The 144,179-nt window shown below is 38.1% G+C and overlaps 4 protein-coding genes across 16 annotated transcripts; 2 read left to right on the top strand and 2 right to left on the bottom strand.

Annotated features, from left to right (window-relative positions):
• Positions 1 to 34,299: 34,299 nt before the first annotated feature.
• Positions 34,300 to 77,385, bottom strand: PARN (poly(A)-specific ribonuclease). Of its 4 annotated transcripts, none has more exons than XM_038151055.1 (24): positions 77,249 to 77,385; positions 76,877 to 76,954; positions 75,909 to 75,988; positions 75,485 to 75,552; positions 75,309 to 75,390; positions 74,596 to 74,656; positions 73,785 to 73,950; positions 73,507 to 73,572; positions 72,704 to 72,742; positions 70,856 to 70,898; positions 70,134 to 70,214; positions 68,286 to 68,342; positions 67,361 to 67,438; positions 66,234 to 66,277; positions 65,704 to 65,746; positions 63,954 to 64,029; positions 62,740 to 62,850; positions 62,585 to 62,654; positions 56,975 to 57,030; positions 53,320 to 53,406; positions 48,768 to 48,842; positions 42,988 to 43,177; positions 36,752 to 36,945; positions 34,300 to 35,198 (listed from the first exon to the last, which is right to left on the bottom strand). In XM_038151055.1, exons 1-24 carry the CDS (start codon positions 77,265 to 77,267, stop codon positions 35,146 to 35,148), a joined length of 1,917 nt encoding a protein of 638 aa, XP_038006983.1. In that variant the 5' UTR covers positions 77,268 to 77,385; the 3' UTR covers positions 34,300 to 35,145. The 4 variants fall into 4 exon arrangements, with proteins under 4 accessions (XP_038006983.1, XP_038006982.1, XP_038006981.1 ...); XM_038151054.1 differs by having other exon boundaries at positions 36,806 to 36,945; positions 77,262 to 77,318; XM_038151053.1 differs by having other exon boundaries at positions 77,262 to 77,316.
• A 21-nt stretch (positions 77,386 to 77,406) lies between these two features.
• BFAR (bifunctional apoptosis regulator) lies at positions 77,407 to 86,801 on the top strand. Of its 3 annotated transcripts, none has more exons than XM_038151058.1 (8): positions 77,407 to 77,843; positions 81,094 to 81,424; positions 82,228 to 82,426; positions 82,776 to 82,945; positions 83,531 to 83,675; positions 83,932 to 84,102; positions 84,559 to 84,761; positions 85,631 to 86,801. In XM_038151058.1, exons 2-8 carry the CDS (start codon positions 81,159 to 81,161, stop codon positions 85,821 to 85,823), a joined length of 1,347 nt encoding a protein of 448 aa, XP_038006986.1. In that variant the 5' UTR covers positions 77,407 to 77,843; positions 81,094 to 81,158; the 3' UTR covers positions 85,824 to 86,801. The 3 variants fall into 3 exon arrangements, with proteins under 3 accessions (XP_038006986.1, XP_038006985.1, XP_038006987.1); XM_038151057.1 differs by lacking the exon at positions 77,407 to 77,843 and adding an exon at positions 77,876 to 79,937; XM_038151059.1 differs by lacking the exon at positions 77,407 to 77,843 and adding an exon at positions 77,876 to 80,014.
• Positions 86,802 to 87,436: 635 nt separating this feature from the next.
• On the bottom strand, positions 87,437 to 97,012 carry PLA2G10 (phospholipase A2 group X). The gene is made up of 4 exons (XM_038151060.1): positions 96,663 to 97,012; positions 92,076 to 92,241; positions 90,462 to 90,568; positions 87,437 to 88,029 (listed from the first exon to the last, which is right to left on the bottom strand). Exons 1-4 carry the CDS (start codon positions 96,712 to 96,714, stop codon positions 87,884 to 87,886), a joined length of 471 nt encoding a protein of 156 aa, XP_038006988.1. The 5' UTR covers positions 96,715 to 97,012; the 3' UTR covers positions 87,437 to 87,883.
• Positions 97,013 to 116,747: 19,735 nt separating this feature from the next.
• ZC3H7A (zinc finger CCCH-type containing 7A) lies at positions 116,748 to 143,816 on the top strand. 8 transcript variants are annotated; one of them, XM_038150889.1, is made up of 24 exons: positions 117,021 to 117,099; positions 118,083 to 118,118; positions 123,279 to 123,382; positions 124,538 to 124,577; positions 125,356 to 125,553; positions 126,086 to 126,244; positions 127,870 to 127,950; positions 128,037 to 128,078; positions 128,895 to 128,922; positions 129,442 to 129,722; positions 131,432 to 131,639; positions 132,594 to 132,658; positions 133,373 to 133,565; positions 135,219 to 135,380; positions 136,017 to 136,213; positions 136,450 to 136,547; positions 137,583 to 137,764; positions 138,279 to 138,355; positions 138,910 to 139,043; positions 139,454 to 139,559; positions 140,027 to 140,135; positions 140,980 to 141,113; positions 141,439 to 141,602; positions 142,882 to 143,816. In XM_038150889.1, exons 3-24 carry the CDS (start codon positions 123,315 to 123,317, stop codon positions 143,069 to 143,071), a joined length of 2,916 nt encoding a protein of 971 aa, XP_038006817.1. In that variant the 5' UTR covers positions 117,021 to 117,099; positions 118,083 to 118,118; positions 123,279 to 123,314; the 3' UTR covers positions 143,072 to 143,816. The 8 variants fall into 8 exon arrangements, 7 of the variants coding, with proteins under 7 accessions (XP_038006812.1, XP_038006813.1, XP_038006818.1 ...); XM_038150887.1 differs by lacking the exon at positions 117,021 to 117,099 and adding an exon at positions 117,320 to 117,586; XR_005258606.1 differs by lacking the exon at positions 118,083 to 118,118 and having other exon boundaries at positions 116,748 to 117,460; positions 140,964 to 141,113; positions 142,882 to 143,201.
• The last annotated feature ends 363 nt before the right edge of the window (positions 143,817 to 144,179 follow it).

The raw sequence follows: 144,179 nt of genomic DNA, 5'->3' as shown, positions 1-144,179 counted from the left end.
TTTGTGTGCTGCAGTTGAACTTTGTGTTTCTATCATGGTACCAGCAATGTGCCAAAGCAGCCATTTCCTACAGCCCGTGAGTTGCTCGCTCCTAAGCCAAACGTGTCCTGTCTGCTCCCATCCCCGCTGTCTGTCACAATTATAATTTTTTGTAAGATAAGAAAATCCCATTTTTACCACTGGAGAGCTGCTTAGGTCACAAGATTCTCCTGGCTTAATCCTGGAATATGAATCATGAACTTTCCCTAATAAGTACCGGCATTCTTCAGATGATCAAGCTAGCTTATGAAGGCTTCCAGAGCTTTCCACATTAATTATCACCATGTTTAAAGGATCCAAAGTAGCAGCTAATTAAGAATTATTAAGATTGTAAGTTGTTTATTCTTACTTTTCCTTTGTGTCCTCTATTCCTTACTCTTATTTGGGTTGATATTGTAAATGGCAATAATACAACTCAGTTAAAAGATAACAACATATGAAAAGGATTATGAAAAACATAAATTGAACTGAAAATTAGCTATATGAAAAATTGGAAACAAATTTGCTTGCTTTCTACACTAGAGTGGGTCAAAAATAAGCTATACATGACCACAATTTCTGTTCAGAAAAAGCTTTTTTCTCACATTAATTATCAGAAATTGCAAGATAACCAGACTAATAATAAGCTTCTACTCTGGAAATAAATGACTTCTACAGCTTTTGCAGAAGCACACACACTATTGAGAAGTCATAGTAAATACTATGTGATTAAGTAAGTATTCTGTTAGAAATAAATAAGATAATGACTTTTAAAAGAAAAACTACTTCTTAACATTTGAAAGTGGAAACAGAACATTCACTTTAGATTCAGAGTACAGAAAATTGATGAAATAAGTATGGACTTCTAAGTACTTTCAATATGGAAACCTGACGATCCTGGGTACCTCAGGAAAAGATTTATTTTCTTGCACTAATTTCAGATACTAAGTCTAGTAAAAGTAGAACAATGAAAAGCCTATTACGTTTAGCTACCAAAAATATATTTTTTTATCTTTTACCAGGATGAACGTATCTAAATAAAGATTGGGGAAATTCCTCAAACACTATTTTAAGTGTGGCACAGCATGATAGGAAAAGGTGTATTTTATATTTGGAAAAGAATAAGAAGATGTGTACTTAACTGGCAGTTAATTAACAACATGTATAGGTGGATCAATCATATATGTATGAATAACAGGACACACCCAAGCCATAGTCAAAAATCCTTTGGGAACTTCTGTGAAGACAGCAAATATTTTTAAAATAGCAGTGATTAAGCCTGAAAATAAAAGGAGAAAGCCCTGAAAGGAAATCAGAAGTGAGTCAAAATCATTAGTGGTTACTCTCATATTTATCATCCAAAGTGAGTCAAAGTCAGCAGGCGTTACTCTCATATTTATCATGATACAAACTGTACTGTAAGAATGCAGTGAAGAGGAAATGAAGAAACAATATTAAAAGAGCAAATCCATCTTTAATATTCTTTCCAAAGAAAGAATATTTGAGATGAGTACTGAAATTTGAGAAGAGTACTACTGAAGAAGCATTAAATAGAAAGTTCTCCTTTAAGCACTCAAATGAGTTCTGAAAAAGAACTAAAACCAGTGAATAACATTCTAGTTTATGTTTTTCAGACAAATCCTTTGAAATCAAATTCAGATACTGTATGTAGATATTTACAAATTTTTTAAATGCATAAAAATATCATAAAGGTTCAGTATAGCCCTTTTTGAGGCATAATTCAGTGACATACTTGAACAAGTGAGTAGCTGAACATGAGTCTTGCTTCCAAGGACTTGCATAGTTTAGCACCCAGGTTCAGGAAATGACTCTAATACCAGCCTGATTCAATAAACTATTTGAAGACACAGGGTACCAAGCATTGAATTTAATGTTTGCTATGTCTGTAAACAGATAAACAGAATCTTGCTCCATAATGAAGGTGTCTCTGCAGAAAAAGAAACATTCTCTAGTTCTAGTAACTGTTTTCTTGACATAATACAGTATACAGAAATCAGGCAGAAACTCTAGCATCTGTGGGTAGAGATCTATGCCATCCCTGTCTTAAAAACCCATTATTTGTTAGGGATAAGCTCAAGCCACTTAAGTAAGAGCTACACAGAGATAATCAACACTTCTGCTAAAAAAGTTACTAAATTTTTTCCAGACTTAGTGAAAAACACTGCAAAGTCTTACAAACACTTCATAGCATCATGCAAAAATTTAAATTAAAATTTTAGGCTACCACTGTGCTGAATGTTTAGAGGAGAAGTTTAAAGTTCTCCAGAAGCTGTTCTGTTTGATTATTAACTCTTTTTGTCCTGTTCCTCACTACCTCTGAAAATATTTGGGGTTTTTTTATGGAAGGGTACAAATCTGCAGAAACTGTTTCACAATTCATATTAAGAAAAACCCAACTCTAAAGCTATGCTGTCAACAAAACACAGCATAACATCTTAACCTAATAAAGTACTGCCCTACTTTCTGATTTGCAGACTTCAAAAAAGGAATATAAATATTTTACTTTGGCATTGGGGAAAATGACTTCCTAAGGAAAAAACAAAATTAAGAATTACCTTATCTTGGTACTCCTTTCAGTCCTAGAAACTGCAGAACCAGACTGTTTTGAGATGTGACAATGTACATGATGCAGATCAGTAACAGGAGCCACATTCAATTGCTGTTCTACAATGGCATTAAGTAATCAGAAAGGACGACAGAAAAGAAACATTTCGAATGCTGGTTTTTTCCTTTGGATGAAATGAGCTTGTGTAGAGTTACAAAAACGAACTAAAATTATAAGGCCAGAGTACAGGCATGGCATGCTCCTAAGAAGAATTTGTTTCTATCTTCCATATGCTGTACAAGAAAAATAGTGTATCTGAGCCTGAGCAAAAATACACACAAAAAAATTATGTATCACCAAAAAATTATGTACAAAAAAATTATGTATCTGAGCAAAACCACTTTCTATTTATGAAGAGAAAATTATTATTAAAACTATTTTGAGATAGCATTAAAAGCAACAATGGAAAAAAAAGGTAAGTGTATAGCAAAAAGCAAGATGATTTTGAATGCTAGACAGATACTGAAATGATTTCCTCAAACTTCTGTCAGTTACTAATAAGTGCGTCATTCTTTGTGGGTTATCTTTGCCCAGAGAGCTCCATCATTGATCCAGTGCAGATTGTTGATTAATTCTTCATATTCTCTGTGTGTGGCTATATTAGAGGAAAGTAAAGATACACAAGGTTTACACCATCTTTCTTTTCAGTCAGCAGTTACTTCTCTTATTGGTTTTGTTTAATCTCTCAAAGGGACAAGGGAAGGAGAACAATAGATTTTCTCTGAAAAATACTGCTCGTAATATATGATATCTACTTCTAAGTATTAAATTCAACTTAATATATGCAGTCATCAATAGATATGAACTTCATGGGGCAGTGAGGCAGTAAGGCTACAGCAATTAAACTCTATCATAAGTCACAAGGACTGCTGGTGGCTGTTCTCTTTCTACCCTAAGGGTTTTCTCTTGCTTGATATACCAATAAATTTACATTATAAACCTGATTTTTTTCTTATGCGTGTAATATATTTTAATATATAAGTTCAGCAATGGCAATTGCATCAGTTTAACATTCAACATTTATCTCTTCTTTGTAATCTTCATTTACCTATCTTATTTATTACCAGATAATGCATATGTATATGCATAGGATTCCTACCACATTACATTACTGCTTATGATTTAAAAGCAAATGAGTTAATTTTTTCTTCATAACAAAGAATGCAGCATGTTATTTTTGTGTATCACTAGGAGAAAACTGATAAAGAGGAAATGAAGCAGAGGGACAGAAAAACAAAGTGAGAAATGAAATCCAAGTTTCTAATGCAGCTATGTAATGCCAAGAAACTGCTCCAGAGAAAATGAGTAACTGCCAGCTTTTCTACCTGTTGCCAAGAAAATGTTGCTGTGTTCACTGATCCTGTAATTAAACTGAGTATGTTCTGAAACAACTTCTTCTGAATTGTGCCATCTTCTGTGAAGGGGGAGGGAGGTTCATTCCTATAATACACCAATAGAAAGATGGTTCTTCTCTAAAAAATTAGGTAGAAGAGCAAGCTTGGTTTAATTGTGTACACACATTCTTTAAAGAAAAAAAGTAACATTTGGAAAGAGAAATTTTATTGCCTACAGACCTTTGGAGGGAAGCACAGAACTGTAATTTGCATCATTCAAAATACTCATGTGCAGAGCAAAAAGTTTTAATAGCTATCCTTTAAAATCCTGCAAAAACAGCAGCCTTGCTGACTTCTGCTGTTTTGTCAACATTTTAAAACGTGACTCATTAATTGTAGTGTCTTGTAGCAATTTCTTGCTACAAGGATTTTTAATATTTAAGTTATTGGTATTACCCATGCTGGTCAAGGTATTTGTATACAAGTATGTCAATAAACAAGATCATACCAGTATATTTCTGTTGCCACATTTTATCTTGTTCAGACCAATGTTGGTTAACCAAGATTTTGTGAAGGCTGACTATATTCTCTTCACCTCTGCTATGGTCCTCTGGGATCTTCTGGTAAAGCTTTATTGTACTTTGCACAGTTTTTCTGCATTCCTCATGTTTTTACACCACATGAGTTAATGAAATGTTGCCTTTTCTTAGCTGAGTCATTCTTTGCTCTGCAGCTGGCTGTGCTAGGCAGGACAATGGCCCTCTCAGACATTTGTCACACAGAAGCACTGAACAGCTGGGATTGAAAGGGACCCCTGAAGATTGTGCAGTCCAATCCCCCTGCTGAAGCAGGTCCACCTAGAGCAGATTGCACAGGATCACATCTTTATTAGAGCAAGAAATGTCTGGATCAGCTAATAAAAAAGATTAGAAAGCCCTGGCTTTCAAAACAGTTCCCCAGTGCTCTTCCCCATATACAGTGATAACAACTGTCCAAATGAGCAGGTTGACAGGTTCACTCTGAAGCAAGAGCTGGGCACAGCTGGCACCCACACTCTGCTTCATTTGCAGGAGAGTTGCTTTAATTCTGTGTTGGCTTGTTTAGTTGAGGAGTAACAGATCAGAGTCATTCACCAGACAGAAAACTCTGCTACTAATCTACCTCCAAAACATACCTCAGAAGCAGAGCCAGGCCACTCTTACTTTCCTGGCTTGCATCAGTCCTGCTCTCTCTTACTGATATCAGCATTATCCACTGACTTCAGTGGACATGAATATGCCCAGGTGGGCCATTGCTGATCATTGCTTCTAATCCTGACATCAGCTAATTAATTCTTGTAACTTCCAAGCCAAGCTTTGGACAGTTTAGTGGAGAATGAGCCGTTAGCTGTTGGTGCTGATTCATTATCACCTGTTATTTCTCAAGCTGTCAGCATTGATTCCAAATACATCTCTTCACATTTCACTGCTGAGCAGTTCTACTTGCTATGGACCAAGAAGCAAGAGGTTTCCACAGTTGATAACATTATGAGTACTTTTCAACCACTACTAAATGTACAGCAAGAGTGACACAAAAATGTATGTATGTATTTTGACTGGCTGTAAGAAAGGCCAGAACAGGATGCAGAGTTATATCGCACCTGTTCAAAGGGGAGACCATGTTCTGTAAATACTGGGTTTTCAGCAGCCTTTCCAGTTGCCATCAGGAGAGCTAATAAAGATGGCTAGCAGGCAGAGCTCAGCTTCTGGGAGCTATTGCTTGTTACAGTGCTCTCACCCTCCATTTGTGTCTCTGTTCTTGTGCCTGCCCTGCCAGTAAGGCTCACTGCACACTCACAGGGATACCTGTGAGAAGCCACCATCTTTACCGACGTGACATTAGCAGCACAAAGCATCATGTGTGAAATGTGACCTCACAACTTGCACAAGGTTCTTAATCACAGAATTTGGAGAGAGAAATTAAATCTGGCATACAGTCCTTAATGTTGCCAATGTGTGACCTAGACTGCATTTCCCTAGATGGTTTATGAGAATGTTATTTGAGAGATTTTTCAAAAGGGTTATTAAAATTAAAATATACAGCTGCCTATCCCTCATTCACAAGAGCTGCTACCCTGTTGTGGAGGGAAATCCAACTTGATTAACTTGGTTTGTTGTCCACAAATCAAGCCTGTTACTCACTTCCCGTTTACCTTCTGGATGACAGGAAATTATTTTTCTTAGTTTATTCTACATTTTTTAATTTTCATACTTAGTGAAAGAGAAATGGGTTGGATTCCTGAATAAAAGTAGTCTTTGCAGTTAAGTTACAGGAAATTTCACCTGTTCTTTGTAGTCCACGATAGTAAAAGATATCTAATTTGATCAAGTGCATTTAAAATGGCTTTGTTTCTTCATTTTTCCTCTTAACCTTATATTGTCTTTAAAATGCCTGACTACCCTTTACAACTCCAAAGGGATAATGCTGTAGCAGCTTTGTGTTCTGCTTTCTCCTTCCTTTTTGACCATTCCCCACAAAATTCAATTTCATGTTATCCTTTTACTAACCATTTAAAAATCTTCCACTTTTTAAACAAATACATTATTAATGGCATTATTATTAGAATATGTTTCTAATGTTGCTAATCTTCAAAATAGTTTAAAAATCCACAATCAGTTCATGCCTAAAATTCTTTGCAATAATATTGTCATGTGAAAACTCTTCTTTCTATTCCAATGTACAGAAGCAAAACCTTACAGCTGCACGTGGCTTTAAGAAATAAAAGAAAGAAAACCTTGAACTTTTTATTTATGACATGTTTTGATAATTCAGTCTAGCTCTGCAACAGGTGAAATTGTCTTTGAGATTGAAGACCACACCAAGCTCTTTTAGAGTCATGAAGACATTAAATAATCTTTTTGTGAGGCAGATTGCATACTTGCCATTGTTTTACTGGTCTTACGGGATAAAATTAATTTACAGGGAGTTTTGGATTTCTTTTTAACATCAATCTACAAACTATAAAAACTAAAGTGGTTTTTCTCTATGGATGTTTATTTTATGTATCACCACATGCACCATTTGGAATATAACAGTAAGAAGTGCTTTTTATGTACTCAAATGCATTAGTTTATAAGAAAAGATTTGACACAGTGTATAGGTTAGTTCAGTTGCTTACTTAACTGCACTGATTGCAAAATGCTGAACTCAAACCAGCTCCCACAGGATTTGTTTTAATTTCTCTCTGTTGGAAGAAATAAAACAGATAATTTGATCCAAATTCCAATGCTGTGCTCTGAATTTTACATGCCATCTAAAATGTACTAATAATGCCAAAAAATGAAACACTGAATGTTCTTCTATTTATTCTCCATGTATCATTTTCTCATTTGGGGAATCAGACTCTGAAGTGCTGGCAATTGAAATAATCTGAACCATAAGCTTTTGAAAGCTATTCCTTAATACAGACCTTGATTATCTTTGTGGGTGGTGTTTCTTTGTACCTACATGACAAAAAAAAAAACTGTCATGACTCTTTTTTTATGTCCCACCTACAACTCCCTTATTCTTACTAAAGTTTCAGATAGAAGGCTGTGTTTTTCTCCCTAGATTTCCTGATAAATATGAAAAATGCATTTCATCTGTTTAGAAAGACAAATGGGCTTCAATTATGAGAAAGTCATATTGGCACACATTTTTGTTGGGCCTGAACTGTAAGGGATGAACTATTATATTTATAAAGATTTCTGGACTATTACAAGTAAACACTTTGCTCAATGGATTTAGATGCCAATTTACTAAGTGAATCTGCAGGCTTGTTCAATTACATTTTAGAGTGAATTTAGAGTGAAACAAGGATGAGAAATTCCTTCTGGACAATGACTTTTCCTTTTTTAGTTCCTACCACGTATGCATATTTTACACAGGATTTCTAAAGAGGACTCTGCCAGCATAAAATACTATTGGAAGACTTTCTCAGTGCTTTCCATCATTGTAAGAAAACAAGGCAGAAGAAGCAGGACCATAACTATCACGATTTGGGGGAACTGATTTTTTTGTAGATATGCCAATAAAATTGTTAATCTAAATCTGCACTGTCTGCACAGTCTGGGGAAAGATGGAAAGCAGAAAAGCTGCCTTCCAGAAGTGACTGCTTCTTTACAGGAAAAAAACAGTGGCTATTCCCTGGGAACTGGCTCTTCAGGAACTCCAGAGTAACTAGCTGAGACCAAACAGCCACTATCTAAAAAGGTGGAGTGAGAATATTGTTACAGAAGAGATACAAACTTAATCCCTGAGTTGGGCAAGAATGAGAACAATCAGCTCACAGAAATTACCTGGGAACTGGTCCATCAGAAATGGATGTTAGAATACACACAACTCATTGCTCTGAAATTAATGCTGGTTTTTGTTGATTTTTTTTTTTAAATTGATGATTACCTAGAAGCAATCCTACGGAGCTAGACACAGCCGCAACCCAAATGTAAGCCTACAGGCAGGAGGCCAATTTGTTTGGTGTAGCACCCTATGCAGCATTGAAGACTTTCACGTCAACAACATTGCTACTATGGAAATTTTTTTTTTAAGCATAATGTAGCAAAAAATTACTTTAAACTAACACTCTTCAAATTTGCAGCTAAATGCAGCTTGCATCTGAATGTGTGTAGGGTAATGTTGTTTCACCTCCCTCCAAAAGTCACATAAAGGATGCACCTTGACTTATCAAAAAAATTACTGAGAAGTTTAGACATATTCTTCACAAGTGAGAAATGATCCTTAACCTTAACATAAGGTTCCTTAATGTTAACATTTAAACTTTTTCATTAGGACAATACATAGGAACTACCTAAGATAAATACATGCCACAGTACAACTGTGATTGTAAATCCACATATGCATACAAGTAAATACAACCAAAATTATTGGTAACAGTAACATCATGTTTTCACACTGCAAAGCTTGTGCCCAGAAATTTAGAAATCTCATATTAATACTGTAAAACATTCAAATGGCACTGCTCATCTTTACAGCCACATTCTTAGTCTGTTTTGGACTGCTGCCTTCAAACTCTGCATGGTCTTAAAAAGCAATTTTCATTATCTAAGTTCCTCTAAGAATGGCTCTTCCTTTCTTGTGCTTCGGCACTTTAGGACTACTGTTGTTTGGCTTTAAATCACAAAGCTAAGAGTGTCTCAAATATTCTATGTCATTATTTTATCAATAAATCTTAACAAAGTCTATATGCCAGGAAGCCAGCAAATCTGCTTTTAAGCACCAACATATCTCTGAAGCCTTAGGTGCTATTTCTGAAAATTACATGTCTACATAACAATAACACTATTTTAAGATGCACCACCTTCTTCTAGGGAAGGTAGCCCTAGTATGATTCAAGAAAATAATTGTGATTACTTATGTATGCACACTGAAAGGTACCCAAATATCCTAACCTTGTCGAGCTGTATCCACTTAAACAAGTTCCTTTTCAGCTTTCAGACAACACAGCCACTTCCCTCTTGATATTACCTCCCTGCTTGTGTAAACTTCTGACACTTTTTTTCTGTTCTATTTCCCTCTCAACAAGAGCAGCTCCTTCACTCTGTTTAATTAAAGGAGAATGCTGTGACTAACACAGTGCATGAGCTTAACAACATCCTTAGAAACATCAATTTCAAGGACTTTTATATGTTAATTTGATAATATACATATTTTTAAGCATATTGCACACATTCAAGGACAAATAAGATTTCTATTAAGATAATGGATTGAACTACATGATGTGAAAATTGCAAAGAGGAGGGAAGGAGCAGTAATGGCAACTGGCCATCATTAGACAAGGTAGAGGCAACAGAGGCAGGGAGCAGGTACCTGTTCAGAGACAGATGCCCTTGAAGTACAGAAATCCACAAAATAATAATAGGACAGGTAAAGAAACAGGGCAGATAAACAGGCTTGTGGCAGAAGAGCAAGAGCTACCTCATGGTATTTAGCACAGCATTTATTTCAAAGTAGCCTGGATATGTCAAGGGGCATAAAACCTGAGATTATGTAGTACTTCAGTCCTGGAAGCCTTCTGAACCCCAATGCTTAGTTTCCTCCTGAACTATGTGGGTTGGTATAGACAACACAATTACTTGCCAAAGAACAGGATAAGCTACAAGGCACAGATGAGCTTGTGGAGCAGCTCATGTTTCTGACATTCCCTAGAGCTAAGCAAGTACCTGGGAATCACCTTGCTAAATTCATAAAGGTGTAAAACTCTTCCTGCTGCTCTGAGTGACTGAGATAGAAAAATGTGTCAAAATTCATCCTTTAATATGCAAATACTAGTTTGCTGAAAATGTAAGATAATAAAAGCTTATAGTGATTCACAATTGCTCCAGGAGTTCTTTGGACAACTGGGAGTAACTTGGTTTTTTTAAGCAGGAAGTCAGTATTTCTCAGTAAGCATTCCTGATTAGAGTCATGGCTTTGTTTTATTTTTTTTTTAACTTTTTTGACCTTTTCTATCTGGGACAACATATTTGTGTTTTGTGAGCTTCCAAGGATGAAGGTTTTATTTCTTTTTTTCTTTCTCCCAATTCTTGTGTGAGTAGGACAAATTCTTTGGGAATGAATAGCAGCTATTTGGCCTGCAAAACATATCCTTTTTTGGTTCTATCTTTCTCCCATGATGTCATGCAGTTATTTTTCTGAATGACTTCAATGTGTTTGCCTCAACAAGTCTGCTATTTTATAATTATTATTGTACTTTTCATCTTTTTAAAAGGAAAGTTCCACCTTTTCATTAAAAAACCCTCAAATCTACAACAAAAAAAAATCCCAAACAAAAGCCCATTTTTCTTTTCTTTTTTTCCCCTTTTAGTTCATCATAATATCTGGGAATTGTCTTGTAAGGAATATAGAAGATGGTAAGTACTACATGTGTCCTGCAAATATAAACTCCTGCTACAATTTCTGTATTGAGAATCTCTGATAACATCAAGCTGACTGTAAATAATTTGTAGGACTCATGTAATTTTAATCTTAGTTTTTCAATATGTTATTGTCAATGCCTCTCTACTCCATTCTAATATTTAATGATGATGATAATGATGAATATATACATGTATATTACAATGTATATTACATTTGATACAATTATATTAGTAGGAATTTTTTTTAATTCCCTCTCACTCCTCAAAACAAATGAATAAAATTTCCTAAAAGAAGGGATTCAATAGAATGGAAATTATAAAGGAATTATAAAGCTTTCTGCAATAAATGGAAATATACAGATATCTTTCTCTCATCTGGCTTCAGAAGTAAAGGGGACAAATTCCAGATTGCTAAAATGGAATTTGTCAATGTAGAGTTTGGAACAGTTAAGTGGGATAGCAAACCTGAATCTGATAAGAAGATAATTTGTGACACTGCCTACCTTTCTTGCCTAGCTTCTTTGTAAAACAAATTTGTATAATCTGATTGTTGGCCTGTCAGTGCTAAAATAAGTGCAAAGTATTTCCTGAGAAGCTTGAGGAAAAGCACTGTGATCCTAGCACAGCATTTTTTCTATTAGTGAGAATTTGTAACAGGATCTTGTCTCTTGGGAGTACACTGGATTTAAGAGGCTACTGTGTACACATTCTGGTACTTTAGGGTGGATACAGTCAGAAAAAACCCCAGCCAGGTGCCCCAGAATGTGTGCCAGCAGCAGTTCTGACCTAGGGGACAGAGGTGTCCTTTCCACTGCACTTTCCTGGGATGGCTGCTTCTCAAGAGGGGATGACACTCATGGAGGGGACTCAGGGACACTCTCATGGCCATGGACTACAGCAGTGTGGAAAAGAACTTGCCTGGGAAGAACACCAATAGCTGCACAAATCTGTCCTGAATATCTCTGATGTACCCTGTACCATTGTTTCAAAGATGGAACATGTTATTTATATAATATTTAAAATCCCCACAAATATTCAGCTGCTGTTGGTGTATTTCTCCTTTATCCACTCAAGTCCCTGACATACCACAGCTGTTCAAAGATTCATTTTCATATCTTAACAATTAATTCAAAACCACACATATTCACTCAGTTTTTGTTGTTTCTCACTATCTGAAAGGCTAATGGAACTAAAATATAACCATTATGAATTTTAATCTATTTTGACATTGAAGATGTAGTCTTCAATACAATTGATCACTCACAAAATTACATGCCTTTGCAAAGTCCTTTAACTAGCTTTTAGATTTGAACAATTTGAAATAAAAACATCTGAATTAAACACTGCACAAAACCCTGAGTAATTTCAGAAGTTTTAAACATGACTTCTAAATCTTTTTCCACAGTCCCAAATCACACGTACAAAATAATGCCCCTCGGTTAGAACCTCTGCTTTCTGAAACTTTTTATACACCTCTGCTATGTGCTGTGCCTTTATTTGTATTATCTCACTGTGCATTTATAATACAGCAGGCAAAGGTAATGAGGAGCTGGTAATAAAACATGAGAAATAAAATCTTTGTGCTTCTCTCATTTTCTTCAATACACCTCTAGGAAAAGCCCAGAAGAAATCCACATTAGAAAGCCACACAGAATAGCTGTCAAGGACTCAGAGTAGGCCAAAAAAGAACCAGAAAACCTAGTCAAACAAATATTTGCACTATGGGAATATGGTGAGTCTCTCTCTCTGGTTATCAAGATAAATTACATTGTAACTGCCATTTCTCTCATTCTCCAATTTTTTTTCAATGAAATTCAGCTGGTTAAAATCTAACCTTTCAAATCAAAGCTCACACTGCGGTCTCCATGAGCCAGAAGTTGCTCTGTGAAATAACTGCAATTGTTTTTGGGGGTTGTTTTTGGGTGGGGTTTTTTTTGTTTTGTGTGTTTGTTTGGGAAATTTTTTGTTTGTTTGTTTGGAGTTTCTGTTTGGTTTTTGGTTGTTTTTTTTTAATTAATCACTTTCACTGCCACTCATGCAAAAAACAAAACTTCCCATTCTCAAAGGGAAAACATAAGGAATGGAATGCAACACTTACACTATTTTTATTCATTTATAAGTCATGCTTTTGGCAGCAATGCATGGGATTGTCTTTGTATTTTTTTCACTAAATGGAGACGTTCTGCTTTACATTTTATTCATATTTAAAATACAAGTGTCCTCCTCAGTACCATAAACTGCCACTAACATACAAAAAAACTGCTTAGTTTCTTATTGGAATATATATCAAACTATTTGAATACTTACATTGAGGAGTAGGGAGACCATGGAATAATTACTAACTGGAATGCTTAAAAAGAAAAGCAAAAGCAAAAAAACCATTTCATTGTTAACTTCTTTTGAAGTAACATTATGTAATAGTAATTTCATATTTTTAAATTATAAATCATCGTGCTGTTTTCAGGAAACACAATATTACTGAAAAGATGTTTTAAAAAAGGGTGGATCTAATAGAGAAGATGCAAAGGATGCAGCAAACTCACTGGAATTTAATTATGGCTTATCAGAAAACAAGTTATCCAAAATATTTTGAGTTGCAGTAAAACAGGATTTTCCAAAAACTGACAGGAACTGAGAAGCTTTTTAGCACAACTGGAGAGTGTTCTTGGCAGACAAGCCTAATATTGAGGAGCATTCTAGAATCCCTGCACAAGCTTTGCAAAGAATCAATTGGCTCACGAGAAAAAGACAAACATAAAAGAATTGTTTACATGTAGATTTAATTCTAAATATTATGTTTATATCAATAAAAATGAAAGCATAAAATAACAAGTACCTGGAGTTAAAAGGAAGTGATTTTTGGAGCTTTATCTCTCCTTTGTGGCACTTGACATATACGTTCATTTGTGTGCAAACTGTAAGTTAAATGAAGATTTTGTACTCAATATTTCTAACAATCATTTGCATTAATTTTTGACAGACACTGGAGACAGCACAAAATGAGAGGTGATTTCTTGATTCCCCTTTGCAAGCTCCACTTGTAGCTTTACATATGCACTTATATGTGCTTATGAGATGACTGGAATTTTGTTGCTCGAGATTTATTTCTCTGCACAGTTTTGTAGGAATGATGAATTCTTTCTACTCTCAGTTTAAGATGTAAGCATCTACACTGCTTATTCATAGTGCAGTCAGGAACCCAATATTTAAACAGACTAATCATAAAAAATTAGTCAACAAAAATCTTAAGAGATTAAGAGATGATAAAGACTTGAGAAAGACATTAAACTGATGTTCCCAGTGAATTATTTCTTTTTAAAAAATGCTTTTTTCAAGCATCTGGATTCTTAAATAAATCCAAAATTACTTACAAGTTCTGTAAAATTAAAATCATTACTCTCCATACTTATTTAATAACTACTACAAGGAGTGACAGGAATTACAGGAAGCAGAATTAATGCTAAATCATTGAAAATAATTCATTTATACATACAGTAACTCATGAAAGGTGGTTCATACATAAAGCTGATTCTGTAAAGAAAAATCTCTAACTGACAAAGCAAGTTCAGAACTTTTGCAATCCAGTAGTTTTGCAGAATTCCTTGGACAGAACACATCCTTTAAACCATTAAAATCAGATTTAACTGTCATGTCTCTTAACTCTCTTAGCAGCAGGTGAAAAGGTTGAGTAACTGCAAACACTTTGTAACCATTAACTGCTGGTAATATCAAATAAGGCCAACCTTTCACACACTACTTTTTTCATGCTATCCACATCCAAAATTTAGGTCCGTAACCTTTTATGCTAAATCCTCAGGATAAAAACTGGGGAGGAAATCTACAGTCCAGTGCTGAGCAAGTGAAATAAAGCTGCTATTTGTTAAATTTTAACACACAGACCCATGACCTGCAACGACCACAAAGCAAACATTCCTTTGGTTCTGCAGCCCTGGAATGGGACAGCTGAGCTGCAGAGCTGACAGATGAATTGAACTCTGGAACCAAGAAATGCACCTATCTGGGTTCTCCAGCTGTGGTCAAACACTTCAGAGACAGTTGTGATAAGTCTTAGGATGTCACCCCTTTTACTAACTTTGTATCATCCTCAAGCTCCAGTAAATGGAAGTGCCTTCCTGAGCCAGTTGGATTCAGCTGAATTACCTTCTACAGCAGTTAAAGATTTCTCATTTCATTATGCCAGAATATCTGCAGTCCAGTCCCACTGAGACCGGTGAGGGGACAGTGTATCCAACAGCTCAGTGGAGCTCATATGCACATGCTTCATTTGGAGAGAAGTTATGGAAATAATCTGAAATAAAATGATCAAAGATTTCACTGGTTAATTCTAGCACGCAGAGACCATACCAGGAATTATGCCCAAAAGTGTTAAAACTTGGTTAAATATGTAGCTTTTTTGCAGAAATAACGAAAAGCACATGCTCAACAGGCAGGTCACTTTCCTGCCAACATCAGATCTCAATTCCAAGCCTTTGGGTCATTCCAGTATTTGAAAGAATAAAGTTGCCAGACCTTCTTTTTTTTTCAATAAGGACAGTACAGAACACACATCCCTAGCTTACTTTAAAAAAATTTTGAAGATGTTTACCATGGTGATTTTCTAAGTTGTTTCTTTGGATTTTGTGTGTTTGTTTGTTTCAAGGATTGCTACGGTATTCATAGTTACCCAAATTACATCCCAGACTATCACATGTGGATAATGGCTAGAGCAGCATAACTTCTAGGAGTACTCATTTAGAATTTCTAGACATTTGGACTGAGTGCCAAAACATTAATTCTGCAGAATCTGAAGTTTAAAATTTCTTTCAATTATATTCTTCATGTGCAAGAAATATATTTAACATTACAAGATACGAGCAGATATAATGTACACCGATATAAAATTCGAACACTTAAAATTGCCTCTTAGTAATTCCTCCTTCTCAGTGCTCTTTCAATTTCTATAGAGTTTTTCACACAATGAATTTTAGCTAAGAAGTTCATATGCCCAATAGTCTGGGAAAATCTCAGTAAAGCAATTTAATCTGAAAATGCTCAACATGACAGAGAAAGTGGGGATCACAGAGCTAATGCAATGCAATTCCTTAGGCACTAAGGCACTTAGGCACTGCCAGTTCACTTCCCTGAACTGGTATAACAGCGAGGTAGGATTATGAAGCCAGGATGGATCAAGATGACCATTCCCATCTGGACGTTTACTCTGTGCAAGTCAAAAATAACAGATTGTGCTATTTGAAACAACAGCAGGGAAAAAAAATATGTGGCTTTTGAAGCCACAACTTCTGAAGCTGAAATTTTGCTTCCAAGCTTCCAGCCTTCTATGTGCCTATCAGTTTTTCTCATGTTCCTGATTCATAATCAGTCTGAGATTCTTTTACTTAGAGAAATATTGGTTATATCTTAAGATTTATATAAACCAGCTGCTGGCTTTGAAAATCGCCTTTTTACTTAGAAGTTATGTGGTGTGATAATGCTCACTTTTCATATTTTATTCCACTCTAACACCTCTTACATACTCTGCTCATAAGAAGCAGTGAGGTGAATAAGCATTATATGAAATAGAGAATGCCACCAGTACAGCTTGTAGGTAAAATACTCAGAACTGTTAAGAAACTACCTTTGAAAAAGCATCTGTGCCGACGTGGGAAATCTATCTGTGTGCAAAGCAGGAATCGTGGTTGTGGTTATGAAACTGCTGTATCATTAAATATCTCAGAGGATGTGAAATCAGCCATATGCTGTCAGGGCTGAGTCATCCATGTCTCAGACATGGGGCTGTGGAAAATGTCCCACCCTAGCAGCTCCCAGTTAAGAGGGAACATAAAAGGACAATGGGGTGTCTGAGCCAGACAACCACAAATTCATCCAAACTCTTCCTGTAAGCCAGGGTCTTAAGCTACAGATTTTCCCCAAGTTTGAAAGGAAGATCAACACCTACAACCCTTAAAAGCCAAAGCATTTGAGAAATGCTATGAATCACAGAAAGAAAGAAAACTTGCGCGTGGAGAAGAAGCAGCGAGGTGTGCTTTGCTAACTGAGGGCCAAGCCAAATGAGAAGGAAACTGGCTTCAGAACCGTGACACAGACATGTATGCAACATAATTTAGCAAAGTTCTGTACAGAAGTGGATGGCACAGAGTGCACAGACTATGCCCAGAACAACATTAGAACTGAGGAAGGGAAGTATACACAGTTTAGCCAGTGTTTTCTCAGCTGTATGATAGATGCCAGCTAATACAAAGAATCATTGATTTTATGAAAATTTTACACCTGTGCTTGTGTCCCTCGACTATCACATCTTTCTACGAGGTGAACTATAAACCCTGAGTGCATAAAAGGGGGGCAAAAAGAAAAGCTGTGCCTAATCTTTCAGAGAATGTAGCAACACAGCTGTCACTGCTCATCCTTGGGGCTGGGGCACAAGTGCAAGCTGACAGCAAAGTCTCATGTGTACCAAGGAATAGAAGACAAATAATCTGACTGGAAACTGAACCAGAGAGAAATCTGCTTTCCACTTACATCAAACAAAGCTTAAAGGTATATTGGCCTCAAGAGAAAGGATGGAAACAAAGCAATCCTGTCCATTTGCAGCTGACTGGACATTATGAAGCCTGTGACAAGCCTGTTTCTTCTCACTACTGCATCAGTTGAAACTTGCAGGTCAGTTATCAAATTTTCACTTTCAATAAAAGTTAACATAATTATGATTATTTTAGGAAAACTTCCATGCATTCATACCTACAAATGGTTCTTCACTACAGAGATGATCTTCATTAAATAATTAAATAATTGCTTACTTGTCTATTCTTCCTATGGTTTTAGCCAAATGCCAGAGGAAGGTTTCCTACCTGAGACACGTACTTGTTCCCAATGAAATCTATATTCTTCCCTATGGTAAAATTACACCCAAGCTACTAAACTGGAATTTCAAGCCTTTTGCAGATATACCAAAAATAGGGTCAGGACAACATTCAGAGTAGTTTCCTTGACATTACAGGTAACTAATTCTGTCCTTGGCTTCTTTACTCATAAGAATAATTTATTTGTAAGATAGCAGTTTGTATTTTTAGTGTTTTCAATGCCTCTTCATTATTATGGATATCTTATTTGTTCATAGGAAAAAAAGTATGAGGATGCATTGTGATAGTCTTCTTTTTTTCTGGGTGGAGAACCACAACCAAGAACTTTGGAAATCACACATTAGCACAACATTCAAGTCAAACCATGTCCAAACAGCTCTGGCTGCCTGCACTTCAAAGCACTGGCAAAGCCCCACACAGTGCTCTTCCAAGGTTTGCTCGATTGCCATAGTGGTGAATCACAACCATAAAAGAAGCTGTGTGAATGTTGGTTGGTTTTTTCTCTCCATACAGGAAACAATAAAACATTAATAAAGAAGTGAGGTCAAGAGAGAACTATAGAGCTACTCTTCAGTGAGATCTAAGTGGCTGGGTTTTTTTTTTTCCACCTGGGACACCCAGTCAAAACATTTGTTATTGAAGATCTCACTGTGACTCACATGTTAAAGTTCCAGATACAGATTTAACTCAGTCCTAACTCTGACAAACTGTGACAAACAAACCCTGAAACATTTTATATCAACAAATCTGACAGAGTTTGGTGTAAGTCACTTCTGAGCATTCTAGCTTGTTTTGGGTTTATTATTCAGAAAAAAATTAAAGTATGGCAAAATTTATGTCACTTAGCTCAGAAAATTCAATGTTTTGCAAAATTATACATCAAAGCTAATGAAGGAAGCATTAACATACATTATGAATTTGCATTGCCACAAATTCTGATACAGAGATTATTAAAAGTTTGTATTTTCTTTTGAAAAGCATTTCAAGTTTAATAAAAGACCTGCATGTCCTCAAAAAAATTGCTCATCTGTCCAAACTTTCAGAAGCAAACCGATCTTTCAACTGTATGACAAATCCTGCAAAATCTTGCTTTGTACAATACTTCTCCAGAAATATTTCCTCTATGGCATTTCAATTTTTTTTCTTTCAGATATAAACCTGATTTATTATTTCAGCTATAAAATCTTCATGTGAAAGAAATCTTTTTTGAAAGAAAAAAGGATTATGTAATTGAATGTAAAACCCATTAAAATACAAAGAAATAATTATATAATTCAATAGCTAAGACCTGTAACTAGAACTCTAAATATTACAGAATGCATTCTAATTTCTCTTTATGTGTATCTACTAGAGGAAACATTAGAATTGGAGGCTTGAATCTCAAGGGAGAAGAACATGGAAAAGCAAAGCTGAGTGAAATGAAGTTCAGATATCTTTTGGAACTCCATACCCATGTAGAAAATAGCCCTTCACTTCAGGATGTCAAAGTCAACCTCTGAGTTTATTCACTGAATTACCATGTTTGTATACCAAAAGCACACAACAACGGTACAACAGCAGTTGCTGCGTACTGACTTTCAAAAAATCAGTCTTTAGGGACAATCAATCAAGTATGAAAATAGCAGGAAATTTAAGACTTCTGTACAGCATTAAATATTACCCATTCAACTGTCAGTTCTACTCAAAAACCTGGTTTTATTTAATAATTTTTAAAGTAAGCATTAAGCTAATAAACAGCTTTCAGTAGATAAATTTTACAGCTTCAGCTCTTGTCTAAATTAAGAATATCGAAATTTAAATAACATAAAAATGTAAAAGTAAAGCTGTAACTTTTCAAATAAAAGACTTCCTATTTCCAGTGAACGTACATCTGTATGAAATGTGATTGCTGTTGACAGGGGCTGATGAGAGCCACTGGATTCAGCATTAATTTACAATTGTTTCAAACATACATAATACAGAACATTAAGCCAAATTCAGATGAGAACAGTAAAGCTCCTTTACAAAATACAGCTATGTTTAACAATTTCCATTAAGTTGGTTTTTGGCACCAGAAAGATTCCTATGACCCAATTTCCACCTGCTTATTGGCTTTATATACTGTCCAAAGTAAAGTACCAAATGGGAAACTGCTAAGTAAAAAGTAAAAAACCATGAGATTTTTAACAGTTTGCCATGTGTATGACATTATTTCTCCATTTAACTTATGAAAAATAATTATAGGTTAGGAAAGTGATGGAGACTGTGAACATTACAGTTCTTAAGGGAAATGCAAGTTAGGAGACCAACTGATTGATGTTCTGAAAATTTACAGCAGCAAATAAATAATCACAAACATTTATTAGAGTTACTATATAAACCCTCATATTTTTATATCCTGTGTGTGGGTTTCACATAATTATGAATACAAGAGTCAACAATGCAATACCAGATAATGCAGGCACAAATGTTAGATTCCAAGTCCTAGATCTTTTTTTAAACAGATGGCTTCCTAATGGTTTTGTTTATTGAAATAAAATTCCACTTGAGCTTTTCAGGGGAAAATTGTTTAACTGAACCCCATTTAATAATTTCTAATTGTATATGTGCAAAATAGCTGAAGCTAATGCTCAGTAAGTTAGGAGATTTCATGCTGCAAATGTGACAACATTGGAAGTGCAACAATGGCAAATTTATAACTTTTCAAATAAAAGAATTTCCCCAGGAGGTAAAACATCTTAAAATTCTGTGGGGAAACACACTGGCAACTGCTCCTTATGTGCAGCCTTTCAAAAAGCTTTATTTCAGTCTCTTTCAGCCTCCCAAGAAAAGTCAATAATCAAACCCATTCGAGCCACTTCAATTGCACCTGTTTGCACAAGGCTTGAACTCTAACTTGTCTGAAGTTGATTTGGTTACCAAAATCTCATTAAATACTGCTATTTATTGATTCAGTCATTTCAAACATCTATTGGCTTGCATAGGCCTGTGCAAAAGTCAAATTCCCAGCCTTGAATACATTTGGTTTGAGAATCTTTTTTATAAAATTAGTCTTTTAATGAAAATGCATTTAATAACACACAGTATGTACTCACTCTATACAAAGTCCCTAATGAATTCTGCCCTACAGAATTTTTTAATTGAGGTCAAAGAAATTACAGTGTGCTGTTGGGAAAGAAGCAAAAGTTTTCAGGAAGGTCAAACCAACTAATCTTTGGAAACCTTGGCCTTAATGTCCTAATTAGGTCATCCTGAAATAAAATGTAGCTTTTTACATCACTTGGCTCTTCTGCAAATAAAGATGATATTTTATTATTTCCCACTTATTTTTTATGTATTTTCAAGGAATCATAGAATATCCTTTGTTGGAAGGGACCCACAAGGATGATTGAGTCCAAGTCCTGGCCCTGCACAGGACACCCCAACAATCCCACTGTGCTCCTGAGAGCGTTGTGCAAACGCTTCTTGAACACCTAAGCACCATACTGTAAAGGAAAATTTGCTACCTACTTCAAAATTATTTTAAATAGGTGGTTTAAATACACTTTTCCTGCCTGCTATCTTCCACCAAAGGGAAAGCTTGCTATTTAAAATCACCCAGAGGTTTTAACCACAGTCACATTTTGATGTGTACCTTTATCCTAAGGGACTTGTCATATAAACGTAGTGAATTATCAATCACAAAGTCCAACTCTGTTGCATATGACAAATCACTCATAAAATCCAAATAATTCAGTGTTAGCATGGTTTGAAGATTAGTGTGATTGCTTTTAGTGTAATGGTAATAGCTCATCTAAGATGTAGCTACTCCTTTAGAAGAGATAATTCCTACAATTAAGTTTATAGCACCTTCATATTCCCTCATCTTGGAAAAAGTCCTGATCCCATTTATGTGATCTACACTACAGAAACTAAAGGCTGCTTTAAAATTTTTTTTAAAAACTTATTTGTAGTTTTACTATATATTAACAAATCTACTCTTTTTATATTTAAGGAGAAAGAACCTCAAACTGAAGTAAACCTGTTACACTGTGTTTCAATACTGCAATTCCATTAGTCTTGATCACACTTGTTTGTCCTGATCCCACTTGTTTTTCCTATTCCCCCTTTCTTTACCTCCAAGGCTTCAAAAGGTGGTCAAGTCACTCCTCATGCACACTCATTTTCCAACAATGCCTTGTGTCCCATTGTCACATGAGGGCCCAACAGCCCCTAGGACAAGAGAGATTTCCCTAGAAGTTCTTGTGGTACTAAAGCTACGTGCATGTCCGCTCACTACTACTTCAGGGCAAGGGAAATAAGGTGAAAATTGACAATCACCTTTTAAATTGAGAGCACAGTGTCCACTAGGACTACACAAACTTTTAATCAGAAGTGTTAATTATATTATTTCTGTTTATAAAGGTGATTTTCTCTTGCAGCAATCTAAGAATGCAACTTGGAAAAAAGTCAGTTGAAGGTCAGAAAGCTGTAAATGCTAAAGTTAATTTGCACAAAAGTCCCTCTCTTACTTCACACATTCAACATTGATATCATAGCAAAATATTTTCAAACTTTACACTGTAAATTAAAAAAAAAAAGTCTAAGTGACTTATGTCTGGTTCAACTTGGCTAAATTATTTTGGACCAAATTAAGTTCAAGCTCAAGTGTGAAGTGCTTCTATTACAGAGCTGGATACTGCACTTCGCAGGCACTGCATATATTACATGAAGAGTTCTATCCTAAGCACATTAAAAATATTTTTTATAGTTTCCTACCTTTCTTTGTGAGTCCCAGAGACTTTTTCTCTACACTCAAAGAACTCTGTCTGCATACATAATGTATTTTATGAGTGTCTACTCTGCATGGTTTTTAAATCCCAGACACTTTCAAGCCACCTTCATAAGCCCTCTCCTGGAGATATCTGGCTCACCAGCAATGTGCATAGCTGGCAGAATGTACATGACCTTTAAAAAAAACAACATTTAGTTTTTGCTTAGGTGCCTGAATAAGTCCAAACACACCACAGGAGAAAACACTGTATTGGAATAAAATGAAAGAAAGACTTTGTTGAAAATTAAAAATAAAAATAAAAGAAGAATGTGAAATTAATGCTTACATTTTCATTCAAGAAATAAAACTATAAGGACACAAAGAGAGCATACATGGAAGTTGAAAAGAGAAAAATTGAAGCATGTTTTCTTCTTTGCTATGCTCTGTCTTCCACACAAACTCAAAAGCAAAAATTATAATTAGATTATTGAAACAAACAAACAAAAATCCAAATTCAATTTACTCCCATTTGTAATGCAATCAGAGCATTACAAATAAGTGGCCTGAACCTTAGAGTCCTGGTCTATCTGTTAGGGAAGAGGGAATGCACTGGATATGAACTGAAATTAGTATGTCTCACAACACTGACCACAGGCAACAGGATAAACCCTTCTCTTTGTGCTTACGTGATGCTTAAACTACACCAGGAAAATATTTAAAAAGAACTTAGCAGATACTAAATGTCACTGGAAAGTATTTTTGTGTATTTTTTCAAGGAAATTAAAAAGCTCTGTGCCTTTTCCTACAAATATCAAGATGAAAAGGCTGTGTTGTCCCACAGACCTCCATTTCCACACAGATACACAAATATCCAAGAAAACCTAGACTATGATGTCAAAGAACAGCTATTCTAATTGTTCTTTTACTTCATTTCCCCTGCCTCCTCCCAGTACTGCATGATTCCTGTATAGCATTCAGCTGCATGAAAAAACAGTTTCTGTGTAGCAGAGTAACTGCCCAGGTTAGGTTTACAGTGAATATTTATCTGCGGGACCTTGGGCATGCTTTCAGTGCCTACTCTTGTGAAGACATCTCAAAAAGTAAGAGTTTTTCTTTTTTGCCTAAGGCAACTGCTCAGAACAAACTCTTCCAAGAAATCTCTTATGCAGTAATTAACTTCCAAATTCACAAAGCCTTAGTACACATTGTTCAAACTAACGTCCTCACCAAATGAACGCACATTTCTAACTCCATGCTCTGAGCCGGGAGTTTACAATACCAGGAAAAGCTGCATTGCAGGTCTTTTCAGGACAAGAAGGTGGTGGGGGGCAGGGAGTGAGATCACTGCATAAACTAAGACTCCATAAAGCAACACTGTCCCTATGCATCGAATTAGAATAATAGAGTAACACAGTTTAGTTAAAACACTGTGGAGGCAGAGGGAAGGGGAAAGGACCAAGACACAAAACCATTGTATTTCACATATTTTCTGCAGATGGATCCTGGAAAGATTTCAGAAAGAACAAATGAGGCAGAATATCTTTCAGTGTGTATGGACCTATTGGTCAAATGAAATTGAAGAAAACTGTCATACCTGATTTTGTCAAACACTTATAATAGATGTAAAACAAGTTAATTCAGCATGTACTGCCTTCATGAAAAAAATTCACATTATCCTGAGTAAATAAGTACTAAATTCATTTAAGCAAAGATTCTTTTAATATGCAATAATGCCTCACAAGAAAATAAAATATATTTATCGAGCTTAACTGAATTCCAGCTCAGAGAGACATCAGATATGTAACTATCACTTCCATTTTACAGATGGAGAAACCAGAGACACAGAAGGGTTAAAGTGTGCTGCCCAATGGCACCCTAAAAACTGGTGGCTAGGCTGATGGTGGCAAAAATCAGATTATCCAGCGCCATCCTACCAGGGAAAAAAATTATCTGTCTCATAAATAACAGAGCAGCTCAGAAGTGTTTCTCCACTTTGCCAACATTGTGGATAAATGTTGGCAGTGTAAATGTGTGGAATTTGGCATAGAGCCTCTTTCCTTACAATGTGTCATTCATCCTCATTTTTAGCAATTCAGTGGCTGTTCCTTTTAGGTGGCTATTAAAGGGAAGAATAACAGAACAAAACCAGACAATAGAACACACTTATATTACACTAATGAAACATAAGTTAAGTAGAACATCCTCTAGTAAGTCTGTAGCATTAAAACAGCTCTCATTAAAACAATGACCATCAGGTTAAATGTTGAAGCCATTCTAGCCCTGGGATACATTGAAATATTAATTTTTCTGGTTTGATTTTGTTGGAAAAAATGTGAAATTCATTGTGATATGATTTTATAGTAAACTGAAAGAAGTGCCAGTAAAATTGATAGAGCAATTACTCTGTGTAGAGCTAGCAAAGACAGGAAATACTGTACTGTTTCCCCTTACAATGCTGTAAATCTTCACAGGTTCCCTGAAGAACCATGCTCAACTAAAAACTTTAGCTGAATATAGCATTAAATTCACATTTACAAAACACCTTAACTCTCTGCAGGCTGACTCAGTGTTGAGTATCCCAGCCATAGCTACTCACATACAGTTCCAAAAATGAAGGATTTCTGTCTTTTGAGAATAAAATTATGTCACAAGAATAAGAAGCACTGTGAAAGCAACTACGAGCTCCCTTAAATTGCTTCTTATTCTACACTAAGTTTGAAAATACATTTCTGAGCTGTTCTGGTTAAGTTGTATGCTGCTGTATAATCCTCAACAGAGCAGTGGAAATACAAATAAACTAAAAGCGAAGAAAAATACATTATTCATATTTGTTATAAAATCTCAAGTAAGTACATATAAAAACAAAGATCAAAATGTTTGTAGATTCCCACCAACCATGAATTTCAGTGTTAAACTTGTGATAAACATCCCAGGGTGGAATAGAGACAAGTCACTCTATGAAGAACTGCTTTAGTTTCAGATAAATGATTTCTGAATCTTTTTAGCTTCCAAGTTCTGGATTCTGTAGAATATAATATTCAGTAGCACGTATGGCATAAGAATTGGGTGTTGTACGAGGGAACTCATGCAGCTGCTCACACTCCAAGCCTTGCATTTGTAGCTCCCACTCAACTCAGTGCTAAAAGGAAAAAAAGAGCGTGAAAGGTGTGAGACAGTTGCAGCCACGTGAGAGTGAGCTGGATCACAGAAGCACATGAACTGGCATGTCTGAGTATGACTAAGTGCCAAGCAGTTCTACGGTGATTTAAACAGGGCTCAAACTTCAGGAAATGAAGGGGGAGTGGGAGACTGTGCTTTTGAATGGGGCATAATATTATTTAATCACTAAGCCATTACCTTCTTCTAATGAAACATAAGTAAAGCAGTTGTGATTTTCAACTAAACTATGTCAATTCTCCATTTGTTCTTCTGTTTGGATATTCTGAATTTTATAAAGGCTGTTAAGTCCCTGCCTTGGTTTTTTTATGAAGCAGATACTGTGTAGCTATCATTATGGATGCTTTAGCTTATTTATATTACCCATTTTTTCCATTCCAGTTTCCAGTAGTAATTTCAATTACCTAAAACACAGCCAGAGCAGGCTAAAATGGATCCACCCAGCCAGAGGGATCACTGTCACAGTTCAAATTTTCTCTCAGGATCATTCACATTGATTTCTATTCCACAGGAAAAAGTCTGGAACGTGGCAGCACTCCCAGTTTGTTATCTACAATAACAACTCTGTGCTGCTTACACTAAAAGCTTTGAAAATTCAGTATGATGGGTTTTTTTTTAGTTTGAATGTGGATAGATCTCCTAATCTATACAGTAAACACTGATATCTAGTAGGTTCAGAATACACAAAGCAAGAGCAGCAATGATAAAAGTGACAAGTCCTGAAAACTTTTCTGATCTTCTGCAAGTACTTGTATTTAAATGTCACTACAGTAAAAATTTTTACTTTCTGTTTTTCTAGGTTAGACTACATTAAACTTGACAAGCAACTCACTTCTTCTTAGAGGAAACTTAAAAATCATCTGACCTTTTTGCCAGACTGAACTCTTAAACCTATTGTGAGATGTAAATGCGTTTCAGCATTAAGAAAAAAAGGACAAACCCCCAAGTTTCCTGAAAATGAGTTAGCTGGCACTTAAGTTACTCAGAACACTAGACAAGTGTCAGCTTCCTGCTGTTTTTTCCCAGAAGTTTCTACAGTTGGACTGTTAGCAAATATAACTCCAGTCAGATTTATGGGCCAGAAAAATCATTTACTCCGTTCTGTTTCCCACAGTACTGAGATGCCAATGCTTGGCCTTATTCTTCCTGTGCATATCATATACACATCTGCACTCATCAAATACTCCCATCTCGAGCTAGACAACACATTTTTGTATCTTATTTTTAGAATGTGCCTTGCAATTCAACCAAGACTTCCCAAGACAAGGATGGAATAGAAATTGAATACTCTCTTTAAAGACTGCTCAGACAAACATGTCTTCTTACAGCGATGTCTTTCTCAGCAAAATCTGCTCACAGTCTCAGTAATTACGTATAAACTGAAAAAATAAGCAGAAAGCTGAAAAACTTAAAAGTATATACAGCATGTTCCAACTGTCTCAAAGAAACATACAGATAGTAACCTACTAGGAATGCTTGATAAGAAAATATTTCTCACCTTTACAAACTAAAATTAAATTATTAAATGTGGTGCCAGGGTTCTTCTTAAGGATGTAAAAAGAATCAAGTAAAGAATTTTGGATAATACAAACCATTTTATTCATTTTCCTGTGTCTATTTGACTAAAAATTTGTGTATTGTTTGCTAACATAAAAGGAGGTAGGTTCTTGTAAAGGTTTGTGATATAAATTCCTTAGTACTGGAATAATAAAAGAGCTGTGCAAACATGTAGTAGTAACCTTAGAGCTTGTTACAGTATGAATTCATGTTAAAGAGTAATGTCAGTGACTATGAATTAATTGCCCCTAATAAGGACAAGACACATAAAATCTTCCCCAGTGTGAAACATCTATATCCTGTGGTCCAGCTGAGTGTTCAACCCTTCCAGGCAGCGTTGACAGAGTTGCATGCTATTCAACAAGACAGGAAAAAAATTGTACCTTTTTTCACTCTAGTGTCACATTTGTCAAAGGGCATCCCTGCATGAAATCTTACCTGCACAAGACTTTTCAGTTCTGTTTAACAAACGTTAAATGTGAAGACACAGGCAAGAATTCAATAACTAATTAACTTCTCATGTTTACTGATAACCTCTGTTCATTTTCCTTCAGCAGTTGTGGGATTTTTGGGGGGTTTGGGTTAGCTCTCCAGCCTCCAAGCCAAACACTTGCAGTTTTCTGTAGCTTTCATCTGTTTGACAGTGTATAGTTTTCAGACTGTTAGATGAGCTGTGTGTCAGTACCCCCAGCCTTCCTGCTTGCAGGAATCCCTTTGCACTGGAGGCAGCATGGCTGATCACAATCCTTGCAGTAGGTTAACAGTCATCAAGCCAGATTATTCATTTTATCTTCCACTTCTCATATATATTCTGCACGTGGAAATGTAGGGCTCTACCCATGAACACACTGAGATTACACAGGTTGCCTGAGTCATACAACAGCCTGTGAGAAGTAAAGAGACTGCAATTTTAAACACAGTGATAATTTCAGTTCTTGCAGAGAGAAACAACATGAAACCTATTTGTCAAAATGACTAATGGAGCAATAAATACTGATTACAGTTCACAAATCTACCCTAAACTGTGTGACTACATTTGAAATCGTACTCCATGATCAATTCACAGCAGAATTTTTATCCCAATAATTTATTCCCAAAAGGTAAAATATACACAAGCAAAACTCTATGTAATGCCAACATTCAACATTTTTCAAAGTTTTTTTTTCTGCATTTTTAAATGCTGTGTTTATGTGTGTGCTTGCTTTTCAGAAATGCATTCAAGAAATAAGAAAGTGTTTGGTTTATTTAACATAAGCGAGCATTTTGTATAAAGAAATAGATGAGAATGTGATAGCCACCTTTAAATTTGTTGTGCATCACCTTAAACTGCTGAGATATGCCTGGGATGGAAGGCAGAGAAGCACCTTTATTTAAGAAACTAGAATTCAGAACTTACCACAATTCTTGTCTTGTCTGAACTCCTGTAGAAGCAGAACATAGAACTTTCCAAATTCCTTCTATGGGCTGAGAAAACATCTACATTAGATTGAAAAACATCTACTGACAGAAAATCTGTTTCACCAAAATACACGGGCCTGAGTGCCTCTTTTGGCAAGCCAGAATAAGAAAGCCTGTGCTTATTAAGATCCTGGAACCCATGCACAAAAGCTTCCAGCTCTCGCTTATAAAACACATACCCTAAGATTAGGCACCACGTACACAAAAAACCCCCAGCCAAGGTCCCTTCAAATACGAGTTTGTACATTCGATTAGTCTTTGAAAATTGCCAGACTGTACTGGGAATCCTCTCAGAAGACTGAAGCCTTTTTTGCCATGAAAAATAGTGCACTTTCCTCCGAAAATGCTATTTTTTACTGTTGCTTATTAGACCCCTTCTGTATGTTGGAGTAGCAATTTCAATTGCATGTCTTTTACAGATTACTTCCAAGGCAAAAATCAGCTCCACCTGCTAATACTTGAGTGCAACTAATATGAAAATATATTAAATTGAGCATCATTCTATTCTTTAGTCTTAGAAATCAAACAGTTGTGTAAGAGTTTGCATAGCTGCTGCTATATTTTTTTCAGGATAAACTACATTAATTTAGATTTTAGTATGAACTAGTACTCATATGGAATTGACTTACTGCTACTGTCATCATAAGGGTTTCAAAATACCTTTCAGAATGGTTGCAAGGAAAAGAGGTGTTTGCTAAAACCATCAGTCTAAAATGGTTCCATATTTAGTTTATATTTAGTCTAATTCTTCTAGTTCTTTCTTCAAAAAGCAAAAAGAAGGCATAAAAATACCAAAAAGTATTAAACAAGTGATTCTGCCACTAAATCTCCATTTTACTTTAGACACATCCTCATCCTAAATTTCATGTTGGACATGAATTAAATGAACAATTAGATTTTAAACTCCTGTTCTTGGACATGATTAACACCAAAGGTGTGAGTCTCAAAAATTCTTCTGCACATAATTGCAAACATCTGTTAGAAATTATTATTAAGATGTTATAAACACTTTAGAACACCTTAGAGCTGCACCCTCTACAAGACAGAAGAATTTACTTCAATTAAGGAACCTGACTGAAGTACTACAAATACAGTGATCTGTCCTACAAGAATGGAATATTAAACATTTCAAGCAACTCCTCATTTACCTCCTAAAATTTGCCAGTTCCCATTAAGTTCTTCACAGACTTATCATTTAGTACGACCACCTTTTAATCTGTTATGGTAACCATTACTGTAAAACCCTAGGGGAATATGGCACAACCCAGCAGAAAGGGTTGTGGGTGGGGGAGTCCAGCAATACTGAGGGGAAATTCTCTGGCAAATCATCTCTTTGCAACACTGCATTATTCATTGAAGACACCATGCTCAGCACAGGAGCAAACAACTGAACTATTATTTCCCCTTTCAGCAGTTCCACACCATTGTAGCAAGTTTCTGACGGTAACTGGCAACTTCTCAACAGCACATCAAAAATCGGATAACTGAAATTAAATCGAGCATATGAGAGAATTGGAAGGAAAGGCTGAAGCATAGACCTTTTCTAAACAGAATGGAGGGTCGATTTTAAATTGCTCTGGAAATGTTAGCAAACATGTAACAGTTATTTATTGCAAATGAGGCAAGCAACTTCCCCTAATGCAAAAATTTTAAATTGCAGACACATGCATATGCTTGGAGCAGGCTTATTTTTGAAGTAAGAAGCATCCTACAATTAAGTCACCAACTACCTAATAAAAACCAGAACAACAAATTTAAAAATCCCACCCCCGAGTATATACATGAACTAAACATGTTCAGTCATCTTTAAACATTCTAAGTTTAAAATCCCATCTGAAAGAAATATTCCAGGTTATAATACACATTTAGGATCAAATAAAATAGCCATTCTTACCTCAGTAACAGTGCAAAGCTTTTTGGGGCTAATAAAAGGAATTGGTAACTTCAGAAGGTTTATTTTAAGCAATCAGCTTTAATACAATTGTATTTTCAGTCATTTGATGGGTTGAAAACAGGTCAGAGATTAGGGTTCAAGTGGCTCAGCACAGCCACAACCTGCAGACATTCACGTTCAGCAGCACACCACTACCTGCCCCATCATACAGGGTCACTCTGCTAGAAACCACAACATCATTTGCAAAGCTTGCAGACTGTAGACTGCTCGTGTACAACTACAACTATCAGCTCTTTTAAGAAATTAATATAAGTGCACGGAAATCTAACTTTTCCCAGTTTGGCAAAATGTTTTCTATACTGCATTTCTGAATAGATGCGTTCCAAACGAGTTTGCCTTGAGCTTGGACCAACCTGTGATCTGCTATAGCACTCATGGAAGCACATAGCTGCCAATAATTACTCTGATGGAAAAAATATTTTTAAAATGAGCTTCCTGCATACCTATTGCAGCAAAAAGAACATCCTAAATATGAATACATAGACCCTATAAAACTCAGTCTAACCCACCATCTATTGCTCCTCATCCAATGAACATGTAGCAGTGTATCTGTAAAGCACACATGCAGTGCTAGATTAGCGTAAGTTTAAAGCTGTAACAGTACAATACAAACAAGCAAATGTTTATTCATTTACTAAATGTACTGTGGAGTAACTTGAGGAATATTCTTCAGTGTACACATCTGCTCAGCTGGCAGTAGTCTAAACACATCGGAAGCCAAGAACTTTTGATTGTCAGGAGTCTTTATGCTCCGACGCTGAATCGCAGAGGACATTTTTGTCTGCATTACATTTACTATGATTTAAAGACAGTGAATACATCCAGGGTACCAGACATTTTCTGGGCACCATGACAGAACTCAAAAGTTTAAAGAAAGAAAGAATTACAACATTTACTTTTTCCCACAATCACCAGAAGTTTTAGCTTTCTATCTCTCTCTTGGTTTTACCACTGGTTCCATAATAAAATTCAGGCCTCCATCTAAACCATCTGAAGATTTTAACTTTTCGCTCCAAACCATAAGCTCAAATCTGAGACCAAGAATGGGCCATTGCACGCACAGCAATCTTAATTTCATATAAGATTCATTCAGTCTCTTATCTGTCCCCACTCAAATCCATGCTTTAGGGACACTCACACTCTTCCCTTAGTCTACATGATATAATTATCTCTATTTCTCATTTACCAGCAACTTTTTACATCCTGTGCTGCAATCCTGGGCATTTTGACTTGTTAACACTTCCCACACATAAATACTTGAGATGAATTTGAAAATCGTTATTTCAAATACAGTTTTAGTGTGCTTTCTGAGGTGAGCAATGAAGTACTCCATCGCCACAGATAAATTATCACTGTCAAGTCCAAGTTCCAGCCAAATTAGACAATTCTCATTGCTGTGCAGTGGCAGGATTTCAGCTCACCTACCTCACTTGCTGCTGAGCCACACTTCCCTCATGCTTCTCCACACCATTTCGTCAGATACTCCCATGGTCAGGCCTACACTTCCAAGTGTCTTTTTTTTTTTTTTTTTTTTTTTTTTTTTTTTTAATACTTCTTACAAATTCCCTCATTTTCTCAAGGCAATTCCTCAATCCCTTCAACACCTACTTCCAGAACTTTAATACATTGTTGCTTTCTACACCCTCCTCAGCGTCCCCCCAGCTCCGTCCCCTCAGAGCCAGCGGTGAGGGCTGGCCGCTCCTGCCCCTGCCCCAGGCAGGAGCGCGGGGAGCCACCGCCGCAGCACGGCCGCTGCGGGAAATGTTCCCCGTCAGCACTACCGAGAGCAAGGGCACGTCGGCTCCTTCAGACAGTCGGAAGGCACAAGCACAACTCCTCAGGGCGGCTGCGGCCCCCAGCCCCACACGGCCGGCGAGGAAGGGAGGGGAGAGGCTGCGGCCACGGCGGCAGCGCCCGCGCGGCCCTGAGGGGAGCGGAGCACCCGGGGGCGAGAGGCGCCGGGACAACGCTGTCAGGCACACGGGGAGCGCGGGCTGGCCGGTGCAGGGCCAGGAGCTGGACTCGACCATCCTCGGGATACTCTGTGATTCACTGACCTCTGGAGTCAGGAACAGCACAAACCCCCAGCGACCAGAGCCATCACAACTAGCGATGACAGCTTTGCTCTCCCAAAACAAATTCTATGCACATACTTTAAACATACATTATGAAATAAATGTGGATCTAATTTAAGCTACATTCTTTCCCTCCTAGAATTAATGATTTCATTTAAGGCGCAGGGAAGCGGACCAAAGCCCACACAACAGCGGGGTCTGGTGCAGGATGAGTGGCGTCAGCCCCTGCTTAGGCCACCAGCAGCCCTGACCTCTGACACTCATCCGCCCAAATTTAGTGTCAGAAATATTACAGCCCCATCCAGCACAGTTTACCAGGTGTCAACTGGTAAAATCAAACACACATAAAGACTAGGGCATGCAAGAACCCTGTTCTCTTAAGCAGGATTAATTACTGATAGAGATCAGTAACATCCAGCTTCTCAAAATGACACCTGAGACGAGGTGCATAGAAATAGTGGGTATAGCTGTTCACCTTTGTAGTGTAGAGAAGTATGTATGTAGCCTACTCTGAAGAAACAAGTTTTAAGGGATTGGATTGTAATGGAATTAAGGCTTATGTTTTCCCTGCAGGTACGTAAGCATTGCTGTTCATGAGCAAAGACGATCCTAATGGCCTCAGGGTACAGACTCCAGGTGGATTCTCTGCGCCACTGTGCCCTCTGTGTCTCTTGAGCAGCTAATTCCTTGCCCCTTAACTGTACTTCTGACAATCCCCTTAAATGCTTCTGTACCCTTCTGTCATCATGACTCAAGCTCTGTCCCAAATCATGCTAAGCCAGTTCTTTAGGATAACAGTTAATAACTCACTCCAACATTTGGATAGAACACCATGGATTTACCTGAATCACCTCAATGAGAGATGAGGACTCCATTCGACTGTTACTAGGTGTTGCACATATTCTGAGAACTAAATTACAATTGGTTTGGATACTCAAGATGAAAGTGATTTAAGTATTTAGTTCCAAGGTCGTGAGCCTTGGAGAAGAAAAGTCTCTGGATTCTGGAGAGCAGAAGAGTTCAGTTACTAATTTTCCCTTGCATCACTAATAGCAAGTCTTTCCCACATTTTAGTGTGAGAATGTGATGATAGAGCTGCTATTAAACAATTTAATTATAGTACTTCTGGGAGTATTCTAAGGTTAGAAATGCAACATTTCACATTTAACATCTTGAAATTATTTTTTCCCTTTGCAATGCAAGTTCACAACCATTTAAAACCCCACGAATTTTGACATACCTTCAAGTAGGTTATTCTATGTTTAACAGACAGTAGAGTAGTTCCCACTCTAGTGTAAATATAATATAATGAGGCCTTCTTAATATTCCACTCTTCTACAGAAATGGTTCTGAATTTGCAGATTTGTAGAATTCTTTTGTTTTCACCCCTCCAAGGGAAACACATAGCAATTTAAATCTTCTGACAATAGGCCTGCTTTTCTTGGTTACATTTCACAAATATCTTGAAAATAGTCCATGGAACAAAAGGGTCTGCTACTCACAGGATGACAACAAGTTGTTATATTAGGAAGAAGGAAAACAAAAAAAAGATCTCACTCAAACCATTTCAGACACTAATAAATAAAAACAAACCAGCTCCTAAGAAAATGTCTTTAATTTTCATGTTATGGAAATACATATTTTGGTTTTATTTCCATGATACAAAAGTTTAAATATCAAACATTTTCTGAAATCTATCAATGCAGATCCTTTTTTAAACAAATAAAGGGCTGGTGCAGTTAGCAGGTTTATCACATTTACCAAAGAACATTTTTTACAGAATCAGGATTTAAAAGTGGGAACAACAGATGTGAAAACAAAGAAAAACTACCTCCCACCAGAAAATTAATGTTTGAGAAACTTTTAAGTTACAGTTTTTTGAAAGGGTAGGTATGTGTAAGGCTGGTATTTACATGAATACCACCTGCACTGGGGGTGGGGGTAGAGAACAGAAATTCAAAAAATGTTCCCAGATAAAGTAACAGGTAGAAAGCAGTAAGTAAAACTGGAGTTCTACCTGTTTCCAGAATGCTGAGAGCATACTGAAGCTGCCTGAAAAAACAGTTAAATATTAGGAGAGCTGTGGTAACTCCCCAAGCAAAGGAAACAGCCTAGCACAAAATCACGGAGTGCCAGTTCTTGTACAGTTCATAGCCAGCATGCCAAAGGAGGTGACCAAAGGACATTGAGTCTTGCTTCTTAAACCTAACATCAGTTACAACAGCAAGGATTTCACAGGATCAACGACAAGTCATATACTAGGTAATGTACACACAAGTAAAATTGACAGTGATTGTTCAAGAAACAGTTTAAAATAATTAAACTGATTTTCAGGACACATACTGCTTTGTTAACACCACTTTATTTAAATAAAGTATGGCTTCCAAGAGGTGTATTCTCTCAACTGCTTTCAATCAATTCCACTTTTTAAGGCAGTTGTTTCCTACCATGTTTCAGGGACCTCGAAAATTCCAGTGGAACTAGTTGTGAGGCTTCCTAGAAGACAGAATCATGGAATAAAAATTACATCAAGATTTTTTTTTGTTGTTGTTCTTTCAGAGGATATTAAGACATATTTTCCTATAGAGGCAGGCTCCAGATACGTTACTGGCAAGTCAATATTTACAAAGAGGAACCAAGAGACTGTTTCTGAATAGGTACTTTAAAAAAAGAGGAAAAAATAAAGGTTAATTTCAGGTTTCTTACATAAATGGTAAATAGCGTATTTTTAACCCTAGTAATTAGGTAATTTTGGTTTTGCAATTACTGGGATGATAAAGTTAAATACTATTTTCCCAAGTGTACTTGTCATTATTTTTATTTAGGCTGTTAAGACACTGAAGAATATTTCCATCCTAAATTAATTGGAGAATAAAGATGAATCATTAATACCGATAACACATATTCCCATAATGTCAAATAAGAGCCTGCACTTTATACTTGGAATTACAGACACTCTTGTCATTTTGCATATGCTTACAGGCCCCAGCTGCCCTGCTGAACAAGAAGAAGAAAACAATTTCCAAGCACAGCTTTTTAATCAGCTGAGAAAGACTTTACCAAGTCAGGAGGAAGGATGTCTGGTATACAATACTACTTTCTGGATAAAAGCTGCTAGTGCAGTTATGGAAACAAAGTTTTAATTATGAATATTTTAATATACTTCAATGCAGGCAGTGCTCCAGATGACTAATATAGTATGGTCATCTGGACCAAATTAAGATACGATTTAATTTTTATTATAGACCAATTTCTGCAAGAAATTGCTAACAAACATTGAAATAGAATCAACAAGAAATAGATCAATAAAATTAAAATATTTTCATGTTTAAATTCATGTGATCTAAGGATAGTTATTTACTTTTTTTTTGCACAAGCTGCAGTAACTCAAACCAGCAAAAATTACAAGGTGAAACATCATAATTGTAAATTGCCTGCATTTAGTCAGATATTCAGTTCAAAGTTTTTTGGCTAAAAAAATATATAGTATTCAGATCTGAAAACACCCACCTTCACACCAACCCTAGGTGAAGTGTCCTCAGCCAAATAAAGCCCAATAAAGGTTATGGTTACAAAGATCACACAGAACACTGAATGTATTAATGCATACATCAAAACAGTGTGCCTTCAATTTTGCTTACAATATGCAAAACACATTGAGTAACCTTAACTACAAAGACACATTAAAAAAAAAAAGAATACCTAAAAATATTCAAAAAGCTTTATTTTAAGGAAGAAAGTAAGCAAAAGTAATAAATCAACTACATTCTGACTCCTTTGGTTGGTGTCAGATTGGGTTTTGGTTGGTTGTGAATTTTTTTGGTTTGGGCTGAGTTCTTTGCTTTTTGATGTTGTTTTGGGTTTGTTTGTTGAGTTTCTTTACAATTTTTAAATGACGCAGTCTTCGGTTTCAAGAACTTGGAATGTAATGGACTAAGTTACTGCCAGAAGCAACGACTTTCAAGAAAAGAAATTCGGTTCTGTTCAGGCCTAGAACATTTCCAAACAGAAGAGAAAACCATGTGCATTAACGTGGTTCCAGCACTTACCTGCTGGAACTTGTTCTGTCTTGATCTTTTTCAACTTTTTGGCTCTCTTCTTACCATCTGGAAGGGACTCTGCACAGGAGTCTGTCTGATCATTTTCTGGATCTTGGCCTTCTCCCTCTTCCATATCATCAGAAACAGTTTCTTCCTCAATAGGACTCATGCTTCTCTTCCCCACTGTACTGGTACCTGTAAAACTGGAACACGGAAGAAAGAGGATTGTGAAAAAGTCAAGAGTAACTATCACACAGGTACACATTGTTGTACATCTATTAAATGCTTATGAAGGTAGAAGAATAAACTGTCATAAGTGGTGTACCATGAAATGACATTATCGGAAAGATTTGGCCTAACTATAAAATTCCTTAACTTTGCTATCTAATCCAATCTTCCCTAGATCAAGGTATTAATTTTCTGTACTACTGATGTGTCAGACTTAGCTGCTATTCTGATGAGATCACTCATCTGAAATGTAATTAAATCAGTTCTCTATCTCTGCGCAGTTTTAAATTTTATTCTCATAGTTACGCAAGCTCTTTGAAGCACTGTCAGTGGACACCAAATCATGCACAACTGAAGCCTCAAAACCACATCTTGAAATTGAAGGAGCCTACATGCTAACTTCACCTCTCTCCTGGAACTACAGGAAGTTTTAAAAGCATTTATATATAAAGGTAGAGGAAACATCAAGCTCCATATATAAAATTTAAATCTGGCTTTCAAGTGCAGAGTTGTATTATTAATGGGATCAGTAAAATAAAGAGCACAAAAAATTGCACACTCATTTCATTAGCAGCATTTGAATGAAGTCTGACACAGTATAAAGATGAACTCCGAGCTCCACTCCATTCAGCACACACTGAAATAACCTTGTGTAGGCTTTTGTTCCACTGAAATGCTATTGTTAAATTTCCTTAAAAGACAAATGACAATATTAAAATCAAATTAGCATGAGTATAGAACAGAATGAGGTAGCAAAGGGGCTAATTAAAAAACAGTTCCCATTATGAACTTCTAGATATGTACACACCAGCTACTTAAAAGTCTAATATAATGCTTTTAGAACAACAAATTTAAAAAAGGGTAGTTTTAGATTTATGAATTTTTTTTCATTAGAACTACACAACATGGCTGTATGCATCTAAGCCATGTTCTATTCTGTGAGTTAAATAAATATTAATACTAAGTTATAAAACAAAACTTTACAAGGTATTTTTTAATTTTTAATCAAAGCAGTGAATTACAGTGTTTCAATAAGGTTTCAGCTAAAGGAAGAAATGTTAAATTTTGCAGTATAGTTTTGGCTTTGAAATGGAATTTTTTCAGCTGAACATTTTGCAACTTAAAACAGAGTCTGTCTGGGATGTCCAAAGGCAATAAACAAAGATGAAACATATGATTACATCTCATGCTCTTACATCCACTTTAGGAGCACAAACACCATTTACTTTGATGAATAGCTGGTTTTTCCTCTAAACATTCACACACAGAAGGCCTTCTTGCATGATTTCTTACAAATCATCATTTGAGTCATACCACAACCACCACCAATAAAAATCTGGATAGAACTGTTAATCCTATGTACACACTTCGAGATTGCAAAACAGGCAAAAACTAGGGTTGGAAAGAAAAAAAGGCTAGGGAAGAAGGAGCATTTAGGAAATGAAAAAGTACTATTTTTTAAAAATACAGTTTAGAAAAGCTTGTAAGAATTCTACTTTGAGGAAAGCCATTCTGAAAAATACATTAGGAGGAAAAAACTCAGGAACCATAAATTATGATCCCAGGATTTCTTCAGCACTTGGCTCTCAGAAGGGAACTTGCACTCACTGTAGGAAGAAGATCCCTTCTAGAACAGTCTTAGGGCTCAATTTAATTTAATTTTTTCCAACATAAGACTCCTGTGAAGTTATTGCAAATAAAGAGAAACAAGTTCTTGACCTTCAGTGCATGTTTAGCTGGGTTACCAAAGAGCAACATAAAAATTAATTTTAGGCCTTATGGTCCTCCTGCAGAGGAAGACCTTTTTTGCCTTATGGCAAAAAAAAAAAAAAAAAGCCCATCACCAAAAAGTGGCAGCACAAAATACGAACCATCGTCTTCCTTTTTCCCAAATAATTTTATTTTCTATTCATTCATTGATTGCATGGCTTCTAGAGGGGAAAGGGTTAATTTTTTACATCTTGTTCTTCTTTAACCTTAAATAAGATTAAAGATTACAGCAACAATATATATGTACTTAGCAGTAAATGAGTATGGTTGCATATACAAGTTAGAGCAGTACTCAAAGTTCTGTTTTCTCATCATAACAGTTATTTTGGATGTGCCCACGTATCTGCCTCAACTTCCTCATTCAGCTGAGAAACAACTGAACAAAGTTAAAGATTCAAACACAATATCAGTCACTGCCCAATGCAGACAGACTTCTTTTATGATCCTTATGACCAGTTAAAGACACAGATTTACACCATCCTCTAACCATGTAATGCTTAGATTTCAAAACACACCTGTACAACAGCTATCCAGGCAATAACTCTTATTTATTTTCTAGAGAATATGTTTTGAGACGTACTAAATAGCAGCAATCCAACTAGTACTATGGCAATTAAATTGAAAGAATCAGCGAGTGGAGGGGAGCAAAAGGTAGGAAAACAATTATGAAAATGTAGCATTTAACATTTTCTGTTTTGGAAAAGCATGTCTGAGTTTTCAAAGAAACAATTCATCACAACAAGGTATTTGTAACTGGCCTGGATATACGAGGGTCTACAATTTCAAATACATTTCATTTACACAAAACTCTAAGTTCTCTTGACACTTGAAACAACACTGATCCATCATAAAAATCAGTCATTTCAGCGAAGAGCAGGTGAATTCAACTAAAAAAACACTACATGCAGGAACACTATAATAATTTACTTGCAATATTTGTTATCTATACCCTTAATACCTCAGCTTTTGCAATTCCTATTCTTTAGTGGGTAATAAACCACTATAAACAACCATTTCTGTAACAAACAAAAAGAATCATCATCAATAAACCAAGCAGAAACACTTGCACATTTCAAAAATTAGATAATCTTTGGCAAAATGAAGACATTCAAGGAAGTGGTGCTACAAACAGCACCCTGACTTGACAGAAGATGCTGCACTCCTAGTTTTAGCCAGAATAGTTTATCCCTTCTTTGTACTTCATACGTGTCTTTGGCATTGTCCTTACTCTACTTTACTCTTTTCAGATGATGATTAGGAGAATAAGTAAGTACAAAGGGAGCAGGGTACCAGAGAGCATGCCCTATTTGACTTTTTCTGCTATGGTTTAACACTATTTTGCTAAGGAAAAGCTCTTAAAGCCATGCATTTAACAGGCATGGCAGAGCTGGCAGGCAGTCATTTGCTAAGCACAACACAGCCAGTTCCATCTGTTTCCTATGTGTGTTCTGAATAGCAACAGATTTGGACAAGGGGATCGTATTTACTACCTGAAGTTCTGTCAAATACAGCAGTTTTTCATCTCCTTCTCCATCTTACATAATTAATTAGGCATATTTCCATTTAAATCAATTTTTATATTTAAGGGTAGTATTAAGTTATATGCAAGGGACACATATTAATTATAAACCATTTTACCTTGTGACTGCAATTAATACTATTAAACTTTATTTTCTGAAGAGAAGTTCCTCTACAATATAGAACTACATTTTATCAACAAGACAAGAATTAAAGAACCTTTGTCACATATTTATCAATCTGTCAATTTAAGACAGAAGTTCCTTACAAGAAATACTCAACAACTTCCTTACTGAATGAAAAAGTAACCAGGACACATTGTCATCATGGAGACAAACAGCTATCCTGCAGCTGTGCTCCTTGGCAGAAGCTGATGCAGCAAGCTCATTAAATAATAAATAAATAAAGGATGCAGTAACATGAAGCTATTATAAGGGATCAGCTGCTGGATACATCACAGTGCTGAGCGCTCAGCTACATAAGACTTCAACTAATCTGGACAAATATACACGTACACATACATATTTGTCCCAATTGTTTATATAAAATGTAATACCAATATTTATATTAAAATTATTGTATATAATGGATAAAACAGAAGTCTTTTATATACCTTTAGATAGAAATAGTTTTATATACCTTTTTCTGGAAAATAAAGTGTTCGTCTTGAGTGAAATGAAAGACCATGGTTTGCAGTTCCACATTCTATCTAAACAGATTACACTTCAGAGGAAGCATTTACAAAATATAAATTGACAAAAGAATTAAATATAACTAGTAACAAATAAAAATAAATGAAGAAAAACATGTCAAAAGACCTGCATGAGAGGGAATTCAGGAACAGAACTAAATCACTTTATTAATGGAATAATAAGAGAACAAAAAATTATGTAACATCAATTACAAGAGATCTGTCAACAAAATGAAGGCTGCTATCCAAGGCTATCAAGTTGTTGATCACGTGAAAACAAAAAGCTACTTCAATAGAAGTAGAATATTTACACACTAGGTGAAAAAAACATATTAAAAATTTTCAAGGAGAGAAATTGCTTAGACAAACATTGGGGACATCGGGGTATGTCAAACTTTTAGGAAAGAATTTACCAAAAATTTTGTTCAGCAATTTTCCAAATGAAAAATTTGTGGTGGATCTTAAACTTCTGTGCATGACAACAGCAAATCAGCTTTCTGCATTTCCTGTTCTTCATGAGCTGCCATCGTTACCATCTGCCTGCAACCTGTGAGGTACAAACTCCAGCGTTCACTGAGAGGAGACACTTCCTCTGGCAGAAACAAAACTAGAACTTAGTGTTTCTTTGCAGCAAACTCAAGGTGTAGTAAGTATTTCCAGACTATTTAATAGTCTACCACCTTAGTTACAGAGCTAAGCCTTAGCCTCATGCAGGCTGGTGCCAGGAGAATCCTTAAGGCTCCTCATCTCCTCACAGCACAGACTCCCCAGGATCCCTGAGTACAACAGTTCCATTAAACTAACTTCATTTGATACGGATTGTATCATCATTCCTCCATATGTTTTGTTGAATCAAACACGTCTATAACACATTTAGAATTCCCACCATGACAAAAGCCATGAACATCTGACAGTTTGCCAAAATACACACCTGCAAAATCATAAGGTCATGAGAAGAACAGAACAAGTTTCACGAATCTGTTACTCGACAGATTAACATTTACAGGAAGATATAATAAGAACTAGAACTTAAAGTAGCATTTCCAAGAAAGATAAAGCAGAAATACCTCAGCACTGGTTTTATGACTACCAAATTTGGTTTGTGTAACCATGGGGCAAGGAGGAGAAGGAAACACACCCCCCAAGAAACAAACCAAAACATCTGCTTAGAGAAATGTAACTTACACACTCCACTCAAACTTATTCTCATATAGAATTCATAGAACTGAGGGGACAGTGCAGGAGAAGGGAGGGGGAAGAATGGCAATAACTTGATAGGTTATTTATACAATTATATTAACACTAGAAATCTCTTCACATGCTCAGCTAAACAGACAACTGAGAAAGAAGCTGCCTGTTACCATCATATCCAAAACCTGTCATTAATATCAGCGGATAAATATGGAATAAGAAATACACACAGCAACATAGGGAACATACTGTACCAGAAACAAAAGCAGCATGTCCTGACTTAATTTTGTCCTTAAATAATGAACTAAAGCCTTTTTCAAGCTTTATACTAAAAGCTTAAAGCCATGCAAGTATCATCATTTGCCATCCTATTTCTGAAACATAAGGACAACTTCATCAGGACTGCTCTAGAAGAGAATTTATACCATTCTTTATGGCACTATTATCACCATGGAAAGTCAGCCCAAAACCAACATGGTCTTTAAAAGGATAGATCTTGACAACTAAGTGTCCACATGACACAAGCCATTCACAAGTGTCATATGACTAAAGAAAATAATTTTGAAATTTGGGTTATAAGAAACTATGCTGCTACATCAAGCTCAGAAGCTGTGATGTGACCTGCCCTCAAGATCTCAGCATTTAAGTCTGTCTGATCACATTTGTGATGAAATTCCCTCTGTTCTTTTACCTATTGTCTAGTCACAGCTGATGTACCACTGCTGATTTATATGCACAGAAATACACACAGAAAAAATGTCCTGTATTAGTTAAGAACTACCTGAAAACGGCTAGATTTTGGAAATAAATGCAGTCAGAAAACGAGCTGGCAGCACAGACATCTCACCTGTTAACACAGTAGTATCGACTCTGGGAAACGTAAGGTGTGCACTGTGTTTTTAACCTCTTCCTCTCCATCTCCTTCCAACTATCTTCTGTACATTTTCTCTTGGCCTGTTTTTCTTCATGTTTTTTCTCCACATATTCTGCATATGTCTGGATCCTATAACTTTCAGCATACCGGCTGGTGTTTACAGCTACGGAGGAGGAGAATGAAATTATATACAAAACACTTAAATGACAGCATGCCCTCTACTGAAATAGCTTATTTTGAAAAGCAGAAGGCTGCAATCTATCCGTTCTGTTCACAAAACAATTTCTAGTTCCATTGTTAGCAATTAAAAAACCAAACCAAAACAAACCCAAAATGCCATAGTCTCTAGAAGTCACAATGTCTGAACTAGATGCTCAAAGCTCTTCTCAAAGTCAGACTTTGTGCAAAAAGAGTTAAATCTACTTAAGACATTTCTTTTAAATTAGAAACGATCAATTCTTCAGTCGTAACCCTCTTCCAGATTGCTTGTTGGCAAGAAAAGATTTCCTGGATTTTTTCCCTTTTAGTCTCATTACTTAACCCAGCAGGTTTATTTTGCAAGTCTGCCAGGAAAAGACGACATTTGCAAAGCCTCTGCCAAAACTCTGTTTGATTGCTGTGAAACATAAGCTTATTTGAGCTGCATTTTTGGTTGCACAAGATATCCATGGAAGAAGCACTTAACTAACAGCCAGCTGTTCCATCCTTGTATCTTTCTAATGTCTGATCTCCCTTTAACCAAAAAATGCTTCAAGTTCAAGGTAGAAAGATTTCTGTCAATGCAAAATTAGAAGCACTTTAAAACCAAAGAAAAAAACTTTCACTGCCTCCACTCAGTAACAATTTAACAACATTCCTTCAAGTCCCAGCATCTTCACAGCTCTCAGCCTTTAGTCTGCGAGCCAAGCTCTGGCCTGACGCCATCCCTGTAACAGATGAATCAGCAAATTAAACTGACTGTCAACTGGTGTCTTCTGCTGCTTTCAGTCTAGCTCTCTGAAAGAAAGTATTGTAAACCAACCAGTAAACCAGTCTAAATGTAAACAAAACAAAACAACCCCCCCTCCAACCTCAGATTGTTTTTCTGCACATTTTCAAATACTGCAATTGTAGTGGAGACAAAAATCCTGATTTTATTATGTACTTCCAATTTTTTAGAGCCATTTCAGATGCATATCCCACTTCAGGATTCTAGCTGAGCTGTTATAAATACATGTATTCTGTGCTACCTCTGGTGCAAGCACTAGAGATGGCAGGCTCCAACACCAAATTTCAGAAAAGGTGAGAAGATGGGCGGATGTGTTTTTTTCTCCTCTTTCAGGACGGATCATCCATTCTGTATATTTGCTGTGTAACAGTGAAATGAGATATCTGAAATACCTGCCATGGAATATAGATGCTGCAGTTGCAACATACATAAGAGGCAAGAGTGTTGACTACTTCATTTTAATCCCAAGTACAGACAGCAGTAGTTATGATTAACAGCCCCGTGAGATAGCTGCACTAACCAACAAGTGTCAGACATACCTCCTCTCATCCCACTTGTATTAGTTTTGAACTGTGAAGTTACAGGATCTGTTTGTAAGAATTAGGACAATATTTATTGCCCATGAAGTTTTGGGGCAGGCATCATGAATGAATTAATAAGGCTCACTGGAGTTTACTGCATGCCAGCCAACATTCCTTGGGGTAAAATTTGTTTAGTTAAACTCAAGCATGTTTTTACTTGCTAAAATCAAGCACAAAGTTACCATGGATCATCTGATACATACTCATTTGTTAAAACACAATAACATTATTTGTTTTGCTACAAGATATGAGTCAAAGTTATGGGTCTGCCATTTAATTCCCTGATAAACTCAGCCCTTTCTTAAGGAAGAAAAACAAATCATTTGAGGCCTAAATATAATTCTAAAATAAATCTGTGCAAGAGTCAGTATTTTTGTACAAAGTCAACACTACTTTCTTGAAATAAGGCATGTATTTTACAGCAATCCATTCATATGGCACAATCACACACAAATATATGTATATACATATATAGCATACATATTTAATATAAAATGTTACAGGCTGAATATTTTGCTTCATAATTGAAAGACTGAAATGGCTATTTGGAGAAGTCTAAGGAGCCACACAGATAAAACAATCTTCTTGAATTGAAGAGCAGCTCCTTGTAGGAGTTTAGTACATTTCCTCTGATGCTTTTTTGATGGATGCTGTCCATATTGCCAAACAAAGCAAATATGGTTCTTCTTCCCAGCAGAAGAAATGCACTGCTAGAATGCTCTGTGAATTCTTAAAAAAAAACAAAAAAAAAACAAAAAAACAAAACAAAAAAAAAAAAAACAAAAAAAAAACTAAAGAGAACTCAGGGAGGCTATTTATTTATTTCTTTAAATTTTAAGAGATGAGACAAATCTTTCTGTGAGAAACCTGACCTAGTAACCAACACCATGTGGCTGCATTTCACATTAACGGCAGCCCTAAAGTTTCTGTCTCATAGCAGAATAACAGTAATTGCAAATTATTTTAGGAAAAGCATTTCTAGAGGATAGCACCTTCCATCATTACTAGGAAAGATGCTGACTGTCATTGAGTGGTCCAAGAGGAATGTGTACAAAGATACCTTTTTGTCAAGTCCTTGCTTTTATGCAGAACAACATCCTGACAGATGGCCACTGACAATATTAAGCCTCTTAATAAAAAGACAAATATGTTGATGAACTGTGTAGGCAAAAGAAAAGCCACAATATATAAATACAATAAACACACAGAGCTATACAGATTAAGGCTGCAATACTAAACACTTAAGCTTATGAAATACTTCAGTAAAATTTCACCTGTGAAGCCTTTAAGTGACCTCTGTATCGATGCTGCATTAACCTCATCTGATCATGTTCTCCTTGAAACATGGGACCCCTGCCTCAGCCAGAGCCATGTGAGTAGCTGTGAGTAGCTACTAGCCATTAGTGAGTAGCTAAGGCAGTATTTTGTTTTACTCTCAATACTCACCAAATGGTTCCACAGCCTTATTTATTGACTACTCGGGCTATTCATGCCACATGTAACAATCCAGAAGTTTGCCATGATGACAAAAGTGCACATGCACAGTCCAGTATTTCAAAGTAAAACTCAGGAGTGGAAGCAGCAGTGCTGTGCGCCTCTTTTATCAACAGAAAGCAGAAGACTCAACATCCCAAATCAGAGGGCATCTTTTAAATTAACCTAAAGGGAATTAAATTGTCCCCTATACAACATTCAAGGCTGAGTTCTTCCACAGCAAATGTACAAATATACTCTCAGAGAAGCCATAAATCCCAAAGAAAGATGTACATGATCACCATGGACATTATCAAGGATAACCATGGACATTATCAAGGCATAAGCAGAATTCAACTATATTTTGTTAAATATTAGTGAAATTATCAATGTAACATTAATGGCCCCTTTTGCTAACCTATACACAGTTTTCAGTCTTTCAAGCCTACCTGGACAATATCTGCTGCAAGGCATTAAAATGTTAACACACGTGACTAATTAGCTGGGCCAGAGTATCTTAAGTGTATTTGATAAGAGCAACTATCTGCAGGCTGTACCCAAACTGCTAACACCAGTATGTTCATGGTGCTGCCCATCCCTTTGTTTTCCTCTCCTGTATCAGCTTAAGATAGAAGGTGCCTATACAGATTCTAAATACCAGCTCAAAGTCAGAAACCTCTTTAAGAGATAAACGTAGAAGTACACCTGTAGCAACATCTTGCCTTCCATTCATATTGTTCCACAGTCCTCCAAGGCTTTTTACAAAGTCCAGAAGATGCAGACATTCATAGGAACAGGTTAAAAAACAGGCCACACTATAGTTTTTCCTAGGTTCTTCACTTAAGTTTATCTCACTAAATCACGAGTACAAACAGTGACTTTTATTACCAAAACAATTCATTAAAGAATCTAAGATGAGGGAATAGAATAACAGAATTGATTTTAAAATGCATTTATTACAGGGAAAAAAACCCCAGATCCCAAACCAACGAAATACCAAGAATTTTAAGCAATTTTACAGTAAAAATCACAAAATTTTTGGTAATTGAAGTTGCTTTAATTTATCAGCTTGGTTGACTCACTGCTTTCAGTATATGAATTTCTACTAACCTGACATCATGAAAATATATTAAAGACTATAATCACCTGAGCTTTCAAACAAATAACATTTCCCAGCACGTAGGCCACAGAACAAGCCTCCCTGCTTGTCAAAGCACAAAAAAAGACACAGAGCAGTGCCAGAAAGATTCAGTTTCAATAATTCAGTTCTTTCCAAAATATATACTTGCTATAACAAAAACTGAACAATAAAACCCGAAACCAAATCTAACAAAAACAACTGCAAAAAGCAGTGGTGATAATATACACACCAAGCATTTAGACAATGGATAAGGTCCTGACGTGACAGCAGTAGGGAATTTACTGTAGCAGCATCTAGGAAGGTTTTAATTGACATAATTCTTTATCTGGAACTTCACATTAGAAGTTATTTCATCCTCATATCTATATATGGATGAAGAAACAATTGCTCTTGCTGCTATGGAGCAATTGCTGTAAGGAGGCTGTTGGTGAGCCCTCAATATCCTCTGCACAGCTATGAATGTATGAGGAAATATGAAAAACACTCCCAGGATGTTCATAAGGAATTACAGAGATGCACTGACTGTACATCCAGACCCTGAAAGCTTCTTTAGTTGAGCTTAGTAAGGATAGATGATGGTAAACTCAGTGGGGTTTTCTAATCTGTTTTCTTTCTTTTTTTAATTGTGAGAATTCTGAATAGCTCTTAAGTGCAACAAAATTTTAGCCAGTTAATTAGAAGTGCTACATATACTGCTGCTCTCACTGGCCCCACAGCATTTGATGCAAGTGTTTCAGTAAATGGGAGTGACACTACCAGAACACATCCCAAATGATCATCTATAATGGCCTACTTCCAGCCATTGCTCCCTGGAGTAAGGTTATAGGTCACAACTCAAATAAATGCCCAAAAGAACTAGAGAAACCACTAAGAGCTTCTGGATTCAACTACAGTCAATCAAAAATCTTTAAAAAACTCCACCTCAAAGCCACCTCCAAAACAACATAAAATCCTTAAACCACAAACAAACCCTACCTAAAACCCAACACAGCAAGAAGACTGTTTTCCCACATAACTACCAGCAATATTTTCAAATGTTCAAATAAAAGTTTAAAAACTTAGGTCTGGAGAGACTGCACATTGTTCATACACAGACTGTAGACACAGTAGCAGTCCAAGCTCTTTGGACACTATTATTTTGCATGTGTTCTACAATGCACCAAAAGGCTTCTCACTGCATTTATTCCTTTTACATGTAAACCAAACTACATGTGCATCAGTCCAAAGGACACTTGGAGGTGAAGACCACGAAAGTCTTTGACAGTTATACTCTGTGCAAAGTAACAGTAACTAGCCTCAATTATTACTGCACCAAGCAAAGAAACCAGCACTATTCTACCTATGGGTTTAGGTACCTGGAGGATCATGGAATGAAACACAAAACTCTCAAGCGAGTCAAATTTGGGCTTGTCTTGGCTGCCACGCATGTGGTGCTGCTGCTGTTATGGAAGTCCAGTTCCTCCAAACAAGTCAGTGGTTTTGCCATTAGAATCACAGACCCTGCTGGCTCAGAGCGTTTTGCAGGAGCCAGTTAAAGTCTTAATGCTGAAGTAAATCCAGCAGCACTCACCTATTTGTACTTGCTCTGGCTGGCTCAATGAGACGAATGCTGATGTATCGTCAATCCACGAAACCTGAATGTTACCTAGAAAAGCAAAGGACATTTTTTTGACTATTTTTATTTTGGACTCAGTCACAGATTTTTATCTGATATGCCATGACATAAAAAAGCCATCTAAGAGTAACTGCACTTGAGAAGGTGTTTGTCCACTGTACAGGTTCATACCCAGTTGCACAAGGGCCTGGAACTGTTCAGAAAGTCAGGGCAGCATGAGCATCCTGTACACCCCAGACCCTCACACCGTCCCTTCATGGCTTCTAAATGAGTCTATGAAATAAACTGAAGTGATTTTCTGGGAATTTCATCCCTTTACTCAAATAAATAACAGCTCTTTGAGTGATGATAAATTCCAGTCGAAAGGGGTGGGTAGAGGACTGATCACACCAATGGAGAACTCCACTGTTGGGAAACTAAATTTTCAAACTCTGATTTGTTTGAATCCCACTATACATAATTTCCTGGATATGAACTAAAAACTTAATTTGAGTCAATATGAGGACAAATGCGCAAAATCATGGACCTCATTTGGAAGCTGTTACAATGGAACAGTGACTGGAAATAAGTCCCTCTATTCATCAAGCAGTTAGTGCATTTTCTATGTGAATGGCTCAAAATGTCACATTAGCACTAAAAGAGCTCATAATCAAGCAAAAGCAGAGGAAAGGATTCCCATTCCAGACACAAGGTCTTATTATAGTCTGAAATCCATTCACATCTCCTGTGCTTACATCTCCTGTCCTTATCTAAGTGCTCTACTGTTAGTACAATTCAGATATTGAAAACTGGTGCCATTTTTTTTCACGTAGACTAGAAAATCAAGTTATATATAATGTTACACCACCATTTAACCTTCAGAAATTACAAGGTTAAAAACAACGATGCAAAAGGGCTTAAAATACATTTATTCTCAGTTGTTTAATCTATTGAAATCTAATTTAGTCTGCAGGTTACAAGGTTATAGAAGTCTCTTCTGAAATCCAGCCAGATTATAAACAGATTTTCTAATTATAAAAAAATAAAAGCCTAGATAGATTTCATTCGCATGCTATACATTTGAGTAGCCAGCTATTTAGGAGTTTAAGTTATAATCATTTTGATCATTGCCAAACCCATAATTAATTCAGTATGGTTTCTGACATCTCCCTGTACTAAAGGGCTAAGGTTGCTATTAAGATGAGCCTACACCATGAAGTTAGAATTTCTTGAAACAATTTTTAGGGCACATAAATTCAATTTCTAATAATTTTGCCTTTGAAGAACACAGAACATTGCTGCCTATGGGTAAGGCTCTTTGGTGTAGGGAGAACATCCTTTCGGCAGGACACTAACATTTCACAACACAGGAAAGGCCCGAGCTGACTGGTGATTGTAGCTCAGAACTGTAGTGCAATTTGCTAGGACCCCGACATGGAGTCTCCTTTAAAGGACAGAAATTACTGTACAAATTCATATTGCTCTATATGCGTTGATAAGACTTTGCTCTAAAATTATGTATGAAGTTCTCCAATTTTGTATTACTAATTACAAATTTTCTAAACAATCATTTCAGACATCTGAGACCATATTCTGTTGTAACTCTGGAATACAGAAATGCTATCCAGATTGTGTCCTTTTCCTATATATACAGTTTACTCATTTCAATCTACCTGACAGGCTGAAAGATAGATCAGAAAGAAAAATTCTCCTGAATACCTTGCAATTGTGCACTCAGTATAAAATAAGATCAGTGATAGACAAAAAAAAAAAAAATCTCCTAAAAGAATTTAGCTATTATTCAGATGGACTTCAGCATCCATATTTTCACTAAGTGCCAAATAAAAATAAATTAATAAAAATCCAACCTATTGGTGGCACATAATTTCAGTATCAGATCCTTATTTATTGTTGCAGAAAGGCTGATGCATTCCGTATGACTTCTGACTTTGTATTTTTAGCTAATAAAAGGTTTCAACACCTGCCAACATATATTGCTTCTTTACCCAGATTTATACATTTTAAATACAGAATTTAAAGAAAGTCAAACATTAAATAGCAGACACTGAGTTCCAATCTGAAGCAAACCGCAAAAAATGCTCTTATGCAACTCTCCATGCTTAAGAAATGCTCTCTTCAGACTGCCACATTTCATCATTATTAAGAAGTAAGAATTTAGGAGAGATAAGATTAATAAATTAAATCATTCAGCAATTCTGCTAAGCATTCAGTAAATATTGTGCATTTCAAAAGTATGGTGAAATGCAAATAAAGATCTGGAAAGCAAATGCAGCTGCAGTACAATATTTAGCAATCACCAGAGCCCCGTGCCAGCTCACTGCAAGGCCAGTGCAGATAAGCCATGGACAGCAATGGAATGGAACACCAGCTCTAGAGAAATAAACCAGGAAACTTCTCTCTCTGCACTTCTAGAACACATCAAGTCTTCAATACTTTGAAGAATGCCACTGGTGCTGACACTGGTGGACTACGACATGAGGGTGCAAGTAAAATTTGTTTCTTCTATAAAGGAATTTGAAAATTCTCCATATATTAGCTCAAACATGCAAACAAGATTAAATCCACAGAATAAAATCATACTGATGGATTACATCATTGAAACGTTTTCCTTTTTATACTCTGTTCTTGTGCATTTCCTACATGACTTGCACTAGTAATTAAGCAGTAGTTTTTATAATACTTCGATAGTTATGAGTTTTAATCAAAAGCCTAAAGATATTAATTTAAGTAGAACTTAAGGCTATACACTAAAGCTGTATTCCAGCAAATCCTGTTTTAATGACTTCCTATTTCACATCAGCATGACCAAATAAACAATGCAAATTTAAGAATCTAAAGTCTTCTAAGAGACTGCATAGTGCTGTAAGTACTTCTACAGTGAAACTACATTCACCCCTGGGACTATAAAAACATCTTGCAGGAACAGGTGTCCACTTGGTATGCAGGCAGTCCTGAAGGATTTCAGAACCATGAACACCCCTTCTAGAGTAGCAAATGTAAACCAGTTCCAAGTGTGACACTGCAGCCCTCTCAGCTGTTTCACCATATTTTGTTAGAAGCTCCATGGAAGATGATAACTCTTCTTCAATTCATTCTAAAATAATTTTTCTGTAAAATTCGACTAATACCGCTTGATTTCAAGACACTTTGCTTTAACTGATGTAATACCTTAGGATAATTCATGTCTGCTACTGCCTTTTTTTTTTTAGCTTTTGGCAAACCACTCAACCTCAATCACTCAATGCTGTACCATTCTGCCCCTATCCACCTACAACTGGAAAACCACAGGTGCTTCTGTATTCCAGAACTTCGGAAGGAACAATCCGCAGTTTGTTCTGAGATACCACGGCAAAAAGACTTTTAAAAAAATACAGATTAATTACCGAACCTGAAGTTTGTAAACGGAAATATGAAAACATTCAGCTCCAAAATCTGGCGAAGTGCGGGAATTGGCAAGCGCCAAAGCGAGCCCGCGGCGGGGTGTGAGCGCGCCCCCTGGCGGCGCTGCCCGGCCGCACGCACGGAAAGCGCCCGAGCCGAGGCCGAACCGCGCTGCCCGCCGGGCCGCAGCTCCAGCAGCTCCAGAGCTCCAGCAGCCCCAGCAGCTCCAGCAGCCCCAGCAGCCCCAGCAGCCCCAGCAGCCCCAGCAGCCCCAGCAGCCCCGCGACAATCCTGCCATTCCCATATTCTCACCTCCTGCGTCTCCCAGTCGGGGCTGTTAAATCCCAGCCACTACACCGACCCATCTCCCAGTCGGGGCTGTTAAATCCTAGCCACTACACCGACCCATCTCCCAGTCGGGGCTGTTAAATCCCAGCCTCTACACCGACCCATCTCCCAGTCGGGGCTGTTAAATCCCAGCCTCTACACCGACCCATCTCCCAGTCGGGGCTGTTAAATCCCAGCCTCTACACCGACCCCTGCTGCAGTGAAGATCGAATGCTCACAAGGAACTGAGGGAGCTGGATGCAGCTCCAGAGACCCTGCACAGACAGAGCACCAAGCCGCAGCCTTTTTGCTGTTTCTTCTCACTTGGATGGTTCACAATCTGGAAATCAACTTAGTTATTTTCGAGCTTAATTGCTTGCCTAGACTCACATATACTGGAGCTTGGCTTTACACTGACTGCAGGATGAACCTTGCTCCTAAAGCCTCAATCTGCTGCACACCAATCCCCATTCTGTTTCTCCACCTATATAAATTCTTCCTATCAGGAGAGGCTATAAATAAAAGGATGAAAGGTCCACAATATTCAACAAGCACCAAAATAAAGATTTCTAAAGAGCAGTTAATACGAACAGTAATTTTCAACACATCATTACAAAGTCCACAGGACATCAAATTCAAAAATTACAAGAGATTCATCATTACCTACACTAGGAGTAAGTCTGTACCCACAGACTAAAAATAACAAAACTAACCAGCAGTTCGCCTTATTAATAATAACAACAAAAAAAACCCCCAAAAAACCACCACCAACAACAAAAAGACAGACTATCTCACTCACCAAAGGCACTGAAAAGCTGGTATAGGTCACTAGTCTTCCACTCTTTGGGAAAAGTAACATGAAGAACATGATCTCGTTTGGGCTGCACTACAAAACAAAAATGCTTTTGTTAAAAGAGTCACTGCTACTATCTTTAAAATATCCTAAAACTGTCATCTAATGCAGTCATGTAGCTTTTTCTTCCCTTTCCTTTTTAAATACAGTAACAGGCAAAGATTTATGAAACTGCATCAGCTACGGTGAGAATGCACGTCCAGTTAGGCATGACAGAGATACTGAATCCCACTAGCTCATCTGTTTAAGAAATGGACACAGCATTTCCTGCAGTTGGAAATGTCCACAAATGTAGTCATCCTCATCCCTTGCACCAAACCAAGTTCAAGGACAGAAGAAAAAGGAAACCCCCCCAAACAAACAAACAAACAACCACAACAAACACCACCACCAAAAAAAAAATTCCAACAACTTCATGTTCCACCTTTAAAAAATTCTTTGCAATGGTTTAATTTTTGCCATTTTCCTGTTAATAAAAAATTTCCTGTGAAACAATGATCAACTCAGTTTTCATATATTAGATACAAGCTAGAATAGACACTTTTTGTTATTACTAAAAATTACACCAAGAAAAAAGACAGCTCATCAAGGCCAACATCAAGTGCAGAAGAAGTCTTTAGTGCATATTACAAGCAATTTTAAGGCTTGTGAATTTGAGAGAGAGAATCCAAATCAAGCTGCTGTAAGAGGTAAGAATACAGCAGAAATTATTACTATGTATCTTACTTTTACACACTTCTCCTACCTGAAGCTCCTTTCACTAGAGGTGTGAGCTTTTATAGCCTGTGAATTCCTATCATATTTTAAAAACAACTAGAACACTGTATTTTCAGGGACAAAGATACTGAAACATTTTACATTTTCCTATGAAACTATTTGCAGATCATTAATTAAGCCCTTCCACAGGTATTTGCAGAGATCTATTTTGTTATCTGTGACACATGGCTAAATCTTACATGTCATTTTCTGTTTGATGACAGAGGCTACACCATTGAAGTCGAGTGCTGCACTTGCAATGCAGTGCCCCAGCTTGTTGAGGATAACTCAAGGGTTAACTACACACAGCCCAATGTGATCAGATTTTAATCTGACCACCTGGTAATGCCCTCAGGAAAATCTTCTCTCTTCTTTTGGTATAGAGACATAGGGACTGTTTTTCATTTTAGTGAATGATTAGTGACTTACCCTCCTGAAATCTTTTGTAACACAAACTTTTCTAGTTTCTGATCTCCTTAGCTTTCAGCATTAAAACTGGAGAGCTTTCCAAGGTGCATCTCATTCACAGAGCAGGTGGCCAAAATCAGACTATCAGCCACTTGTTATTGCTAAATGTTTTAATCTGTTCCACCTAAACAAGTTGATTAGTCTGAGTTGACCAGAAACTCCCTAATGATAAATTCCATGTGTACATACATGAGCCCTGAGAGTGCAGTCAGGCTGGACAGAGACATGAGTAGTTAAGGAAAGCAATCCCTTCATGAGCACAGGTGAAATCCTGTTCCCTAAATCTGCTACTTAAACCACACAACATTTTTCAAGGACTCAAATTCAGTATTTTTGCATTATACAAGTGTAACAGCAAAACCCCACAAGCAACAGAAGATCAATTCACTGCTGTACAGCTTACTGAACAGAGAGTAACCCATAGTTAAATTATTTGTAATCCAGTAGTAGAAAATCATAGCATGAACAACTCCAGTTTCAGATATTACAGCCCTTTTACATGGATTAGAGAAAAGAAACTATTCCTAACCTTCCTGTATCTGCTTATTCTTAAATTCACAGTGAATCTGCTGTTAAAATCTCTAAATCCTCCCTGCTCAGGTGAAAAGTATTTGATTCTTTTCCTTTTCCTTATTTTTTTTTCCAGTAATTTTGTGCAGCAACTTCATTCTTTTAAATGAGTTTTTAACACACATTTTAACAAAAGATGATGAAAGTCACATATTGAACATTCACATATTCAATACTATTTAACTTAGCACATGTTACTGAAATCCATTATTTCAGGAAAAATTGCACAAACTTGCTATTTCACTACCTGACAAACAGAAACATACAAATTACAACAGTCACCTGGTCAGCTGTGTCTCTTTTTTAAAAATACAGACTCCAAGTGCACCTCCCACAGAAACCTGGCTGCACTCTTTAGGTGGCTTTGCTTCTCTGCTAAACTGTCCCCCACAATCACCAGACTGCTTCCTCAACCTACAGCAGTGTTTGTATCTCAGAACAGCAACTGAAGTGGCTAAAACAGCCAGCCCAACGTGCCACCCCTGCAATGCTTTCTGTTTTGAGGCTCAGAAAGCCTCCTTGGCTCAGGTTCTCCTAGAATATCTGCATTAGTCTGTTCTACAGGAGTGGCTTTCAGATAAAAGAGACAGACTTTCAGAGGCAGACTCTTTTTTGGCAACCCTTCTTGGCAAAGTATCAAGACAATCCTGTAAGTTGGCCAGCAAGTGGAAGTAGCATCTTTACAAATTAGTAGCTTTGGCACTCTCTCAATGACCCAAAGTATTTACCCATTCTTCCAAACAGTTGGGGAAGGAAGATGCAATGTAATTAGATTACCATTCCAGCAGAGCCAGAGATCAGTGATCTGACCACCTAACTGAATTTAAAATTAAATTTATGCCCTTACAGCATGTATTTTCCTCTCCAACAGTTACTTCCATCTCTCTAGAACTGCATTCTGTTACTATTACACTGGCATCTAATAGAGTCACACTCTGAGCTTTCCCATGCAAGGAGTGGAAAATGTGTCCACATAAGCAGTGCTTCCAAATGGGTATAGTTTTCAAGACACTGTGTATCTGACTCCTCAATATACAATTAAGCTTTTATCTAATCAAGGACCACACTGACCTCCAGGGCTTCACATGTTCTTAAGTTAAGGCATTAGTGGGAACCCTCATCCAAAGTTTTTCCCCTCATAATGAAACATCCCGTAACAGTAAAGACATTTACATTAGTAGAATCTATTTTAATTTAAATATATTATCAACTAATTACAGCTCCAGGTCTGTGAACTGAAAAAAACAGAAAGGTAAAAATGTTTTAAGTAATATTTTTCCATTATCATAATCCCATGTGGCAAAAGAATCCTAATGTTTAGGCTGAAGTTAAGGACAGGTACTACTGCACAGCAATTGAGAAACAAAGTGGCCACAAGATTTCAGAACCATTTGCTATTCACTAGTTTGCATTCTGTATTTACTGCTGGGGGGAGGGGACAGTGTGAACATCCCACTTTTTATGTGATATGGTACATAAGAATAGTAATGTAAAATAACAATAAAGCTGTTAATTTCAAACTCTTATTTAGTAACATTAACTTAATTTGTTCTCATCAGCCCCCTGTATAATGCAGCTTCTCTGGTCAAAGTTGAACAATTTCTGGGTTTACTATTTTGTTAAAGGAAAACAAGGGAGTAGACACATTTAAATCATTTCATAAGTAAATATGAATAGTAAATAACCTAAAGACAGCTGATAGATATGCTGATATCCTTTCTTTATATACACACGATTAATCTTTACACTTCCTCCTCCAGGAATTGTGTCAGAATGGTACTACTTTTACAAGAGAGAAGCTACTTACAGTCTGGTCCTTCCAAATTGAGATATGGTATGTCCATTACTCTCATAAGAAATAGCCTAGAAGCAAAATGGAAAAGAACCATTAGCAAATTTCTGCCTGAAGACGTTTTCTTTTTTATAGTTTTTTACATGTTTCTTCTAAAGAAGCAAAATTAACCATCCCAAACTTATCCTAAGGTACGTTAAAACAAAACAGACCCTCTAAGCCCAATCTCTTATCTAACAACCAGATTCTAAAATTACTTGGCATCGTGCCAGGAATTTCACTTATTCAAGAAAACAAGAGCAAAAAAGGCCCAATTTGTTACTGCTAAAACCAGTAAGGACAAGTGGGGAAGGAACATTTAACAAGTGGCAGCTCTGTGCAGTAAGAGCCCCTTGCACAGCGGGTAGTGCAAACGCTGCCACCATTCTAAATACACATAAATCTCCCCATTTTCTGAGCACTTCAACATGCTTTAGATAGAATGGATCTTAAAACCCTAAAACTGCAAAAGCCATCATGACTCCTTTGGAGATACATGTTAAAGAGGAAAAGACTCATTCCAGTTATCTGAAGAGTTTCTCAGAACATTCAAGAAATGCTTTCAATAAAATCTCTTAATCAGCTCTGAAAACTATTTCCTTCCAAAGTAAGATGAACAGCTTAAAATCCTGTCATAGGTACAGATGCCACATTGATGTTACAAAACATTTGCTGTGTATAGTGTTCACTGGAAGGCTAAAATAAATAACTTTTTCATCGTAACTTTAAAAAGCTTCTAAAATGCTTATCAGATTGCAGTTACAGCATTCAGCTAAGTACTAACTGATGTAAACAGCTGTGTTTTTCTAAGTATACAGACTGCTCTGTAATTCCCTAGAGATTCTTTGTATCACACACCACACTCACTAGTAGTTCCTAAGAGTTTGAATATCATGCCCTTATGATTCCCTGTATCTCTGATAAGTGTACTGGAATGCAATTGTTAACTTGGTTTTGCTATAAATAGGAGAAAGAAAAAAAAGTGCAAACACTGGGGTAAAATGTACTGTATGGCAGGTTTACAGGTGAGCCACAGGGTGTGAGAACAGTTGTGCCACACACTGTCCCACCTAATTTATCCTCTGAGTCTCAGCAAAAGTGGGAGGTTTTATTAAAAAAAAAAAAAAAAAAGGTAGGTTTGTTTTAAGCTGAGTTATTATCTGAACAAACTTTTGCCAAGTTGTTCTTGGAATCTACTACATTTTAAAGTACTCAAATATTAAGTTTAGTAGGTTTTCATAAAAATAAAGATGAAGTTAAGCTTCCCTCCCCCAGGTTTTATCATATTGACAAAAGCAATACAGTGGCCAACTGCAAGAACACACTTGTGCCAAAAAAATACATTTACCTGAAATTAATTAGGATCAGGTTTTTATTGCCTGAGACAAATCCTACATTTATTTGTTTGGCCAAACAATTGTGTCACTAAACAGCACATACACACACACACACACTCCCTAGTCTACATACCGATTTTAGTATCAAGTGCACTTCAGGTGTGTAACAGAAGTAATTGCATCTTGCAGCACTAACTTACACCACATGGATTATGAACACCGAGCTCCAACATAATCCATAATGAAGTATCCATTACTATGGTTCTAGGATTCCTCATCTATCTGCAGAACATTTAAATTAGTAAGACTTTTCTGTATGACAGCATGAACTCTACATTAAATTAGCTTGATTCATGAAGTTGTGAGTTAGTTTTGTGAAAATCAGTGTCATAGCTATATTTCTTTAAAAGCTAAGCAGGCCAAGCTAAAAAATGTTCATTCCTACACTGTTTAGGGACTAGCCAGATCACACAGTCAGAGGACAGAGATCCATTTCTCAGTAAGAACTATGAGGAATTTTGAGAAAGCTACTTAGAAAGCAATTGTTTATGTGGCAAGTCAAATAAAATAAGGAGAGGAAGGCCATCATTGTGCCAGCCACAGCAGTGCATAAATAGTCTCAAGGAGTCAACATTGTTCCTCTGCACTGAGCTAGGATGAAAGTTTTCACAGCTGTGTGGTGAACTGTGCAGAGAAACTCATCTAGCTGGAAAAAAAGAAAAGAGATTTTTTTTAACCCAGCCCAGTTTACCAGTCCAGGTCAGTGACTACTTCAGCCACACGTGGCTGCAAGCACAAGAACAGCAACTGTTTATTTCTACAGTGAGAGTGGGAAATAATTGGTCAAACTGCACAAAAGCACTCCAATCTCCTTTTGCAGTAATTTTGCAAAGAAAAGTAAATTAATATAGAAAAGCTGAGGGATTTCCAATACATGCCAGAGAACATAGCTCCCTATGAGAAACTTTCTACAAATATAGCACAAACCCAAGTGATTTGCATGGATTTTGGTTTCTGATATCCATTGTATAAAAAACAATTCTAAGGTAATTTCTATTTCTACAGACCATGATGCTATTCAGCTCAATAAAACACGGTGTTCTCATTTCTCTACACCTCTTCCACCCCCTGCCTCCAGCTACATCAAAAGAATAAACAGCATTCAAACAACCCAAGGAGATACAAAAGAACATTGTCGTTAAAAGTTTGTGAGGCTTGTGGGTGGGGGCAGGAAGATATGGAAGAGCCATTGCCCTAAACCAGTCAAAAAATTTCAAACCAACTCGAAAGTATATGAGACAATAACAGTATCCAAATGATGCACATAAGAGTTTAGACACTGCAATAAAGAGTCCCATCATCTCAACTCATAAATGTTCATTGGGGATTACTCACAGCAGACAAACAGGATTTTTCAAAGATGTTGTATATACAATAAAGCATAAAGATTACAGAAATGAATCTCTGGAATTCCTGCCTTATTGAGTTGTTTATCATATAACTTACTGCATTATGCCTAAAAGAGCCAAACAACCCTAAGGGAAAATCTGTTTTTAATCAGTTCCACTCTCACAAAAGCCCTAAAACTAAAGATTTTACCTATGTTCATCATTAATCTCTATGAACATTAACACATATCCTGGCCATCATTCTTGAACAGCCAGCCAGGAAGTTCCATAATTTTGCTGACATAATGAAAGACATCAAAATTACTCTTGAAAAAAAAAGAATTACCTTCATTTGAAAGCTAAGTTCATAAAATCAAAGCTTGATTTTTTAAATTTTAAATTTACTAATTTAAATCACATTAGTGACAAGCCCATTCAAACAGGAAACATTTCCAAAGTCCTAGCAATGACATCAAAGTTTAACCACCAAACTGTACTTAAGTATTAACATCTAATACACAGATATCTTGAAATTAAGACTTTAAAAGCAACCCAAAGAATCATGGTCTGTTTTAAAGAACATTTTCAAGACTGTCTGGATAATACTTCAAACTGAGAACACTGCTTCTAAATAGCTGCCTTACACTAAACTCCTCTGCTCAGCTTCTTGCAGGAGAAATTTGAGACACAAGGTGTAACTTTCATTTGTTTAGCTTACTGTTTGCATGTTGTGGTTTGTGTTTTGCTTGAAGAATATGACTACAGCACAAAGGAAAAGCTTTCCTTGTTCTGACTGCTGCCCACAGGATCAGGTAGAACTTCTGCAGGAAGGAGGAAGCTAGTTTTTTTTCTCCCCAGCAGGAAGAGAGGATGTCCAGCTAGGGAAAGAGTCTAGACCACAAACTAGAGACAAGCAGGTGTAGCAGGAAGCTGGCTGGCAGTCCAGAGCACACCTGCCAAAAAGCCCCAGAAGCAACACACTCACTAAGGGACCTTTAGGGAACTCTGCAGAGCCCTGGATGCTACAGGTGCTAAAAAACACCACGTGCTGCAGAGACCTGCAAGGACTGACTGAACAGAGCAAAAGACTTGTTCATTTAAACACCCCACAGTTCTGACTTCTGACATGTACTTAAACATTCTTTATTAAAAAAAAAAAAAAGAGTTGTTTTATTCTGGTTTGTCAGTTTTACATTATAGGAGCAAGAAAACTAGCTTGAAAAATACAAGCCTTGGTCTGCTCACTGTAAGGAAAAGGTGAGAGAGTCTCACCTCTAGGCTCTGACTTAGGTGATGTGGCAGATGTTAGTTAGAATATGGCAAAGCTTCTAAAATTATGTGAAAGTAAGACATGGCAAGTCTTCTAAGTTTCCATGATTTAAAAATAATATATAGCTTTTCTGAAACAAGAAGCTACAAGTTCTCAATAATGACAGAATGGACCAATAGTCTTTTCTTGCAAACAGTAATTTTCAGTTCTTGCTTAGAAAAGAAGAAAAAAAAAGGCAGCTGTTCTCCCTACAGCTTGTTAACTCTTCCTTTCTTTACAGTCAGGCATCTAACCCTGAAGCCAGAACAGACACAGCAGGCTTTCTCTCACTCACTCTCACAATTTTGAAATGTCACTCCTAGAGGAATGGCACATTTCAAGTACACTATTAATTGGAAAAGCTTAAATTGAATGTACTATTGTGACAACTCTAGAAGTTGCTGTTTGTACTCATTGCAAATATGCATTTCTAGGAAGAATTTTGGTTTATAATTGAAAAATTATCCTGCTCAATTGGCACTAACTACTTGGCATGTGTGTTGGTGTTCCTGAAAACAATCTAGTGACAAATCCCATCTTAAAATGAAATTGTGCTAATCAATTCTATCTTCACCTTCACATTCAAACCAAGCAGTCACTGTGGGTCCATGTTTCATCTAGGGAATATTTGTAGCATCTGCTAAAATATACGGAGTTACTGCCTCACATGTCTCAGCATCAATAGTATCACATAACTGCTGTCACTGTAATGGTATGATTTTTCAGAACAATGAAAGGTGAAAGCCACTGATCACAATGATTTTCTCATTTGTGTGGGCCATCTGAAGCTAAAATAATTAATTTCGCCAACTCTTTATTACAGGTTTGAAAGGATGGAATTTCTCCTGAATTTAAACAGACAGAGTAAGTCCTTTTTCTTTATGTGACAGATTGCAGCATCTTTAGAAGCTTTCTAAGGTAAAATCTACAGATTAATTACATTAAAAATTGACATTAAAAATTGACTCTGTGCATAAAGGTTTCTAGATTCCCCAATTTTTACTTCAATTTGTTAAAGGAGTTTGCAAGAAGATCCAATTCAAAAGCAAAATACTGCTCATAGCATCATCCCATAAATCTATACATGTATATTTCTTATGCCATCTTAAAAATGGGTTACCTGACAATGCTTTGTGTTATTTGGACTGACATCACTGTAGGGATATTTTAGTTTTTCCAGACTGCTGAGCACAATCAGTTTTCACTATCACCTGTTACTGAGGGTCCTACAACATAAAGAACACCTGACCAGTTTTTCTTCAGTTCCACCATTTCCCAAGCTTGCTCCAGAAATAATGGCAAGGCCATTAAAGCAGTCCAGGTACTCTTCTAAGTGTCCTTTCACAGGTCAGCAGAAAGTAAACCACCCTCCTCAAAAGAAAAGGTATTTACTTCATAGCCTCTCCAGCATTACCAGCATGAATCAGAATGCCAAAAAAACTTCAGTTTAAAGAAAAATGCAGTTAGCTATTGATTCCACAGCTAGAGGTAGATCTGCTGAAGCTGGTGTTGTACTTCCTTGTTATAGTAGGTTTTTTATACAACTACTTACTTGTTAAAAAAGGGTTCAATGAGTTCTGATCTAGCAGACACATGGTTTTTCGGAGGACTGAGGAATGAACCTGATGAATGAAGAACAAATTCAGTATGTAATAAGCAGCTACAGAGAGCACCAGGAAGAAGGTTTGGAAAAGATTTCACAGGTACCTAGGAAATTAGCCATGGAAATGAAGCACAGTCCAGTAATGTAAGCATCATATCCTGCTTCATGGAGCTGTTCAGATGCTGTATCGTAACTTGGAAATCCTTCTGCACTTTCTGAGGGGGGAAAAGACATTTATAAATATACTATCAGAGAAGATAAACATAGTCCTGCTGTATGCTTACCCACAGGCTTATTTTGTTAGAGCATAACATCATTTGGGGAAATTTATTCAACTTTCAGAATTTTCTTAAGTTCTTAAAAATGCAGTTTTGTTTGGCATTATTAAATAAGAATAGGTTCATAAGATGGAAAGTCTTTCCCATTAAAAAGCCCTTAATCCCCAGACCTACTCAGCCAAAATGGAGCATTAATTGTAAGACAGTGACAGTAGAATTCCCCACAAAGAGTATCTTTTTTCCTGACTTGCATTTAAGAGAACGGTCTAATTAAAAGCTTCCCTGTTAACCAGATAGATAGGTCAGATTTTTCAAGATATTTAAATGAAGACTAAAGTGAGTGGGTGAGTGAGTGATTTAAGGATGTCTTTATTGACAAATGCACTTGGTGTTTATGCTCTGCATATTCAGCACTATAAAAAAGTACAGCTCATCTTGGTTTTGATCAAGCATTGAAACTTTCTCTTTCAACACACTCCACTCTACAGTACTGGTCTCCCTTTTCTAAATTAGCAGCTCAAGAAAAATTCCAGAACCCTGAGCTAAGCTTGCCCTTTAATTAAATATCCTTCTGTTCACCTCAAAGCAAAAACCCCTTTTTCCTGCTAAAAGAACTTTAGTAATTTCTAGAACACACACAACTGGTCATTGCTGTGTACATTTTCTTAGTTTTGTTTGTCCAAGTGCCTCCTGGAGCGCTCTGGCTTTGATCTAAAGAACAACCATCAAATGAAAGTTTTAAACAGATTTCAAATTAATCCCCAAAAATCAACCTAAAAGAAAAAAATCCATCATCAGAAGGTGATGAAACTGCTGTTCACTGAACTCACCCATTCTTTTACTGTCTAGACATATTATTATGATAAACTATTAAGTTCCAGGTACACTTCTAAATATAATTGCACTGTATGTACAGTGCCCTCATTTAAAGTCCCATCATCAAAACACTAAGTATTAGCAGGGGAATGTAGATTTCAGACTAAGAACAAAAAAAAAAATCAAAACATTTCAGAAATAAGAGCATTTTGACATATCCCTACCAACTTTAGGAGGGCTGAATGGAACCTCTTTTAAACGCTTTTCCAGTTCTGCAAGTGATGTATTATTAATGATCTCCTGCAAGAAAAGCCATCATTAATTGCCAATGCCAAGCACATTTTCCCTGGAAACTGAAATCAAACAGGATCAAATGAGTATTTACTGCTGCCACCTGGTGTTCTCTAAGGATTTACACATAGCCCTATTTCAAACTAATGCACCAGAGGTGTGGCAAGACAAATTTCAGTTACCTTGCCTCACTTGCATCATAATGAGTCATAAGCATTTATTAATGCTGCTCAGAATTATTGAGGGATTATGCAAAAGTAATATTTCTATTTTAATCTGGTTTCATGCAGGATACATGTGACAAGGGAAAAGGCAGCACAAACAGCAGGGCAAATATTCTAAATACTGATCATAATGGTTGAAGGCATTCAAGGTGAGTATTGAAGTGTGCTTGCTGACTGGACATTCTTGAATAGTTTTACAATGTAAATACTGCTGATTGAAAGTAATACAGAGACAGTGAAAGAAGTCTGACAATCACAAAGTTTCTCCTACACGTCAACTTAGTTGAGTAGCATCAGTGAATCTACTGGTGAATTATATGCATAAAATAAAGAGCCACAAAGAGGTATTACAGATTAATTCCTTACTGAAGTTCCTAATCAAATATATGTTGTCAATCAGTACAATGGAAACATGCAGAATCAACAGCCAGAGAAAGCAAAACATCTCACACAATCTTTCTTAAAGTTGTCTGAGATCTACGAGGACCAGATTTCCTTTGGTTCTCAATCAAGCTTAGCTGTTTAGGCTCATCAGGTCTGCAGACTGAAAAGCTATCAAGAACTAAGTACAATGAACAAGCTCAAATGATGCATTAATTTGGCATCCCAAAGTAGGGTTTCATAACAACAGGCTAAAAAGCCAAGCATCTGCTGTAGAATTACAAATATCAACATAGCTGCACCAAACATAAAACTTGTGGAGGTTTCTTACTTTTCAGAATGCCAAAACCTCTATTCTTACCACAGCCTGACAATACCTACAAGTGTATTTAATAGCACTTTATGCAATGCTCTGGAGTCACAGAGCTATGCACAAAGAGAGATGCTGCTTCCTCAGCATGTTTTTTAATTAATTCAAGGGCACATGGGAAAACAAGAGCTTATGAACGCTTATCTCAATACTTCTTTAGAGGAATAAAACTCCTGCTGTAAGAGATTTAAAGAGAAACCTGTAATTTTTTTTCTTCCTGCTGACTACCCACTGAGCAAAGGCCACAAGAGAACCTAATGATGATAAAGCATTTTTCCAGACAAATCTAAGTCAGCATTCACAGTACTCTAAGGCTTTGAATATACAAGCAGCTTCCAGATCCTATTTATTCATGAACAGCACTTTTTTATCTCCTGAGGGGACATGCTACTTAACAAGAAGAAAATAATCTACTAATCACATCTTACCTGGCAAAAACTCTACATATTTTGGAATCCAAAGCTGCCAAGTTACCATAACACTTCAAACAAAAGTGACAAAAGCCACTAGTAGGAAAGTAAAAATTTGCAATCTATAAAGTCCTGTAAGTTTAGATAAGGGGTAAAGAAAAATCATTCATCTACAGTAACAGGAGCATCACAGAAAATATTATTCAACATCTTTCTCTACAAAGAAGTATAATTTGTTTCAATATGCATATATTAATGCAATTTTCTATCTTCAAATCATTCTATAATGTTAACTTACCTTAAAAGGTTGTGTACTTGCCATCAGTTTAGTATCCAGTAACCTAGAAACAAAATAAGAGCTAAATAGGTTGTAGCAGAAAAATGCCCATTTTGCCAAATCCTCTAAAATGTTTCAGTGTATTAGCTGGGAAACAGCAGATACACCCTACTGAAAATTACTGCAGGATTTGGAACAGCCAAAACAGTCCTTGGCTTTGTTCAGCATGAAAAAAGGACAGCAACCAAGGAACAGCAAGAGATGCAAACAACTAGTAGCAAATAAATCTTGCTCCAAATGAAGTGTAGATTCAAGACACCAAACATCATGCCAAACCCAGGAGAATGGCAAGGGTGCATTTTTGCCAAGAAGTGAACCAACAACACTGCTTTTCTGGAAAAAAGCTGCTAAAAATTACTTTAAAAATTGTATTTATCAAACTTGATCCCAATTTCTTTTCCAGTAACGGCAAGGGTACAGGGCTACAACAAAAAAACATCAGCTTGCTACAACTATACTGAAATGGTTGAAAGTTTGAACTAAGAACTTACCGGGGAAAGACACATGATGTTACTTCCTTGAACTCACTTAGGTCCTAATTTAACATTAAACCAGAAGATAAAATCCAAGTCAGTGAACTGTTTACAGTCTCAGAAGGACAGAGAGCAGTAGCTACAATTATCCAAACAGCCTCTAAAAGTGAGCTACAGTAACTGAATTCTCAGTGTAAGAGATGTATTTGTCAGCACTACCATAGACACGGCCTGCAATTACACACAACTACAGACCACATATTTCTGATTTGTCTGTCATTAGTAATAAAATGTTCTCTTACTGTCACTCTCCTATGTTATACCCTAGGCTACTTCTGATTCCAGCCCAGTTAACAGTTCTTAAGTGTTCCCAGCATTTTGTATTTCAATGGCATATAAGCAGTCACTCCAGATATGCAGGGACTCCTACAGGTTTAAATCTACCAAGGGTCAAAAATGCAGGAACTACTGACAATTGCTTACATTCCAACAACCAAACTGGTCCCAAACTCCTTTTTCCCATCTTATGATCAAGTCTTTCCCCAAATACCATGTGAGCCATCCTTCCAATGAGACCTTTGGCTTCCTCAGACAATGGTTTTGGTGTCAATACACTGCTTAGTTTAACTGAATAGTCCAGTCATGAACTGTTAAACAGCCCAGCTGCAAAGTGTGCTCCCTCCAATTATTCTGACATTATACCTCTTCATCCCAGTGAACATCATCCTGCTACAAGACTGCTTATCATTTTTGAAAGTGTACTATATTATTTAAAAACACACACTCCCATTTGTAAACTACAAAGGAGAAAACGCCATGTCATTGTGCTGGAGCTCCACACCAGTATCTTATAACACGTCAGTCAGTCAAATATACCTGACATAAACAAAAAACACTATTCTGCTATCTGATCTGAACATTTTAAAAATGCAAAGGAGAACAATCCAACTAAACTTTCTACAGAAATATTTATAACAAGAAGGCAGTAGCCCAGAAGTACCAAAAAGATTTTTTCAAAATACTTTTCTACACTTGATCACAGGCTGACCAATTCTTCCATTCAAAAGAAAGTGTTGAGATAATATTAAAAGACAAATACATGAAGGCATTTCTTTCATCATCTGAACACTCAAAAGATTACTTACATCAGGTAGGGGGCAATAGAACTGATGTATGGTGTGCATAACATCCAGCAGCATGTTGTGCCCAATAACAAGCTTGCCCTGTGAAAATAACATTAAATGTCTGTTACATTTCCAGTCCTGGCCATGGCAAAGGGCATCTGTGAAAACCCCTATCCCAGATGCCAGCCAGGGGCACAAAGGAACAACTACACATCAAACCTCCCCATTTGCTCTCTGCTTGCCCCACATACTCCTCCATTCTCTCAGAGCAGCCACTCCTTTTTCTCTATTCCCACCCATTTATCACAGGCTTTCACAGCAGCTTTGTATGTTGAGAAGATGCACTAGAACAGCTACTTGGTTCCCAAATGTAATCTATTTAAGACTGAAGTCAAGGCATTTCTCTGTCCATTACCTTTTAATTTACTTATACAACAGCACACAATATATTCCTTATGGTTATAACATACCATAGTTATTAAGGGCATGGTCTGGCTCCTCACAGTGCAGAACCTTTCATGCCATATGTTATACAAGCAAGCTCTTTGAAAAAGCTCAAGCAGTTTTTTAAATGTTAACTTTGATTCATTTGACATAACAGTCCTTCTCTGACAGCCTTTAACTGTCAAGAAAAAAAGAAGGAAAAAACTCCAAAATCTTTTCAGAACAGAAAAAAACCCACCAAAGCTTATTTATGTAAGAGCCCTAAGAAATGGCTTTTCTTGACTCTTACAGATAGTAAGATTCCTCATGTCATTCTTCAGTTTGAGCTTACTTAACCTACTACACTCAATCACTGCAAAACATGAAACAACATAAATTTAAAATGTCACTTTAACTTATATTTCATTTTCTCCTCCAAAATGTAACAGCGAAAGAATCCTTTCTTTGAATTATTTATTTTTTCTTACAAACAAAGGTAGGTTAAAAATTCACATTAACTTACAGAATTAGCAATGGCATGAACAACTCTGGAAAATCCTACAGCATCATTCAATTCTTCCTGTAAGCAAAGATTCTGGCATTAGTGTGACACAAACACTGCCACAACTGTACCTGCAAAGTGCCAGATGCCCCCAATTTGCCTCAAACTGCTTCTCAGACATAGCCAAGAACAGACCAATATTTGGAAGACACAAGAAGTTAAAGCAGGATGCTGCTCACAGAATTTCCATTTTATATGTAGCTCTGGTTCACTGTCAAGTAGGATGAGTCACAAGCTGCTGTCCTGGGATGCCCCTGGTCGGAAGCCATGAGCCACTCTGCCCTTTGCTTACTTCCCTCACCCAAAATTCACAGACAGACAATAACATTTGTGGATAAGGATAATGAGAGCCCATCCCCTCCAGCCTCCTTGCTTTTGGGGGAGGGTGGGAGGGAAAGCCTTGACTCTGTGCAAGTGCTGTTCAGCAGCAGACAAAACACACGGATGGTATCCCTGGTGTTTTAGCCACAAAGCAAAGCACAGCAAAATACCGGCTGCTACAAAGAAGGGCAACTTCTCCCCAGCCAGAGCAGCAACAGCTGCAGTCAGTTCATTGTCAGCACATGATCTGCAATAGTGCCCAGCAGCTATGACACTGCAAACTGCTCAGAAGGTATTGAAATTAACCCACATATATTCAGCTGTACTTTTTACACATATTGTTACATACGCAACAGGTTGAATCCTGACTGTCACTCCTATTAAATCAGACTCTACTTTTATGCTACCACAGATTAAGGAAGAAGCATTCTTCATTATTTATATAAAGAAAACCAAGGGGAAACATTAAAATGTGCCACTCACATTATATAACACTGTAGTTGTATAAACTGACTTTTGATTAATTTGAGGGGGTCTGACTAAAGCACAAACTGTTCTGTAACATTTTTTTTTTTCTTTCTCAGGTCTAGGGAAGCAATTTCTGCCTTGTGTTATCTGTCTTTATTCAACCAGAATTAAAATTCAATAAAAACATTCACTGTTACTTTAGTTCAGCTCTGAATGCTTCCAGTTTGAGCAAGTAATACCCCCATGAAAAACCCTACTGTAGTAGGAAATTGTTCCAAACTGCCTTCTGGATAAAGAGATGTCATATTAGTTAATGTCTCTTTAGATATCTCTTTTCCTCTTAAAAGGATTTCTGCACAGAAGTATTATTTGCTCCACTCAAACTTTTATCCTGACATATGAAAGCACAAATCACAGGAGTTTGATGAGGAGCTCCCACAATTCAAGTCTTATGACCTCCTGAACTTTGCATCACTCAGTAAGCAAAATACAAAGCTTAATAAACAGTGACAGTGTTTGAATACACCAGGTGTGACCTCCTGGTCAGCTTGTTACCACAGCAGCAGTGTACAGCATGGTTCTATCAAGAAAGGACACACTCATTGTACAGGACACTAACTCAGACAACCAAGAGCAAGCAAGCTTTGTCAGAGAAGGGGAGACTGTGAATCCAAACTAAGTAACAACTTGCTCAGGAATTTCTGCAAGAAACTGATGTTTCCTGTTACACTTCTGTGAGAGCGGAGAGTTATATAAGGAGGTGGTCACTACTTCAGAATACTCATACAGTATTCCACAAATTCTGATTTTTAAATAATTTTTAGAGTGCCTTGCAACTCTTTTTGCTCTGTAGCAAGGCCTAAGTTATCTGGTAGAATTTATAAAATCAAATTCAGCCAGCCACAGCAAACCAAAGGAAAACAATATCAAACCCTACCCCGCATTTTTGCATTGCTGAGTGAAGTCAGAGATTCTCACCCTTCCTCTCTCACACAAACTGATGGAATTGAATTTATTTACCTGTTCTTTTGCTTGTTTCTGCTGCTCTCTTCTTTTTCGTTCCTCTTCATCTACCTTAGTAATAACAATATATCTCTCCTTCTAAAACAAAAAATGTATAGTTTGAGGAATGACTCTGAGAAGGTCACATTTAAGGTTGCTGCAAGTTTCTGTAAATTTACATTGTGAAGAAAACTGTCACACCTCAGCAGCAGTTACCTGGCAACACAGCTGTTTCTATTGTAGGCACCACATTATCACCTACTCCCAGAAGCCTATTTTAGAAAGCTGTATTCGCTTCATCCACCAAACCTAATTTTTCCTAAACCCACTTTATACTTCTCAAAAAAGATTATCAGCATTTCTTTGTAAATAGTTTGTTTCAAACACCTTTTGAAGAGATCTATGTTGGGAAGTGAGGACACAGCACATGATGCTGCTGGTTTTCCTCTGAGATCACAACCTGCTTTTCACTAATACTGAACATCAGATCCACTGTATTTTAAAACACCTTTTAGTATCCATTTAAAAAGTAATCTTAAGCCACACAAATACATGCCCACACTCCATATGTTGGTCAAATAGAAACTAGTTCACTGTATTCAATTTAATATGCTTTGAATTTGCATTAAAAAAAGCTCAAGTTAGATCTAAAAATCAGGAGATATGGTGAAACTGAGAAATACAATTTCCTTTCAACAGAACAAATGGTCTGTGTTAGAGGCAGTAACAGGCCTAGTTACCTTATCTGACTCCAGAGTTTCCACGTGGATACCTTTTGGATACCTACACCAAAACAAATGAAAAGTAAATATTAATAGTTATTCACTTGGCATTTAGCATATTGAAACCACAACAGTAATTTAATAATTTCAGGTTTCATTATTTCTGTAAGTCTTAGGTGTAAAATGACTATTACAAGTTCCTTTTTAATTTTAATAATGCAAAACTAGCCTATTGCTTCAAATTTAACTGGTCTCCTTACATTACCTAACAGTAACTGGCACTTACACAATTTCCCATGCTATTGTTGTGGAACCTGTAATTTCTTATTTTGGTGATATTAAGTAAACATCATCTAGATATTTCATCACAATGTAGAATCTTTGCTTTCAAGAAATCCAAAACAAGAATGCTCTCATTTACGAGCAACCCCAAGACAGCTTCTTTGAAGACAGCATCTCTTTAATACATCACTTATTTGAGGACTTGTTAACAACCCTGAGCTTTCTGCTACCAGTAGATTTCAGTAGGAATTATTAACTCAAATGTCATCACCTCTGCTACAGGGTTGCATCACACCACTACAATCACATTTAAACTCCAAACTAACGCCATACACAGAGCATCCAACTGACAGCAAAAGTAAGAGAATTCTGCCTTTTCCTGTTTAACCAGCAGCAATTACTCTCATAATCTCATTATAATAAACTAACCACAACTGTGCAACCACTTCAGAACCAGCAAGTTTCCTTGTCCTCTGGCTACTCCCAAAATTATTACTGGAGAGCATACTCCAAACAACGTTGTGTCCTTTCCACTCTGACTCCTCTCAGTTTTGAGCCTCCATCTCACTTACAAGCTGCCTCATGCCACAGACCTTGGATGCATCAAAACACTGATGCCCAAGAGAATGCTTCAATAGAGAAAATGACCTGTGAAGAGGTCAGGACACAAGGGCAATCAATAACTTCATTCTTCTGCTTTAATTAGCTCCATGCTACCTTCACAGCTTGGCTTTCTCTCTCCAATACACACTCACAGAGTACACAGCTGCACTCTCCTAAAGAAACACTGCTGAAGGTTAAAAAAACACAAGAACATATTCTTCCATCCACACAGAGAGATGCAAGGATAAGTATCAGACAAACATAAAACTACATGCTACAGGAAGCTATAGACATGCTAAAAAAATGACACTGAAAAATTGTTGAAAACCTGTCTGCTTTTTTTCAGATTAGTTCTCGAGCTCACTTCTTGAGACTCCATTTTCTAGAGAGAAGCTTTATTTTATCTGCTTCCAGTGCAAGTAACAGAGTGCCAGATTCAGTGCTGCAACACTGAATTAACCAAAAGTACAAAAAAAGACTTGCATATTTTCCACATCTTACTAGTGCAGTCAGAACAGTGAAAATCTTACTCTAAAGCCTTGGAGTTTCTCCTAAGGCCTTACGAGATATATTTAGGCAATATACTAAGTTATCAGAAGTGCTTATGCTTGGCATCCAACAGAAAACTATAACCATACCAGTACCTACTATAGACTAGTATTTTTTCAGGTAAAGCCCACAATCTGTATAATCACATGCACTTTCTACTCACTAAAAACCTAGCATGCTGCATTTGTTACATAATTCTAGGCTGTTCAGAGATTTTACATAGGATAAAACAAATACTAAGCTTTAATATCTAAATTAATCATCACAAATAAGTTTAATGCAATTCATCTTCAGAACATTACAAAAGTCTTCTTTTAAAGGGAAAAATAAAGTCTAAATCAATCACAGCAAGGTTAAGTAGATATATCTTACCGAGATTTCTTATCAAAAGTACTAAAAATATACAGTAAGGCAGTATTACCAGTAACTTACTTCCAGCTCAAGGTCTGATAAATTAATTTCCTTTGAAATCTAAAACCAAAAGACAATCGTGTTACTAATAATCCTTTTACAGAGTGTCTCCTAGGAATGATTTCCAGTTTAAGCTAAGTGTTCATTTGTAGAAAGATTTTTAAAGCAAGAGTCACTGCTAGCAGAACTACAGGCTAGGAAGAGATGTACTGAATTCTGATGTTCAGCTGCCAAACTGTAAAAGCATTTACACCATGTTTTAAATTACCCACGTATCCTCTCATCACAGAGTATTCTGTGGTCATGATCACTCAATACAGATACAGTGATGGTACCTTATCCCCAGCTTCACCATGTTCTACTACTCCTATATTAGTTATTTTTTTTAAAAATTAAATAATCATACTCTCCAAATACCTAGTTTCCAAAGCTAAATAGATTTTTGGGAAGGAAACCCACTTAAAACAGTCACACACTGCCAACTGTGAACAACCAATAGCTCAACAGATTGGAAAAGTTTCTTTATAAAATGCATCTCCAAGGCTTATGGATCACTTCAGCAGTAACAAAAGGCAGCTCACACACACAAGACATTTCTTGACTATACTTAAAATATTTTGCCACTACATGCAGAAGTTACAGCTCAAAAGAAATTAGAACCTTCGTATACATTACCCCATATTCTCAACATTCAAACATTAGTCACATATAGACTAATTTTGCTGCAGTTAACCCAAGTAAACATATTCTTCCCTGTCACTCCCCTAATTCTATATGACCAAACTAAAAAAATTTTCAGAAGAAATGCAATTTCAGAAACTGACCCTGTACATGGCTCCAGTTCCAAACTTTCACTTTCTTCATTCTTTAATAAGTCTTCTATCTGTTCCCTGGAAGAAACAGATTATTTGCTTCTGTATCTACTATTTTATTTTTTGGAAATTTACAGCTCTTTCCAAAAGACAAGAAAATGCTTCATAACAAAAAGAGCAGCATTTTACAAACAGTGAAATAATATAAATGGCTTCAACATGTGAAAATATCACCACTGTTCACATTCCAGTTTTAACAACATCAGAGGATATTAAACAGTGTTACTTACACTACTTTCTCTACAAATTTTTTCTGATCTTCAGGAATTGTTACAGGGCACTTTGTGGAATTAGGAGAAATGTATGACAGAGATCCTGCACCATTGGCTTGAGAACGTTTTTCATCATACTGTTCCCTTAGCTGTCTCTCTTCTTCCTGATTTAAATACGGGATTCCTAACAAAAAAAGGAAAAGCTCATCGTAATGAGAGACTAATTAGGGATGCAAAGGGATTCAAGCATTTGCCTCTGTTACACCCCTGCAGACTGAAAGCAAACCCTTCCCTTTCAGCGATCTGCTGTAGATGTGTGTCTGTCCAGCCTCCCAGCACGTGGCAGGTTAGCAGGTACCACTGCACTACAGAGCCTCCTCTGCACAAGGCATGAGCCCTGCAGAGCTGCAGGTCACAACCACAAAAGTACTGAGCACTGTTCTCCTTGCTCTGTGCATCACCAATAACAGACTGCAGCAGCCCCAACCACAGTGCACTGGGATCCCTTTCCCAGGCATTCCTACTGATGTGTTACACAGTTCCACACCTTTGTTACTCTCTGTTCATGCTTTGCCTCCATACAAAAAAAACCCAACCAAGCTCTCACGTTAGTGGGAATTCTGTTCTGCTGGACTGTGCAATGAATTCTTGATAAGGGGGTTACCATCAGCACAACAGTAGACTGGATAAGAATAATTCAAGAACTTCACTATGTGTTAGGACAGTATCACAGATGGCAGCCTTTTTTCTTTTGCAGAAAACAATGAAGGTGTCATCATAAAATTTTGCAGACATTGAAAGAAATTGAAAACAAACCAAAACAACTCACCATTGCGAAAAACTTTATTAAAATCAAATCCTTGGTTTGCTAAAAAATCTATACTTGAACTCTGCAACAAGAGAAAACGGCTTTACAATTGGCAAAAGTAGCTGTGGCATCAGTTCAGTTATTTTCACACTTTTTAAGAAATTAGACAAGGTCCAAAGCCAAGAACAATCAAGTTTGTGACCCTAAAGAAGCCACTGAGAGTTTAGGCTCTGCTACTTTTCTTATTGATTTTCAACTTCCATAAGGTACAAGAACCATGAATATGGTAAAGGACAAAGATGAAAGAACAAACTATGTGGAGTTAGGAAACTAAAGGAAGCAAAATGTGGTTCAGGAGAACAAATCTGAGACCAGAAAAATGTTGGCAATAGCCTAGGAAGCAGTGAAAGCAAGATAAGCAGATGAGAATAAAGGATTAAAAAAGCAAGGAAACTGGAAGTTCAATGAGCAGAGGGAAGAAAATAGAATCATCTTGCCAAGGTTGGAACATTATCTCAAATTCCAGAAATCACACAATGGAATGCATAACAAGATATAAAAACTGAAGTCAAGAATATTCCCTTAAAGCTCCCATTTTTGGGATTGCTCTTAACTAATGCTTGTTTTATAAGAAAAAAAAACCCAACCCAGAAACTTATATTTTTCTACCTTTTAAGCTGAAGTTTGTTTCAGGTATACCTTAACCAAATAAAATTAAATGTTTTTCTACTAACCTGACAGACAAACTTGACATCTGGTGAATTTCTGTTAAATGGTTTTGGAAAAATATAGAAATTAAATGACTTCATTATATACCTGTAGAAAAGATGAGTTACATGTCAATAGAGCTTGTCAGTATTACTTTAGAAAATCCTCAATTAAGAAAACAAGAAATAAGAGAATAACATACTTTTCTTCCGTGTCATCATATTTAAAAGTGCAAAGGCCAAACTGAAAGAGCAAAAAATCCATGGAATGCTGGAAAGGAAAGGAAAATTTTGCATGAGAATAAAACGTGTACACATTTAAACATTACCAGGGTACATTCACATATGATTTCTCTCCATTTCAAAATTAAGTAAAGTGAATCTTCTTAAGCAATGTTCGTTTCGCTGGTAATTCGAAAGTAAACGCACCAGAGTTTTTCTGCTAGTTTTCATCCCCATTTAACCATCTTACTATTGGCCCAAGACAACTTTATTATGCACTTCCATTCCACAAAGAGACAAGAACTGAGGGAAGTTCCATCTCTCTTCCCTCCTCCTGGTCACACAAACAAGATGCTGCACCAAAAGCAGCTTCAGTTTTCATTTTGGTCCATGTAAACACTTTACCTTTTTAAGTTTCTGATACCTTTCTTCTGGAGTGTCAAAGCCATTTGTTAATGCACTAACTGAAGGCCCATCACTGATCCCTGAAAAAGTAGAACATAATGTGCTTTGGGTAAGCTTTTCAAAATTAACCACAGCAAAGAAATACAACAACTGCAATTTGAGAAAAATGCTTTCACTTAGAGTACGTATTACAATTATTTAATTTGAGAAAAATACTACTGCAATAAGCCACTCATTTTAATAGTGGTGTTCTAGAAATAAAGCTCTTCTGCAAAAGCTCTGTCATTCTGGCTCCTATTCAATATGTCAGTAGCAGGCCAAGACCTACCAGTACCCTAATGTAAATGGGCTTTACGACACAATGCAGGATCAAAGCCAAACTAAAAATAGGAAGAGTGTTGCCCAGAGATTTGACTAACTTAGTCACCTTAAGCTACATGCAACTGTACTTCCACAAACACCACATGTAACAAAACCAAGTCTCAACGGTGAACTGAACTCTACATCCCAAAAAGCACCTGCTAAAGCATCTCTCTGCGGCACATGCCCTCAGGGTTTCACAAGCACACGGGTTCATAGCGCTGCCTTTCCCTGTCCAAACACTTGCAGGATCTCCCTCACTTATCCCAATCCATTGCTTTCAGGGCACATATAACACCTTGGGTTGTTTTGTTTTTTTTTTACCTTGAGCTGCAACAACTATCAGTTGTCATGTTGAAAGATTACTGTGGGAGCACAAGCAGCATAAGCATGACAGGTATCTTTGACCAAAGCCTTGCATGTAACAAGTAAAAGTGTTATATGTAACACATGTAACAAGTGGTTTAATTACTTTGTGGCAGCCTCAGCTTTAGATTTTTCAAGCCAATCCCGAGACACATCACAGGAGCGAGCTCGGGCACCAAGATCAAACCACCCCGCCTCAGAGACTGCCGACAGTTCACAATGACAAAACTGTGCAATTGTACCTGAAAACTCTCCATCGATGGCCAGGAAGTCCGACTCTTCAATGGCTTCATACACTTTGTTTAGATTATCCTTAAAATCTGCGGGCAAAGGGTTAAAACACACTTGAGACTACAAACGGCATCCTCCGGCAGCCCGGCATCCCCCGGGCAGGCAGGGGCGGCCAGGGCCTGCCCGCCGCCCCCTCAGCCTCGGCAGCGCCTCCCCGCTCAGGGCTGCGCCTCACGGGTGAGCGGGGGAATGGGGACCCCTTCGCCATGAAGGAGAGGCTGAGGCCGGAGCGGCCGCCAGCCCAGGGCAGGGACGCCGGGACGCCGGGACAGCTTAGCGCCAGCGGCACAGAGCTCGGGACGCAGGGCCGGGTGGTCACTCACTGCTCCTGATCACCTCCATCCCGCGCCCCCGCCCGCCGGAGCTCGGCCCGGCACCGCCCGGCACCGCCCGCCGCCGCCGCCGAGCGCTTCCGGGGCCGCCCCGCGCGCCGCACGTGAGCGCGCACGTGAGCCCGGGCCGCCGCCATTTCCTACCGGGGCGGAGCCCTCGGGGCCGCACCGTCCTGTCCGCCCGCTCCGAGCGGTGTCCTCAGAGCCTGCCGTGTGCTCCCAGCGGGCCGCAAGACCGGAGAGCCTGCAGCAGGGCTGCCGGGGGGAAGGCAGTGTTACACCAGCTGCGGTTCTGTGGGGTGTGGTGAAATATGGGCCTCGCTCTCAAAGCCAGAAATGCGAAACTAGCGCTAGCAAGGAAGAAGGCGTGGGACTGTGCCTAGGAGACACCAGGAGGATGGTGGAGCACTGCTAGCGACGATGCCTTAATGATGATAATTCCAGGGGAACTGGAGGCCTTGCCGTGTTACGGAAGGAGCGTCTCGCTGTTACAAGCGGCGTTTTGACCCCTCGCTGCAGAGGAGCAGCGCGCAGCAGCATGGGCCCGCGGCAGCGCTGTGCCAGGAGGGGCTGCCCCGGAGAGAAGGTGCTGCTCGGGGCAGAGGGCAGGAGTTGTGGGCTCGGGAGGCACAGGAGTTCAGAGTTTGTGCTGCAGGGCTGGAGTTCACGCGGCTCATAAAGCGTCTTTTCCAGAATTCCAGCAGAACAATTCTTCACAAATTGTGCGGGGTAATTTCTACATACAGAAAAAGATAAATAATTATGCAGGATGTAGCGGAGAGAGCTTTTAAAGATTCTTCAATATTAAGCTTTGCCTTTTCAGTATAAGCAATTTATTCAACAGACATTCCCAGCAAATCATCTGGTATAATTAAATGGCTCCCAGTAAGATATTAGTTAAAATGGCAGAGATGTTTTTATTTTGCAGTGAATTGGCTGAAGCCTAAAATTTTCATGTTACGCCTCAGTTTTTTTAAGATGCACTTCTGTACTTTCTAGTTAAAGTGCTCATGGCACTTTAAAGTGCTTGATGGCTGTTTTAGAAGCCTGACATTTTCCCACAAGTAGCTGTCAAATCTGGGAACTCTTTGCTTCCCTCACCCACAAAATAAACTGCAAGTCAAACAGTAAGGCACTATAATTAAATACTTCATTAGGAATTGAAGTACTATGTGTTACACATTAGACATTTTTTACTTCAACATGTATGTATTGTTAGGTAAGCAGAAGGAACAGCTAAAAAGTGGGAGAGGGCAATCAAGTTCAAGATTCCATGGCTTTTTATATGTCAAAAGTTTTATACACTGGAACAGAAAGGCCGTGATTTCACATCATTCAGTGTGCTGCACAGATTATCAAACACTTGTATGCTCTTTTACTTTAGTGAACATTGAATGTGAAACTAGGTGAAAAGACACAAAAAAGTAGTAACAAACTATGTTCTAGAACAAGTACTCTGGGCTGCATTTTCACCTTGCATACCAAGGTAGATCTAGATGCACTTCCTCAGATCTAGAAAAGGTTGAATTCTTTCATGCTAGAGTAGTTTAAAGATCTGCTGATTGGTTCTCTGGAAAAAAACTAGTTCTTGCACTAGGATGTGAGAGAAAACAATGAGAGACTATTTTCTTTCTTGAAATGGGCTGGAATAATTAACTGAAATGTAATTTGAACTGGACTTGTAGTTTGTATCAAACTGAAACAAAATCTTAAAATGTCACTGTTTTGAACAGTTGAAAAATTACATCTCAGAGGTATACTTTAAAAATTCACAGAATCAATTAGGTGGAAGAAACCTCTGGGATCATTGAGTCCCACCTGTGACCAAACACCACCATATCATTTAGACCGTGGCACTCAGTGCTATGTCCAATCCTCAAACGCCTCCAGGGACGGTGATTCCACCGCCTCCCTGTGCGGCCCATTCCAGGCTCTGATCACCCTTTCCTAATGCCCAGCCTACACGTACCCTGGTGCACAGTAAAGCTGAGTCCTGCCACTTGTTCCCTGGGAGAAGAGGCCCATCCCCACCTGGCTACAACCTCCTGTCAGGGTGTTGTAGAGAGTGAATCAATTTTTTTGGACTAATCAAAAAGAACTTCAGTAAGGGAACAGAGACTGAAGTAATTGGGCATGTGTGGATAGACTCTAATGTGGTAAGAATAGTCTCTGTGCACGATGCAACTGCAATCAAACTAGCACCTGAAAGTCTCATTTACTTCTAAGATTACGCCTCGAGTCTCTACTGTAAAATCAACCTTGAATAGTTTCTGCGAAGGAAGGCTGCCTGGGTGCGGCGTGTACAGTAAGCAAGCGTACCCCAGTTCTCACGAATACAGCAGGTTGTGTATTCCCAGAAATGGGAGTGTAGCGGCGCTCTCGTCCGGTGATATTAAACGCGTGAAACAGAAAGGCGAGCAGCTGCGGTGAGGGAGGAGCCGCTCCGGGGCCGGGGCCGGGGCCGTGCTGGCGGGGCGGAAGCGGCGGGGCGGGCCCGGCGCGGCCCCTCCTCAGCCCGGGGCTGCCGCCGCGGGGCCCGAGCGCGCTGCGGGGAGCGGCTGGGGCCGGCCCCGCGCCGGCCCGCACCGGCAGCGCGGAGTGCAGGAAACGAGCTGGGAAGAGACGGGAGAGGAGCTAGGAGTCATTCTGCTGCTGGCTCTTACTTGGCGCAGACTGAGCGGTGAAATATTTTTCCTGTATTTTCCACAGAAATCCTCTTACCTCTGTCTTTCAGGCAAACTGGAAGGATGTTTTTAGGTGCAAAATCTTGTCTTTATTTCTCCTCTTACAAGTGCTGTTTCATGTTTTAGAAATCAAACAGCCTGTGCTTTGCTATGGAAATACAGGTTTGGAAGTCTAAGGATTCTAATTTCACTATCGGTTTCTGTTTTAGCACTAGTGCTTTTTTCGTAATTTCTGTTCTTTACCTGCTTGCGTGCTTACCTCTTCGTGCTTGATCTGGATGGCAAGTTGGTGAGTTAGTAGTAAGCAGGAGCCACAAGGTGGAGAGTGTAATCATACTTTGGTTTGGTAGTGCCTGAGGAGAAAATTGCCTAGTTCTTGGTGTCTTCTAACATATCATGAGTGATGAGTGAATGATCTGGATCAGTGTTTTTCTTAAGAACTATACACTGCTGTCTAAGAGAATGGAGTAGGAACATCAAGCAAATATATTTTTTGTAAACTTGGAACCATCTTAAACTCCTTATCTGTGCATTTTCTGTAATGCTAACAAAGTAACTACAAGTAAAGTTAATGTGGAGTTTAGACCTTGGCTGAGAAGGTGTGCAGATCAATCCCTTATGATTCTGAAGCATATGACTTGGTGGATCAAACTTTGTTTTTTTTTTTTAACGTTGTCCAGCAATGTCTAGCATTGACCTCTGTTAGTAATGTTTTATTCCATATGCTCGGAAAGAAGAGGGATGAAGTAAATTAGATCATTACTTTATACTGGTATTTTATTTTTGTATCCGCTGATGATACTTTTTAATGATGTTCTCTTTGACTGGTTTCTTTTACTAAAACCTTGATTAAAGCTACTGTCAAAAGTCATGTGAATCATAGTGAATTATTTTGTTTCACTTTCATGTATTTTATAACACAGGAGAAGAAAGCATAGGGAGATTGAGCCTAGCTGTTTACATCTAGAATCTGGTTTTGATTGTAGTTGGCAATGAATATATTGTTGAAAAAGTAGATCATGTTTCATTTTGGGGAGGGCTGAGTTACTTAAAATATTTAAAGCCATCCGAGTGTTAAAAGCGGTGCAATGTAAAATCACATTGCTTACAATCCTAAACTTCTATAATAGCTGTTTTCGTGTTACTTTGCAGAAGTAGTGCCTTATCGGGTTTGAAGATCTAAGAGAGCTTTCTGTTTGTGTAAAGCATAAAGGAAAATGGAAGAAGGTGAGACTTTACAAGGGGAAACAGAGAGGGCAAAAGTTGAACCGTGTGCTACTCCTGGCCTGGGTCGGCAGATATCAGTCAGTGAGTTCCTCTGCCACTGCTGCTACGACATTCTGATCAATCCCACCACCCTGAACTGTGGGCACAGCTTCTGTAGGCATTGCTTGGCCTTGTGGTGGGTATCATCCAAGAAGAATGAATGCCCTGAATGCAGAGAAAAATGGGAAGGATTCCCCAAAGTCAACATCCTCCTCAGGTGAGTGAACTATTTTGTGAATGCCTTTTTTACATAAATGAAACCACAGAAATTAGCTGTCTGGTTTTATAGAGTTTGCTGCAGATAGAAATAATTGGTAATCTGAACTGTCACAAAGAAATTTAAATCCTAAAGACTTTCAGATTGTGCACTTCTAATGAACTGTTCAAGCACATGAAATTAAGGGGCGGGTTGGTTGGTTCTGTTTTCAAGGAGGAGGTTTGTTTGGGGGAGGGCTTTTCACCCCCTTCTACATTTTTTGGGAGATGGAGAGGCAGGATCCTCAGTCTTCTAATATAGCTGGTTGTTTTCTAATAATTTTAATTTAGATTGATCTAGGATAATTGTGTAGTAATTTCTGTAATAGGAATTATTTATTGGAAGAAGTGTGATCATATTGCAGAACAAAGCTAGAAACATCTACTTGCTGTCTTGAATTACTCACTAGTTGTTTTGTTAATAATGTTTAAATAAATAGGATTGATGGTAGGCTTTTATGTTGTCTTTTGTTTAGCATTCTTTTAATAATTGAAGCTTGCCAGTGGCACACAGAATTCTAATTTTATATAAGAAATAACTTGGGAGTTATGTGATATTTTAGCTTTAGAAGCTAAGGAAAATGGTTTTTTGGTAGTGATTGATAAAATTCTAAGTTTACTAAGCTTTAATAACTAATTATTTTCTTGCTTTTAAAGACGATAGTCTTTAGTAAAGGCTGGAAAACAAAAATCCAAAAATTACTCCCTTTTCTGAATATTAAGCCTCAATGGTTACAGTATAATGACAAATATTTTTCCTATTAGGGATGTTATTGAAAAGCTATTTTCTGATGCCATTGAACAAAGAAAAGAAGATATTCAACAGAACAGTGAAGTAGCACGCAGCTTAGCAACTTTCCAAAAGCATGGGAACGACCAGATGCCATCAGTTCCAAACACGGCAAGAATTAATCCTCGAGGAGGGTTTTTCTCAGGTGTTCTGACAGCTTTAACTTGTGTAGCAGTAAGTTTCATCTGGTTGGTTTTCCCTGTTTGATTCCTTAAGCATGCAATCAAATATTCTTGAATTACATGCACAGAAAAAACATTGTCAGCACAGAAGAGCCTCCAGCTGGGCAGAGTAAGTAAAGTGGCCTTGAGAGCTGTCTGTCAGGAACTACAACTGCAGTGTACAGCAGATGGAAGTTAGTGGGTAAAACTTCAATACTTTCTTAAAACCTGAATGTTCTAGTCTCCATGAAATGGAAGACTCTTCATGTCGAGCCTCTTATTGTGTGTTTATTTATATCATTCATATGTTTGCTCTGCAAGTAAAGGATCTTCCTTTATTTATCTTTGTAATCTACCTATAGGTAGTTCTACTTGGCTATCACTGGAGTAGCAGAGAATTTGAAGATGATCTTCTTGTCCACAAGCCTGTTGCTAAGTGGACTGCTGAGGAAGTGATACTCTGGCTGGAGCAGCTGGGCCCGTGGGCTTCACATTACAAAGAAAGATTTTTACTGGAGAAAGTAAATGGGAGGTGAGAAGCCTTGTGGTCAAGGACAGCTATTATGTGATGGGACTACTGACAGATTCATGAGGGATGGCTTACTGTGAAATTACCATGCTGTGTTACCTAGATTGTGGGAACATTCTGTTGATGTATCAGAATAAATTTCAGAAGAAGTTTTAACAATTGCTGTTGAAAACTTTTAGTAGTAAGTACTTAGTAAGCTACCTGAAAATTTTCTAAGAACTTTCTAAAATGCTGACAATGCAAGACTAAAATGATACCAAGAGTAAAATTCTACTGATGTATTATCCACCCCTTGCACCTTTCCTTTCTTGTGGAAATACGCATGTGCTATATGCATATGTATTCCACCCAAGAGCCATGCTGAAAGCAGGCAAGAGGAAATTTAAAACCCAGGCTCTGAGATGCAGTTGGCATAGGACACTTGATATGCAATGTAATGATGATTTTTTAAAGTCCCAAAGTATTCTATGATTCTTTAACCCAAAAGGTGCTACCTTGTATCAGTAGGGTATTGTTTCAGTATGCAGTTGTGTATTTGTTAGTCTTTTTTTTTTTGGTGAATAGTTTACCTTAATTCTGCTTTTGTAGACTCCTCCTTACACTGACTGAAGAGGATTTCACCAAAGAGCCTTACAATGTAGAGAACAGTAACCACAGGAGAGCCATTATAGCAGAACTGGAATGTGTGAAAACTTTAGGTGTTAAACCACCACAGAACCTTTGGGAATATAAGGTAAATTTTATATAAAGTGTGTCATGTCATGTATAGTCATTATTTTTACAGTAATACCTTTAAAAGAAGATTCTATTAAAACCAGGAGGAGTGTTAAAGTAGTGGAATTACCTGTGTAAAAACTGCTCAGTTTAATGACCTGTTGTATTTGAAAAACAACCCTTTGAAAAATTATTGTCAGAAAATCTAAGAAGTAGGATGTCCCTTTGATTTTATTTTTTTACTGATTGAAACTTAATAATTTGAAACCTTTTAGGCCGTAAACCCAGGAAAATCACTCTTTCTTCTGTATGCACTGAAGAGTTCTCCAAGACTCAGTATGTTATACCTATATTTGTTTGATTACAAAGAAGCTTTCCTACCTTTCATCCACACAATTTGTCCTATGCAAGAAGACAAGTATGAAGATACTGTCACAAAACTACTTGTAAGTATTCAAAATATTAAATATGCTACTTGCTTTAGTTATAAGTATTTTAAGACTAGCAGCATAAAAACACAGGATGTAATTATTCATCATTTCATCTCTTTACACCATGACTTTAAAAACAACAGACCTCCAGAGTAAGTGGTTCTTTGATTTTATTGTATGCAATCACCAGTGTTGCAACCATTACCTTTAATAGGATTGATTTTAGGCTTTTAAGACTTTAAATGTGTGAAACTGATTCTTCTGAAGTTCACATGACTAGAGAAAGTGATGTTCTGATCTAATGGAAATTACTGCATTACAGTATTACCTACTAGCGAGTATAATAAAGATAAATTACTGCTTCCAGTGTATAAAACCCTCAGCTTTTCAACAAAAGACTAGTGGAAATAAACCAGTATTAAGTAAGTTTAATAATAAATTGATTAACAGTCTTTTTATCCTAACTTACAGGACCTTAAAGATCCTTCTTGGAGGCAATGGAGAGAATTCACTGTGAAGTATTTCTTTTTGCCATACCAGCTGATAGCTGAATTTGCTTGGGATTGGCTAGATGTGCATTACTGGACATCAAGATTTATAATTGTAAATGCCATGTTGCTCTCTGTTCTGGAATTACTCTCCTTTTGGAGACTGTGGTCAAGAAGAGAATTGAAGTAAGTCTTATAAAGCTTGTGGAAGAGGGTAGGAAGTACATGGCCTTAGAAAGTAACAGCCTTCCAATTTCCCAGTTGCTCACTGAAATGAGTGTCTAACCCAAACTCTGAGGTTAATAACATGTGAATCTGCATTCCCACATATGCTACTGCTTGCTCTTGAATATCTTTATTTCAGTGCATGCTTCCAACGATTTCTTAGAGGTGGTTTTACTTATCAGATGTAGCAAATGTGGAAACAGCAACAAGCACGTTCTTAACCACTGGGAAATATTAAACCTTACCTTGAGAACTGCCTCGTAAGGTGCCTGGTATTAGCTGTCAGCTGAGATCTAAATACAGCAGAATGTAGTCATGATACAGTGTAGTTATTACAGGATGAGTCCTCAGAATCAGAAATAAGTTCAGTTAGACTGATACTAGTTCTGATAATTTATCAGAATTTCTGTTTTCTGTTACTACCTCAGTCTCAATTCAAGCATATGAACGTTCATAGTTGGTGTGATCTTTGGAAATGGTGTGGGACAGATTCTTGCGGGGTGTACTGGGATTTCCCTTTGCCAGCCGACAGAGGGCAGAACGCGCCCGGAACAGCACAGGGAGCAGCGGGCAGCCTGCGGCAGAGCTGTGGTGTGGCACTGGAACCTGCTGGCCTTCGGGGTCTAAGTGCACTGACAGAGTGCTTCCTCTTGAAATCTGCTACTACTGGGTTCTAGGAAAGTTTCTCCTGGAGTGCAAAATGGTGTTTTTTACAGGGACCCGAGTAAGGGCTAAGTAATGCAAAGCTGTAGCACCTATTAGGTTTTCTTAGAGCTGGGTAAAAACAAACCAGAAAGTTCCTCTAAGCCTTTCCCTTTCCTTTTTCACAGGACTATTCCTCACAGAATGTGGAGACATTTCTGGAAAGTCTCAACCCAAGGACTTTTTGTTGCCATTTTTTGGCCTTTTATTCCTCAGTTTGTCTGCAATTGTTTGTTCTACTGGGCCTTGTATTTTAACCCAGTTATAAACATTGATCTTGTAGTTACAGAGATAAGGCGTCTGGAGACACAAGTGCAGTGATTGGCATTGGAACTCTTGAGCTGTTTAGCTTCTAAAAATGGACATTTTGAAAAAACTTTGCTTTTCTTCTTTATGCATGTGGCAGTGAAAATGGTGGATTATGTTATTTTAAACACATGAAAAAGCTTTAAGATAAGTTACTCTTAAACCAGCTGATTCCAAATTGCAGGATGAAGGAAAAAGAAATTTTCTGTTGGAAAAAAAAGCACATTCCTGTATAGCTATGTAAAACTCATACAGTCATCTCATCCTATTTGTATCAGATAAATTTCTTTATTCTGTCCTGAGCATTCTGTGTATTTTCAAACCTGCCTTAAAGTCAGTGTCTTCTGCACTGCTACAGTGATTTCTTTCTTTTTCTTTTTAAACTTAGCATTTCATACCGGCAATGTGTTCCTCAACTTCAGTTTGCCAAAGGAATGCCCTTCCTGGATAGGCTTGATGTTGAAAGAATTTAATTTATCTCAGTCTTCTTTACATGTAGCATTGTGACTGCCCTGTACAGTCTCACAGTAGAGTTTGTTCCAAAATTCCTGCAGCTGAAGGCAAAGGCTACTTGAATTTTCTTGTGTCTTGGAAAATGGGATAATTACCATGGAAATTTTTTATTCAGCTCAGTTAGACTTCAATAGCTCCTTTCATTCTCTCTTCTTGAATTCTGTTGCTAATTCTTAAATATCTCATAAAAAGGATTATTTTGGAAAAGTGACCTGACACTGTAATTACTTATGGCAATATAATGTGTGTATCTATGTCTGTGAGCAAATATTGACTGGAAAGTTGTTTGTGTAAGCAGGACTGACATTGGTTAATGTATGTTCCTTTGACTGAATCAAAAGGTAAGATTTTTTTCAAGAACTTTGTCCTCTTGCAGTCTGCATTGGTTTGTTGTTTTGTTTATTTCATTTGTGTCAGTAATGTGAACTAAATTTGCCTATGAATATTTTTCACAATTAAAGATCTCTCTTGAAATCTTCACTATTCCTGTAGAGAATTTGGGTTTTGATTTTTGTTTGGGTTTTGATTTTATTTATTTCTTTTAATATTAAAGTACATGTCGTTATTGTGCAAACCTGTTCTTTAGCCCTGCATCTTTCAGTAAGTTGAGGTGTGTGAAAGTAGACATAAAACACTCCTGGCTGTATAATTCTGCAAATCAGCAGGTACAAAGCAGTGTATTATTCATCAGTTCAGGGTACTGATTTCTCTTCCCAAAGGGTTAAGAATATCTGTGAAGTGACCCTGGCTAAAACCAGCTTTCCATCCTGATGAGGTCTATATACTTGTGAGCTTCATAAACTCTTGCTGTGCAGGATCAAACACTTGTGAGAAAGCCAGTTGGTCCCAACAACTTCTACATTTTTTTAATGTTTCTGTTTTGGTGGTGGTTTGCATTTGCATTTTTAAATCTGGCTCTAAAGTTCTGTGGGTAGAATTCCTCCCTGTGCTTGCAGGAAATTCAGGGTGTACACAGAGTAAAGAGTTTGAGCCTTATCAAATAATCAGCTGTTTAGAAAACTCTACTTAAAAAGTAAATGCTAGAAAAAAACCCGATTATATGATTCTTCAGTGCAGGTAGCATTACTCCAGGTGAATGAAATTCAACACTTAAATTAGGCTTTGTAGTAAGTGTTTAATGTAGATGAGAGGGCTCTTTGTGCTGACACTGTCACTTCATGAACTTTTTCCAGTCAGTTCAAAGTTAATAAATGCTAATATTTGTTAGGAGAGAAGTTTGATTTGTATCTTATAGCCAGTGGAGGGGGGATAAAAAGTTCACAGCTAATGATATTATCAGTCTGAAAAATCTGAATCTGGGTATAAACAAAAACTAACATTGTCAGTTACTCCTTAAGCTGATAGACTCAGATTTCTATTTAGTCAATAATAAGTGCATGGGAGAAAGTAAGTAACAGGAAAAATGTTTACTTTGCCCATTTTGAGGTGGAGAGGCTGAGATGGAATGAAGGAGTATCAAGAAAGGGGAAAATTATTCCTTGTCATTACTGTGGCCAAAAAAAAAGTCATTTTAGATTTAAATATATACAAGAGTCATGTATCTAATACCTACACAAAGGCTGAATCTCACCACACATAAAGTCTGGCCACAAAAGGTATTTTCTATGGTAGGGAGCTTTAGAAAAACATTTGGCAGCTTCACGGTCACATTCACATGCCATTTTTTGACATGTATCTTCTAGTGAGTCTGAAAGAAAACACAGTAAGTTTGATATTAGTCTGAAGAAATTAAAAATCCCAAATGGAATACAAAGAATTGCTCCCTCACGTTGCGTATTTGCAGTACAAATATCTTACATTTCAAGTGCAATAGGAACTGTACTGAGCTTTGGTAAGACTGAGAGCCTGTGGATCAGTCAGCACTGATCTTGGCAGGTGAAAATACAACAGCCAGATAAAGACTTAAATACTCTTCTTCCAGTTTTTCAATAAAGGAACTCTGATAAGTGATCCCTCTTTAGAAAGTGGTATGGGACCCTCCCTACCTTTCCTCCTGTTTTAGTGAAACTTGATTTTGGGAAGATAGTCCATTCACATACCCTTTATAATCTACTATAGGATATAGCATTAAAAATAATACATGGGATATATACATGGCATGCAAAGGTGTTCCATGTCCAGCCTAAACTGCCCACCTTTTTTATTCAGGGGTTCAGTAAGAAGTTAGGAAAAGTGTGTTTGTGTGATTAATCCATGTCTTGTCATGTTTGTTTTATAATTGTAGTGCTGTAACTTAACAGATTTCTTGGCATGAGTGTTTCTTCTTGGCATGAACATTTTCTTCTACAGCAATGTATTTTGGGTTCAGTGTGCCAACCCAGAAGTGTGTGGTTTTTTTCTCTCTGTAACTGTCTGTAAACTGAAGAATCCATGATTACAGTTTGTCTGAGTGTTTACCATTTTAAAAGCTTAGCCAAATCACTGCTTGAGATTTGTCCAGGAGCAGAACAAGTGTTCAGTTTTGTGAATGAACTCAAATTCTGCCATGAAATGGAAGTGTTCTTAATGTATATGTGTTTATGCTGCAGCTAGCTACTCAGTAGCACAGGGAGCATGAGCAACATGATTGGATAAAAAATGAAAACATGTTAACTGAGAACTATTGCTTCTTTTATTTTTCTCCTGGTATTGCTCCAGACTTTGTCTTCTCCATGCTATGCCAGGGACTTGGTTTCCTGACACCATGCCTGATGTCTTGGCCAGTATTGTGAATATTGTCAGGAGCAAAATCTTTACAGCCAAATAAGGGTGGACTGTAATGTGATTAATTAGTGTGAGAGAAGATGTTTTGTCCATCTGGGGCAGGGGAGGATTTGAGCAAGTAGAGATTCTGAATGAGGTAGACACTTGGGCAAAGTAAAGATTGAATATGAAGGAGGAAAGGAAGTAATGTCCAAACTTTCATTTGTTTTCAGGTCAGGCAAATTCTAAATTGAGTATGAAATGAGAGGGTTTTGTGTTCTCTGTAAATGGCCAACTGTTGCCTTTAAACCATGGCAGTCAGAAACTCAGACTTGTTTTAAACAAGTTTACGCATAAACTTTTTTTTTTGCATTTCTTAGTGCAAACAATAACCAATTTTTAAGCTCATTCGCCTTCTAGGTAGAAGCATAAAATTATATGCAAAGTAACTGACTGAGCATCTGATTTTAAAAACAAAACAAGCAAACAAAATCCCAAACAGCAAATAAACAAAAAAACAATATAGAAATGTGACAGCAACAAGAAAAAAAAACCTGTAGATATTGGGGGCTTGTGAGAAGCTACAGTTTCAACAAGTCTTGGAGTATATTGGAAAGCATTTGCTAAAACTTTGGGAGTTGTGAACAAATAATGCAAAAGAAAAGCTGCTTTTTCCTGTTAAGCATTTTTTGGGGTTTTTCTTTCTTTATGATTTCTCTGTCCTTCCCTTACCTCAGCATGGCAAGTATATTTTGGAGCAATCCAACAAAATTTATCAGGATGTGGTCTGCAATGTGGTGCAATTTTTACACTTGTGTTATGTGAATATTTCAAATTAATATTTGTTAATTTAACTTCAAGAAATAAACATACTCATCAATATTTTATTACCTCATTGTTTGAAACTGTAACTGTAATTATGAGTTCATTCATAAAATGCAGCCATCAGTGCAACTGATCCAAACATGTCCATTATAAACTTACAAGTAGTGGGAATATTTTCTGCTAAGTAGGGAAAACATCCTTTTTAAACTGCTACAATTTTCCTGTCTCCTGTTTGTAGTTGCTCTCCAGCTGGAGACTTGCAGGGAGTAGCATAACTTGGGTTCCTCAGCAAATGTAAATGCTGAGTAAAAGGATGGTTGTGGTTGTAATAGATACTTCTAGCATCTAATAGATGCTTCTAGCTCACAGTTTTGTTTGCTTATGGCACTCAGGGGAAGGATTAAGAAAAAGAAACTGGATTCAGTTGATTGGTTTGGCTGTGTTTTCTGGAGGCACAGTATATCCTGGCAAAAAAAGTCACAAAAGGAAGGATGATAAACTAAGAGTTTGACAGTTAATTAAGAAAATACCTTTCTAAAGAGATAATTAGTAGAATTAAGAAACAACCAAACCAAACAAATAACACCAAAAAACTCACAAGTGCTCACTCACCACACACAGCAGAATTGTCTTTGCATTCCCAGTGGTAGCTTTCAGTCTTTGGCTGACAACCTGCTTGTTCTGCCCTCCCATAGCAGCAGTCGTGGTGAAAGCAGCACCTGAGAGGAACAGAGATGGTGATTTATGGTCACATAGTCTGGGTGGGGTTTACCAGTGGGTTACTACAGCTGTGGAATAATAAAACAGGCAATGTCAGTGAGTTTACAAGCATTACCTGCTCAGGAACCAAACCAGGGTAATGGTTTAATAGACCACCTGGAAAAATTTACTATGTTTTCATGGAATAAGTGATGAGAAAAATGTCTGATATAGATTGAGCTAATTGAATCCTCAGAGCATTCTCAGTTATATGAGAGCATGGTTTTCTCCTAGCCTCTTCCACAAAATGAACTGTTAGCTCATTATCATCAGAAAATTTGGAAAGTTGCTCAAAATTATTGTTTCAAAATTGTTCTTGTCATAATTGGCACAAAGAATTTTTAGGCTTTCTATTGACATTGTGAAACTGAACAGTACAGAAAAGAATTAAGGGCATTTTAATGCTTAAAAAAGACATTAAAATATACTGGTGTAGTCTCTCTGGTGTGGAGTCATTGCAAGCCCAGAAACGCAAGCAGAGGAGGTAACAAGGACCTGAAATTAGGCAGCTTGTAAGTTTTTGCTGCAAACTAATTACATCCTTTCTTTTTGACTTGCTGGAAGAACTGGGTGTATCCACAGAGCATTCATTCATTCATTCATTCATTCATTCATTCATTCATTCATTCATTCATTCATTCATTCATTCAGTTTCCTCCTGGCAGACTAAAACCATCAGATTACAGTAGGTAGATGGTGTTTAGGTTGCCTGAGGAACTTGTGTTTACAAAAGGAAAAGTTAATGCTGTGAGCTCTCACTTTGCAATTACTGTTTTTCCTGTGCTTATTAAGTAATTACTTGGTCATTCCCCACAAATCATTGTGTAAAGATCCTGTGGTACATAACAGTTGAACAAGACAGCTCAGTAACTCCATCTCATGCATAGAAATTTTTAAAAAAGAAAGCCCAAACCACAACAACAAAACCAGAACAAAACCCAAAATTCTCTTCTTGTCAGTTAATGTTCAATTATAAGTTACATTGATGATAGTCAGGATGCTGTGATTTAGTACTAAATGGAAAGGTTTGGGTTTTAGAATTATTTTTCAGCAGGTTGAATTTTGCATAATTTTAATGTATTATTTTGAATACTAATAACATGGAAGATAGTAAAATCGGAAGATTTTTTATTGCCTTTGTTTTTTAATTTTTACTTTAGATAGCTTCAATGTTTGAACTTTAAAGCTTCTCCAACAAGACTTCAGTTATTTAGCTCTTTGCTGAAACACAACAGCAAAGAAACTCAGTTGTACTGTGAATCCTGTACTAATGCAATGAGAATTTGAATTAAAGGCAAGATTGTGTAGATCTACAGCAACATAATTTGAATGCCTCAGAGTTTCTTAGCAATTTGAGCTGTGTTTAGGCTCAGTTCCCTCTCTCAAATGGGCCTAATTTATATTTTAGTCCTTTTATTTGTCATCTGCATTCAGCACTTAATTATTCAGATAAAGAGTTACTCTCACCAGTCTACTCTGTCCTTGGGCCATCCTTTTCCTCCCAGGCCACAGTAGCATCCGTAGCGTAGGTAGGCAAAGGGAGAGCGCCCTGTGGTGCATCTGATGGCTCCAGCCAATTCCAGAATTCCTCTTCGATTTCTCAAACGGGCTTCCCCAAAAGTGCCTTTAGAAACTGGGGAAGAAAAATTGTTATTGAATCCAACATGCAATTATGAAATAGTTAGGATTGTTCGGGTTTTTTAAAGAGTTGATAATAAATGACAGTAGTTGACAGTTTTATTTTTGACACTTTGGGGCCATGCTGCATGACCCAGTCCCTGTGTCCCCAATCCATGGTGAGCAGGATACTGAGCCCTGAGAACAGCTGCAGTGGTTTCCTCCCATGAAGGCAGTGTACAATGGCAGACCGGTCATTTCCAGTCTTCCAGCTGGTGAGGGCCAGCATGTGTTCTGTGGCCCAGGCCCACCCAGTTGCTAAGATTAGCTGCCCCAGAGTTGCAGTGTTTTCTCTTTAATTTAATGTGCAATTTTCCCCATATTATTTTGTAGAATGTAGTGCTTTGCATTGGAAGGAAAAAGTCCTTTATGATAGGGTTTTGGTTTTCCTCATTTTTAGACAAAGCAGCCAAATAACTGGTGGGGATGGTGTGGTAGATGTAAGGCAGGGAAAAGGATGGGTGCTTGGGATTTTTCCAGGGAAATTAGAAATGTGGGGTTCGGTTATTTTCCTGTTTACTTTTGTTTAGGGTTGTTGTTGAAGTGATTCTCACTGTTATTTCTTCGGAACAAAATTTACTTTGGGAATTATATTTTGACCATCCCATATCAGTACTAAAGCAAGAGATCCCAAGCAGCAGAAAACTGTTGAGACTCTGGGTGACATTTTTAGGGGTTCATGTCATGCTGAGAGATTGAACTAACACACTGAGGACCCCAATGGTAATGGGCAGCCTCTCCTTGCAGTGCAGGCTCCAAGCTATTTGCAGCAAATTTTAAGAAGCTGAATGACTACAAAACAAATTCATTTTAGAAGGCTTCTGATTAGAGTTTCTTATTAATTAAACTAATTACTTATTTTGGTATGAGGAGAGCAGTTTATAAACCTAACCTCCAGTACTAGTTACAGATTCCAAAAGGCATTAAGATTTAATAATTGATAATATCTGTGATGGAGACAGACAGCAGAAAAAAATAGACTTCATTGTTGAGACTTTGATGGTTACTTTCCTACAAAATAACTATATGATTATGCAGTTTTTATATAATCTGCTTAAGCACATAATCTATTATAATAGCATAATAGAGTAGCCTTTTGTAATACATTATATCATAATAGATTATATGATTAACTATAATCAGTTAATGGAAAATCTGACAGAAAAAATACCGGTCCCAGCACAGTTGAGTAACTTGAAATGTGTGGGATGCTGGTGACCTCTGGCACTTGTAATGTCATGAAACAGTGGAATTTAAACACCTCATGCAATCACCTCAGTAAGAAATTCAATTGGTTTGTGTGTGAGAATGGTAAAAAAAAACCACTTTAGGAAGAATCTGAGGCAGCATCACTTTCCTGACTGGTGACCACTCCCAGATCTTGTCTCTCCTGCTTTTTGGGCATGTGATCTAGGGGCAGAAGTGTTGAAACAAGGGTGTTTAAACTTGCACATGCAGCTTTGGCCATTGATTAAAAGCAATCATATCCTGAGGAATTAAGAAAAGCTCCCTTGCTATGTAGTTGATGGCAGTTTCATTTCAAAACTGCTGAGTTGGCACTAAACTTCCTTGCTAAGTCAGTGAAGTCAGTATCTGTTGTGCATGGCTCCTGTTCCTGAACATTACCTGTATGTTTAGTGTGAAATTTTGGTTCTGGGTAGCAGAAGCATCCATTTGGTTATAAACAGATTTTCTGATAGCACTGAGAGTGTTATCTTCATTGTCAGTACAAGTTCAGTAAATTCTGAGCTGAAAACCCTGCAATAAGGCTGCAGTGTTACAAGTGACAATAGGTTATGCTCTTCAGTGTCAGTAATGGTTACTCGTAGACAGCCAGTAATGTCTGGAGGAACCATGGTTAATGGCAGAGCTCTGTTTGCTCTGGATGACCTTGGGGATTCTGAAAAAAGTGAAGAATTTTTGTGTCTCAGTTCCTGGTAACTGGGGAAGGATGGTGTAGGAGAGACACAAGTCATTAAGAAGAAAAATAAGAATTTCCAATCATATTCCTGGTTTCATCAGAGAAGCTTGCTAACCTGGGACAATTCCCAGTCCCTTGATTTAAATCTATGAGCAGTAGAAGTGATAAACTCTCTGATGAACTCTCTGAGGAGCTCAAGTATAGTATGCCATGTGTCTTAAAGAAAAGGACATAAACTTTTTGTCCTTGTAATATATTTGTGTCACAGCATCTGGACATCCAGTTGTAAACCAGCATGGCATAAATACTCTGAATATAATACTCTGTCGCAACAGCTTTATGAGCTGAGTTAATAAAAGCAATGAAATACCATATGTGAATGCACAGAGCCTCAGAAACAGGGTATCAATTTGTTGATTATGATGATAGTATATGCTGTTTTGTGCATTTAAAAAGAATTTTTAAGCCATTCTTTCAAAGACTGAGGGCACAGAAACATTTTTTATGGTAAATACGTGTAAAATTTCCTTTAGGGATATCTCTATGCAGTCATAGTGCTCCAGTAGTTCAGAACTTGAAACTTGGGAATAAGCAGACTTTCTGATGCATTTCCAAAATCTTGCAAAAAATAACTGTATGCCTTATAGAAACCTTAGTTTCTGCTTAGATTTTTACCTCTTGTTTCATAAGCCATCAGGAATGGCCTTTTTCACCTTATTTTATTGCCCAGACAACTTACATGCTATCTCCACAAACTCTGGTCACATGTAATTTTCTGAAAGGTTAAATTTGCCTGTTTTGATACTTTGGACCAGTTGGGAAACAGGTAAATTGCATTTCCCGTGCTCCTCGCTGCCCACGGAGTGGGTGACTGAGGTGCCTGACTCAGAGCTATCGGAGCGCAGCCAGGCTCTCTGTAATGAGCACTCCAAGCTGGCAGAAACAGTGATTTCATTGCTTTCCTTAATGTTCTTCAGAGGTTTGTCCCATGCAAAGGATGAAGTCTGGAGAATGATCAAAATGTAGAAGGAATCAAAGGGGCAATCTGAGGTCAGGAAGTAGAACTGGGGCAGGGAGCTTGGTGGGCCCTAAGTTGGCCCTATTATGCAAGCACCTTACCTTATGGGCTTTAATCACAGGACTGCCTTCCCCCAGACCCTGCCCCATTCTGTGCCCAGAATCTGTTCTAGGAATTAACTGAGGCTCTTTTCTTTAGGATCCTGCTATTTGCAAGATTTGGTGTGGTGAATTTGCAAACTGTAGGAATGTATAAAAAAAGCTGCAAGAGAATCTTTTATTTAAGGCAGCTGATTGCTATTCTGGAAGATAGGATTTTATCCTTACAGCTGTCACAAAGGTTCAGCATGAGGTTAATTTAATCACTTTAAAACAATGCCTATTGATGTTTACAAATAGTAGGCTCCCAACCTGCTGAATGTCCTGGGGTTGGAGTACCAAGCTACCACAGCACTCAAGGAGAACCAGGCTTTGAGTAGTTGGAGTTCCACATAACTTTATGTAGTTGTAAGTTAAATTGGGTTCTACCATGTCACCACGGGAACCTAAAATTAGAGAATGCTTTTTTGTGTCAGCCCACATACCTATCTGGAAAAGAGGGACGATAATATAGTTTGAGAGAAATTAGTACAATCAGATACTGTACTGATGAATACCTCAGAAAATCAATGAGGAAATGGACTGTGAATTGTTACAACCAGTCTTTAACACTGATTAATAAATAGGATGTAGGAGACAAAAAAAATAATTAAATATTTGCAAAGTGACTAATTAGCTGTGTGAAGGTGTGAGGCAGGGGTCCTTTAATTACATTCTCACATCATAACTCATTCATGAAGACTGATTCATTTTTCAGAATAACCCAGTTAGGGTTTTGTAGGCAATCTCAGTCCTAGCAATTCCTGCTTCTGAACTGCTTAGTAACTCAAGTGCTCTGTGACAGCTCACTCCCATACCCAGAGAAGAGCGGGGGTAAAGCTACTGGCTTTATAGAAAGATTGTTATTGCACGTGCAAGGTGCAAACTGATTTCAAACACGGAACTTTGCTAGCGGAGTTGAACATTACTGATGAACTTTACAGAAGTAAGGTGCGTCCCTCCAGCCCCGCTGCCTTGTGCAGGTGCGCTCTGAGCATCGGCCGCGCTGGCAGCGGCGAATCCGGGGTTCCCTTGGGCGAGTCGCACCAGCTGTGCCCGAGCGCTGGCCGCCTGGCACAGGGGCTGCTCTCCGGCGTGGGAACACGGGCACCTCCCGCGAGTGTTTGTCCTAACGCTCCTTTCTCTACCCCTCTTCCCACCTGCCAAGCCCCATCCGGCCGGCTCCGGGCAAGGGAGCGCACCCAGCAGAGCCCGCGGAGGCGCCGCTGGACGCGGCCGCTTTCCTGCCGGGAAGGACCGTGTGGATGCCGAGCCCCGGCCCGGGGCCCTGCTCTACTCACCGGCCGCCGGCAGCAGCAGCAGCAGCAGCAGCAGCGGGGGCAGCGGCGCCATGGGCAGCGACGGGCGGGGGTGCGGGTCCCGGCAGCGGCGCTGTGCTCGGCAGCGGAGTGTGTAGGTGTGAGCCGCAGCCCGGCGTGCCGGCTATAAAAGGCTGCTTTCTGCCCCGAGCCGGGTCCCCCGGAGCCCGAGTCCAGGCTGCGCTGTCCATCTGGCCAGAAGGGAGGAGCTGCCGCTGGAGGAGCCGGCGGGAGCTGGGACCTGTCACTCGGGCAGCGGAGCGCGGTGCAGGCACAGGGGTCACACCCCGCGGCTCGCTGATGGGGGCCGCCTCTCCACTCCTCCACACCTTCCTGCTCTGGCAGCTGTATTTTCTTTTTGAATTACAGCAGTTCCTAGGTAATTTAATCCAGATCTGGAAGAGGAAAGCAGGAACTGTGTTGTAAATTAGTCTAGTGGTTAATTATAACCAGTGCTGAAGACGTGCTCTATCTGGAGTCTGTATCAGCCAGACTTCATCTACTGATTGCTCCTTTCCTTGGATGACTAAAGGACAACCAACTCCTAAACCGGTTACGGATATTTGTTGCTTGATAAAAACTTGTTAATTGTACCTCAAACAAAATAAACCCTCCAAGTGAGTAATTTTTTTGTACATTGTATATTTGCATATTTTTCCATTCCCTTTCCAACTCTTGTATTATTTTGTAAAACATACAACTAGGTGTCTTACCACAATCGGTTTCATTGGTTCTCTCAACACACAGACAATACCACTTGCTTTTATGTGATTTTTTTTTCTGTGTTCATACTACCCAAGTATTTCTTCAGACCTTTTATTATTGCACTGAAACCAGTGCATTTCCTGTCAGTTGTTCAAGCAATCAGGAGCCCTGAAATTTAGAGTACTGATTCTGTGTGCATGTGTTTTGTCTTGTGGTGCTCATACTTTTTCTTCTTTTTTTTGGCATTATTATATTCCAGGATATTACCCCCATACGATGCCATTGAGGCCTACACTGCTAGGAAATGGAAAGAGAAATAAAACTAGTTTTAGTTATGGAACTTACAAATAATATTTTATTTGTCATGTCATCTTACTATTGGGGAGAAGCTGGTAGTTTGGTGGGGGGTTTTTGTCAATGGTATTTTCATCAAAGAAAGAAAATAATTTTTTCATGCACATACTAAGGAATAATTCCATTTTTGCATTAAAATGCCCTGATTTATGTGTTATAACATTTGTCTTTATTCAGGAGAGATAGAAAATTATATGTGATATGATTCCAAGAAACAAAAAGCATGCACAGACAGATCAGATTTGTTTTTGTTATGCTGTCATTAATCCAAGCTCTCTGAAATGTTTGTGTTGGCACTGAAGTGAGGGTGGCATGGGATAAATGTGGAACATTGATTGGAGGCAGGATATTGATATGCCAATGTACACCTGGTGGGCCTTTGTGCAACCCCCTGCAGAACGCCGGGCAAGGTGTGGCGGCTCTGCCAGGACTGTGCACGGCACTTTGCAAGGCAGAGGGTGCCTGGGGGAACTCCACGCAGCAGAAATAAGCAGGGTTCCCAGCAGAGTGCTGGTGTTCTGCAGAGAGGGGACGGTTGCTGGAGGCTTCCTGTGAAGCCCTGGTTCCTGCAGATCTGTACCGAGCAGCCGCAGGTGCGGTGTGATGGGACAGTGCTGCCAGCCCGTCCCTCTCCTTCCACCCCTGTGCCTGCCTCTGGCCAACATGGGGAGCACAACTGCCACTGTGTGCCCAACACAGCTGGAGTGGAATACAAGTGAAGTGGCTTGTGTGGCAACCAGAAAGACTACTCATGACCCTTACAAGTGTTGGTAGAAAACCCATCTATTGCTTTTTTTTTTTCTACATTTTTTTAAGATTTCGTTGCTGCTGCCATCAACTGGGTCAGGACAATTTTCCTATTACTCATGGAGTCACATCGCTAATTACTGTTACTCTGGTCTCGTACTGTCACTTCTACTTCATTTGTTTACCGACTCTTCCGGTCAATAAGTCACACCTATTAGAACACTTTAATGGTGTCCGAGAGCTGCTTAATGAAACTTCCACTTAACACTGTCCCATTCAGCATACCATTGCATATGACAATGAAAACAGTATCCAAGGGAGCGAGATGAATTACATTTCAGGTTGTTCTTCAGGACGCTGACTGATGCAATGTGTTAGTGCAGCTGATATGTTTTTCTCTGAAGAAAGGAAAGCAACCTAATAACCACTGAAAAATCAAATGAGACTGAAATGCTCAGACTACAGCTGCTTCTATCAGAAAGTACACAAAGATGTGTAAGGACAGAAACTGTGTATAGTGATGAAGTAAGGAATGCAAGTCATGAGTTCTGATTCCTGTGAGTATAGTAAAAGTTCAAAGGAGAACATCCAGTGAAATTGGTGAGAGGGGAGGAAATCTGATAGAAGGAAATACTTTTATTGAGGCAGAGCTAGATTGTCCAGTTAATTGCCAGGCATATGGCTAAGAAAACATACCAGTAACAGACTGGAAGTTCCTATAGATTACAATGATTGAGTCATATTTTTAAAATTAGATTTGGTTCTCTATAAATTTCTTAATTAAAATCTTATGTAGCAGTGTAGACCTGTCATATTTCTTTTTGTAGTGTTTCTTTTCTTCTATTTAAAGCACTTGGAAACTGGCCTAAGTTCTATGTGACAAATGGCATCTTCCCTCTTACTGATGAATTCTTTCTGTCTGTCAACTGGAGCTGTGCAGGGGCGGGTAGAAGCGTTTGCTTTTCAAATATACTTTCTCAAAAAAGGCTGCATGTGCCTTATGATTGCTTTAATTGTTTTTAAATCTGAGAAATAGATTAATATAATTGAGACACATGGCTGTACTGAGGAACATTCTCACAGCATAACGCTGTTATAGGGAAACTTGTTAAATGAGTTCTAAAAGCCTCATTTCTCAGGGTCCAGGATTATGTATACGCAGGAAAATTACAGAGTATAATAACCCAAAATGTTAAAATGTTCATGGAAATGTGCTAGAATGGTCTAAAATATAGTTAATGTAAGTGCAAGTTATCCACTACCCTGTGATCAGGTGAAGGTAGTGATCTTAAGAGAAGTGTAACAGTAGATTTACTGCTGACTTAACAGCTGAAAAGCTGTATTTTTGTAGTAACAATAGTTCCATTAATTTTTTTATTTTGTAACAGCAGTATTTTTTTCCTGAGAAATGAAATAGCATGGCACCTACCTTGGTAAAATTTATAAATACTCTGCATTTAGCTTGTTGTGAACCAATATAGAGTTGCTGCTGATGAGTACAGAAGTACTAGGTAGAGTCTGTAGGTGTCCAAGCAAAGTCCTAAAAAATGCCTAGAGCATTAAGCATGTGGCATTTAAGCCATCAGGCATACCTGCTGCCTCACTGAATTAATGAACTAATAAAGAATGGTGAAAGAAATTATTTTCCCATTGTTAGAGATAGGAATGGAGGCAGGATGATTTGCTTAAGGTGCTTTATGATGGCTGTAGCAGAGCTGGAAAACAGAAATTCAATGTTTTGCATCCCAGGTTAAGTCCCAGATTGGGTTCTTCTGTGGCACTGTCTCCTGGAGGAAAATAAGGAAAGAAGCACATGCCTTACTGTGAGGGTATCAGAATAATTAGAACTGAAGAGTTGCTTCCCAGCAGTTAAGTCAAATGACTGTATTTACTTGTTACTATACTTGGTAAATGTCTCTGAGTTATCCCACATCTTAAACATTGGATTGGGACACAGGTTTGGCTGGAATATATCCTTTACAAGTGCATGTTCCTTCAGATACTGAATGTCCATGTAGTACACAACTTCTTTATCATTGTTGTCTTCATAAAAAAAACCAAACCTAACAGCTTTAATTATCTGAGTGTTAGGAAACATTTAGTGCCTTTGTTCCCATTTTTGGAGGTTTGGCAGGGTTTCCTCACTTTCATGTCCTTCCATCTTCTCTTAGTGCCTTTTCACAACCAATGCTTCCTGTTTATCAATGTTTTCTTCAGCTCATGTTGTGGGAGATGTTGTCCCAAAGTGTACAAGAGTTATAAAGCTAAGTTTGGAGAGACAAGCTCTGTGTGGAAGATTAGAAAGCATTCTGCTAAGCCATTTTATAGCATTTTGCAATGTACATGTATTATCTCAAATCCAGTTCTAGCATACACAGCAAAATCCAACTTTAAGACTCTACCAGCCTACAGCATAACTTGTAATGTCTCTGGTAATAGTAAGTCTCTGAGTAGCACAATATGTCCCAAGAGAATTTTGGGGATCATGTCTGTAGCGTTGTCCTTTCCTGCCCTTTGGCAGCAATGTTCCTCTGTCCATGCTGCAAAAACACCATGTGGTGTGTCATTGCCCATAACAGACAGTTGTGTGCTGGAAAGGTTATTACAGAATGGTCTTGAAACTGCTATAATGTCTGCAGAGGAGCCTAATTACTCCTACAGTTTTCCTTTCTCTTCCTTTTAGTTTTGTTTCTTTCCTGATCCCCATTCTCCCCTCTGCTCCTTTAGTACAAGAGCTGCTAGGACAGAGTCCATCCCATCCATCCATCCACCCAGGCAAGTAGTGAGATTGCAAGAATGTCCTCAGAGCATCACGTATTTACCAATACAGTTCTGTCCATTTTTATGGCATTGAAATACATTGCCTATCTTTGAGCAAAGGCACACACTGGAGATGCAGGGGAAAGACTATAAATAACTTGCAGCTTGCTTAGCTCTTAGGTTCTGACAGTCATCTCTGCCTTCCAGAAGATTTGCGCTCTCTAAGCCAAGTTCTACATTCAGCATTTGCATCCAAAAAAAGACTCATGGCCTGCTTCTTGTGGAACCCAGGGCTACTTCTTATTTTTATATCTTGAGAAAAAAAGACTTGGCCATGCAATGTGTGCATGTTTCTAAAACAAAATTTGAAGTCTCCAGCATATCTCTGGAAGGACATTTGACTTGCTTTCTTTGTATAGGTTACATCCGCTTGGATTCTTGAAACGGCTGATGTAATTATCAGGATGATGGGATGGAGTGACCTCTCAGCACATTTGTGGGTGATACCAAATTGGGGGGAGTGGCTGATACACTGCAAGGCAGGGCTGCCACTCAGACAGACCTAGTCAGACTGGAAAAATGAGCTCTTGGGGACCTCATGAAATTCAGCAAAGGCAAATGCAAAGCCCTGCAACTGGGTTGACATAACCCCCCAAGTGGGACAGGATGGGAGCTCAATGGACAGAGAACACTTTGTAGAAAAGGAGCTGAGGGTTGTGGGGGACAAGCTGAATGCGAGTCCGCTGTGTGCTCTTGGAGCTAATGTGCCCAGCTGCCAACTGGGCTGAGTACCACTGCTAGGTTTGGAGGGAACTGATTCTTCCCCTCCATCTGACACTTGTGACACCACATCTGGAGCTCTGTGTCTCATTTTAAGAAAGCCATCGACGCACTAAAGCAAGACTACCAAACTGCTCAGGCAACTGCAGTTCATGTCATACAAGAAGATGAGAGAGCTGGATTTGCCCGGGTTTGAATAAGATGGTGAGTGGAGATCATCATGCTGTGAAGCACTTTGTAATGGAAGAGTGTAGAAGAGATGCAACCACATTTGTCCCAAAGGTGCTCAAGAAGCAATGAGCACAACCTACAGCAATTCAATATAGGAAACAATTTTTAATTTATTTTTTTTAAGGATCAAATACTGAGGCAATTTGCCCTGAGAGGCTATGGCAACTCAATCCTTCAAGATATACATAACCCAAGTGAACATGACTAAAAGCAACCTGCCTTAATAGAACCTGCCGTGAGGAGAAAGTTGGACTACAAAACTTGCAGAAGTGCCTTGTCACCTACACAATTCTGATATTGTGATGTGATAGCAGATACCTTCAAACTAGCAGTTCCACCCTGCCAGGGAAGGAGACTCCAATATCACTTCCTTTTGCCTAAAGGTTTTTATGAAACCATGGCCTGTAGGCAGGGAAGGCAGTAGGCCTGTTCTGCAATGACAAATTAATTGATACTAATTTTTTCCATATATCACCAAGTAAAAGATGCAAATGCACTGGGGAAATCATCTGTGCTGAATTCAAAGAGACTTGAGATTTTGCATGCTTTTATTATCTAGACAGCTTTGTCACAAACAGAAGCAGTGCCCTTTTCATACTTTCCTACCATTTTAACTCACTGTCATGAAATCCCTTTTCTATGCCTTTGTCCTTGTTGACCATTTCTGAATCTTTTTCCAGTTCTATTTTTACTGAGACTGGGGGGAGGCTGCAGAATTTAATGCAGTACCCAGGGTAGAGACAGAACATGGATTTACAGAGACTGCAGACTATATTTCATTTAAGAGAGATGAAAAATGAATTCACAGTTCTGTGTAACTTTTACCATGTCTACTGGCTTTTTCATTGTCTCTAAATGTTTTAAACTGCTTGAAAATAAAATGAAGATATTTTCATTACCTGTTTATTTGTTTACTTCTTAGTTGTTTTGTTCTTCATCCTGTTAACAGTGAACACCCTATTGGTCTGGTCTGCTTGTCTTGCAGCTTTCTTTCAGGACCTGTCTTTCTTGTGCTCCCTGAGCTGTGCAGTTTTATGGCAACTGAACCCGTCGGGATAAAATCCCTAAATAATGTGTCCTTCAAAGGAAAGGTGAGTAGAATGTAGCCCTTGACTGTTCCAGGTTAATCTGCACAAGAGCCCTCTGTCTTTAAACACCATCCAGACCGCTTTGGTAATTCGGAAATTACTGAATTTTTTGTTGAGGGTCAAAAAATCCCTGGAAGTACTGAGGTGTAGGGAACATGGAAATTAGGTAGAGAATTTAGGAGTAGGAAAAAAGTGAGTATAGGAAAACTTGTATCTTAACACATGTAAGATCAAAATGGTGCTTAATAGTGCTGAAGAACTGAGTATGTGTCACTTGTCAAGTAGGTTCTGAATCTCTCATGTCCAGGTCTCTGGGGTATGGAGCCATACTTTTATTCTTTGCTTTCGCAGAGTGGTTGGGATGAGGAGTAATTTAACCAGAGAACTTTCAGCACTAACATAATGATTTGCTATATCTGAAATAAACCAGATACTTCAAATCAGCCACAAGATGCAAGAGTCATTTGCTGAGAGCATGCACAGAGTGCCAGTGCACAACAGGAAGGCTAATGCTCAATAAAATGTTATTTAGGCACCAGGAGGTGCTTGATTTTCAGTAATAAGTGGGGACTCAGTATTGCATTGGAAGGCAACAAATGCCATGGGTACTATACAATATAAACAGATTAGAACTATTTATATTACCTATAATTATAAAGAGTTAAGCTTATGCTTCTTTGGAGTATCAATTACTGTCTTAAGAATACATTTTCCTAAAATGAAGAAAGATTTTATAATTCTATAGACTTTGTATTTCCTTTAAAAAGATCAGTAATGGACAAAAGAAGACATATTCAGGACACTTATGAGCAAAAGACTTGTAGACTCATTGCCACAAGGAGCTAAGGAAACAGTGGAGTGTGAAGGAAGCTGCTGAATTGAAATCCCAGTACCTTCTACATGTTACAATGCTCAGGGAAGATGATATTTAACTCTAACAGAGTTCAATGAATCTTCAAAGACAAGTAGAACTGTTGCATAATTTCCATAGTACAGACTGAAAACTAGCACACCAATGGGTTTGGCAGTCTTCAGACTTGGTCATTCTTTTTGATTTTATTTTAATACAAGGAGGATGATCATCTGGTGACTGAACACCAGAACAGATTGCCCAGAGTGATTGCAGAATTTCCCTCACTGGAGATATTCCAGAACCAGCTGGATGCAATCCTCTGCCATGTGCTCCAGGATGACCCTGCTTGAGTAGGGGAGTTAGACTGGATGGCCCACTGCAGTCTCCTCCAACTTTACCCATTCTGTGATTCTCTGACCTGATCTAAACACATAAATTGCTTCCTTGGTTTAATATGAAACCAGTTCCTCGTGGTGATACTATATTTACAGAATTTCATCATGAGCCATCTAGAAAAACTCTTATCTATAGATCCTGTGACTAATAAAGATCATACCAACATAAACAAGTAGAGCTGCATTCTTTCAAATAATATGTATGAAGCCTATTGTTCCTGCATATAAAGGAGAAAAGGTTTTAATTGCATATGAAATGCCATCATAAAATGAAGAGACCAAATGCCATGAAATAGCAATATGCCAAATACCAAATGCCTCCTTGCATTTACTATATAAAACGAGGGAGTTTGCTGTACTGTGTGTACCAGGCCTTGCTAACTGGCATCAGGATGTGCAAGACAGAAAGGAAAAAAGGGAGTGAGGAACCAGTCCCAGGAAAGCTTTAAAATGAGGTTTGTTTATCTTCAGCTGTTAGAGATGTAAATCTTACTAAACACATTTAAATTCTTCTGAGTACTTATCCTACAATACATATATGTAGCATCCAAAAAAAGGGTGATCTCAAACCAGCAGTCAAAAAGTGACTGTTGGTTTTACAAAGTAAAGTAGTTCACTCCTCTGACTCCTTCTTTGGTAGCTTTCTTGTTTCAAGTCCAGGTTATAGCCTTCACTGATTAGCCTTTTAAATAGCCATATTGCAGTCTTTCAGATGGTAGGTACTAAATACATTTTTACCTTTTTAGGGCGTAAACCAGCACATTTTAATTGTGTCTCAGTTACTCAATCAAAAGTATCTTCATCTAAATTATGCTGAATGATAAAAATTTTGTCTAGCTTCTTTTTGTGGCTATGATACCTCAAAAATAGGAGTAATATGGTACACACAAAATTTTATATTGTGCTGACCATATTCAGATTACATTTTAAAATAAACAGCTTATGCATACTTGACATTTTTACTTCACAAAGCAAAACAGTTCTGTGTACATGGAGTATTCAGAATTTTGTGTGTCTGTACACAGGGTCTGCATACTGAAACGTAATGGTGATTTGATGCTGCTGTGAGACTCAAAACCATCTAATTTCCTAATTCTGTTTGCAATTCTTTAATGCCACATTAATGTTTTAATGTTCCTCTAGTTATCTCCTCTCTCAGAAAGAAGAAAAGATAAATCCTTATTAGTTTATGCACCATGTAATCCCTAGGAAGGATTTGCCTGGGACAGATAATCTTCACTTATGTTGAAGTCTTATTTAGAATGGAGGGTCAACTTAATTACATAAGCAGGCCTAATTTTTATTCTGTGAAGGACTAGATTGAATTTTTGTTTAGATTGGTTCTTTCTGACAGCCACAAAAAAAAAAAAAAACCACAAAAACAAAAAAACCCAACCTGTATAGTTTTTATCAAAAACCCAACAGCCAATACTGCACATCACTCTTCCAAATGCAGGGACATTCACAGATAATTGTGTGCAGAGATGGATGCTGGACATCCATTTTCTTACTATCAACTGGGCTTTTTCATGTACTTATTTTTGTTGAAGCAACACACAGTTTGTCTATGGATGTGTGCAAACATGTTTTGCATATTCATACAATAAAGTTGAATTCAAATGTAAAGCAATGTAAAGTAGTAAATTCTCTGCAATGACTTAATTCCTGTTCCTAGGGGAGGGAATGCATCTTAATATCTAAATAATACAAGCACAAAATGATCACTTCTTTCATGTATGGAGAGAAACATTTTCTACCATAGCACATATATTGCATCCCCCCTCCCTCAGTTTTCTGTAATCTGCATAGTTAGCTGATTACTGCACAACTGGAAGGACTGGAATTAGGTGGCTCCTTTTATGATCATTATGACAGCAAGTTGAAGGAAGAGGAGGAGCTGCACCAGTCCTAATTTTACTTGAAATACTGGACTTAGAAACCCATGTGAGGCCACCAAGCATCACAATCCCTTGGAGAAGGGTTGACCTCGAGACAAGTGTCACTGCTTTCTGCTGTGCTGCTGCTTTCAAGTTTTTGGTCTTTGAATTTTGTTTTTCATCACTTTTTTTCTGGCCTCTGCCTATCATCTTTTTATCTTTGGCTTCTGAAGTCACTTGTCATTTGTTCAGGGAGCTGAAGGTCAGAACATCTGATCTGACTTGTATGCCACAGGCTCTGAAATTTCTTATACCGGCCCAAGTAATTTCTCTTTGAGCAAAGGCATATTTTCTACCTGCTTAAAGCATATAATTAAATTTGGAGTCACACAACATTAGAAGATAAAGAACTTCCTGTTCTGTTATCAAAAGAGCATCTTGTAAGGGGCCTGTGTCTGGAAAAAGGCTGAATGGAGTAGGCACCACAGGCAGAGACAGGCCAACCTAATTAGGAAAGGATTTATTTAAAACTGATTTGACTTATGGTGAAATGGGACCACAGACATTCACAGTGTGTCATATTTTTTATAGTAAAAACAAAATTTAATAAATACAATTTTTTATCCCCTCAGAAAAAAAGGCAAGTTGTTAATTGAAATATTTGTTATAAGCAATAATTTGGACCTTTGAGAAAAGGAAGGAATGGTAGTAAGTTCAATACTAAAATGTTTCAGCTGACAGTCAGAGAAGGTTTAGTCTTCAGAAAATATAAACAGCATTTGTTACAGGTTAGGTTCTGACCTCAGTTGAACCAGTACTTTTTGTTTCTCTAAAAGGTAACAAAAATGTATATAATTATCTAATGCATGAGATTCAGCAGTTTACAGAAGAAAATACATTTTAAAGTAAATAATAATCACAGCTGCATAAGACCCATTTTACAAATTTAGGTAGCGAGGCTCAGGATAACTGAAGCTCTCTACAAAGTCAGTGGCAAGCTGAAAATTTGAAGAGCCCAGCTGCTTGTCATTTTCTATGCTAAATTGTTTTAGTTCTGCTTGTTGATCAAGAATAACAATGCTGTGGTTTTAAAGAAAGGCTGACACGTCCAGACTACATGAATATAGAAAAACCTCAGAAGGCAGGCAACACTTCCTTTTAAAATAGCTTCTAACAATGCTTTAGTATAATTATACATGCTCCAGACTGAGGTTTGGAAGAACGTTAACTCTCCTGTCAATCAAAAACCTTCTTTTTATTCAGCCAGTGGGTGGGGTGCCATATTTGAGAGTGCAGCATTCAAGTTAAAACCTCAACCATCCAAGGTTTGTTTTGAGTCTTACAGCACACAAACTCAAACATCAAATTTTGTGAAAGCCTACATTGTTAGAAACACAAAAATGGATTCATAAAACAGATTTCAAAAGCATGTAAAAAGTGAAAAGTTGATTAAAGTATGAGAAACAGCAGGACTCTGCCTGTTGTAGCAACGTCAATCTTAATGGCAGTGCAATTCTGTTGCAACTACAATTGTTTCTTAAAAACATTGCTCCACATACCTATGTCCTACCTTGCAATAGCTGTGTGAACTAAGACTGTGTGAAAGATCTTTGCTGCTCCATCAGTGCCATTATGGGTCATGGCTACTGTAAACTGCGTGTCCTTCTGGATTCTCTTCCATACTTGAGAACTAGAACTCCATGAAGCCATGGATATTGAATTAGTCTTTCAGTCCACTGTCATGGAACTCTCATCACTTCTGATATTGCTGGTTTGTAGGAGTAATCTGTATATACTGGGATGCTTCCAATCCAGCTGACAGCTGCAGTAATGTCAGCACTACTAAATTAGGCAGTGCTCAGTAGTTCACACTTGCTTCCCAAAAGGCTTGAGCAGTGTGCTTACTAGGGAATACTGACTCTTTCAAGGAAGAAGAAAATGTGCTAACTTTATTTTTAGATATATTAATTTCTTCAGAATAATTCTCAGAGGAACCACTATTTTCCAAGCATTGTGTTGCTTATATGGCAAATCAATTTTAGCCTGAGATTTTATAATTTTAGGGTCATATTGGTTTAAATGCAGAACAGAGGGATAGATTATGGAAAATACTTTCCTAGGGTATTCATGGCAGCATTCATGACGTCATGGAATGGTTTGGGTTGGAAGGAACCTTAAAGATTATCTTGTACCAGCCCCCTCTGTCACAGGCAGGGACACACTCCACTTGCACAGGTTGCTTTAGGGATGCATTCAAAGAATTCTCATGTTTTCCTGCTCTTAAAATGCTAATCCTTCTGGTTTGACAAACAACAATTAAAATACTCTTTACCCTTTTTGTATTTTAAAACACTTACTTGCCCAAGAAGAGTCAAGAATTGAAATGAAGATTGCCAGGAAGAAATGAAAGGTGAATTCTACAAAGGAGTTTTATCTGGAAAAGTGTGAGTGTTTTAGGAGGGTGGGATGACTCTTTTTGCCCCTGCCCTCTGAAGAAGATGTATTTTGAATCCTGTATTTTGGTAACGGTTGTAAAGAAAACAAAGAAAGCTCTTGTCAGTTTGATGCTCAGCAATATAACACCAGAATTAAGTATATTGAATGCATCAGCTAACTTCATTCTCCTTGTGTTTCTGCAGAGGAATTTTCTTTGAAAGACTCTAGTCAAGTCTGGCCACTCCTTATTTAAAGTTTTATTTAAATTCAGAATTATTCAGTATATATATAAAATTGTTCATTTTGTAGCATGGCCTTTTGTTTCACCACATTTCAGGAGACATTATTAATTTTTTTCAGTATTTTCTGCAACATGAGAAAACAAAAAGCAAATATTACTGTTAGGGACTTCAAACTCCAATTGCTTGCAAAGTGTCAGAGATGAAGCTGAAGAATTCCTTATGTTTTTATACACAGACAGCTTGAACATACTTTGCCATTTGGACAACTCCTTGACCTTTTGGAATAAGTGTGACAGTTAAGATAAGCTGATGAATAAATGCTTATCCTGTTTGCAGGAATTAAGGTGTTGGTCTATAACTGAGCGTCATGGTGGCATTCTCTACAGAAGGCCTGAGCTTTCTACATAGAACATGGAAAGAGCTGAGAATTCATAAGAGCCAATAAGATCATTGGGAAATTTCTGGTTTAGCCACAGGGATATGGTTAAGCAAGGAAGAGAGGTGTAGCATTTAGCCTCTTTGACCGGAGACTGCAGGGAAGCAGACTCAGTGCTGATGTGTTAATAGCTTTCAGGATATGAGAGAAACAGTTTAGAGGCTTTGAAGATGTTTAACCTACTTAGTTCACCTACGAAAAGGATAATCTATTTGCCAGCTTCAAGAGGATTATAGGCAACCCTTAGCAGTCTCCTGCAAAACTTGCTTCAGAGAGATCATTCATGCTCAGATCAATCTATCTCACCAAGTGTGTGATTTAGCACTTCATTGTGGCTCAAAACTGAGCCACACTGATTGCCCTCATGCACTGTGCTTTGGTTCATTTGACAGAGCTGTCTCAGAGCATGGGACTCCTTTGGGGAATAAGACAGGAAGGTGTCCTCCAACCATGACATTCCACCTGTGCGTTCAGACTAAAGCTATTCCAAAGTAAACCCTGAAATGTGCATTGAGGCCCAGCATTCGACAGCTACACAATATCTGCTTTATGAAAGGGCTTCATTTGGATGAGTCTGCTTGCACACAGGCATGAGCATGTGCAAAACCAGCAGCACCAGCATACACCTTCCTCTCTGGTCTCTCTTGGACAACTTGTACTAAATATACACTCCGAAAAGGCACACTAATTTTCCTTTGACATTACCAAGAGACTGAGATCTTCCAGATCCTGGCAAAGCTAAAAACCAGCTAAAAAGAAAAAAGAAAGCTAAAAGCTAAAAAGAAAGGTTTATTCTGGCAGGAGACTCCCTGTGGAGAAAGGTATTCCTCAGTTCTGCTGTGTTACTTGGCAAAGCACCATTCTTTAACTGAATTAGACAACAAACCATTGTTTCCCCCTCCCCCACTTTCTTTATGGGCAGATTTAAACCTTATATATGACCTGTGATAGAAAAGAGATCAATTCACTTTACCCCCAGTCCATCTTTCCAGTTATAGCAGAGTTCTCTAGCTTTAAAGACCTGTTGTAGTTAACCTCTAAATAGAAAGCAAAGCAATACGGACAAGGTCAGGTGAAAAATCAAGATATTGAAGGTAAGTAAAACATAGCTCTGAAGCACAGCTGCAGTGAGCATTATGCATTGAATAAAACACTTCCTGAGTTTCATGCTAGCAGTGGATGCAGTGACAGTCTCTCTCTTCCAAAGGAAGTAATCAGACACACCTTATATTGCTAAATTAGTTAGTGCAGCCACAGTTACAAAAAAGCAAATGATAAAACTGAGACGTGATGTAAACAGCTGAAGCTCATGATAATGGGTTAGCTAGTCACAACAGTGAGGTATATATTATATTAGCAAACAGGTCAGAAAATAGGTGTAATTTTCCTCACCTTAATCTCCAAAGCCTGTTCATTACATACAAATAAGACAGCACTTCTGAGAAAATGGAATAGAACAAAATAATCAAATAACATAGGAAGTAGATGGCTACATTTAATAATTCCTAACTATAATAAATAACAAGGAAAAAGGATTCTTTTGAAAGGGCGGGAAAAGTTCTTGGGTTTTTTTTTAGAGAAACTGAAAGACTAACATAATATTAACAAAATGAGAAGTGTCTCTGAAAGAAGAGTTTAAAAACAACATTATGTGCTTATCCTGCGCTTTCAGAAAGGGTCTTTATTTCACTGGACAGGAAGTGAGAACTGCTCACAGAACTACCTGAACTTCTGACTGCTCATTACCTGCAATAGCTAGGATAAATAAGTTACCATTAAATCAAAAATTGAAGCAAGGTATATATGATTCCTATTGAAATACAGTCTTTTTGTCCACACAGATACATTTCTCCAATTGTAAGAAATTTTGCAAATGTATGACTCTCTTAAGCAAATAGCAAAGCACCTTAAAAGATTTACAGATCTTCAGAGTATGCAGTGTCAAGGCACAGTAAGGTAGAAAACTGAATTTAATCTACAAAGAGCCTGCAGAACAGAACTTTTATTTGTATCAGCCTCTCAAATTTATTTACTCTTTAGTATTCCTTGTTGGAATTAATACAGAATCTTCCACTTCATTTTTAAACCATATTTTCAAAGTTCTCTCTGTGTGTGGCTCTGCAAAGGAATCTTGAATTTCATCGTCCAGCAAAAAGCTTTATTTGCAAATGTTTACATACTTTGAACAGCTAATGCTTAGGAAGGCTATCTTAGCTAGGCACCTTGATGGTAACGATTAAAATATTAACTACTGCATTTTTAGAACAGCGTGCTGGAAGAGATGGTTTGGCAATTTGCTGTAGAGACATTTTCAGGAATGGCTTCAGTTTTGCCCCTCTTCCTGTCCAAGTGTGTGTGTCACCATCAGGAGACAGTCTAAGCTGTAACACCACCCACAGCCAAACGATCCTGTCTCTTATCCTCCCCCCTGCCAAAGTGAGATAGTGCAGTTTGATTTGTTGCCAAACATACTGAGAGGTTTGAGCAACTGAGATACCTCAGAGAGTAAAGCTAGCTGGGGAAAAAAAACCTGGATCCATCTCCCACCTGCCCATTATAATAATAATATAAATACCACCCTTTAGAGGAGGTTTAAACAGAGAGTGGCAGTACCCCACACCCTTTTTGTTTTATTTCTGGCTAACAGAAGATCTCTAACCAGTCACCCATTTAAAAAATGGTTTTGTGTTTTTTCTGCTCACATCCTCATTAGAGCAGTCATGCATGACTTTGTCACAATGCAACATATTTTACTCATGACTCTCCTCTGAGGCTATCCTGAGGCCTGAAGCTAATGCATTCACATTCCAGCTTAGCCCCGCTTAGTAGGTCTGCTTGTCTGCTTTTTTTTTTTTTTTTTTTAATTCAAGCCATCCTTTTAAACGTTGCACCTTCTAAGGCAGAGGAATCGCTGTTCTCACCTGTCGGGGGCCGGCTCAGACACGCCCCGGGAGGGACTCGCTCCCCCTGCCGGCCCGTGGCAGCGAAATTCCCCTAGGATCGAGTGACATAATCCCGGCGAGGCGGCACAGAGTGGCTCTTCACGGGGGGTTAATTTGTGCCACAGATTACGATTGAGACATTGAAATCAATCCAAGATACTATCTGTTGTAAAAAACCTACAGGTGTTTCACTGCCTTCCACCAATTCCAACAAATTTTTAACATGCAAGACAGACTAATTTTAAAAAGTGTTAAATAGTTTCCCAAGGAAGTAAAGGTTCATCAGCAACCTCGGTTTCATTCCACCAAAGTTACAGTTTAACTTGTCTGTGGCTGTTGTCAAATACTCCGTCACCCCTCCACCACGTCAATCTCCCAGCGACAGCAGAAATGTGTCTCTGCCAGGGCAGGAATGGTATGTAAAAAGCAACTGACCTTCAGTGGTTGTTAGACTGACAAGTCACAAACACAGCTTTGCAGCACTCCATTTGTGTAGTTGGAAGATACTGATACACTGTTTAGCTCAAGTCTGAGGGTAACCAAGTTATAATATATAGAAGTTTAAGAAAGAATAAGCAAAAAGTAAGAAAACCCACCACAACCTCTTCATTCATATGCAGGTAAGTGTTGTCTGCTATGGGATTTTTTTTTTTTTTTTTTGCATGGATTAAAAAAACCATACAGACTGATGTAGTTTCTGCTAAAGTAAAATTGAGACTATTTTCATGGCTCAAACCCATAATTTGACTGGTAAGTGCTGGAAATTATAATGCATAACTTCATTAGCATTTAAAAAGGAAAAGCTGTTGCTGTTTCAGAGATGCAGTGGGTCAGGGTTTTCCAAAGCATGGTATGCACATGAGAGAACAAATAAAGCACCACAAAGAACATATCTTGCAAGCAATACTCATTTTTTTATCACAGAAATATTAAGAATCCATTACTACCAACAAAAAAGCAGACACAAAACCTAATACTGGCAATACCTGTAGCAAGAGTCCTCCTCCATATGCTGGCCAGCCACAAGAATGTGCCATAGATCCTCCTGTTCTGGCCAGAGAAATGCTCACTCACCTCTGGGCATCCTAAGCAAGGAGCTGTGTCAAGTGGTGGCAGCAAATTGAACAATAGCCACTGCAAATTGACTTTAAGAATGGATTACACTAGACTATAGTTAATATACACATGATTACCTTGACTAAACAGCAGTATTTTGGTTAAGTCACCTTTGGAAGAGAATTGTGCATACCCTAATTTAGTTCAGTTTAATTTTGCAGGTTTCTCTTCTCATAAAGTTTTAATATGGCTTAAGTATTTCAGTTTGCTTAATTCAGGTCAATACCCCCAAGTATGACTTTGCCAAAGGGGCTCTCCTTTTCATACTCTTGTTTTGTATAAAGCTCTGTCTTGGTGAAATTTTATAGACTGTATGCATTCTTTGTTGTGGAATATTTCCTTGGGTAGTAGTTATAACATAAATTCCTATCTGATCACAACTGACTCTTTTTAGACACTTTTAAATGAAGAAAATTGAACTTTGCTGGTTTAGTTATTCAAGGAGATTTTTTTTCTCCCCATGACACATGCAGAGCTGGAATAACCATATATTTATATTTCATAATCACTGAGGAAAGAGAGCAATGTCACCATCCATATATTTAGTATGTAATTCTGAGCCTGGGAAAGATCAAGAACTTGATTCAAGTTGGAAAAAAATTGAAACAGCAAAATCAAAAAGTGTTTTGAAGGGAGTACATTCCTCAAATTATCTCCACACATAAATATTATTCACATCAGAAATTGCAGTGAACTGTAATCCTCATGTCAGCAAGTGTTGCATGATAAGGACTTCTGATGCCGCAGATCAAGGGACACACTGGAAAAACATACTTGTCTTCCACTCTTCTGGAACTATCACTCACACCCCTGTAATCCTCTTGATCAGTGAGCACATAATAAATATGGGTTCCAAAACAATTTATAATACTTGAATTATAAAGTCAGACTGATTTTGTCTCCTCTCCAAACACTTGTTTAGAGTTCAAGAGAAGTCCCTTTGCTTGCTTTGCTTCATAAATTTATTCCAGATTTTATGGGAATGTAACTTTTAAAGTCAGGTGCTTGTTCAATAACCTCCTAATTCTAACCCAAAATTTATTTTGTTTTCTAACAGTTTGAAAGGCAGCATATTTATATAGCCACTTTAGTAATTTAACTTCACCTGATGTGATTTTCAAGCTCGCATTTGCAATCTGTATTACATCTGAAACATTCCCAAAGCAGTCAGGAATTCCCAACAGGCTGTTCTCTCCAGGTGAACAATATGCAGCAAATCCTAACAGCAGGCTTGGAAAAATTAGCAGCATGATTTATGTAATACCTAAAAATCAATAGGATTAACAGCTAAGATTAATATTTCCGTTGTGTTACTACCAGCCAAAAGGTTTTACCTCAGCAGTGGTTTGTTGTTCTAGATGAGAATGATCATACTGCTTGCTTTCTTAAGCTGCTTAGTGTTTAAACAACTGTAATTTGGAATTGGATAAGCCTTCTTACCATTTCTATGGTCTATTTCATGGTTTATGATCCATGGATATAACTGTTCTTCTACGCATGGTCGTTTTTTCTGTTTCTCTCATGTCCCTTTAGATCCTGCAGTAAAGCAAAGGCCCAATTTCACCATGACTCTCAGGGATCTGTTCAATGCCATACTACACACTTAAGCACTACTATTTAATATTTGACTGCTGGGATTGAATTGTCCCAGTCTCAAGAATCACTGGGCTAAGATCAGCAGGAGTAATCCACCCTTTGGAGCTGAGAAAAGCCTCAAGGCAAAGCTTCAACAATTTGGACACAGTTCCTCAAGGATAATTAGACTGAAACAATGTTTAATATATTAATTTATTAATAATTAATGTTTTAGGGCTCACAAGGTCAACAAACTTTCATCAGCATAACTTCACCTGATAAACCATTAATTGGCTGCATTGCTTCCTGTCTTGATCAGTGGCAGTTTAATCTTCATACTATACTGCTTAGAACTTCTAAGGATTTCTTTGTGCAGTCCTACCATACAGGTCACATCAGTTACCACAGTATTTGTGGGGGGCACCTGTACAAGACTGGTTAACTGCACTGCTGACATTGCCATCACTAATCGTGCTGAATAAAAGGAAACAGAATCAGAAAATCCTTAGTTGTAAAGAACCCACAAAAATCACTGAGTTCAGCTCCTGGTCCTACACAGGACAGCCCCAAGAATCCCACCATGGGCCTGAGAGCCATGTCCAAACATTCCTTGAGCTCTGTCAGGCATGGTGCTGTGATCACTTCCCTGGGGAGCCTCTTCAGTGCCCAATTACCCTCTGGGGGAGAACCTTTTCCTTATATCCAACCTAAACTTCCCCTGACACAACTTCAGCCATTCCCCTTGAGTGCCACCACTGGTCACCAGAGCAGAGATCAGTGTCTCCCCCTGCACAGGCCCTCATGAAGAAGCTCCAAGACCACAATAACGCCTGACTTCAGTCTCCTCCAGGCTGAACAAGCCAAGTGACCTCAGGTCCTCCTCAAAGGGCTTCCTCTCCAGACGCTTCACAATGTTCGTCATGATACTATTAGAACACAATTATGCCCACAGAGAGGGGAAAACCCAATTCCTCTCACTTGAGAAAGCACTGAAGAGAGCTCCAATCCAGCCGTTCCGCGGGCAGGGGTGTGTGCCATGGTGCTGTTGGGGATAACACCCAGGGGATGGATGGCGTTATTGCCTGGCCTAGGGAAGGTGTTCCCGCCTGCACCTGCCGCTGGTCAGACTGGCCGCGGCTTAAAGCAACGACAGCACAGCGCTCCTTGGGGCTCGCGCTCACTCAGGAGCTTTTATCGGGCAAAGGCATTTCCATTTCGTGCGTTCCGACAGGAGACACCTCAGGCCGCGGCAAGCCCCGGGGCTCAGGCGCGCTCCTCCCGGCTGCGCGCGGCCCCGCCCCTCACCACCCTCAGGGCAGGAGGGCGCGCGCACGGCGGAGCGCCCTCTCGGCCACGAGTGACGTCACTGGGCGGAAGGAACCCCGCGAGCTGCTCACGTCAGGCCGCTTCCGGGACAGCCGACCGGAGCCTTAAAGGGGCGCAGCGGCTCCGGGTAGTGGCGGCCCCGCGCTCGGTCGTACCGGGGTCTGCACGACCGGTCAGACGGCACCGCCCGCACGGGGCCATAAACCGGCTGGGGCGGGGTCCGGCCCCCTGAAGGGAAGGGAGCGTGGGGGCCGGGCTGCAGGCAGCCAACCAATCAGCAGCCAAGAGCTTCCCGGCCGCCCCCAATCAGAAGTACCGCTTCCCAAAACAATCGTGGCGAGCCAATGGGAAGCGCGCGCCGCTCGCACGCGGCTCAGGCCGCCCCCGGGCTGTGCCCGCGGCCTCCCGGCAGCAGGGGGCGCGCGGGGGCGGCGGCGCTGCGCGGGCGGCGCGGAGGAGGCGCTGCCGCCGCTCTCGGTGTCGTTATCGCCGTCGCCGCTGTCGCGCCCGTCCCGCCGGCCCCGCCTCCCGCTGCGCTCCCGCGGCCTCACAGCAGGTACGGGCGGGGGGAGGGACAGACGCACCGCATCCCGGTGCCCCCGCGGCACCCTCCGCCCGAGGGAGGAGTGCCCAGACGCGGCCGGCCTTGTTGCCGTTCCGCCCCGCTCCGGGCGCGGGGAGCCGGTCCCGCCCGTCCCTTCCCACTCCGCGGGGCCGCCGCTCCCCGCCGCGGTGGCGCCGCGGGGTCGCCGCGCCCCTCCCGCCGGGGGTCGTGTGTCCTCCCGGCCGTGGCCGCTGTCGGTCCCGCCGGAGCCGCGGCCGGGCCGGGCCCCCCCGAGGGCTCTCCCCGGCTGCCGGAGCCGCTCGGCGCGAACAAAGGCGGCGGGCGCGGCGCTCTGGGGCAGCGCAGCCCGCGGGTGAGGAGCTCTCCTGTTGCGCCGTGACCGGAACAAACCCCGGAGAGCGCTGACAGTGGCTGGGCCGGGGCCCGTCCGCTGCCCGCGTTCCCCCGGGAGGAGCTTTGGGGCTCTCCGCGCTGACAGGTGCGCGGTGACTCTGCCGTTCCTGCGGCCCGGGGAAGGGGCCGGTGCGCCGTGCCCTCGGGGTGCCCGGGCAGCTCCCGCAGGCAGCGCTGGCAGTGTTTTGTTTCGGAAAGTCAGAACTGTCTTACGGGAAGTGGGAAAGAAACCCCAAACCAACCCCACCACCAAAACCAGCAACGAAACTCGAATATTGTCGATTGTAGTGACCAAAATCGAGTATCAGAGTTTATCTTGGTTTAAATCCTGTTGATAAATCTGGATTTATTGGTAAGGTGATCTTCCTGCGGTTAGGTTGTTGGATCTATTCTTTACTGAAGTATCTGAGAGAACTGTAAACCGAAGTCTTCCAGCCCTGCTTCTTAATCTCCTAGGGAAGTGAAATGACTTCACAAAGCGTTTTTGTTCTCTCCTGTTTCTTTCATGGATTTAAAAAATGTAGCAAAGCCATGAAAATAGAAAATAAATCTTGAAAACTATCTTGTTATTTTGTGGATAGGGAAGAAGTGGGAGGAGATGCAACTAAATACCGAAGGTAAGTAAAGAGTGGGAAATTAATAGGTCTTAAATTATTGCTATATGTTCTGTTTTCCTTTATTCGGGTATTTCATTTTGATTACAGTCAAGTTCACTTTTTAGAAATAAAAGCTGGAACTGTGTTATGTCTGTGTTAAGTGGTTTTCTGAGCCGACATAACAGAATTCTGTGATTGTGGCCAGAAGTACTAGATGAAGCACAGAAGTTAACTTGGGACTATTGAAATGTGTGTTGTGTAATGTGTTTCCTGTTTCTCCCCCAGCATCTTGCATGTTTGAAATGTCTCATATAATAGCTCAATGATGCGTAAACATGAACATAACTCTTTTGTGCTTTTGCTGTCTGAGGAACACGTTTGTTTTGTACAGATTTTGTATTAAGGTTTCTGTTTTCCCTTCCTTGTTTTGATGCCACTCCAAGTCTGATGAGCAGTTTACAATCTCTGTAAGGCATGCTTTAGTTTGCACTGTAGTTTATTATCTGTAATTATGCTTTTAATCTGTCAGATGGCTGGGATGGGCAATAAAACGGCTTTGACAAGTCTGCTTTCTGGCAAGGCTTATTCTGTGATGGCATGTGCTCCATGTCCAGTTGGATCCTTGGCTGGGCTGGAGCTGGGGGCAGTGGAGGTGTTTGTGTGGGTGGCATCTCTTGAGGAAGCGATTTGGGTGTAGCTGTGTGTGTGCCACTTCTCACTTGGCTCTGTCGAGGCAGAGTTCTGCTTTCCTGTGCCCCTGGGCTGGGAATTACACGTATGTAGCTTTTGGATCCAAATGCCTGAATGGATTGTGCTTGTTGCTGCTGTTAGTGGTGCAGGAGGCAGCAGCAGAGATAGGCTTTTGCTTTTAGTAGGTGAGAGGGATTTATATTGCCTACCTCTTAGTCATACCTTCACTCCTGCTGTTGTGTTTCAGTCTTGCTCTTCTCTTTGCAGTATTCCCTTTATTCTAGGGTATAACTTCTCTCCTTTGGAGTAGTTTTCCTATATGGAAACCGTGCTGAACTGTTGTTGGTGTTGCTTTATACACAGGCTTCTGGCTTCACAGATTCTGACCAGAGTTTTGACGTGTGATGGTGTAGATGATGGGTTCATTTCTGTCAGAGTTGAGGAGGAGAAGGCTGATGCTAGGATACAGAAGGGGTCTCTTCACTTGGTTTGATTTTGTTCGCTAATTCAGCTGAAACCTATCAACTGCAGTAATGACAAAATTTTCAATGTGCTTTGTACTGTATAGAAATTTGAGAATCCTGTCACCCAGTAAATGTGTTAATAGTGAACTCAGTGATACATGGCAGGAGGATATGCTCCTGTAATTTAAAAGAACACATCTATACACTATCCTTGCTTTTTAAGTTTTAAATCTGTGGAGAGAGAAGTGAACCAAGGATTACTGATTTCCAGTTGTTTTCAGCATTTAGGCCTGAAGGTGCAGAGAATACTTACTTGAAGTATTTATAATAGCCAGAGCCATAAATATCTGTAACAAACAATAACAGAATTATTTGGTCAGCTGTAGGTCATTAATTCCCAGAGGGAGTAGTTCTGGTCCCCAGATGATGTTATGCATTTTCACAGCATTCTCTATTCATCTCTAAAGAAGCAATGTGCAAAACTCTGTGCAAGAGGAGAAAGGATCAGTCCTTCCCAGTTCCCTGTCCTGTGGGACTGAATTTTCAACTGGGGGAACTTGTGTGCATGGCAAACTATAGATAGTTGCTCTCTGGTCCTGCAGTTTAGAAGTAGAAAGGCTCAATTCTCTACAGTTTTACACAGTGGGACCTTCCTTTTTACAATAGCCAAGGCCTATATTCTTTCTACAGAAAACCTAAATTTCTGCATTCTGTATGAATTAATTCACTTGTGTTCCAGAGATTTGCTTTGCAGAGATAGTCTGGCACTTGTACTCAACTCCCTTGTGCCTGAATATGGCACTTGGTATATGCTAGATAATGGGAATTTCCTTTAAAATGTATCTTGAATGCCTTGGAAGTGCTAAAATACAGAAAAGAAAAAACAATCTTGCCAGAAGGGAGGCAAATAACCAGTAAGAGCCATAAGTGGCTCTGTGAAAGAGAGAAGTGGAGGAGTTCTGCCTGCCTGCGCTGCACGGACCTGTTGTCCTTTGTGTCTCCTGCTTGTATGCGTGGACCAGCATCTGTCAGAAAAGGTGTCACTGGCTCCTGGCAGAGTCCTTTCTGTCACTTGGCTTCTGCTTCTGAGAAACAGGATGAGTTAAAGCCTGTGATGAAGATAAAACAGGATAAATTGTTCTTTAAAATGTCTAGGCAGCCTTTTTTTTTTCTTTACTACCTTTAATAAATTGAGCTTGTATAGCTCAATTCTCTCATAGCAGCAGTCATAGAAATACTGCAATTATTGCAACAATTAGTTCTGCCTGTGATGTTAATTAGTGATACATTAGTCTGCTTTTTTTCAGCTCTTGTACTATTTTTTTTTAATTTTAGGTTGTTTCTCTCAGTGAATTGCACAGAGAGTAAAACAAAAGTACAGGCTTTGTTTTTCTTGTAATTTTTCAAGCAGCAAAGCAACATTTAGACTGTTTAAATGCATGTATGTACGTAAGTTTATTTTTCTTTAAATTCTGTCCCTGCAAATGGGGAAGGGCTGTTGCTACATAGGTGGGGGGTTTCATCTTGGAAAGTGGATGGGTGACATTAAAAGGCAAGACATGATTGTCATTTGCCTTGTTTATTACTGAGTCTTAATGTGTTTCTGGTTGCTTCAGAGAATATAAGGAAATTTTGGGGGGAAGAGATACTGTTAAAGGTGCTATCTGAAACAATTTTAAATCCTCTGCAAAATCATCAACTATTGGGGCAATTTGATTGTCAGAGTATTCTAAGAAAAGATAATTTTTGCCTGAATATCTTGTGGATGCAAATGAGTAGGAAAAAAATAGAAAACTACTTTGAATAATAAATTTCGGCACTCACATATGTTCATCATTTGCTAGCTATTCTTATGTATGCAGTGCCAGTTTGTAACATTTCCATTAACCTTATTGTTGTGGAGAAATGGGATCTGCACATCCTCAAGTTCAAGATATCACTCTTTCATGTTCTGTTAGAGGTGATAAATGCACATGTCACTGTGTTGGACTTTTCTCATGTCATTGCAAGTTGGGGTGGAATACTGGGATTTCTTAAAATTAGTAGAGCTGATTTTAATTTTGCCCAGATTGTGGCATATGCAAGACTCTTGTGTGGCAAGGTATTACATTCTCAGCTGTTAATTCACGGACTAAAATGTGTTTTTCAAAGCTTACTTCTGAGGGAAAGCATGTGCTACTATTGCTACTTTCTTTGGTTAGTGTGATAATTTCTGATCCTTACAAGACTTTGTTTGAATTCTAAAACCTAATTCATGGGTGAGTAAATAAAAACTATTCAGATGCCAAATAAAATGTCTTTGGGCATTTACATTTTAATTTCTTAGTGGATAAACTGTTATTTATTAAAACCTTTATAATATAGCATAAGCATAGTATGTATTATTAATTTATGGAAGAAAAGGTGATGCATAAAATGACATGAAAACCAGTTAGTTCCTCTCTGGAAAGTAGATTACTGAGGGCTGTTTATATACCTAAGCAAACAGTAGCTGAGGTATTCCTGTTAGTCAACTATCAGAGCTGTCCGTGATATTTATCTAAAGACTGAGTTTCAGTTTCATGTTTTTTTTAAAGCTTGCCCTTTCTGAGGTCACAGTGGGAAGTGAGGTGAAATGGGGACCTTGGAGTGCTTCCAATAATCTGTTTAATGACCTTAAGAAAATTACTCATTTTTATGCTCATTTTAGGAATGTATTACAATAGGAATAACTTCTAATGACTTGAAGTAGTCGAGACTTCAGACATTCGTTTAAGGGGCTTTGAAAGGTTTGTAAGCATTATTAGAGCTGAAGATTCTTCAATTTGTTTCCTTATTCCAAATCATTCAGAGAAAGTAGGGTATGTTCTGCAGCATGTTTCTGTCCTCAGTTGGGATTTTGTGGAATTTGCTGGGAGTTAGTTTGTTTCTCATTTTACTTTGTTTTCATTCTTCTGCCGCTGATGTGAAATGGCAACCTGGCACAAAGTACTGGCTTTTTTAAACTTAGTTTCAAGACTAACAGAATTGTACTGCATGTAGTTCAGGCTTTTTTAACTATAAATTCCTACAAAAAGTAATTTTCTTCACAAAACATACACAATTCCTCTAGCTAAAAGCCTTTTTCTGAACTTGAGTATTTTCAGAATAAAACTTTGTCCTACTGGTCGTTTTTTTGAAAAATAAATTCTATTCTTACATCACAATTGAGCACAACCATGTACAATTGTGACAGCATACTTCAGATAGCTTTGTATTGAAGGTTATGCAGATCATTTTAGCTTGTTTAACTCGAGCATTTGTAAATCCAAGTCAATTAAAGACACAAACTGAAAAAAAAAAAAATCAGCGATTGAAACAAATTGAATTGAAATGTCGAGCTGATGATGTGGAATTACCTTCAGGTAATTCAGTTTTTCAAGTGAAGTAGGCAGTCTTTGCTGCTGGTAAAGTGTCCAAGAGTTTCACCTTGGTGACTGGTAGATATTAATAAAGCAGCAGTGTTTGCTTCTAATTTCACCTTAGTGCTTGGGGGATGATGAGATGCTGTAGAACTAGACTTCATGGTAGCTTTCTCATCAGTTTGGTTTTTATTAATAAATATACCAGGATCTTGAGTTTATTTCCACTTCAGCAAGCAAATAAAAGAAGTGTAAAGCTGTTATGGGGACAGTGTGGAACTGCAGCTCAGTTTAGCTCAAGATGAGCTTGTAGCTTGGTGCACTTACACTGACAGGACTCTGCATCCTCTGGAGGAAGTGAGTGGAAAGCAAAGATGAATTAGAAGCTGGAAGAAAGATTTTTCTTCAGCAATATTGAACATTGTGTAACTGGGCGCTGATGGGGGGATGTTGGTTTTGGCTTGGGGCTTCTCTCTCTGGTGCTGTGGGTGCTTCAGCTGTGTCAGGAGTTTCTGCAGTGGTCTCTGAAGCTTGGTGCAGAATCATATTTGTACAATGGACTTAGTGTTGATGTGAGAGTGGATCCTTCTGGCCCGAATGCACACTGAAACACATTATAACAGCCATTTATCTCTCTTCCTTTTGAGGAGTGGCATATCCGAAAAGTGGATGTTCAGGATAACATGTCCAATGTCTCGGAAGAGAGAAGCACTAGACAACAGGACATTAAGAAAGGACTCCAGTTTATAGAGTATGATTTTGTGGTTTTTATTCTGTATTTTCATTTACATGTTTATATATATTTCTATGAGATGGATGGCTCTGGGAAAGGCCTTTTGTGCTTTTCCTCAGAATATTTGCTAGCACTAATATGTTAAACAGGGAGCAGCTTTAAAGCACTTCTCTTTGTTCCTAAACAGAGCAGATTGAAGGTGAGAGGTTATTCCTTTCCTGCCTTTGAGGAAAAAAATAGCATTTAATCTTTTTTTTATGGGTAGAAAATGTTGGTAGCCTGATAATCCACCGTAAGAATAACTACTCCTAAAACTAGGTTGCTGCTGAAATGGATGGATTTGCTCATGACTGCCTGAAAGTTTTCAGTTTCTGGAGCTAAAATTTAAGCTACTGAGAAATCATCTGAGTATTTAATTTTCATTTGGGTCAATGCCAACTTTTTTTTAAGGTCCTGGCTATCTTAAAATAATTTTGAAAATTCATACTTGTTCACTGCTTCTTAGGAAACAAAAACAAACAAAAAAAAATCAACCCACCAACCAACCAACCAACAAAAAACCCAACAAAACCTTCCCCCCAAAACTCCTGACCGTTTAAAAACAGAATCTCAGTTAACCTGTAATGCGGAAGGAAAGGATTTCTGCTTTTCTTCCTGGAAAGATAGAAGTAAAGGCCTCCTTTCTGTCCTGGAGAAAAATCTCTGTTGCATGTCATACAGAAGGACTCTTAAAATTCCTGTTGTGTCATTGGTATGACTTAATTAAAATGGATGTGGGTTTTTGATAGATCATTTGTCATTAGTACTTACTAGAAGATTGCAGTTCTCCTCATCCATAACATGGCTCTGCACAGGAGAGGAGAGGAAGGATTGCTCTTAAACAAAGAACAGTGATGTCTAAAATTCTCAAAGCATTCAAAACCTTAATACATTTTAAACAGCAGAGTTCAGATTGACAATGTAAGTTCAAAAGAAAGTAAGCCATAAGAAAGCTGTTTTTTAATCAAAACTCATCTACAGCACTTTTCTTTGTTCAGTGCAGGCTACGGGCAGTATTCAGAGATTGGCCTGTTGCAGAAGCAAGGCTGCTTTTACTGAGAACCAGCATTCCTCAGTGTGATTGTCTTTTAAGCAATATGTATAATAAGTGAAGATTGTAATTTTTTTTTCTAGATCCACTTTGCCCTACCCAGGGACGCAAGAACAATATGAGGTAATGAAATGACTTTTTCGTTTCCAGACCAGTTTTTAAATTGACCTGTATTATTATAGTTAATCTTAGTTTTAGTCATCATTTAGGTGATGATATAATATGAATGGTAATTTTAAAAGTCTCAAAATTGAAATTGGACTATTAACATTAAGATACAGGTATTCAGATATTTGGGTGTCCTGAATTTACTCATACAGCAGTTGAGATGAAGTATTTCTCTGCTGGTATTGTGGATGAATTTGGGACATAAATTAAATAAAACAGTGTGCTATCCTGAGTAAAGCTCAGAGTAGCAGAGCAAAAGTAAAATAAAAGGACTTCAGTCACAGAAACCCTCAGAACCCACAGAAACCCTCAGAACATATTTTATTTCTGTATGTGTTATGATTTTGCATAATTTTGGCTTGTATTTTCAGACTTGTCTTTTTAGTTCTTTTTCCAGTGGTAGGTGATTTCATTGGATTTGAGACCATATTAGATAAAAGTGCTGCCATTCACATTTTGATGAAGAAACCCTTTTTGCAAAGCAGCTTTTGTGTTCTGCTTTGTCAGTTGCTATGGCTGCTGCTTGCTGAAAGAATATATGGAAAATATATATACATCTTTGAGATTGTCTTGGAAAAATGTCAGAAGAAAAACACTAATGTAGACAAAAGTTTTGCATTTCACTCCAATTTTATGGAGTTACAAGTAGAAATTTTCTATTTTAAATTTTCCTTGGGAATAAGAAGATAAACAAGCAACTGCTGTTTATGAGTTTTTCTTTTCTTTGTTGCAGTTATTTATACGAGATCTTGTTAGAAATCTTTTTCATGAAGGAAATGATGTATATCGAGAAGGTGATTGGAGAGGATCACTGAGTCATTATACAGAAGCTATAAACATAGCTGATTATGCTAATTCAGAAGAAATCCACGTTTCTGATGATGTTTTAGAGAAGCTGCATGTGAACAGGATCGCGTGTTATTCAAATATGGTAAGCTTCTGTTTAAACTAGGATTTCTCCAGAACAGGATGCGAACAGGGTATGAAGACACAAAGTCTAGCGAGTGAAAAGCTTTTGATGGCAATTTGAAGATTGACATGTTTCAGATCATCTCTTTGGCACGTTCTTGAAAAGCTTTTTACATGTATAATTAAGGTATTTTAGTTACTAATACTAGAATTAACATAAAAGAGTCATACTGGGCTTGGAATTTGATGGAATCGTATTTTTATCCATTTACACTGCTGACTGCACTGAGTTGGCTGCTTTCTCTGTGGAACAAGATGGCTCTTGTGAAAGAGCTACATTTTCTTTGTGACTGCTACTGGATTTTACGTAATGATGGCACTGCTTGTTTTTAGTTGCCTAATTTGGTGACTTAGCAGAACATACAAATGCACCGTGCAGTGGCCTTGGTGAGTGTTTGATAGGGTTTCAATACCTTCGTCCAGTGCAGTTCAGATTCACTATTTCCATGATAATAGTTCTGATCAGTGGCTTTTTTTCTTTTTTCTCCTCCTAGGGTTTGCATGAAAAAGTTCTAGAGGACTGTGAGGTAGCATTAAGATTGAATGAAAACAATTTCAGAGCTCTCTATCGCAAAGCAAAAGCTTTGAATGAACTGGGAAGCTATAAGAAGGCGTATGATGCTGTAGCAAAATGTTCTCTTGCCGTGCCACAGGTGGGTAAATTGTATATTGGTGATTATTTTTGAAGTTTTGAAACATACTCTTATTTCAAAACTAAAGTTGTTTCTTCTGGTTTGGGTTTTTTTAATGCAATAAAATATTTTTTATTCCTCTAAGCATTATTTTTTCTTGTGGAAGTGCAGACTGAGGGCAGAGATTAGTCCCCAAGCTCAGTTTGTTAACTTTCAACAGCAGAAATGCAGTAATGGTCAAGTGCCATGAATGTTTGCAATAAGCACTAGAACCACTGAATTAATTGTTAAACATTGTCTATGACGTGAAGAGAACCCCACTAGAATTATAATTTACATTTATTCACATTTATTCTTTTGATAACTGCAGTTTACTTTTCCAAGTGTTTAGTAACATTGTTCTCTCTGTGAATCACTTGCTGTGCACCCTGAACCTTGGGCTCTGTATGTGTTAGCAGGCACTTTGTGGTGTAGGAGATGATCTGTAGACTGAAATGCTGGTTCTGAGGATCTGCTTTCCATGATTGTTGTGTGGTTGTGTTGTGTTTTTTTTTAATTTATTTGGGTTTTTTAGGAGCTGGAGTGCATCAAGTGCATTTCTGCAGGGCTTTAGTTATATCCAAACCCAATTTGGTTCTCTGGGACCCTTCATAATGCAAACTAAAATGTTGTGAGTGAGGATGGTTAAGAGATTTCACTTCAGAAATGCATTCCTGATTTGACCTTACATGCTTATGGCATCTTTACGTGCTTTGCTGAGAACAGACTGATCTGATAAGATACTGACTTGCTGCATATTCACCTTGCTGCATCAAACTACAGTGAGACACGAGACAAAGTGTTGGGCAAAGGTTTGCCTCTTGATAGAGAGAGGATTTCAGTTGTGTTTCCAAAGACATAAACATCTGAATGTGTAACTTTGGACTTTGGATCCTCACTTTGCACCTCCAGATCTGAATGCTTTTGCTTAAGGTTAATATGCCTTTATGTAAGTTTTATAAATAGCTTTTTCTAGCTGTAGGATGTGATCTGAATACTAAATCTTAAAATATTTTAAATAGGTAGTTATAACAGTAGGACAGAGGGAAATACAATGACATTATTAATTCTACTAGTATGATGCAATGCCTCCCAAAATACAGAGTGCTCATTAAATATTCATCAGTGTCATGTACTAGCTCATATGCTAATCAGGAATATGGCCCTCAATTTGTGTAAAAGCAAAACAACAAAATAAACCCCCATCCCCTTAAAGGACAAATGCCCTTCTCAAATAAACAAAAGACGTCCACCCACAAAAAAAAACCAAAAAACAAAACAACCCCAAAAAAATCTAAAAAAACAACCAAAAAAACCCCAACAAAACACTTCTTTGAATTTCTCTGGCTTTGAAAAGCCTTTATATTATTTTAAATCCAGCTAAAAGGAGAAGGAGGATACTGTCCATTTTCTGTCAACATAAATTTTGCTTGAGGGTAGCTGTATTTTCAGATACAGGTTTCAGTTCTGTGTTTGTGAAAGAATAAATCTGCATTTTCAGACATCCTGCATGCAGGGATCTTGCAGAATACAGACTGAGATATAAACAGATGTCTTTGCTTGATGACAGTACATGTAAATTATGAAATTTTATTTATGTCTTTTAGGATGAAAGTGTGATTAAGCTTACTCAAGAACTAGCTCAAAAACTAGGGTTAAAAATAAGGAAAGCATATGTTAGAGCAAAGGTAAGATTTTATTTTAACATTTTATGTTAAGGTTTCCCTCTTTTGATACCAAATTTGTATTTAATGAAAGTATCTTTTCTTTGTAGCCACCCTCAATAAATTCAGTTTCTAGTGATGTATCAACTCAGGTAAGGTTTTACATGTTCCAAGTGCAAGCTGACTGTAAACTACAGGGAATAATTGTTTCATAATTGCATGATGATAAAGGGACAGTGGTGCAATTGCCATTTTATATTAGAGGCTGTTATTTGGACTTTGGGGTTCTGTTATGTTCAGTTTTGCTGGACACATATGGCAGACTAGGACATAAGATTATTATTCAAGTTATCTTTGTTGAATAAATGTTAGCTAAAAGATTAAATCCAGTGCAATGCATATATGTATTTTTCATGTCCTGAGGCAAGAGAGAAGTTAATGGGTTTATTTTTTATTTTATTTAGTTGACAATTATCAGAATGAAGGGCGCTGGGATAAAATCCCTTTTACTTATATGCATTTGTCCAAATTTGATCTTCATTAGCAGCTGAACTTGCATTTATCTTGCTCTTTGTAATGTGTCTGAGTAGCAGTAGTGAAGAGGAGTTAATCTTTATCTTACAGACTTCTTTCACAGGAATATAGACAATGTAGCTGTAAAGGGAGGAGGAAATGTAGGAACAGTTCATTTAAGGTACCATTTAGACTCTTTCATTCCCTGAAGTGTCACTTTCACTTTGGTTGGTTGGTTGGTTGCAAATTTTTAGTGATACCATGAGTGGAATTCAGTCTGCAAATAGATGCTTTATTTTAAAAAAATATTTGACCTTTACATTATATTAGACTTTGTAAATTTGAGATTTTATAAAACCTAAATTTGAAAGGGCTTACATTCTTTGTCTGTAAATATTTATTTGAAAAATTTTAATGGCTCTTGTGACTGAGAGGTATTTTTTTCTCATTTGCAGAATTCTTCTGTAGAAGATATTGAGTTAGGTGAGTCTTGTGTTACATTACTAATGCTGGGGAGCTAGATACGCCATACATATTTCATTGTATTAGAAAAATTTGGATGAAAATTCATCTGGTCATTTGAAAGTATTGGGGTAAAGTCAGATCTGTCTATCTCTTAAACTGCATATTTCAGTGGCTGAGCAGATTTCACTTTGGCCTCCTCAACCTGATGTGGTTGTAAGTGCTCCTGTAGTGATTGTCTCCATACTATCCTCTTTAGCTTCAAAAAATAGGGAGGGGAGAATATGCCAAAGATCTCATAAAGCATCAGGTCTTTCACTTTTTCTGTCAGTTTTAGCTTCAGTAATAAATAAACATTGAGATGAAGATACACATAATTTGGAAGCTGGTGGAAGCTGAAAACATTTAATGTGGTTTTGCTTAAACATTCTTCGCATTTCTTCACTCTCTCACCCTCCATGTTGTCAGGGTAAAAGGAATGCAAGAACTTCTCACATCCTTGAACAAAGGTTCCAGTCATTCCCATCTTACCTATTTCAGATTTATCTGACCAGAAACAAGAAATGGTTTCTGCTGCTTCTTCATCAAACTTTGTTTCTGAAGTGTCCAAAGTGTCACCAGTACCTGTACCACCTTTACCTACTGTTATGCCTCTTCAGATGGAAAAGGTTCCTTTGCCTTCTACAGTGTTGGCAAATGGAGGGAATGTTTCTTTCTCTATGCCAGAAGCATGTTTAGATTGTGGAGATGGAGATATAATTATTGGAGAAGAACTTGATGAGTTACTTGATTCTGTGCCTGATCCAGATGAAAGTGTAATGGTAAGACTTTTTTTGTCTGTTTTCTTTCTTGAAAGACTCTCTTTATGAGTGGGATCTCATATTTTTATCAGGTGGGGTAGTGGTGGCGTTTGTGTTACCTTTCCTAGTTTCCTATTGAGCTGTGTTGGTGCACAGTCAGGTTGATTTTTTTTTCAGGTTCAGATTCTTGTAAATGTGGCTGTAAAGATAGCAGGACTGCTACTCCTTCAGAAATACTGTTCTGCTACTACCAATGCTACTTAGAGCAAGTACTGTGAAAAGTGAATTGGATGTTTGAAGTCTGGGCTAGTGTGGTTTGTTGGGAGGTTTTTTGTGCAAATAAACCCTCTTAGAACATGAACAGTGTGTTGGAATGCTTACCCTCTAGGTGTAGAAACTATAGTTAAGCATAAGCAAAAAGCTTTGCAGCAGAGTAGTACTTGGGCTGTGGCCTTCTGGGATGCTCACTGGTGTCTCTGCAATCAGAACTTTGTCCAGATCCACCACCTGGCTGAGCAGAAATAGACCATTGTGAGTCTGACTTTTTGTATTTTTAGAAGAGATATTAGAGAAATGTAGTCCTATGAAGTGTTCCTACTTACACCATTATGCTAGACCTGGAGCAGACTGTGAAGCTTCCAGGGTTCTGCAGTTGTTAGTCAAAATGTGAGCTCTGATTAATGAGCAGTGATGTCTGAACCTATTACCAAGGTTACTGATTCCCTGCTCTGGCCCTGCCAGTCATTTGGAGTATTTCTTTTGTATTGCATTCGTATTGCAGTGTTAAATGAGGCTGTGGCACATTGAGTTCTGCAGTTGTGATTTTAATTCCTCATTCAACTCTGATTTACAGTTGCAAATCTTTAAATCAAAAATTATTTAGTTTCTGATTTTCTATTTTGTGCACTTCATGTTTTAGAAAATGTGTCAAAAATAGAGAAAGTAATTATTTTTAAGAGATCCTAGGATGTTTGCCATAGTGAAAGCCAGGAGGAAATAAGAGTCTTCCAAGAGAGACTGCAGTCTCATGGAGTGTAGATTGAGTGAGCTGTACTGAGTGAATTGCAGACTGATAACTGGGGGAACATGGAGTTTCCCACTGGGCAGACTGTGCAGACCTACTCACTCAACATCCAGACAAGGAGGGAGCTCCTTGGGATGTCAGGAAGGGAGGGGAAACTCCCCTCTTGGAACGTCCTTAACAGAAATGTACAGAAGGGTATGTTACTTTTCATGGGAGGAAGGAATGTGACCTGGCCTTTGCAGAACATGTTGTCATTTGACTGGATCTGAGGACTTGCCTCAAAGCCAACCCATACCTCTTTTGCTGTACTACAGTTTGAATTACATTCTCTTTATTTAGAAACAAACCCTGTTCATATCTGACTCTTCCTACTCTTCCCTGGTGTCTATGTTTTTAACATAATTTGGAAATTCAACCATAATCTGATGGATAAAAAAATCCAGATCTCTTACTAACTTAGTAAGTGTCTGGTAACTGAACCTTTAAGTGTTTGATCAGTGGAGAATGCCTTGCAGCTGGGACATTGTTTAGGGCTTGGTTACTGCAGCTCTGTGCAGGACTGTGCTGTACCTGTCACTGATGTTTTTCAGTACGTTTACAAAAACTTTGCAGGAACCTGACTAAAAGAAATACTGTGGTAGATTATGTTCTTGAGGCCTTTCTTGCTTGGTCTGAACATTCTTTTTAAATTTATTTTTTTTTCCAGCAAACTACAGGAGCCAGAGGACCCATTCCTGCAGGGAGTGTCGCTCCTAGTGTACCTTTCTCTGCCTCTTTGTTGGGGACACTGCCAGTTACTGCAGGATTTGTTCCTTCAGCTTCTCTTTCAGAAATCTTTTCACAGCCTTTGGCTTCGTCGCTGGAAAACTTCTGTTCACCATTAAGCACTTTTTCAATCAGTGACCCAAAAAGAGGTAAGAAATGAGTCTTAATATGTAACCTTTTATGATGATGAGAGTTGTGCATGAGCCAAGTGGTTTTCCTTTTTAACAAATTCATTTTCACAACTACTAGTTATATTTAACACGTAACTTTTGAGCTGTGCTAATAGTTTTTGAGTGTTGGTTGTCTGTAAGAATTCATAAATAAAGCATTTATTTCCTTGGGGTCTGCATAAGCATGCTCCAAGCTCCCTCTATGGTGTTTTTCTGTATCCATTATGTAAATTTATTTGTTTCAAGTGAATAAGTTTAAAGAAATACTGTTCCCTCAAACTTTTTTTTTTTAAACAATCTTGCTCTTGCAGCTTAAACCATTTGTCATGATTTGGCAATAAACAAGAATTCTAAAAGGGTAATGTAAGTGTGTACTCTGAAAAGGTACCAAGATTACATGCTTGGATTCAAACTGCACAGACTATAATTATGTAGTGAAATCAGGTATGTGAAATAACAAGATACAAGTAACGAACTACAAAAGATAAAATAGAGTTTTGTCTTTAATTATCGGTGTTACAGGACTATGCTGTCTTCAGAACAAAGCCAGATTTACAAAATAAAATAAAAAGTTGAAGAATCCTGTTATCCCTCTATCATCTTCTCATTTTTTCATAGTCAGATATTGTTTATCTTGCTGCCCTTTTTGTACTGAGCAAGTATTTTCATGTTGCTTCAGTATCTGCCAGTACTGCTGGTGGTAACCAGGTGTATATTTTGAAGATGATTGCCTAATAACTTTTCAGCCCAGATGTTTACAAGGGACTTTTACATAATTAAAAAAAACAAAACCACTTAATGTAGCAAACAAAAAAACCGTTGGTGTTTGTCAGAAAACCCAAACTTCTGATATTTCTCAGTAACGATAAATTATTTTTTGCATGGGGTGTTCTCAGGAACTAATTTAATTAAAGTATTTTTTTATTCCTTTAGACATCTCAAGTTCAGCTTCTAGAGATGGAACACCAACACTTAACAGCAATAATTCCCCATTGTTTGTACGTATTTTTCATGTTTTTGTTCACACCAGTTCAGATGTTATCAGCTTGAAGGCTTTACACAGATCTGCATTTTTACAGATGAAGTTTCTATTTTTAGAAAAATAGCACTTGTACCATTAAACATTACCATTGTGGGTTCTGGCTGTGGGAATTTGGAGGGACAGTAACGAAAGAAAAAAATTTCCAGAGGTTGTTTTATGTATTCATATTTTGACTGATGTCACAACCATTATTCTATTTTGAGGAACTTGCTATAAAATACTGTTGAATTGTAAAATAACTAATATAAAATCCCTTATGATCTGAGTACTGAACCTAGGCATCCTGGAGGGCTGTCCTAGTACAGGAACAGAGCAGATGCCACTGTGTGTCTGAGGATGTGTCTGCTGTCTGTATTGCAGTCGTGCTGTGCATTTTCAGTCACGCTGCTGGCACTGGTTGCATGGGAAGGGTGGCATGAAGAATTGAATCCTCAGGAGCCAGGAGGGAGTAATAATTAGCCTCACAAAGGCTCTGTTCTGCCTGTGCCTGGTTGGCTCTTGTTTTATGCTTAGTTTGTGCTGTGTATGTGGCCTTTGTAAAAATCTCCATGTCCTTTCTCAGACGTGTGTTTGAAGTTCATATTATGGCTGTGAAGAAAAATCTCAGTAGATTAAATTTTAATTGTAGATTAATTCTATGTATGAAGTAAAATACGCTTTCTTTCAACAGATAAATGGTCCTAGTAGTTTGTTTGGGTCCGAAAATTACATGGGAATTGCAGGCCAAACTAGAAATGACTTTTCCAATGTTTTTAGCAGTACAACTGCTAATATACCTGTATCTCCGGCACTGGCTGGAAGGAACCCACTGGAAGGCACACATGAGCTAAGACAGGCCTGCCAGTTATGTTTTGTCAAAAAAGGTAAGAAACTATTGGACTTGATGGGGTTGGTTTTATTTCTTTTAATTTAAAAGCATACATTTTAAATATTCATGTTCATAATTTAACACCGTTGGCTTCTAAACCATGTTAATCCTGACTTGTTCTTTGCAGATGTAGCACGATCTTATGATTGGTGAAATATTTCAACCACTGTTTTATCTTCTTTCTTCTTGTCTTTGTTTCTTATCCTAATAGATTTCTTGATTTCTAAACCCAGCACAGATCACCCCACGCTTTCCGTGTGTGTAAGGTCATTCACATTCTGTATCCACTTTCCTCCCAAACCCCAGGGTACTGTGAAGAATGACACCTTTGCTCAAGACTAAATAAAACTTGCAATACTCTCTCTGATTGGCCATGGGGAATTGAACTGCAGTTCAAAGTACCTGGTAACCTTCACATCCCATCTGTTTTATTGTTCTTTCAAACTAATTCTAAATCATAATTGTGAGACTTCCAAACCTTAGTAATAATTAACTCCACTGTATTGACTTAAAGGAGCTTAACCAGTATTGGTCATTAATATAACTAACCTTTTAGGCCTGAGCTGTTGCTGTTAAACAGAGCCATATTTTAAAGGCAATAGCTTCTATTAAAACTAATCTTAAAAATAAGCATTGTGTTTGAAGTTACAGGTATCATTGATATCAATATACTAACAAAAAATTGTATTGAGACCTTTAGGGGATGACTATTGTACCCTTAAGAACTTCTATACTAGTTTAAAATTATTTTTACTAGAAAAAGCCACAAAGTGACGTTTGAAAAACCATAGAACATGTTCTGCTAAAGCTGGAGCTGTAACATATTGGTGAGAGTACTTGGCATGTTCCTGGCTTCACTTTTTGTGTCAGTGCATCTGCTTCCTCTGTTTCTTTCCATCTCTATCAAAGCCTTTAAGTGTCTCCTGCTTTTACTGCCTTTTGAAATTATACTGTTCCATCATCTTCTTGTCCAGAGAAAACTGGGTCATGCTCTTGTTTTTCAGTCTCACGAATAGCAAAATTCACTGAGCCTTGCTCATCTTCAGATGCTCTTCCTGATGTCTTCATTTAGTACCATCCTAAAGAGAGAGTTTGAAGCTAGATGTATTTTTGTTTCCAAAATCCCTAAGTTCTGGGATTGGCATTAATCTTTTTGGCACGCGTGAACTTCCTACCGAGTGTGTTTTGTCCCTGAGCATAGTACCTCTCCTGATAAAATGAATGTTGAAGGTTAAGAGAGCCATTTACTGATCACTGGAATTCACCTGCATTGACTTACTATACATAAGCAATTTAAGTTTTAAACTAGTGTTATTGGAATGGATACTTTGTAATTTGACGCAGCTGTTTGCTGACACCAAGAAACCTTAAGGTTGTAGCGCAGCATCCCTCCCCAAATATAAAATAACTTGTGGGTTTTTTCTTGCTGAGACTGCCTTTTGTAAGTATTTGGTTTTGGTTTTTTTTCTATTTTGCTCAACATGGTGGTTAATGACTTTTGGTTCTTCAGAGCTGCTGGTGCAAGTAGGAGTTCCATACAATGTGTTTGTGTACTTGGCTTTTGGGCTTCTGTGCCAGTGTGTGTATGGACATGTTTGTGTTTGATGCAATTTATGCCAATACAAGTAATTTTCTGTGATTGTTTCAGGTCCTAAATTACTGGATTATGCTTACCATCCCAATTTAGAACATAAATGTAAGAAGGATATTTTAATTGGCAGAATAAAAAACTCTGAAGATAAATCATGGAAAAAAATACGTCCGAGACCAACAAAGACACAGTATGTGGGACCATATCATATATGTAAAGGTAGGCCTTACAGAGGGTAACCTGCTGATGCCTGTGCTCCAAGTAATACAATCTAGCTTTTCCATAGTGAAGTATAGAAGGAATGTTTATTTATGCTTATGGGAGGTGGAGAAGGAAGTTCTGGGTTGTTTATAATTTCAAAGGCTGTAAGGAGAGCCATCTCTTGACCACTAATATGATTATTTAGAGAACAGGCAGTGTACTTCTGTACTGTTCTCCATCAGGAATAATTTTGCTTTGGAGCATTGGATGATTACTGTTAAGCACAGCAAAAAAGCAGCATTTTTGTTAGACTTTTACAATATGAACCTCTAATTAGGATGTAAGCAAGATGACTTGTGGGTTAATGACCAGCTTTATTTGAGCAGAGGGTATTTTGTGTTCTTGGCATCATTGCCCTAGATTAGTGCAGGGTAGTTGATAGAGGTGTGCATTAACTGTTTTGAGGAGTTTTACTTTTTTCACCAATCATTCAGCATAATGTTTTGCTTCCGTTAGATTTAAGTGACAAATTTACAGCAGATCTCTGTAACTTCTTTATTAAAAGTATTTGAAACTGATATAGTGGAAGTTTTAAGATGAATTTCCAAGAAAAGTTGTGTAAAAGCAGTGCCCTGTTTGATGCTGTCCTTTGAGATGTGGCTGCTGAGGAGGAGTGCAGGTACCCAGGCCACTGCACGTTTGCCTACTGCCAAGAGGAGATCGATGTGTGGACGCTGGAGCGCAAGGGAGCCTTCAGTCGAGAAGCTCTTTTTGGAGGACCTGGGAAGATCAACTTGACTGTGTCCCAACTTCTTCAAGAATACCACGGATTATTTATGTTCCTTTGTGAGGTGCTGCTTTATTTCTCATAGCACAATAAAAATAGTAATAGATAATTAAAATATGTGGAAAGAAATGCTTTGGTTCATTCACGACTATTTTGTAACTTCTGAAAACAGATTTCAGTCATTATCTGGCTGCCTTTAGATTAGAGACAAAATGAAGTATCTGTTAAAATCTTTAGGGTAAAGTATATTTTTAATTGTCTAAAATATATAACATACAATTACTTGTTTTTCTATTCCAGAAATGTTTTGATCACAAGCCCCGAATAATAAGCAAAAGGAACAAGGATAACTCATCTTCTTGTTCTCACCCTGCTATGCATGACTTTGAAGATAACAAGTATGTTGGAAATACCATCTCTATAAGTTGCAATTTAAAAGCAAGGGCAGTTTTTACTACTGACTTTCATTTCGTACCCGTTGGTCAACTTCTTTTCCCTTCTGACTGTTATGCTTTGTCAGTATAGGCAAGACAGACTTAAAGAGCAAGGTTTGACAAGTGTAACCAAGTTAAAGTGAGCTATTTCTTTATCAATTATTCAAAATTAGTGGTGTCTACCCTCATCTTTGAATCTTACGGGATTTGGTGTCATGTTGTGTATAGCGTACCTGCCTGGTGAGCTGTACTGCTGTAAATAGATGTGTAATGTTCAATTAAAACAGGAACTTTGAAGTTGCTCCTTCTTTGATACGTTTTGCTTATTTTGCTGTAGTTTTAACTCAGGTTTACCTTAATTACAGTGTATAAAATAGACCATCGTTCTTACTAACTCAGTTGATAAAAAAACTATGAGGAGTGTCTTTAATTATTCTCGGGAAGTTTAAAAAAGTTTTTATTGTTGTAATAGTATAAAATAAGGTTTGGAGAATTAAGAGACTTTTGTCTTTGTATGATGCAAAAGTAAGTGGGAGCATTGGAATGGCTTTGTTTGCATTGCAGTTCCCTGTATTGAGGAAGCACTGCTGCTACTAGAGCTAGGCTGTTACTGTTCTGCATCACCTCTTCCTTAAATGGTGCTCTATAAATATTCCTTTATAGTACGTGGGTTAGTAATTAGATCAGGATATATACTTGAAAGTGGGCATGATCTGCTTTTCTTCTTGGAAACCAGTGATCCAGCTGGATTGAATTCAGTGAATTCAGTAATGCTTTGCAGAAGAGGGACTCTGGATTCCCAAGAGTACTGTTTGGTGCTGCTTAGTGTGTTTACTCAGCCTACAAACAATGCTTCGATGTGACCTCCTTCTGGGAACTTTCCTGAACTTTCCTGACTTTTCTGATTTCAAGTAAAAAGTGTTTAAAGGGTATTTGAACAAGCTCTGGTGAAGGATGGTTATTTTAAAGAATATCTAAAACTGACTGTTTTCAAAACAGGTGCCTTGTCCACATTTTGCGAGAGACTATGGTGAAGTATTCCAAAATCCGCCCTTTCCAAGTGCGGTGTCAGCTTGACCTGTGCAGGCATGAGGTGAATTATGGCTGCTTACGAGAGGATAAATGCTTTTATGCTCACAGTCTGGTAGAGCTTAAAGTCTGGATAATGCAAAAGGAATCAGGTATGTTTAGTTAAACGTTCACTCTTCACTGTATTGCTACTCCTTCCTCGTGTTGACTCTCTCTGAAATCAGCAGCTTGGGATCAGTGGAAGCAAGCAGGAGCAACCTGGTGCCTCTCAGCTTGCATTTTGGAGAGGGACATACAGTGTAGGTTTTATAATTATATTGGCATTAAAGCTCTAGTACATTCGTTTAAATACTGAACCTTAACTTAGGTGAGCAATCTGTAACTTAAAAACCTTGGATGCTTTCCATTGGGATGATACAGGCAGCAGCTCTGGTTTGGATGCCCTCACAATGTTGGTAAATGTGTGTGTGTGTATTTGTGTGTGTGTATGGATCACATCCGTGACGTAAATGTGTATCATGTATATCACACGTGTGTGAATACTTACACAATACACAAAAAGAGAAATGGATAAAGCTTTGGGGCTTCAGTAGCATTCCAGTTTGAGCCTGTCTGTAAGGCTGCAATAGTCATAAGTACTCAAAGACTGTTTCCCTTCCTTTCCAGGTATTTCACATGATACTATAGTTCAAGAATCAAAGAAGTACTGGCAGAACATGGAAGCTAGTGCACATGGATCACAGGTATTTCTATTTTTCCATTCAACTAATTTTGCAGCGACTGTGGTAATAATACTTTTTTTAATGTGTGTATATAGTGTAGCTTATTTTAGAAATTACGTTTTTAATGATTTCCAAATAATCTCTTTCACTGTAGGCCTTCTTCGTCTTGCTCAGTTAGACTAAAATGCCTGCTCTGCTGCTGAGACTCCTTTTTTTGCTTTGCTTGTTCTGACCCAGGTGGAACATAAAATGTAAATATAAGTTCAAAGTCAGCTGCTCTAGGGCAATTAATTATCTTTTCAATATGTACTGCTTTTATGTGTTTAGTTTGCACATATTATCACAACTTCAGGGTACATATACCTAAATCAGAAATAAGTTCAATAAAAAAATGCATTTGTATAGAAATGTCTAGTTTGAAATGACAAGGTGACCTATTATAAGGCATGCAGTGTAATGTCTGCTTCCCAACATGTGTTGAAATCTCTGCCATAGGGGGTAATTAATAATTATGTGTGGGTTTCTTTGCAGATAAAAAAATTACTTTTATTGTTGTTATTTTTTTTTTGCTTAAGACTCTTGGGAACCAAATGAAATATGGATCGCTTAATTTGAAGATGAAGTTTGTTTGTGGGCAGTGCTGGAGAAATGGTCAAGTTAGTGAGCCAGACAGAAACAAAAAATACTGTAGTGCAAAGGCAAGACACCCGTAAGTAAGATCAAACTGTGAAAATTCTACTGTTTTGTCAGCCATTTAAAACCTCTTTTGGGAAGCTGTTGCTTCTTAGGAAAGAGTCATACAAGGAATTAAAAAAAAAAAACAACCAAACCCAAACATACTGAAGTAGAACAGAGTTATCTCTTTGTGGTATGCTAATAATTGGTACTGAGAGAACACTTTGATGGCTAGCAAAGTGTGTGTGTTTTGGTTTTGGAGGGGTTCATTTTGTATTAAGAGTTTTGGTCAAGTTTCTGTAGAACTTCATTAAATATTAAATATATGGTGAAAGCTTTAAAAATAAACTGTCTGAGCTTTCCTGGTTCTGCTTTTGTGCAGAAATTGTGTTGTGTTTTTATTTTTAATAGTATTTTCTTTCATTGAATGCTTGTGGTTTCCAGATGGAGCAAAGATCGCCGTGTGGTGCTGGTAATGTCTAATGAGCGCAAGAAGTGGATGACCATTCGTCCTCTGCCTGCAAAGAAACAAGTGCCTCTGCAGTTTGATGTATGTTAACCTGAAGCTAACGTTTTGGTTAAGAAAATAGATAATAGTCCCTGGAAAATCCTAGCAGTTGGGCTGGTTTCATCAGTTCTGTAGAAATTCCCATAGGGGTTGATAGGAAAACATTTATAGTGTTTCTGCAACGTCCAGCCTTAGGAAAGCACTGATCTCATGTTACTACTGAAGTCCTTAATTGTCAGTGGAAGTAAATATTTCTGAAATTATTTATACATATTTGGGGTCTGGTAGTGTGGTAGGAGGCAAAAAGCACTCATAGTACTTAATTCCAGCAGTTCTCTTTTTCTAACTATAAATGAGGTTTTTTGTAAAATAAACATTTTTATTTTCACATTATATAAATGTTTGACTTGGAAGGGAAACACTATCCAAGACTGAAAAAAATATTAAAAATTCCACTAGCATTCACTCTGCTTTATGTTCTTAAAGATTTCTTTAAATTCATGTTCCAGTTGTGCAATCATATTGCTTCAGGCAAGAAGTGTCAGTATGATGGAAACTGCTCATTTGCTCACAGTCCTGAGGAGAGAGAGATGTGGACCTATATGAAGGAGAACAGCAGTAAGTAGAAGAGTAAATCTAACATGTTGTAAATCCAGCTGTTCTGCTTTTCATTCTTGTACTTCAATTACTTTTTAATCTAAGTTCTTTCATTATCTCTTGTAGTAAACCTTGCAGGTGCCCTTGTCTTTGCATTTAAATAACCCCAGACCAAGCATTCAAAAATAGTGTTAAATAAAAATAGCTGTATTGTGTATTCACTGCTTGATGGGTTTTCTAACAATAAAGTAGTCTGTATGGTTTTTTTAGGTGTCTTAGAAATATTGATCCTTGCAGCAGTATTAGTTGGTGTTTGTGTTGCCATGTGCACACACATGGATTCATGGAATTACATATGGGGGAAACTATTTACAGAACAATCCCCCCAGTGTATTTACTGGGAATCACCATTCACTTTTTGTGGCTGACTTTACTATCCCATCAGTGTTACTGGGGAGAAAGCATCAAAAATCAGAAGTAATAAATGACATAAATGATCAGATCATGGTCTGCAAGAAAGCAAACTAAATTTACCAAAAGCTGTAGCACACATGAGATTAGTTCTTTGAGATTCAGTATGGATAGGCAGCAGCAGAGTTGCTATCTGTATTTTGGGTGCCCATTCAGAAACCTGTAATCTCTTGCTGTCCCCTCAAGAGGCACAGAGGGCTTTTGGTGAGTAGCCAGGGATGCCTCTTCCCCTGGCTCTTAATCTCTGAACTGTGTGTCAACATTTGTTTTCTTCCCTTTTTCTTCTTAGAATAGGTGGGGACTGAATTATGCTCACAAACTCAGTCGTTTATCTAGTGTTCTCAAACTCTTGCCTTAATTGCTAATTACTTATTTTAGCTTCTGCTCTCATTAGTTCAAGACTTGGAGCAGTTGTATGACATATGGCTAAAAACTCAAAAACCAGAAAAAGGAGATGATACAGCTGCTCAGGCAAGCAGAGAAAATGGGAAGCAAATTCATATGCCAACTGACTATGCTGAAGTTACAGTAAGTAATCACGGGTATAATCCTAATCCAAGCATATGGGTTTGGGTTTTTTTCCCAGTCAGTAACTCAGGTTGTTTCCCTTATTTTCCTGGTGCTTCCTTAGACCATAGATAACTGTACTAAATGTAACTGACACTGTACATCAGTTCTTCTAAAGCCAGTGGAGATCATAAACTTCAGGTGATTGTTTAAGTAATTGTGTCTGTTTAGGTAAAGAATGTCCTGCTGGCCAACATAAAGAAAACATTCAAAATGTATTTGGAGAAGTTCTGTCCTTACAGCATTGAATTTGCAATGTTTTGTTTTCAAATTCCTTGTAAAACAGGTGGATTTTCATTGTTGGATGTGTGGGAAGAACTGTAATAGCGAGAAGCAATGGCAGGGTCACATTTCTTCTGAAAAGCATAAAGAGAAGGTTTTCCACACTGAGGATGACCAGAACTGCTGGCAGTATCGCTTTCCAACTGGATATTTTAGCATTTGTGATAGGTATGTCTTTTTTAAGATGGCAAAAATGCTGAAAAATGACAGTTCATAGTTTAAATAATTAAGGCAGCTACTAGTTCTGACAAAGTTTCTAGTATTTCTTGATTTGCCTACATCTTTCAACAAGGAATTAAGTAATTAACAGTATTTTAACATGTTAGAACTCAGGGAATGACAAGGTGCCTAATTTTGGAACCAATTTAACTGCCTGTGTGATACTAATGAATGGTGGCAGGTTCATTGCAGCTGTGTGAATATTGCTGGTATTATTACAAGTTTCCTTAGGCTCTGCGTATTAATTAGAGCCCAAGAACAGTGCCTAGCTGGACAGTGATACTGGAGCTTTAAGGCAAGTAGAAATATTGTTAGCATCAAACCAAATTTGTTAAAATTGAGTATTTGTTACTAGAACTTATTTATGAACAGGTGGAAGAGGATTTCCAAGATCTGTGGGTTTTTCCCAGAACTGGTTTTGCTGCTCCCTTTAATTCTTAAGTGCAGCCTGTTTTACCTGACTTCATTAGATTTTTTTTTTTTTTTTTTGTAAATCAATTGAAACTTCCTTTCACTGTTGGAATCCTTTTGGAAAGCTAAGAACTTGGGAATCAAGCATTCTGGAGTTTAAGGTTTAGTTTGCTGGTGCAGATGCCTTTGTTGCTCCATTTTCATCTGAAGATTTTGAGTGTCTTGGAGATCTTGAGAAACTGCATAGCAGAGAAAGCAAGTTATTTTTCATTTGCAGTCTTTGCATGGAAACTTACATGTCCCTTTACTAAATTTTTAAGTAGCATTCTAAATGTATTTGCTTTGACCATAAGAGACCTTGGATATACAGCATAAAGTGAATACAAACTGGCATGTTAAGGTGTTCTGAGTATTCCAACCTCAAATTTAGTTAACAAGGGTAATTAATTAGTTGGATTTTTTAAACAATAGTCATTCTTTAGCTTAGTGAGTTAAATGATGAGGTGTTCATTAACATGATGAACTTGATGGTTTCAAGCTTTAAGCGTCTCAGTCTAAGTAGGAACATGAAGAATAGAAAGAAAAGAGCCATCTGTTGTCCTCTGACAAATATATATTTGTTAGCTGGGAAGCAAAGATACAACAAAATGCTAAACAGAGTTAGTGTCATCTAACTTTTTTAAGTATATACTCTTCCAGTTGGTTTTTTTTGTCCTTACTATGTAGTTTATTTGAAAAACATGACCTGAAGAAAATATAGACACAGTAGTGATCATGGTAATTCTGTGAAAACACTGTTGAAAATCTGTCTTAACAGATATATGGCTGGTACTTGCACTGAAGGAAACAACTGTAAATTTGCCCATGGAAATGCTGAACTCCGTGAGTGGGAAGAACGAAGACAAGTTTTAAGAATGAAACTCAGCAAAGCAAGAAAAGACCACTTGATTGCTCCCAGTGATAATGACTTTGGAAAATATAGTTTTTTGTTTAAAGATTTAAACTAATACTGAGATGACACATACATGTTATCAGCTGGAAGCATAAACCAGAAAATTTGACAATAATCAAAAGCATGTGACAGAAAAGCTGCAGGTTTTCTGCTTTTATTGGCATACATTGTTCCTCCTGAACAGCAAAGTATGGTAGATTTAGGGGGATGGAGCAGACCTGTCTATGCTCTCATGAAACAGAGTGGTGATTAAAAAAATCTGAAGTATTATGTGCTTACTCACCTCCTGTTGGACAGAAAGTTAGGAAATAGAAGGGGGGAAGAGTGGCTATAATATCTAGGAAGCCCCCTAGTCTCAGACCTTCAGTTGAAAAACTTCAAGGTATCAAGGTATTGCAAAAGAGAGTGTTAGTGGGCTAAGAAAATGATGGATGAAAATTCTTCAGATCTTTTAATGGAGAGGATTTGTTTAAAACAAAGTTTGCTACTTATCTATATGTAGGTTGCTAAAAATGATTTTCTTATTAAAGATTTTAAACAAAATAACCATTTAACTACAATATATGTTGAATGGGTATTTTTTCTCTATTTGTATGTTTCAATATAATTTACTGAAAAAGGATCTTGAGGGGAAAAAAGTATTAATTTTTGAAAATGAAGTAGTTAAAATTCTGTTTCTTGGTCTTTGCTGTTTAAATGATGATTTTGAAAGATTACACTTGTATGTCAGTATTGTGTATTATTGTATGGACTAATGTTGCCTGTAATAAAGAGAACTTTACACAAAGCTGTTTTCTGCATGTAGCCTCTCAGGATTGAGATTTTGTAAAAACAATGATTTGCCAGTTAGCAAAAGCTTGAGCACCTGTAGCTAAACATTGACTGAGTTGGTATTTGTGTCGCTAGTGGCTCGTTTGCAGTTCTGTATTGTCATTAGCTCATGGCATCACTGAAGTAACAGAAATGGCCAGTAAGTTGTGATGTAGGCAAGCAGTTTGGAGCTATGTGGTGCTGGGACACATTTTCAGCCTTGGGCATGGACACGAACCACTGCCTCAGCTGCATGGTGGATGGGGCTTCCCATTGCCTTTCCTGCAGAGCACAGGAGATGGAAAACAAGTTGCAGGCTGAGGTGACTCCTGACTGCTGAGCCTTTGAGCTTT

This window comes from Motacilla alba, chromosome 14, assembly GCF_015832195.1.
Source record: "Motacilla alba alba isolate MOTALB_02 chromosome 14, Motacilla_alba_V1.0_pri, whole genome shotgun sequence".
In the NCBI taxonomy this organism is placed as follows: domain Eukaryota; kingdom Metazoa; phylum Chordata; class Aves; order Passeriformes; family Motacillidae; genus Motacilla; species Motacilla alba.
This window is presented reverse-complemented; position numbering and strand designations above follow the sequence as displayed.

Bases quoted from the DNA above. Each gene is read 5' to 3' on its own strand.
- PARN (XM_038151055.1), bottom strand. The intron at 72,743-73,506 runs GTCAGTTTCTGA...TTTTGGTTTTAG, and splicing joins GAACTGGAGCCATGTACAGG to ATTTCAAAGGAAATTAATTT. The intron at 62,655-62,739 runs GTACCTGTGAAA...TTCATTCATCAG, and splicing joins TTCCATGGCTAATTTCCTAG to GTTCATTCCTCAGTCCTCCG.
- BFAR (XM_038151058.1), top strand. From the start codon at position 81,159: ATGGAAGAAGGTGAGACTTTACAAGGGGAAACAGAGAGGGCAAAAGTT. The intron at 82,946-83,530 runs GTGAGAAGCCTT...CTGCTTTTGTAG, and splicing joins CTGGAGAAAGTAAATGGGAG to ACTCCTCCTTACACTGACTG. The intron at 83,676-83,931 runs GTAAATTTTATA...GAAACCTTTTAG, and splicing joins AGAACCTTTGGGAATATAAG to GCCGTAAACCCAGGAAAATC.
- PLA2G10 (XM_038151060.1), bottom strand. From the start codon at position 96,714: ATGGCGCCGCTGCCCCCGCTGCTGCTGCTGCTGCTGCTGCTGCCGGCG. The intron at 92,242-96,662 runs GTGAGTAGAGCA...TTTCTTCCCCAG, and splicing joins GCTGCTGCTGCCGGCGGCCG to TTTCTAAAGGCACTTTTGGG. The intron at 88,030-90,461 runs GTGAGTGAGCAC...GTTTTCTTTCAG, and splicing joins AGACAATTCTGCTGTGTGTG to ACTCACTAGAAGATACATGT.
- ZC3H7A (XM_038150884.1), top strand. From the start codon at position 116,888: ATGGGAAGCGCGCGCCGCTCGCACGCGGCTCAGGCCGCCCCCGGGCTG. The intron at 123,383-124,537 runs GTATGATTTTGT...TTTTTTTTCTAG, and splicing joins AAAGGACTCCAGTTTATAGA to ATCCACTTTGCCCTACCCAG. The intron at 135,381-136,016 runs GTAGGCCTTACA...CTGTCCTTTGAG, and splicing joins ACCATATCATATATGTAAAG to ATGTGGCTGCTGAGGAGGAG.